We start from the raw sequence: 139,387 nt of genomic DNA, 5'->3' as shown, positions 1-139,387 counted from the left end.
GGACTTTGTCAAATGCCTTCTGAAAATCCAAATACACTACATCTACCGGTTCACCTTTATCCACATGTTTATTAACCCCTTCAAAAAAATGAAGCAGATTTGTTAGGCAAGACTTCCCTTGGGTAAATCCATGTTGACTGTGTCCCATTAAATCATGTCTTTCTATATGCTCTACGATTTTGATCTTGAGAATATTTTTCACTATTTTTCCTGGCACTGAAGTCAGGCTCACTGGTCTATAGTTACCCGGATCGCCCCTGGAGCCTTTTTTAAATATTGGGGTTACATTGACCACCCTCCAGTCTTCAGGTACAATGGATGATTTTAATGATAGGTTACAAATTTTAACTAATAGATCAGAAATTTCATTTTTTAGTTCCTTCAGTACCCTAGGATGCATACCATCCGGTCCAGGTGATTTGCTACTCTTTAGTTTGTCAATCTGGCCTACTACATCTTCCAGGTTCACAGTGATTTCATTCAGTTCGTCTGAGTCATCACCCCTGAAAACCATCTCTGGAACTGGTATCTCCTCAACATCCTCATTAGTAAACACGGAGGCAAATAATTCATTTAGTCTTTCTGCAATGGCCTTATCGTCCCTAAGAGCCCCTTTAACTGCTCTGTCATCTAATGGTCCAACCGACTCCCTCACAGGTTTCTTGCTTTGGATATATTTTAAAAAGTTTTTATTATGAGTTTTTGCCTCTATGGCCAACTTCATTTCAAATTCTCTCTTCGCCTGTCTTATCAATGTTTTACACTTATCTTGACAATGCTTATGTTTTATCCTATTTTCTTCAGATGGATCCTTCTTCCAATTTTTGAAGGATGTTTTTTTGGCTAAAATAGCCTCTTTCACCTCACCTTTTAACCATGACGGTAATCGTTTTGCCTTCCTTCCACCTTTCTTAATGCGTGGAATACATATGGGCTGCGCCTCTAGGATTGTATTTTTAAACAATGTCCAAGCCTGTTGAACACTTTTAACCTTTGCAGCTGCACCTTTCAGTTTTTTTCTATTTTCCTCATTTTATCAAAGTTTCCCTTTTTAAAATTTAGTGTTAGAGCTGCAGATTTACTTATTGTCCCCCTTCCAGTTATTAGTTTAAATTTGATCATGTTATGATCACTGTTGCCAAATGGCCTCACCACCATTACTTCTTTCACCAAATCATGCGTTCCACTAAGAATTAAATCTAAAATAGCTCCCTCTCTTGTTGGTTCCTGAGCCAATTGCTCCATGAAGCAATCATTTATTACATCCAGGAACTTTATGTCTCTAGCAAGTCCTGATGTTACATTTACCCAGTCAACATTGGGGTAATTGAAATCTAATCACCAAAAATGTGGAACCCAAAATACAACACTTCAATTAAATTGCCTATGAAGGTGTCAGCAAGCCTTGACATTATGTGTTACTTTCAAGTAGACACTAACCGGTCTTATCTATCATCCACCTTCATCATTATTTTAATGCAACACAATATTTTTTCTTCTTTTTTCTAATTAAAATAGTCCTCCATTCATATAAACAAAAAGACTCTTTCATATGTAGTTAGTAGGAAAGCCCTACACTGGCCGGTGTTTCGCTGGGTAAGCTTCCTCAGGGGCGTATAGAGATATATATAACATATTTCTGAGATATGACACGACCTGAGATTCCTCTATGGTCGTCTACTTGATAGAATGTCCCTGCTCTTTACTTTACATTGGGAAAACAAAACGTCTCTTAAAGATGACAATGATTGAACATCGCTCCAACATCAGAAATGCCAGAGTAAATGAACCTTTAGTTTCTCATTGCACGGAGATGAGACACACTTTTGAGGACTTACATTTTTGTGCCATCGATCATGTCCCCGTACATTGGCGGGGGGGTGATCGAGAATCTGAACAACGGTGGATCTATCGTTTAAAAACCGTTCATCCATCAGGACTGAATAGCGAGCTAGATTTGCATGTCTTTCTGGGCTAATTTTTTGTTTACTATCAATTTCTTGTTTATTATCATTGACAGATTATATTTTTTGATCGCTGCATCAATTCATTAATGATGGCTGACGTCATTACAAAATGGCTTATTTAAAGGGACGCTAGCCTTGGTTCGGGTTCCTCCATTTGTTCTCTTTTCAAGATGGTTGAGACGTCTGGTCCCGTCTAAGAAGGTAGCCATGGTGTCATCAGATAAGTATTGGTTCAATTTTTCCCTTTATATTATAAATGTGCAACCTCTTTTTCATTCATTTTATTTTAGATATGTGGCTCTTGTTATAATTATCTCTATACGCCCCTGAGGAAGCTTACCCAGCGAAACACCGGCCAGTGTAGGGCTTTCCTACTAACTAAATAGCTTCTTTCACCTCCCCTTTTAACCATGCGGGTAATCATTTTGCCTTCTTTCCACCTTTCTTAATGTGTGGAATACGTCTGGACTGTGCTTCTAGAATGGTATTTTTTAACAATGACCACGCCTCTTGGACATTTTTTACCTTTGTAGCTGCTCCTTTCAGTTTTTTTCTAACAATTTTTCTCATTTTATCAAAGTTTCCCTTTTGAAAGTTTAGCACGAGAGCCTTGGATTTGCACACTGTTCCTTTTCCAGTCATTAAATCAAATTTGATCATATTATGATCACTATTGCCAAGCGGCCCCACCACCGTTACCTCTGTCACCAAGTCCTGTGCTCCACTGAGAATTAGATCTAAAATTGCTCCCTCTCTCGTCGGTTCCTGAACCAATTGCTCCATAAAGCTATCATTTATTCCATCCAGGAACGTTATCTCTCTAGCGTGACCCGAACGTTATCTCTCTAGCGTGACCCGATGATACATTTACCTCAGTACCAAACAATTTCCCCGTCACTAAAACAGAGCGCCCTTCCTCGTCTGAAATGGCATGGGCCTCTTCAAATACTGTGTTTTTTTCCTATTAATATAGCGACTCCTGCTTTCCGGTGCAAAGCCGGGGAATAATACACTTTATCCACCCAGTCTCTAGCCAATTTTTGGCTTTCCGCTGCTGTTAAATGCATTTTTTGCAAAAACTCTCTATTTTTTTTTTTTTTATGTTTAAACGATTTTTATTGGTTTTCAAAAGCAATACACTTGCAATACACCGAAGCTCTGATCTCGCCTCAGAACAATACCACCAATAAAAAACCCCTACAGAAACCCATCCCGAACAAACATATCCCCCCCCCCCCCCCATTGTAGAAGTGAGTAATAATTTATCACTGCACAGCAGTCCCGTAGCCAGGCCATGGCTGACAAAGAGAGAGAGAGAAGAAAAAAAATTAATCATTAATAACAAGACTGCGAGCTCGAGGGGTCAGCGACTGCAGGTACGGCTGCCACACTGCGAGAAAACATCGATGACGTTGGGATGCCATTCGGGCCTCCAGGCTTTCCATAGTCATCATGGTACGAAGGCTATTCCGTAGGGGTGTGAATCGTGTGATCGATCGTCTTAACGATCGATTTTGGCTGGGGGGGGAGGGAAATCTGATCGTCGTGTTTTGTTTTTTTTTTTAAATCGTTAAAAATCGTAAATCGGGGGAGGGCGGGAAAACCGGCACACCAAAAAACCCCTAAAACCCACCCCGAACCTTTAAAACAAATCCCCCACCCTCCCGAACCCCCCCAAAATGTTTTAAATTACCTGGGGTCCAGTGGGGGGGTCCCGGCGTGATCTCCCTCTCTCTGGCCACGACTGCATTATGACATATGACATAGTGAGGGCAAAGGTAGCGCCGGCGCCATTTTGAAGATTGGCAATACGGCCCACGTGCAGGAGGTCGCTCCCGGACCCCCGCTGGACTTTTGGCAAGGGTCAGGCGGCCCCCTCAAGCTGGCCAAAAGTCCCTGGGGGTCCAGCGGGGGTCCGGGAGCGATCTCCTGCACCAGTGACGTCGGGAGCCAGGAACCAAAATGGCGCCGGCGCTACCTTTGCCCTGTCACATGATAAGGGCAAAGGGCCACCGGCGCCATTTCTCAACGCAGCCGTGGCCAGAGAGCTGGAGATCGCGTCGGGACCCCCCCACTGGACCCCAGGTAATTTAAAACATTTTGGGGGGTTTCGGGAGGGTGGGGGATTTGTTTTAAAGGTTCAGGGTGGGTTTTAGGGATTTTTTTGGTGTGCCGGTTTTCCCGCGCCCTATTTAACGATACAATACAAATGCCCCTGATGATAAATCGGGGGCATTTGTATTGTATCGTGCACTCTAACGATTTTGGACGATTTTAAAATTATCTGACGATAATTTTAATCGTTCAAAAACGATTCACATCCCTACTATTCCGCCAAGACCAAAATGAAGGGGCCTCGGCAGACCACCACACAGAAAGGATAATCTTTTTCCCCACTAAACATGCCTTATGGAGAAGCAGGCGCGAGCCAGGGTGTCGAATCCGAATCGGGGAGATACAGCCAAAAAGTAACCACATGGGGTGATTGGAAAAGCAACGTCCAGCAGGTCTGCTAAGTACATTGCCACACAATTCCAGAACCGTTGAATGGGGCCACAAGCCCAAAAAACGTGAGAGAGTGCGCCCGGACTGTGACCACATTTAATGCAGGCTGCAGAGGGGGCGATAGCATAGTGGCAAGCGAGTACAGGTGACACATATGCCCGACACAAAAATTTTAACTGTAGTTCTCGGTAGTATTGATTCTTCGTGACCCTGGCTACGCGTCGAAAACAGCCCCTCAAAATAGATTGAGACACCACAAATTCCCCATCCCTATTCCAGCGTGGCTCCAAAACCGGACTTGGATCAAGTTCCGAATGACGTCGCAGGCACTTATAATACATTGACAATGAAGGAGCGACACACCTGTCGAAATGAAACACCTTATCCAAAGTAAAATAGGACAGGGGCAGTTTCGCATCAGTGGAAAGAGCTTGTATGTAATGACGAATTTGCATATATGGGAATGCATGCGTCATTCCAAAACCATACATTATCATAAAATCGTGATAAGACAAAGGTGCCCCCTCCTTGGTTAGCAAGTGACCCAGAAGTGTGATACCACGGGAGAACCAAGTCTTAAAAACAGAGGATTGGGTTCCCGGGCTAAATTCTGCATTCCCGCCAATTGGGAGAAAATAGGCACAAAGAGTAGGGAGACGCCGCCTTTTAGTGAGTCGCCTCCAGGTCTGCTGCAAAGGTCTTACCAGGGCCATGCGGGTTAAAAAGGAGGGCAGTCGTGTCGAGCTGGCTTGTACCACATAGGAAGGGGCCAAAGGATGCATCAGAGCCTGATCTGCATATAGGGACGTGTGTGTTGACTGATCAACCAGTCTCTCACAATTTGCAAGTTACTAGCTAAGATTATACTCAGCCAGATATGGTAGCCCAAGGCCTCCTCTACCGCTCCTACTCTTTAACCAGGAGAAAGGAACCCGCGCTTTCCCCCTCCCTCCAAACAAATTTTCGAATAGCTTCCTCTACTATTTTGATGTCCCTGCGCTGAACCAGTATAGGAAGATTCTGAAAGAGGTAGAGCCATCTTGGTAACAGAATCATTTTGACAAGATTTACACGACCACTAAGGGAAAGGGGAAGGCGACTCCAGCCGGCCAAGCTATCAGTCGTCATCTGTATTTGTCGGGGGATATTTGTGTGATAAATACGTTCTGGATCTACTGGCAGCTGTACCCCCAAATATCGCAACGACTCCCCCGCCCACTTTAATGGAAAATCATCAGGCCATGTATCCTGTAAATTTGAAGGATAAGCCAGCGCTGAGGATTTAGAGGCATTCAAAGTGAAGCCTGAGAATATCCCAAAATCCCAAACCACCCACATTAAGGCAGGAAAGGACTTCGGAGGGTCCAAAAGGAAAACCAGTAGGTCATCCGCAAAAGCTACACCCTTGAAGATGCGGTCACCCATCCGGACCCCCCTAATCTCTCTAGTCTGCTGAATGACAAGAAGAAAAGGTTCCAGCTGTAAGATGAACAAAAGAGGCGACAGGGGACAACCTTGCCTGGGCAAAAACGCTATTTTTTCCTTATGCCGTCGCAGCGATTGCAGCAGTTTAGCTCTTTTTACTGGGGAGCTGAGGCCTGCTATATTCCAGAAAATACATCTCAGCTTTTCAGCCGTACCTATTATTGTAGGGGACTAGGAACCCATGTAGACTTATTCCCTGAGCAACTGTAAGGCCCACCTCTCCCAGCCTAGAGGTGTAGCCCTTTGGAACAAATGTGATATATATTTGTGAAGTTCTATGTTCTGTGATCCCAGTCGGGAATTGACAATAACCAGTATACTTCTTCTTATGAGACTTTCCAGCGCTTCCCTTCAACCTATCCCCGCCTTTCCTCCCATCCCCCCACATTCCCCGGTATTTCCACTTGTGTCCTCCATAAAAAAGGAGGTAAGAGACCACCTGATTATTCCCCCACCGGCTCCCCTGCCAACAGTGATAGGCAGTACATCCTGACCAACCAACTTTAACTGTGTGAGTAACCACATTATACCACTAAAAAGACAATAAAACAGTCCAAAATGGGATGTCTCTCTCATCCTTGTGAAAAAAAGATGTCTCTCTCATCCTTGTGAAAAACAACGATACAATTCAGGAAATCTTATCCCAGGGATGACCTCATAGACACCCTTACTGACAACCTCAAAAATCTAGACCTCTCAGACTCGCAAACCGCCATCACTTCATGGAATCACATCACCAAAGACACAGCCAACAAACTTTGCCCTCTGATAACAAAAGAGATCCAACCTCCCTCTAAAACAAAACAACCTTGGTACTCCCCCGAACTAAAACTCCAAAAACAGAAACTCAGAACTCAAGAAAAAATATGGCGTAAAGATCCATCAGCCAAGCAACTCGCCAAATACAAAACCCTACTGCATGACTACAGATCCAGCACTCTCAAAGCAAAATGCGACCACTATGCCACCAGAATTCACAATTTTTAATTCAATCTGAGAGCCCTTTTCTCGCTCATCTCTAACCTCACCAGGACTTCTCCCAAGGTGGCACCCTGCGAAGACCCCTAAACCAAATGTAATGAGCTGGCCCAATTTTTTCACAATAAAATCACCTCACTTTCCTCCCTCTTTCCCACCGTTCCAAATGTAATGAGCTTGCCCAATTTTTTCACAATAAAATCACCTCACTTTCCTCCCGCTTTCCCACCATTCCTTCACCAACCAAATTTATCCCTAAAAGCTCTGACACTAAAATGGACACCTTCAAACGCACTTCCGCCTCTGAAATTTCTTCAATACTTAAGAAAATGCGACCCGCCACCCACCCCTCTGACATGATCCCCACCAAAGTGCTCTTGACAATCCCAGACAGCATTTCCCAACCATTAGCTGACATTATCAACACCTCCATATCCACTGGAGATGTTCCCAACCAGCTCAAATTAGCCATAGTAAAACCTATCCTTAAGAAACCGAAACTTGACCCAGCCGACATATCCAACTACTGCCCCATCTCCAAAGTTCTTGAAAAAACTGTCAACATACAATCTCCAAAGTTCTTGAAAAAACTGTCAACATACAATTATCGAACTACCTAGATCAGCACCAGATACTTTATCCATCACAACATGGCTTTAGAAAGCACTTCAGACCGAAACACTCTTGATCTCCCTTGCTGACTTTGTCATCAGAGGTTTAGACAAAGGTCACACATACATTCTAGCCCTATTAGACATCTCTGTAGCCTTCGACACCATCAATCACTCTATAATGCTCGACAGGCTATCTGACATTGGCATCTCTGGGACCCCCCTCTGCTGGTTCAAATCATACATCAGTGACAGACACTTCAAGGTAAAAATTGGAAACGAATCCGAGCCCATCAATATTACAAGGGGCGTACCCCAAGGCTCCTCCCTATCATCTACACTCTTTAACATATACCTCCTTCCCCTCTGCCATCTACTCTCAAATCTTGGTCTCCCACACTTTATCTACGCCGACGATGTGCAAATTCTCATACCCATGACTGACACCATTTCCAGCGCCCTAAAAAGATGGGAAAGTGCCCTCTCCTCCATCAACAGCCTACTCACCCAACTCAACTTAGCCCTAAATGCTAACAAAACCGAACTCATGATCATTGCACCCCAACACATCAACCCATTACCCAGCTCCGCCGCCAACTCCCCACTTGCCCTCCCAGACTTCTCGCAAATCGTAAGAGACCTAGGTGTAATCCTCGACTCCCAATGCAGCCTCCAGAAATGTATCTCCTCCACCATCAAGGATTGTTACCATAAACTACACACCCTCAAAAAACTTAAACCTATCTTGCACCTTAGCGACTTTAGAACAGTCCTACAAGCCCTCATCTTATCTAAGATAGACTACTCAAACGCACTACTCCTAGGTCTACCGAAGAATAGTATAGCCCCACTGCAACTACTACAAAACGCAGCCGCGCGAATATTAACAGGCACTCGCAGAAAAGAACACATTACACTTATTCTCAAACAACTCCATTGGCTCCCCATCACAGTCAGAATTCAATTTAAAACTCTCACCCTCATACACAAAGCTATCCACAATCCAGACATGCTCTGGTTCACAGACACTTTACACATCCGTTCCACCTCCAGACCTACCAGAACGCCATATATAGCAACTATACACACGCCTTCTCCCAAACTCTTTCAACTAACAGCCACCAAACAACGCGCCATATCCCTAGCTGGACCCTCCCTATGGAACACAATGCCTACCCAGCTATGCCTCGAGACCTGCCCTAAGAAATTCAGACAGAAACTCAAGACTTGGCTGTTCACACACGCCTACGCATGAGCCCTTTTCCGCCAACTGTCCTGCCTTTCACCCACGCCCTTCTTGCCCATGCCCCTCTCCCCCCTCTGTCCTCCTTTACACCCCCACCCTCCTTTCCCAGCCCCTTCCCCTCTCCCTCCAGGTCCATGACCCTTAGTTCTTGTATTTAATGCACCCCCTCCCTCCTTGTATTCTTATTGTATATAATTTATACATTTGTACTTAATTGTGTATCGCGTTTACTGAATGTACAGCAAAAGACCCTGGTTACCCTCCCCTCTCCCCCATCCTCCCCTTCCCTCCCCCCAGTTCTATTATCAGTTACACTGTAAAGCCCTGTTGGCTATTTTCACGTTGTATGGAAACCGATGTGATGTTTTCTTAACGAATGTCGGTATACAAAAACTTTAAATAAATAAAAAAAAATAAAGTATGAAATTAATCCTAGGCCCATCTTCTAGCAGGATTCACCTTAGGTCTATTTTTTCGGCTATAAACTGTTTCACCGCCTCCACAGAATCGAAACTTTGCCAAGCCCCATTGTATTCTATATGGAGCCAGGCTGGATACTGAAGTGTGAATTTCAATTTCCTGTTAAAAGAGATCTGCGCAGATAGGCGAAAATTCCCTGCGTTTGGCTGAGACCGCCGCTGAATAACTTGAAAAATCATTATTCTACAGCCTTCATAGGTTAAAGGGGCAACTCCGCCGATAGGCTTGCATTATGGCAGTTTTATGACAAAAATTCTGAAAACACGCAATTACCACCCTGGGTTTGGTGACCTCCTGTTTTCTGATCCCCAATCTGTGTGCTCTTTCTACAGACACACTGCCTGCCAGCTCTGCTAAGCCCAAAGCAGTTAACAGCCATGTTTCCAAAGGTTTTGCCAATTCCCGCTCAGAGACAGATTCTGGGATGCCCACAAACCTCAAGCTGTTCCTCCGAGATCTATTCTCCAGGTCTTCCCTTTTCTCTTCCAGGGTGGCCACTTTTCTTGTCAGCGTCTCCTGTTTTTGGCGGATATGCTGAGTCTCAGTTTCCACATCAGCGATTCTTTGCTGGGTATCTGCAACCTGTGTTTTTATTTCTTGGAGGGTTTCATTGCCAGCATTTATTTTGTGGGCGAAGTCGAGAAATTGGGGTTCCAAAGCTTGGACCCCCGCCTGGGTAACGTCCCCGACCAAATCGTGCCGTTCTGCCTGCACGCTGGGGCTCGGGGGGGCCGGTGGCATTTTGGGTTCGGCTGGCTTACCCGATGCTTTTTCTTTTCTCTGCGACTTCGCTGCCATCTCGGAGTCGCCACTGGAGAAAAACTGTTTGATTTTTATCTGTAATGGCCCCGTTTCAGTTGGGGACGCCACAGTGTACGATTTTCGCCCGAAAAGCATGGCGGCTCAGCAGGGGATCCGGGACCATCAGGTCACGTGGTCTCCTCTCAGATATATTTTAAAAAGTTTTTACTGTGAGTTTTTGCCTCTACGGCCAACTTCTTTTCAAATTCTCTCTTGGCCTGTCTTATCAATGTCTTACATTTAACTTGCCAACGCTTCTGCATTATCCTATTTTCTTCTGTTGGATCCTTCTTCCAATTTTTGAATGAAGATCTTTTGGCTAAAACAGCTTCTTTCACCTCACCTTTTAACCATGCCGGCAATCGTTTTGCCTTCCTTCCACCTTTCTTAACATGTGGAATACATCTGGACTGTGCTTCTAGAATGGTATTTTTTAACAATGACCACGCCTCTTGCACACTTTTTACCTTTGTAGCTGCTCCTTTCAGTTTTTTTCTAACTATTTTTCTCACTTTATCAAAGTTTCCCTTTTGAAAGTTTAGCACAAGAGCCTGGATCTGCTTACTGTCCCCCTTCCAGTCATAAATTTAAATTTGATCATATTATGATCACTATTGCCAAGTGGCCCTACCACCGTTACCTCTCTCACCAAATCCTGTGCTCCACTGAGAATTAGATCTAAAATTGCTCCCTCTCTCGTTGGTCCTGAACCAATTGCTCCATAAAACTGTCATTTATTCCATCCAGGAACTTTATCTCTCTAGCATGTCCCGATGATACATTTACCCAGTCAATATTGGGGTACGTGAAATTTCCCATTATTACTGCACTACCAATTTGGTTAGCTTCCCTAATTTCTTTTAACATTTCACTGTCTGTCTCACCATCTTGGCCAGGTGGACAGTAGTATACTCCTATCACTATAGTCTTCCCCAACATACAAGGGATTTCTACCCATAAGATTCAATTGTGCATTTAGTCTCATGCAGGATGTTTATCCTGTTGGACTCTATGCCATCCTAGTCATAAAGCACTACACCGCCTCCTGGGTGTTGCGCTGGTGGTGGCACTACACCGCCTCCTGGGTGTTGCGCTGGTGATGGACCCTTGGCCCGAGGTGGGGTTGATGCTACCCGTAGGGCAAGCCCTACGGGTCCCCATCTTCAGGAGGTGGAGCTAATTAGGAGACGGAGGCCAACTGGAGCTTCGCCAACACCAGCCCTCGTTCTCTGCAGATTGAGCCCTTGGGTGCCGGGGCCAACTGGTCTTAGGTGGGCCTCCATGTGATGACTCCCACTAGATGAGATGCAAGGGTTCGTCCGGGAACAGCAGAGGTATCGGAGGACCAAGGTCGGTCTGGATGAGGCTGGAATCCAGAGACCCGGATGCCGACAGGAACAGGGCAAGACAGGAGGTATCTAGATAGCAAGAGGCCAAAGCCTGAAGGGCAAAATCCAGAGAGATACCGCAAAAGTGAACAAGGCAAGCTGGAGTCAGGGCAGGCAGCTGAGCAGAGCAAGGTTCCAGGATACAGAGCAAGGATCAACCAGAGAATCAGTCCAGAGCGTAGTCCAACGAAGCAAAGGTCAAAGCCAGGAGATCAATCCAAAGTGTAGTCCAACGAAGCAGAGGTCAAAGCCAGAGGATCATTCCAAGCGTAGTCCAACGAAGCAGGGGTTAAAGCCAGAGGATCAGTCCAAGCGTAATCCAGAGAAGGTATCGCTGAGCCCCAAGCTAAGGAGGCCACCGGCGCAGAGAGAGAACGGGGAAAGTTTCGTGGAGGGACTAGGAAGTGATCTCACTTCTGTGCCCAGACGCGGAGCAGAAGGAGGAACAGCGGAGGAGGCGTCGCAAGCCCTGGAGCACCCTGAGGTTCAACAACAACCCGGGAGTACTGCTGCGATATTGGTGGAGAGCGGAGAGGAGATAGCGAGTGTGAGCCATTCAACTGAAGGAAATATCGATGAGCCAGGAGCTCAACCCGTAGCAAGTACAAACGGGGATATCGGAAGTAGACAGTTCACGGGCCCCCCCACCCGACCATCTGTCGTTACCCTTGACAATCTGTGGGATATGATGGCAGGGTTATCATCTGAAGTGAGGACTCTCAATTTGAAATTAGATCAGACCACTTTTAAACAACAACAGTTGGGTGAGACCCAACGGAAAGTGGGAAATATAATGGACAGAGTCTCTGAACTGGAGAAAAAAGATAAGAACACCCAGGAATTCAAAGCACTGGCTGTTAAAGATAGAGAGACGCTCGCTAGGCGTCTAGAACAGTTTGAGAACAATGCCATAAATATGAATTTAAGAATACTGAACTTTCCTAGAGTCATAGGGGAAATTCCCTTTGTGACTATTAAAAGATTTCTACATGAAGGACTGGGATTCTCAGAAGAGGAAATGCCTGGAATTAACACATGTTATTTTCTCCCTAGATCTAGGAATTTGAATAGAGAGCCAAATGTGCAGATACAATCTAATTTGACTATTTTTTTGAAAATTCAGATATGGTAGTGCTTGATAAGGGTACACTCTTGGTTTCTCTAGTTTCTACTTATGATGTAAATAAAGTTATGAAAATATATTTCAGAAAATTCCCAGTAAAAGTTTTGGATATTTCTATAAAAATTTTCCCAGATCTGGCTTTAGTTCCCCAAGTGAGAAGAAAAAGCTTTCTTTCATTTCGACAAGAAGTGATTGATTTGGGTTTCACATTTCTGTTACGTTTTCCATGTAGAAAGAGAAATGAATGCTATATATTTTTCTCTCCAGATCAATTGAAGATTTTTATAGCTTCAAAGAAACCCAGCACATCAACCCCTGTATTGTAATAAATATAGTAACCAGGTATAGCTATGCTAGTCATCTTTTTTGCCTTTTTCTTTGAATTATTATATTTACCTAAATAACTCCCAATAATCTGCCTCTCAAATTAGAATAATTGACAGTAAGAGATAAGGTAAATTTCTATTAATGTAAGGTGAATGTATACATTTTTCTTAAAGAGTATGTTAAGATTGTTTAGAATTCTAGAAGATTTCAAATAATTACCTGATATTTCTGCTACAAACGTTTTGTTTGATTTGTAAAATTGAAAAGTTGATAAATAAAGAATTAAAAAAAAAAAAAAGCACAAACACACAAACACACTAAGTAATATTCTTCTCCAATAGTTAACTTCCAATACTTAAAAAAAAAAATTAAATTCCCAAGCAAAACTTACTGATTCCTTCCAGCCACCAGCAAGGTGATCCTCTCCTCCCAGTGCTCCCACAGGATTGTGGGTTACTGAGCTCTTCCCTTGCAATATATATTGTGCTTCTAAGGTAAATTAGTGCAAAACAATCCCTTTGGAGATTTACACTACAGTTAGTTGTCCTGAGTGACTCACTGCTGTTCTGATTGACAAATTATGGTGCCTAATCAAATCAATCACACAACCTTAACACTTCAGTTAGTCAGCCAGAGTGACTCACTGCTCTCTTGATTAACAAATGTTCGTACCTAATCAAACCAAATCACACCACCTTAACACATTTCCAAGGTGAGTAACTGAACTGAACTTTTCAACCTTTTAACTTAGGTATACACTGCTCCTAGCTTATTTCTAGTGTCTGGCTACCTTTTTTTTTTAATATACAAACACTCTAACTTCTGCTTATTAACTGCCTTACAGACTATTACAGACTATTAAAAATAAACACACTAACTACTGCTTATTAGTGTTGCACGCCCCGTCCATGTCCAGCCCGCACACAGGCCTGCTCACCTTTCTGGCTCCTCTGCAGGTCCAGGGTCGGCCTCCCCAGCGGCAGCCGTGAGCTCCTCCAGGCCTTAGCGTCCCACGGCGGAGGTCGCCGGGCCTTCCACTGTGCACCAGGCCTCACGCCGGAGTTCGGCATCTTCCGTGGCGTTGGCCACGCCCCTACGCACGCACACGCGCGGACCGCCCGGCCTCTTGTAGGGCCAGGGGCGGGTCCTAGCTCCACGGCACGCCCTGATTGAAGGAGCTACTTAAGGAAGTTCCTGCCTGCATTTCCTTGCCTTGGCAATCGTTCCAGGATCCTACTGTTCCAGCCTTGTTCCTGCATCCTACTGTTCCTGCATCCTTCTGATCCAGTGTCGTCTGTCCGTCTCCCCAGGTAGTATCCTCGGACTGTCTCTCTGGTACTGACCTCGGCTTGTTCCTTGACTACTCTGCCTGCTGCCTGCCTTCTGACCTCGGCTTGCCTGTGAACTCATCTGACCTCCGGAACCTGACCTCTGCCTGATTGACCACTTCTCAGACTGATCTTCGGATTTGATCTCTGCCTGATTGACCATGTCCTGATTCTGGCTCTGTCCCTTGCCTTGTCATCGCCTACGCTGTTCTGGTCTTCCTTGCTCCATCTGACCTCCAGCCTCGAACCCGACCACTCTCCTTTGCTGTCCGTGAGCACGCCAGTCTACCATCTCTCCAGGAGACCCTGCGAGGCCCACCTAAGTCCAAGTAGCCGGGGTCCCTACGGGCTCCACCCGGGGAGACCGCGGGCTTCCAGTGGTAAAGTTCATCCTAACCTCTGTCTCCTCCAGTGCTCCGCCCCTTGGGGGCAGGTGCTTCCTGGTCCCTACCAGGGAGCCATTCTCCCCTGCTCCAGGACAAGGGTCCACCCCCGAGTGCAACAATTAGCTGCCTTATTGACTGACTATTTAAAAATACAAACAGTCTAACTTCTGTTTATTCGCTGCCTTACTGACTAGTAAAAGCACTAACTCACAAACATACTAAATAATATTCCTCAATAGTTAAGTTTGGCCCAATACTTTAAAAAAAAAAAAAAAATTCCCAAGCAAAACATATTGGGGCGGATTTTCAGAGCCCTGCTCGCGTAAATCCGCCCAAAACCGGGCGGATTTACGCGAGCAGGGCCCTGCGCGCCGGGAAGCCTATTTTACATAGGCCTCCCGGCGCGCGCAGAGCCCCGGGACTCGCGTAAGTCCCGGGGTTCTCGGAGGGGGGCGTGTCGGGGGGCGGGCCCGGTCGTCGCGGCGTTCCGGGGGCGTGTCGGCAGCGTTTTGGGGGCGGGTACGGGGGCGTGGCTACGGCCCGGGGGCGTGGCCGCGCCCTCCGTACCCGCCCCCAGGTCGCGGCCCGGCGCGCAGCAGGCCCGCTGGCCGCGCGGGGATTTACGTCTCCCTCCAGGAGGCGTAAATCCCCCGACAAAGGTAAGGGGGGGGTGTAGACAGGGCCGGGTGGGTGGGTTAGGTAGGGGAAGGGAGGGTAAGGTGAGGGGAGGGCAAAGGAAAGTTCCCTCCGAGGCCGCTCCGATTTCGGAGCGGCCTTGGAGGGAACGGGGGGAGGCAGCGCGGCTCGGCGCGCGCAGGCTATACAAAATCGATAGCCTTGCGCGCGCCGATCCAGGATTTTAGTGGATACGCGCGGCTCCGCGCGTATCTACTAAAATCCAGCGTACTTTTGTTTGCGCCTGGAGCGCAAACAAAAGTAGGCTGTTCGCGCTCGTCTGAAAATCTACCCCATTGATTCCTTTCAGCCACCAGCAAGGTGATCCTCTCCTCTCAGTGCTCCCATCATGTAGTCCAATTCACTGCCAATTTTTGGAAGAACCTTTGTCAGAAATTTAAGATTTCTTTTAAATTTTCATCAGCATATCACCCACAGACTAATGGGGAACAGAACTGACCAATCAAATTCTTAAAAGTTTCTTAAGAACATACGTGAACAACAGGCACGATCACTGGGCTTCTTTGTTGCCTTGGGTAGAATTCTGACACAACTATGTGGTATCCGCAGGCTCTCCACCCTTCAAAATTGTATACCTCTGACAGTACCTTGTAACAATTGGGTATGGCAATTGGTGTGAGAGAGAGAGAAGCTTGCACTGCTTCTGTGCATGCTGGACCTTTTCTGTGGTCAGGCCTGTCCTTGGTGGGCAGAGAGGGGCAAATAGGGTGAGAACACCGGGCCCTGCACTTTGAGGGGCTCCACACCACCATGGTAGCACCATCCCCAGGTGGGTGGCATTGGTGGGGGAGAGAGAGAAATGAAAAAGACCATAATAATAAATAAATAAATAAATAAAACCCTGGCCAGTTTCAAAATCCACTCCCAGCCCTCCCTGCCCCCACCAGTAAGCATTCTATTAAAATTATTCAACAGCGTCATTCAACCAAAATATGCAAATCTACATAGGTTGTAAGGCCAAGAATGGCTCGTGAATCAGAAAGGGTTGGAAGGAAGGAGAGAGACAATCAGCATTTTTTTTTTATTAGTCCACGGTTGTCCTCTAGTGACTCAGCTGGTGAACTGCAAAGTAAAGAGATATTAATACAAAAGCCTGAGGGCCTCAGACAGCAGTCGGAAATTATTCTTGCCCAGCTCTATTCTTTTTAACATGTTTTAACATGTTTTTGTTGATTTCTGTAGGAAGCAGGAGCAGGGGCATCTGCACGGCCCAGCGGAGAGATTGCAGGCATAGGTGCCAGCTCTCTGGGTGCAGGAGAAGCTCGAGCACCCCCAGTATTGACCAAACTCCTTCACTGTCTCCAGGGAAGGGTAATTTGTGTTGGGTTTAGCACCCCCAATCAGTCTGGAGAGATGGCTCCTATGATACCAGAAATTGTAAAGCCACAGACATGGGGGAAGCAGGAGTGGTAAAAAAAAGAAAAGAAAAAGTGAGGTAACTCATCTCTCCTCGGAAAATGGAACAGAGTAGAAATGAATCATAATTTTTAATCTAAAAAAGAAAGGAAAACGCAGAGGAATTCTCAGGTTCTTAGAAGCTGCTGTAATTCCATCAACAAAGCTCTATTAAAGGCGGTTTAAGTTACATGTAGTAACATAGTTACATAGTAATGGCAAAAAAAGACCAAATAGTCCATCCAGTCTGTCCAGCAAACATCTTATGATAGTAACTGCCGCTCCGTGCAGGTTCCCCCCATGTTTTTGTTAAGTGTAGTAACTGCCGCTCTGTGCAGGTTACCCCCATGTTTCTGTTAAGGGCAGTAACTGCTGCTCCGTGCAGGTTCCCCCATGTTTCTGTTAAGTGTAGTAACTGCTGCTCCGTGCAGGTTCCCCCCATGTTTCTGTTAAGGGCAGTAACTGCAACTCTGTGCAGGTTACCCTCATATTTCTGTTAAGGGCAGTAACTTCCGCTCTGTGCAGGAAAACGCAGAGGAATTCTCAGGTTCTTAGAAGCTGCTGTAATTCCATCAACAAAGCTCTTTTAAAGGCGGTTTAAGTTACATGTAGTAACATAGTTACATAGTAATGGCAAAAAAAGACCAAATGGTCCATCCAGTCTGCCCAGCAAACTTCTTATGATAGCAACTGCCGCTCTGTGCAGGTTACCCCCATGTTTCTGTTAAGGGCAGTAACTGCTGCTCTGTGCAGGTTACCCCCATGTTTCTGTTAAGGGCAGTAATTGCCGCTCCATGCAGGTTCCCCCATGTTTCTGTTAAGGGCAGTAACTGCCACTCCGTGCAGGTTCCCCCATGTTTCTGTTAAGGGCAGTAACTGCCACTCCGTGCAGCTTTCCCCCATGTTTCTGTTAAGGGCAGTAACTGCCACTCTGTGCAGCTTTCCCCCATGTTTCTGTTAAGAGCAGTAACTGCCGCTCCGTGCAAGTTACCCCATGTTTCTGTTAAGGCCAATAACTGCCGCTCCGTGCAGCTGTCCCCCATGTTTCTGTTAAGAGCAGTAACTGCCGCTCTGTGCAGGTTACCCCAGGCTTCTGTTAAGGCCAGTAACTGCCGCTCTGTGCAGGTTACCCCCACGTTTCTGTTAAGGGCAGTAACTGCCGCTCCGTGCAGGTTACCCTCATGTTTCTGTTAAGGGCAGTAACTGCCGCACCATGCAGGTTACCCTCATGTTTCTGTTAAGGGCAGTAATTGCCGCTCCAGTGCAGGTTACCTCCATGTTTCTGTTAAGGGCAGTAACTGCCGCTCCGTGCAGGTTATCCCCATGTTTCTGTTAAGGGTAGTAACTGCAGCTCCGTGAGCTTACCCCTATGTTTCTATTAAGGATAGTAACTACCGCTCTGTATAGGTTTCCCCCATGTTTCTGTTAAGGGTAGTAACTGTCTTTCGTGCAGGTTACCCTCATGTTTCTGTTAAGGGTAGTAACTGCTGCTCCATACAGGTTACCCCCATGTTTCTGTCAAGGGTAGTAACTGCCGCTCCGTGCAAATTACCCTCATGTTTCTGTTAAGGGCAGTAACTGCCGCTCCGTGCAGATTACCCTCATGTTTCTGTTAAGGGCAGTAACTGCCGCTCTGTGCAGGTTACCCTCATGTTTCTGTTAAGGGTAGTAACTGCCGCTCCGTGCAGATTACCCTCATGTTTCTGTTAAGGGTAGTAACTGCCGCTCCGTGCAGATTACCCTCATGTTTCTGTTAAGGGCAGTAACTGCCGCTCTGTGCAGGTTACCCTCATGTTTCCAGTAAGGGTAGTAACTGCCGCTTCGTGCAGGTTACCCTCATGTTTCTGTTAAGGGTAGTAACTATTGTTCTGTGCAGGTTACCCCCATGCAACATTTTTACTGGGTGAACAGCCTCCCTGATAATTCAGACAGTGCTGCTTGACATGCTTTGCTTTTGGACTTGGCTGTAGAAGAGGTCCTGTGCTTTTTCCTTTATGTCTGCCTATCAGTATCCCGTAACGTAAAAGTCAGTATCCAAATTGGTTGTCATATAAATGCAGTTTTCCTCCCCCTGCTGTCAAAGCGGAGAGCGATGTTGCAGTTGCGACAGACAAGCATGAAGGCTTATTGGTTAAGGGTAGTAATCCCATGCCTTCTGCCACCAAGCAGGGTATCCCGATGCACACTTTCCTTCATTTCCATCCTCCAGCCTTTAGGGTTTACAAGTTGATTTCCTTTTCCTTAAAGGTGTTTGATTATTAACATGTGCCTGTCCTATAGAGCTTACAACCCTGAGCTTGGGCTGTGGAAGGTCACTGACTTCTTCCAGGGCAACTGCCAGTGGTAGATAAGGGCCTCATGCATAGTAACAACCCTGGTGTAGGCAGGTGAGGACGAATCAATCCATACAGTCTGCCCAGTTGTACCTCTTGTTTCTTAGGTTTTCCAGTTCTCTGCTGACACCTCTGCTAGCTCCAACTCCTAAAGCAGTCACACACAAAGCGTGCTGAACGAGCACAGGATACCTGGTGCGGTAAGATATCAGGGCTCATGTGGCAAGTATAAGGAGAGCACTGGGTGGTGCTCTGACGGGGATTCCTCTGTCTGGCTCCAGTTTCTAAGCTGTGGCTGAGTTATTAATACCTGGGATATGCTAACAAGGCTGGAAAATGAGTCACTCCCCTACCTGCTCTTTTTCAGAATCCCAAAAGTGTACAAACAGTAGCAGGTTGGTGCTCACCTAGGACAGAGCCAGAGAGCGGCACAAGGGCAATAGCAAAGGAGACAAAAACTCAGCCAGGCACCATTTACTGCAGGTTGGAAGAGGCTGAAGGGGCTTCCAACAGCTCACAGTGAGTAAACTCCAGTGCTTCTCCTTCTCAGCACATCCCACTCAGAGACACAGCTCCATGGGGATAAACTGATCCAGCTTCAGCTCCAGAGCTTGGCATTTCCCTCTACAGCCTTGCGCCCCTGCTTTCCTTTTAAATGTCAGTGAATCCATGGATTTAGCGAGTCCGGGTTCTCTGGTAACACTTCTGCCATCTCTAGGAAACCTACAAGCCCAGGGCTGCCACTGTCAAGCACACAAGATAATTTAAGTTTCAGGTTTTTTTTGCAAATTCATTAACATTGTTTAACCTGTGGGAAGATGTGGGTTGGTTCTCAGTTTGTTCCAGGTCTATTTTGATTATATTAACCCCTTGCATCTTCATCACTGACTACAAATTGATGTACAGTATGTGGGACATGGGCTGGTTTTAAATGTGAGGTGTAGATCAGGGCAAGGCTCCAAGGGCTGTGGGGAAGAAGAGATGTATCAGGATCATGGAGTAATGAAGGTCCACATTAATATTAATGAACGATGACTGTAACTGCAGATGAGCTGAAGAACTTCAATAACCCAGAGCCTGGTGTGATGAGACAGAGTCTGCAAAGAGAGTTTGCAAGGACAGATCCAGCCCGTCTCTCCTGCTTATCCCCTTCTCTTCCTGATCCCTTAACAGAAACCTGCTGGGACCCTATTTCTCTAACAAGAATGAGTGTCTTGAGAAGAACATGCAGGGACTATGGAAAGAAGTTCTTATTTACAGAATATTCACATAACAGGAATTACTTGGATGCATTAACATAGCTACGTGTGTGTGTGTTTGTGTGTATGTTCTGTGCTGTGCGTGTGTGTGTGTGTGTGTGTGTGTGTGTGTATGTTCTGTGCTGTACATGTGTGTGTGTGTGTTCTGTGCTGTACGTGTTCTGTGGTGGGCAGTGTGCGCGTGTGAACATAAAATTTGCCATACTGGGTCAGACCAAAGGTCCATCAAGCCCAGTATTCTGTTTAAACAGTGCCAATCCAGGGCACAAGTACCTGGCAGGATCCCAAAAGGTAAATAGATTCCAAGCTGCTTATCCTGGAGATAAGTGGTGGATTTTCCCAAGTCCACCTTAATAATGGTTTATGGGCTTTTCCTCCAGGAACTTGTCCAAGCCTTTTTTAAATCTAGTTACACTAACAGTTTTCTCCACATCCTCTGGCAACAAATTCCAAAGCTTAATTATATGTTGAGTAAAAAATATTTTCTCTTATTTGTTTTTTTTTATTTTTAATTTTTCTTTATTGAATTTTAAAATGTATGCATATTATAAAACAAAAGGAAACAAGTATTACAGTATAAGGAAACAAATATACATAAATATACATAGGAAAAACATAGAACTGCATACTTAACCCAATAATCATGGGGGAGAAAGGAAAAACATGCTTATATAGCTATGAATAGCATATGCATATAAACATAGTAAGGCAAATAATATACTAGGAAAGAGGAGCTGAATCAAAATTGAATTGGTCTTATTCATAAGAACATAAGAACATAAGAACATGCTATACTGGGTCAGACCAAGGGTCCATCAAGCCCAGCATCCTGTTTCCAACAGTGGCCAATCCAGGCCATAAGAACCTGGCAAGTACCCAAAAACTAAGTCTATTCCATGTAACCATTGCTAATGGCAGTGGCTATTCTCTAAGGGGTAGATTTTCAAAAAACCCGAATAGGCGTACTTTTGCTGGCGCATCAGGCGCAAGCAAAAGTACGCTGGATTTTAGTAGATACGCGCGGAGCCGCACGTATCCACTAAAATCCTGGATCGGCGCGCGCAAGGCTATGAATTCTGTATAGCCGGCGCGCGCCGAGCTGCGCTGCCTACCCCCGTTCCCTCCAAGGCCGCTCCGAAATCGGAGCGGCCTTGGAGGGAATCCTCTAACGCCCTCCCCTCATCTTCCTCTATCTAACCCACCCGCCCGGCCCTGTCTACACCCCCCCTTACCTTTCTCCGGGGATTTACGCCTCCCGGAGGGAGAAGTAAATCCCCGCGCGCCAGCGGGCCTCCTGCGCGCCGGGCCGCGACCTGGGGGCGGGTACGGAGGGCACGGCCACGTCCCCGGACCGCCCCGGGCCGTAGCCACGCCCCCGTACCCGCCCCCAAAACGCTGCCGACACGCCCCCGAAACGCCGCGACGACCGGGCCCGCCCCCGACACGCCCCCTCGGAGAACCCCGGGACTTACGCGAGTCCCGGGGCTCTGCGCGCGCCGGTAGGCCTATGTAAAATAGGCTCACCGGCGCGCAGGGCCCTGCACGCCTAAATCCGCCCGGTTTTGGGTGGATTTAGGCGAGCAGGGCTCTGAAAATCCGCCCCTAAGTGAACTTAATAGCAGGTAATGGACTTCTCCTCCAAGAACTTATCCAATCCTTTTTTAAACACAGCTATACTAACTGCACGAACCACATTCTCTGGCAACAAATTCCAGAGTTTAATTGTGCGTTGAGTAAAAAAGAACTTTCTCCGATTAGTTTTAAATGTGCCCCATGCTAACTTCATGGAGTGTCCCCTAGTCTTTCTACTATCCGAAAGAGTAAATAACCGATTCACATCTACCCGTTCTAGACCTCTCATGATTTTAAACACCTCTATCATATCCCCCCTCAGTCGTCTCTTCTCCAAGCTGAAAAGTCCTAACCTCTTTAGTCTTTCCTCATAGGGGAGTTGTTCCATTCCCCTTATCATTTTGGCAGCCCTTCTCTGTACCTTCTCCATCGCAATTATATCTTTTTTGAGATGCGGCGACCAGAATTGTACACAGTATTCAAGGTGCGGTCTCACCATGGAGCGATACAGAGGCATTATGACATTTTCCGTTTTATTCATCATTTCCTTTCTAATAATTCCCAACATTCTGTTTGCTTTTTTGACTGCCGCAGCACACTGAACCGACGATTTCAATGTGTTATCCACTATGACACCTAGATCTCTTTCTTGGGTTGTAGCACCTAATATGGAACCCAACATCGTGTAATTATAGCATGGGTTATTTTTCCCTATATGCATCACCTTGCACTTATCCACACTAAATTTCATCTGCCATTTGGATGCCCAATTTTCCAGTCTCACAAGGTCTTCCTGCAATTTATCACAATCTGCTTGTGATTTAACTACTCTGAACAATTTTGTGTCATCTGCAAATTTGATTATCTCACTCGTCGTATTTCTTTCCAGATCATTATAAATATATTGAACAGTAAGGGTCCCAATACAGATCCCTGAGGCACTCCACTGTCCACTCCCTTCCACTGAGAAAATTGCCCATTTAATCCTACTCTCTGTTTCCTGTCTTTTAGCCAGTTTGCAATCCACGAAAGGACATCGCCACCTATCCCATGACTTTTTACTTTTCCTAGAAGCCTCTCATGAGGAACTTTGTCAAACGCCTTCTGAAAATCCAAGTATACTATATCTACCGGTTCACCTTTATCCACATGTTTATTAACTCCTTCAAAAAAGTGAAGCAGATTTGTGAGGCAAGACTTGCCCTGGGTAAAGCCATGCTGACTTTGTTCCATTAAACCATGTCTTTCTATATGTTCTGTGATTTTGATGTTTAGAACACGTTCCACTATTTTTCCTGGCACTGAAGTCAGGCTAACCGGTCTGTAGTTTCCCGGATCGCCCCTGGAGCCCTTTTTAAATATTGGGGTTACATTTGCTATCCTCCAGTCTTCAGGTACAATGGATGATTTTAATGATAAGTTACAAATTTTTACTAATAGGTCTGAAATTTCATTTTTTAGTTCCTTCAGAACTCTGGGGTGTATACCATCCGGTCCAGGTGATTTACTACTCTTCAGTTTGTCAATCAGGCCTACCACATCTTCTAGGTTCTTAAGATAACTAAACTGGATTCTCATTTATACTGGAGTTATCCATCAAAAATGTCTCCAAGTGTAATGGGTCAGAACAAATACATTTTTAGCCTGAAAAGTAATAAAGCAATAACAAGGAAATTTCAGGAAAAAAGTGGCTCCAATAGCCAAAGTTTAACTCTTCAGGGATAAGAAACCTTTCCTCCGAGCCTGTGTGCTTCTGGAGACATCAGGAAACATTTGAATTTTCTGGCCACAGAACATTGTATCTTTGTTCCTAAAGAAATTCCTGAACACTTCATCTTTATCTTGTTTCAATAAAATGAAGATAAAAAGTGTTGTTCTATTATTAATGATATCAATAAATTCCTCTAAGAAAGTAGACACTTCCAAACAAGATGACACATCAACATTCCCACTCTGAGCCTTATCCATTCCACCAGCTCGTTTAGGAAAATAAAAAGGTTTTGAAACCTTAGGAATATTGTCATCACTGTATGACAGTATTTCTTTAAGGAATGTCTTAAACATTTCATATAGAAACATAGAAACATAGAAATGACTGCAGAAGAAGACCAAATGGTCCACCCAGTCTGCCCAGCAAGCTTTCGCACTTTTTTTTTTCATACTTTTGTTACTCTTGTCCCTTTAAATAACTTTTTTGGTTCTATTTCCCTTCCACCCCCACCATCGTAGATAGCAGTGCTGGAGCTGCATTTGAGTGAAGTATCCAGCTAATTGGTTTGGGGTAGTAACCGTTGTAATAAGCAAGCTTCTCCCATGCTTGTTTATCCAGCCTGTGAATTCAGTCTTTGTTGGTTAGAACATAAGAAAATGCCATTCTGGGTCAGACCAAGGGTCCATCAAGCCCAGCATCCTGTTTCCAACAGAGGCCAATCCAGGCCATAAGAACCTGGCAAGTACCCAAAAACTAAGTCTATTCCATGTTACCATTGCTAATGGCAGTGGCAGTGGTTGTTTGAATATAAATCTAAATCTAAATATAAATAATATAAATTTACTGTTCAATGTAATTGCTTTCATTTTCTGAAGCACTGTTACTGTTCAATGTAAACCGAACTGATTTGTAACCTTTTACAAGAATTTCGGTATATAAAACTGTTAAATAAATAAATAAATAAATCCTTTCATTCCCCCTGCCGTTGAAGCAGTGAGCTGCGCTGGATATGTATTCTAAGTGAAGTATCAGGCTTGATTTGGGGTAGGAACCGCCGTAACAAGCAAGCTACACCCATGCTTTTTTTTTTTTAATTCTTTATTTATCAATTTTCATATATACAATAATAACATTGATTGCATATTGAAATAACTATGAGTTGTTGTCATCACAATTATTTAAATCCAAAACAACAAAGAAAATATCCTATTAACTATATCAACATCCCATATACATATCAATCAAAACGGAGGGGATCTTAGCCAAAATCATATGGGAGAGTAAAGGAAAAACATTAATAATAAGTAAACCTTTTGGGATATATCTATACCTCTCTTTATTTCTAAATGGACACCGGGGAAGATGTGGGCACTCTCAAGTGATCTAGGAAACTTTTTAACTGGTCGGGAGCAAAAAATATATACATATCTTCCTGTCGTTTTAATATGCATTTACAAGGAAAACGAAGCGTATATGTGAACCCCAATGATATTACTTCCTGGCGATAGGCTAAAAAAGCTTTTTGCCGCAATTGTGTAGAGGATGCTAAATCTGGAAAGATTTTTACATTCTTATCATGAAAGGAAATTGGATATTTGTTGAAATATTTTTTCATTATTTTGTTAACATCAGTAATGGAATACAAAGTTACTAAAAGTGTTCCCCAACTAATTATATTTGCAGAAGAATCCTCTAAGAAATTAGATAGATCTCCCTGAAACATATCATTTCTAGCATTTTCATTCTTAATTGGAAGATAATAGCAATTATTTATAGTTGGGGATTGCTCCAAAGAAAAACCCAATTGTTCAACCATAAATTTTTTAAGGGTAATAAGGGGATCTTCCCCTATTATTTTCTGAAAATTCAAGAGCCTTAGGTTGAGTCTTTTGGTATTATTCTCAAGCATTTCAATTCTTCTATTCAAAGCTTCCCTATCTTTTACTACTGCAGCCTGAAATTCTAAGTATTTCCTTTCCTGATTTTCTAAATACGTTAACCAGTCATTGGTTTCTTTAATCTGATTTTGGTTAGTAAGAAATTCCTGATGGGTTTTATCATGTAAAGTATCCAATTTCCTTTCCAATCCCTTTATATTTAACATCATGCCGGCCATCATATCCCACAAGGAGTCCATAGTTACTGGTTCTGGGCAAGCCGGAATTCCTGTTAACTGATTAATAGGCATAGATGTTCCCTTCCCTGGGCTTGGGGAAGCCACAGACAGTTTCTCTTCCTCCCCTTTTAAATTAAGGGGGTTAGATAATTTGTCACTTCTTTCCTCCGAACTGCCACTGTGGGTCTGAGAACTACCCACAATATGTTCAGAGTCCTCGTTGTTATGTTCAGTTTGTTCAGGAATATCTTCCCTCAGCCTATGAACTGGCGGAAGCCCGGTGTTAGGGCTTAAGGAAGCCTCTTCTGCAGGTACAGGGGATCCTCCCTGAACCCCTGACACATCAGATTCCTTGGCACCTTTAACTAATGGTATAGGTGAGACCATGAAGTTGGTAATCTCCTGTTGCAGGGAAAACGGTGAAGGGAGAGCAGGAAATACTCTTACCCTACCCTTACGCTTAGGAGACATAATGTCATATACAAATATTAAGAGATTATCAGCTTCTCCTCTAAATGCCAAAGGGATATCTTAACAGGCTGATAGTCCCGAAAGAGAGTAGAGAATTATAGATCTTACTTGGAAAATCAGCTTCTGGCGAATCCGGCGAAGCCCGGCAAAGCCCGCTGACTGCGCGCGCCCCTTTAGCGTGCGCGGCTTCAGCGACGTGCCAGCTCTGCTACGCGCTGCAGAGCGGTGGTTCTTATTCGCGGCTTCCAGTCCCGCCTCCTGCCTCGCCCTCTGGTGGCTCCGCTCAGCCAGCTGAGCACCAAAACAAGCCTCCTCCGTGCAGCAGCAAGATGGTAGGTGGCTGAGTCGTCTCTCCTGCTCTCTCTCGCCCTCCTACACCCATGCTTATTTGTTTTACCCAGACTATGTAATTCAGTCCTTGTTGGTATATGTCTGAATATAAAACATCTTTTCTTCATTCCCCCTGCCGTTGAAGCAGAGAGCTATGCTGGATATGCATTGAAAGTGAAGTATCAGGCATTTTTGGTTTGGGGTAGTAACCGCCGTAACAAGCAAGCTACTCCTCTGCTTTTATGTGGATGCAAATCCTTTTTTCCACGTTTCCTCTTGCCGTTGAAGCATAGAGCAATGTTGGAGTCGCATTAACCATGTGTATGTTTATTGAATAAGGATATTCATCTCTAGGTAGTAGCCGTCATTCCCGCAAGCCACTCCCATGCCTCTTCTCTTCATTCATATCCTCTAGACTTTATTGATCCACAGTATTTATCCTACGCCCCTTTGAAATCCTTCACAGTTTTGGTCTTCACCACTTCCTCCGGAAGGGCGTTCCAGGCATCCACCACCCTCTCCGTGAAGAAATACTTCCTGACATTGGTTCTGAGTCTTCCTCCCTGGAGTTTTAAATCGTGACCCCTGGTTCTCCTGATTTTTTTGCAACAAAAAAGGTTTGTCGTTGTCTTTGGATCATTAAAACCTTTCAAGTATCTGAAAGTCTGTATCATATCACCCCTGCTCCTCCTTTCCTCCAGGGTGTACATATTTAGATTCTTCAATCTCTCCTCATAAGTCATTTGATGAAGACCCTCCACCTTTCTGGTCACCCTTCTCTGGACCGCCTCCATCCTGTCTCTGTCCCTTTGGAGATACGGTCTCCAGAACTGAACAGAGTACTCCAGGTGAGGCCTCACCAAGGACCTGTACAAGGGAATAATCACTTCCCTTTTCTTACTCGATATTCCTCTCTCTATGCAGCCCATAATTCTTCTGGCTTTAGCTATCGCCTTGTCACATTTTTTCACCGACTTCAGATCATTAGACACTATCACCCCAAGGTCTCTCTCCTGCCCCATGCACATCAGCCCTTCTCTCCCCACTGAATACAGTTCATTCGGATTTCCACACCCCATATGCATGACTCTGCACTTCTTGGCATTGAATCTCAGCTACCATATCTTTGACCACTCTTCCAGTTTCCTTAAATCCAGTCTCATTCTCTCCACTCCTTCCGGTGTGCCCACTCTGTTGCAGATCTTAGTGTCATCCGCAAAAAGACAAACCTTACCTTCTATCCCATCCGCAATATCGCTCACAAAGATATTGAACAGGACCGGTCCCAACACCGACCCTTGCAGCACTCCGCTCAACACCGCTCTCTCTTCAGAGTAAGTTCCATTTACCATCACACATTGTCTTCTGTCTGTCAACCAGTTTGCAATCCAGGCCACCACCTTGGCACTCACTCCCAAGCTTCTTATTTTATTCACCAGTCTCCTGTGCAGAACCATATCAAAAGCTTTGCTGAAGTCCAAGTAGATGACATCGAGTGCTCTTCCTTGATCCAATTCCTTGGTTAGCCAGTCAAAAAAGTCTATCAGATTTGTCTGACAGGATCTTCCCCTGGTGAATCCATGCTGCCTCTGGTCCAGCAATTCTTCCAACTGTAGATAGTTCACTATTCCTTCTTTTAACAGCGACTCCATTACTTTTCGCACCACCGAGGTGAAGCTAACCGGTCTGTAGTTACCAGCCTCTTCTCTGTTTCCACTCTTGTGAAGCGGGATCACCACTGCTCTTCTCCAATCACTCGGCACCACTCCCGTTTCTAGGGATCTATTGAACAGGTCACACAGTGGACCCGCCAGCACATCTCTGAGCTCCCTCAGTATCCTGGGATGAACCTCATCAGGCCCCATGGCTTTGTCCACTTTCAGTTTCCCCAGCTCTTCCCAAACATTGTCTACTGTAAATGGAGTTACATCTACTCCATTCCCCTCTATTTTCTTGTTAACTAGCAACGGTCCTTCTCCAGGGTCTTCTATAGTGAACACAGAACTGAAGTATTTGTTTAATATTTCTGCCATTTCTTCGTCTCTCTCCACACATTGATCCTTTTCACCTTTCAATTTCACTATACCACTTTGAACTTTTCTCCTTTCACTGATATATCTGAAAAATGTTTTGTCACCTCTCTTTACCTCTTTGGCAATCCTTTCTTCCGCTTGACTTTTTGCCTTCTTGATTACTTTCTTTGTCTCCTCAGTTCTACCAGATATTCTTCTTTGTGCTCCTCCCTTTGGGATCCTTTATATTTCTTGAACACTGTTCTTTTAGCCTTTATTTTGTCAGCCACCTCCTTGGAGAACCAGATAGGTTTCATTTTTCTTTTGCTTTTCTTTTCTTTTCTGACATAAAGATTAGTTGCCTTGGTAATTGCTCCTTTTAGTTTGGTCCACTGTTGTTCCACATCTCTCTCATTCTCCCAGCCTACTAGTTCTTCCTCAAGGAACTTCCCCATTTCATCAAAGTCTGTGTTTTTGAAATGCAAAACTCGGGTCTGTGTGCTTCTTCTCCGTATCCTTTGTGCGATATGAAACCATACCGTTTGATGATCATTGGTGCTGAGGTGGGCGCCTACCTGGACATCAGAGACATTATCTCCATTAGTGAGCACTAAATTGAGTATAGCTCCCTCTCTTGTGGGTTCCATTACCATTTGTTTGAACAAAGCTCCTTGCAGAGCATCCACTATTTCACTACTATTGTTAGATTCTGCAGATGGGATTCTCCAGTCTACATCCGGCAAATTAAAGTCTCCAACAATCACCACTTCTCCCTTCTTTCCCATCTTTTGGATGTCTTCAACCAGATTTCTGTCAAGCTCTTCCTTTTGGTTTGGAGGCCTGTAAATCACTCCAATAAAAATGGATGTCCCATATTTTTTTAGGTTGACCCACAGTGCTTCTTCATTGCCCCATCTTCCTTGCAGCTCAGATGCTTGGATATTGTTTCTGATATAAAGAGCCACTCCTCCCCCTTTCCTATCCTCTCTGTCCTTCCTTAACAAGTTATACCCAGGTATTGCCGTATCCCAATCATGAAATTCCGTGAACCACGTCTCCGTGACAGCAACAATGTCCAAGTCCGTCTCCACCATTAGGGCTTGCAGATCTGGGATTTTATTGCCCAAACTACAAGCATTTGTGCTCATAGCTTTCCAGCTTTCCTCGTTCAGGTTACTGCTGTTCCTGGACTCCTTTTGTGACTTTACTTGAGTTTTGTTATCCACTTCTCCCTTTCCTTTTGCATTTGTGCAAGGGAACAGATTAGTGCCTTTGATGACAGATTCATGCAGCACAATGAGCTTTTTCCTTTGGTTACTGATCTGGAATTCCTGTATGCATTGGGTTTCTTCTTTTTCAGATAACACTTCAATCTTTTTCTCAAGAATCTCTGCATCAGAGGTTCAATTCTACCAGAGCCCTCTGTAATCTTGTTTTAATTGAGTTTATTGAGTTCCTTAATGCCCTGTGTGAATGGGGGGGAGGGGGTAGACTTCTGGGTTGCACAGCTGTCAAGAACGGGTGCTTGTGGGTCACAGGTCTTATTCTGCCTGAGCCCACTGTAAATCTCTTTATCCTTGACTTTTGTTTCTTCTGTGGTAATGGGGAATTAAATCCTGAATATTGTAAAGAGAATGAGACTCTCTTCATTGAAGCTAATTGAGCTTTAACTTCAGCCAACTCCTTTTTCAAGGAAGAGAGTTCTGAACAAATGGGGCAAGCCCTAAGTTTCCAGATGAGTTCCCTCAGAATAAAGGCTCCACAATAGTTACATTGGATAGTCCTCATTTTGGTAATTTGATGGTTAAAACCTAAGGAAATACCAATTTCCTAATTTATCTTGTTGCCAATTATGAATTTAGGCAGACTATATCAGAAAAACAACCCAGGGGTGGGTGGGTAGAGGGGTAGGATGGGAGGGAGTCAAACAGTTAACCCTTGGTCACATATGTTATCAGTACTCTGTATCTGCAATTTAGTTTAATAACACCCTCCCCCCGACTGGCTTACTACGCTTAACTAAGTTAAACCTTTACTTAGTTGGACACAAGAATTTTTAGTGCTCCCTAGCTCCACATTGTGCACTGCCCACAATGTATCCCCTGCTTCTCAAAGTTTACCTCCCCCAAGCTCTGAGACAGCCACACCCAATCCAGGTAGTACCGGTCACTTCCAGAAGTTTGTTTGTCCTTTTTTGTAAATTTTTCTACTCAGCTCTTTATGCCCCAATATTAATATTTAAACAGAGATTATTAGTGCCAGCTAACTCCAAATGAGAGATTGATTTTATCAGATTAAAAGCTGGAGTGTTTTTTGTTTTTGTTTTTAAATCTTAACTCTAAAGCAGAAACAGCAAATTAATATACTAGAATATTTCTTTCTTTTTATTTCTTTTTGGTTTTTTATATACTGATCTTCTTGCATTGGATATAAATCAAACTGGTTTACAGTGAAACAATTAAACTTGCCTGAGAGCATTACATAGAACCTAGAACATATAAAAACATTAAGTAACATGGTATATAATTAAACATCTTATATTAGTTGCCTAGCAAAAAGCCATTAAAGTTAAAGTTAACAAGCAGTTGAATGCATCGAATGGTTTTGGGCTAGAATGCGGGGGAGGATGGTGGCGGGAGGACAAGAAACTCAAGACCTGGCTCTTTACAAAAGCCTACACGTAAAGGTCTAGCTCAGAACCACGTCCCAGAACTTGAATCATTCTCGCTTTTATAATCATATCAAACAACTCCTAATTTTTATCCTTGGTCTCACAATTCCAAATCATTAAATATTTGAGCATGCTACACCAATCCCTCTTAATCCAGATGTAACCTCAGTTTTTGAAGTCTTCACTCCTATAGAAATAACCGCCAGTTCTTATTTACTTAACCCTATTCTGTAGACGTAAACTTTTCATGAAGACTGTAATCTGTAAGCACCTGTATTTATTATAAGAATTTGTATTTACTATTTATATTTATTATTTAGCTATTAACATTGTTCTGTTACCACTTGGTACTATTTCTCTCCTTTACCTCAAACTCTAAGTTCCTACTAAGTTAGCCATGTTATTTATACTCAATTGTTGGATGTAATTGTATTTGTATTTACTATTTATATTTATTATTTAGCTATTAACATTGTTCTGTTACCACTTGGTACTATTTCTCTCCTTTACCTCAAACTCTAAGTTCCTACTAAGTTAGCCATGTTATTTATACCCAATCGTTGGATGTAATTGTATATTTGTTTAATTGTTCAATCTGTTTGATGTAATTTTCTGTTCCTTGTTCTGTGTAAACCGAAGTGGTATGCACTAGTGCATGAACTCCGGTATATAAAAGCCTTTAAATAAATAAAATAAATAAGGGGGAAGGAGGGTAAGAAAAAAGGATCCAAATTGAATGGTGGATTTAAGGGTGGGTTAGAGAGTGGATTGATAGTTTACAAAACAAATCATAGTTGCCAAGGGAAGTTAATGTGAGCAATAGCGAAAGTGTGATTGCTAGCAGGCGGGATCAGGGAAACGCTAGGCTGAATAGCCATGTTTTCAGTTTTTTCTTGAAGGAATGTGGGTAGGGGTCTAGTCTGAGGTCTGGTGGGAGGGTGTTCCAATGGGTAGGACTTGCAGTGGAAAGTGCCCTATTCCTTAGCGAGGTTTTGGCTTGAGGGACAAAGAGGGTGCCTTGGTATGCTTTTCTAATCGGTCTCGTAGAGTTGTTGGTGCGCAGCTGAAAGGTAAGATCAATTGGGGTTGTGTTGTGTAAGGATTTGTGCATGATGGTCAGAACTTTGTAGAGGACTCTGTATTTGATAGGAAGCCAGTGGAGGTTGTAGAGGATGGGCATGATGTGGTCTCTCTTATTAGAGTTAGTCAAGATCCTGGCTGCTGAGTTCTGTAACATCTATAAAGGCTTAATGGTGGTAGCTGGTAGACCGAGCAGCAAAGAGTTACAGTAGTCAACTTTGGTGAGGATGATTGATTGTAGAACAAGGCAGAAATCGTGAGAGTGCAGAAGGGGTTTTAGCTTTTTCAGAACTTGTAATTTGAAAAAGCACTCTTTAGTCGTGTTTTTAACAAATCTTTTGAGGTTCAGCTGATTGTCCAGGAGTACACCTAGATCTCTTACGTAGGATGTGTTTTTGAGGTTGTCCAGGATAGTAGAAGGGAGGTTAGGGAGAGAGTTGTAGTCTTTTTGTGGTTGACCTGTTCTAAGGGAGGTTGTCTTTTTAGCAAAGGGGTTGTCTTCCTGGGAGATAATGAGGTATTCAGTCTTGTCTTTGTTGATGACTAAGTTGAGTTTAGTGAGGAGAGAGCTGATTTCCTGAAAGCAAGTCTCCCAGAAGATTAAAGATTTTTGTAGGGACTTCTTAATCCGTATGAGAATTTGAACGTCATCCGCGTATACAAGATGTTTGATTTTCAGCTTAGAAAGGAGGAAGCAGAGAGGTAGAAGATAAATGTTGAAAAGGGTTGGTGAGAGGGAAGAACCTTGGGGGACTCCTAGGTTAGAGCTGATTGGCTGAGATTCTTTGTTATTGATTTTTACCTTGAATGATCTGTTGCTGAGAAATGAACGGAACCAGTCGAGGGCAGTGCCTGAAATACCAATGATAGCTAGTCGGTCAAGGATTGAATGGTTGACCGTATCAAAGGCCACAGAGAGGTCGAGAAGAATGAGTAGGTGAGGTTCTCTACATTAATGGCGGGGTGGAAGGGAAATAGAACCAAAGAGCTAAGAGAAACAGATAAGTATGAGAAAAAATGTGTGAAGCTTGCTGGGCAGACTGGATGGGCCGTTTGGTCTTCTTCTGCCATCATTTCTATGTTTCTATGTTGTCTTTTTTCCGAGCTCAAGAAGATGTAGTCCATGAGAGATATCAGAAGGGACTCTGTGTTTATTAACTATTTTTTCCATAATCTTAGCAATGAAGGGTAAGTTGGCTATGGAACGGAAGTTAGCTGGTTCAGATGTTGATAGATTAGGTTTTTTTTTAGGAGAGGTTTCAATATGGCTTGCTTGAGAGAGTCGGGAACTTGACCTTGGATTAATGAACAGTTAATGATTTCTGCGATGGGTTTCGCTATGGTATTAGGTATTGAAATGAGAAAGTTTGATGGGATGGTGTCTAGAGGATGGGAAGAGGGTTTGAGTTTCTTTAGGATATTATTAACTTCGAGTGATGAAGTAGACTCGAAGGAATCTAACCTAGTGTTCTGTTGAGATACTGAGGTCGGCGAGAGGGGGGTGGGTGGATTGGGGGTGGAAAACTGTTTGGTGAGATTGATAATTTTGTTCTCGAAGACGTTGGCCAGTTCTGTAGCTTTGGAGAGAGCTTGGTCGTCTGGAATGGATGGAGGGGAGGGTTTGGTGAGAGCGGAGACGTATGAAAAAAGAGCTTTAGAGTCAAAGATGAAGTGGTGAATTTTTTTTGCGAAGAAGTCTTTCTTTGTTTTGAAGATGGTGTTCCTATACTTGTTGAGGGTGGATTTATAGATTGCTTGGGTAGTGGTAGAGGGATTTCTGCGCCAAATATGTTCTTTGTTTCTGAGGTCTAATTTGATGGCCTTCAGTTCGGGTGTGAACCAGGGTTTTCTGTTGTCCTGGGCCTTGAGAAGCACCTTGGTGGTTAGTGGGCAGGTTTGGTCTGCGACTTTGTTGGTGATAGCATGCCATGAAGTGACAGCTATGTTTGCATCGGAGAGGTCGAGCTGTGGCAGTTCCTTATCAAGATGATTGATTAAGACTTCTGAGGAGCAGAGTTTCCTGAAGTGAATTGTGGTTTTGGGGAATGATGGGGGGAGAGTGTCTGCTGTCTTGAGGACCGTTGTGATGATTAAGTGTTCCGACCAGGGTACGGGTGTACAGGTTGGAGGGGATGAGAGAGAGAGGCCATCGTTCACGAAAATCTAATCCAAAGTGTGGCCTGCTTTATGAGTTGGGTTGTCAATGATCTGTTTGAAGCCCATGTGCTTAAGTGAAGATAGGATAGTTTCGCAGTTAGTGGAGCGTTTGTTCGAGTCTACATGTAAATTAAAATCTCCCATTATTAGTGCAGGTGAGTCATAGTTGATGTGTTTGGCAATATATTCTATGAAGGGAGATGGGTCGGCCTCTAAGTTTCCAGGTGGAGCATGGATAAGGCATATTTGGAGCTGTTTGGATTTGAAATATGCACATTCTAGGTTCGAGATTGAGAGGGATTGTTGAAGCATTATCTTTAGGCCTTTCTTAGCTGCAAGAAGCAGTCCGCCTCCTCTTTTCTTATGTCTTGGGATCGAGAATATATCATAGATTTGTGTGGGAAGTTGATTTATAAGTATTGAGTCCGTGGGTCTTAACCAAGTTTCTGTGATGGCACAGATGTCTGGATTGGCCTCTGAGAGATAATCATTTAGAATGTGGGATTTTTTTTGAGAGGGATTGGGCGTTGAAAAGAGTCAAGGTGAATAGTGAGAGGCCTAGTAGTTGTGTATAGACAGAATAATATCTGTTGTGTATAGTTGTGAATAGTTGTGTATAGACATAATAATATCTGTCTATAATGAAATGAATCACAGACAGGAATTATACACAGAAGCCTTCTACAATACTTATAAGTAATAAGCAGGTATACTTAGCCCCAATGAGAAACTCAGCATCACACTGTGCACTGGCCACAATATGGTGACAACAAAGGAGTTTACTGCATAAAATTTTCAATATCATCAAACTCATTATGCAAAGCCAAATTATCCTTAATATGCATATTTTCTGAATTCTGTATTAGCTGGAGTTTACAAGATAGTAAACCAACCGCAGCTTCTAATCCAAAAATTTTTCTACTCTGCTCATCAATAGAAATTCTATTGGCATTAACCAAGGAAGACAAATATGCATTTCCTTGTGCGACATTAGAGTCCAGTTTAGATATCGTCCTCCACAAATCAATAAGCGTGACGCTGGGAGGAGCTTCAGCAGGCTGTTTTAGCCTACCTGCATCCACAGACGTAGTATCATCAGTAATAAGAGAAGACTGATTAGATAGTATAAGTTCAGCCTGAAGATGTCTAGTTGACAAATCACATTCATTACCACCAGGAGTCATTAGATTATTTACCTTAATGACATCAGTAACTGAAATAATTGGTGGTTGTGGAGGAGAAGAAGGACCTTCGCCAGGACTCAAAGAGGCAGAAAAAACGCCCCGCCCCCCCCTGCAGTCCTCAATAGGCGTCTCATTCACCCTTGTATCGTGACGTCCATCGGACCTCAGGGGGATTGTAGATTAGGAGATGAAGTTGTTATTTTTGCTTTCCTTTTCTTTCCCATTTAACAGCCATAACTCAATCAGGAGCAGATATTCAAATAAAACAAACGGGCCAGGTGAACCAGATGAAGCCAAACGAAGCCGGACAAAGCCGCGTGCCCCTTTGGCACACATGGCTTAGGCGGAGGGGCACCAGTGGCGGAGGGGCACCACCCTGCTGTTGGATTTAAAGGGCCGGCAGCCACTTGCCACGCCTCCGGATGGATCAGTTGGGGAATTAGGCTCACCTGCCCAGTCAGTCACCACCGATGGGAGGCCCCCTGAACCTGGGCAGAGAAAGTGGGAAGCCCAGCAACTCCTCTCACCTGCAGAGTTCCCCCTCTTATTTGTTTTAAATATACTACTTAGTAACTTCATTGCATGTCCCCTAGTCTTTATACTTTTTGAAAGAGTAAACAATTCATTTGCGTTCACCTGTTCCATTCCGCTTATGATTTTATAGACCTCTATCCTATCTCCCCTCAGCCGTCTCTTCTCCAAGCTGAAGATCCCTAACCTCTTTAGCCTTTCCTCATAGGAAAATAGTTCCATCCCTTTTAACATTTTGGTTGCTCTTCTCTGTACCTTTTCTAATTCTGCTATATCTTTTTTGAGATGTGGTGACCAAACTTTCACACAATACTCAAGAGGTGGTTGTGATGGGCAGAGTGCCTGTGAACCCTTAGTACTGTGGCATAGTTGATGCAGCCTCGTAGATGAACCTACAAGGTCTATACCGACAACTGGCGAACACGGCCTGGATCAAGACAGACTGGAGCTTGACCTATATCAACTGCCCCCCCCACAGATTGAGCCCTTGGGCTCTCGCAGCTGGCAGGGCTTAGGTGGCTCCCTAGGGCGGTTGAGCAAGCAGGAGTCCAAGGACAAGCCACGGTCAGGGCAGGCAGCAAACAGGAGATACCAGGAACAGGCCAAGGGCTGGGGCAGGCGGCAAACAGGCATGGTAAGGTCCAAGGCAAAGGTCAGGTTCAGGTGGCAGGCAAGAGTAGCAGGGCCAGTGCAAGGGTATTAGGCGCCCAGGCAAAACTTTCAGCTTGCTGCCTCCCTCCACCCCCTGCTCACACCCTCTCCACACACAATTAAAAACTCTGCATTTATAATAATAGATATTACATGAACAAGAACATTTAACTACAGTCTTCTGAGGTAAAAATATCACTTACAACATATATATTATATTTGCCTGCAGTGCTGAAAAATCCTGCGAAAAAGTAAAAAAGACCCTTGGAATTAGTATTAGGTTGTTGCAGCCTGGGTAGCTGCGGTTCGAGAGTGGACCCTTGAGACGAACCACCCTGGGTAGAGTAGCTCGGGAGGCGGAGCCACAGGCACAGGTCTTCACCCGGGAACCCCCCAGGAGGAGCCCGTAGGGTCCCAGAACCTTGGGAGTGCAGCTAAGCTCTTCACCCGGGAACCAGGACCCCTCAGGAGGAGCCCGTAGGGTCCTAGTCCCTTGGGACTTCTGCACAGTGTAGTCTCTCTAGGAAAGCCCGGGCAAGGAGTAAGCACAGAGTCCAGTAGCAAGAGCCTATAGGCCAGGGAGCACAGAGCAAGCGGAAGCAGGATCAGAGTCAGTAATGTCTTGACTGGAACTTGCAGGGTGCAAGACAGGAGCCAGCAGCGAGTAGGCCAGAGCCTGGCAGGAAGTAGAAGGTCTCGGGACCCAAGACAGTCTGGCAGTAGTTCCAGCCCAGGCCTGCAGGAGGCACAGTCTGGAGGACAGGAGTGAAGCAGCTGCGGCAGAGAAGCCGTGGGCTGAGTCAGGCGGCAGGCAGCGGTCGAGTCAGGAACGAGCAGAGGTCGGTGGCTGGCGGCAGGCAGAAGCAGAGTCAGGAACGAGCAGAGGTCAGTGGCTGGCGGCAGGCAGAAGCAGAGTCAGGAACGAGCAGAGGTCGGTGGCTGGCGGCAGGCAGAAGCAGAGTCAGGAACGAGCAGAGGTCGGTGGCTGGCGGCAGGCAGAAGCAGAGTCAGGAACGAGCAGAGGTCGGTAGCTGAAGCAGGACAACGGAAGTGCAACTAAGAACTACACACTGTAGCGACCCTCGTTGCAAGGCAATGAGATGACTGAGGGACGCCGGTTATATCGGGCTTGGGGCGTGGCGTGGTCAGCTCAGGCGGGGTCAGGCTTCCGGTGAGCGTACGTCCATAACGCGCGTCCCCGCGTGCGCGCGGGGCGGCAGCGAGACGGCCCAGCAATGGCGGACGCCCTGAATGCTCAGCAGAGCCGCGGAGGCGGCGTTCCCGACCTCGGAGGTGAGCCCTGAACACGGCTAGCAAGGGGGAAGCGGTGGAGACCGCAACATAGGTCTACTGTAATGTATGTTGGGTATGGATTTGGTCCTCAGAAAGCCACAATTACAATTTCAATACAGTAAATCTTCCATATCAAAACTCCAATAACTGCCAGCACTCAAACAGTAACAACCCTACTTATGAAAAGGCAAAACTGCAATTATTACACCAGGCCCTAAAACACCAATACATTTATTATTAGGAAAACAGAAAAAGCCAGGTTGCTATAGATCCCTATACAGAACCTACACACTAGCAGAATATGTCAACACAGTCACACATGGAAAATACAAACAGACCCTCAGAAAAACGCAGTATAAAGTAATCATAAAGTATTAATGCAAACGTGCAGACAAAAACCCAACTGTTAATCACAATAGGCCTGTCTATAACGCAGTGCAACAATGGAAAAACAGAAATATTACAATTCCTCACAAAACATCAAATAATAAAATCAGGAAATATAAATCATTAATAGAAGACAAAACATATTAATAGAAAGAATATTTCAAAACAGCTGAGAAATAGAATAACATTCAATAATTTAAAACTCATAACAATTTTCCAAGCCTACCTGCCTCCCTCCATCTCCGCGTTGCTCGCACCCTCCTAGCTCGTGGCAATCGGCCCGGGAGACCCATCGGGGTCCGAGTCGGAGCCCGTGCCTTCTGCCGCTCAAACACGCCACAGACCGATGCCAGCGAACCCGCCCACCCGGCTAACATCATTTCCGCCAAGCAAGCCTATAAAACTAACAACTAATTCCCTGGCGTCTCGCGCCAGGTGTCTCGCGCCGACCATATTCCAAGACCATATCAAACAACTCCTAATTTTATCCTTGGTCTCACAATTCCAAATCATTAAATATTTGAGCATGCTACACCAATACCTCTTAATCCAGATGTAACCTCAGTTTTTGAAGTCTTCACTCCTATAGAAATAACCGCCAGTTCTTATTTACTTAACCCTATTCTGTAGACGTAAACTTTTCATGAAGACTAATCTGTAAGCACCTGTATTTATTATAAGAATTTGTATTTACTATTTATATTTATTATTTAGCTATTAACATTGTTCTGTTACCACTTGGTACTATTTCTCTCCTTTACCTCAAACTCTAAGTTCCTACTAAGTTAGCCATGTTATTTATACCCAATCGTTGGATGTAATTGTATATTTGTTTAATTGTTCAATCTGTTTGATGTAATTTTCTGTTCCTTGTTCTGTGTAAACCGAAGTGGTATGCACTAGTGCATGAACTCCGGTATATAAAAGCCTTTAAATAAATAAATAAATAAATAAATAAATAAATAAATAACTATCACAAATAATGTTAGAAACCTTAGAGTCACATTAGACAACCACCTCAACTTTAAAAAGCACATCAACAATACGATCAAAGATGGATACTTCAAATTACCTACCCTAAAGAAACTCAGACCCCTTCTATATCAACATGATTTCCGCACAGTACTGCAATCACTCATCTTTTCAAAAATAGATTATTGTAATGCCCTCCTCCTGGGCCTCCCCAAAAGTACCATACTGCCTTTGCAAATGCTTCAAAATTCAGCAGCACGCATTCTCACCAATACAAAAAGATCGGAACATATCACTCCCATACTCAGAGACCTACACTGACTCCCTATTGCACAGAGAATCATGTTCAAAACTTTATCCTTAATTCAGAAAACCCTACATACTGAAAACATGACATGGCTCAATAATGATATACACTTCTACAAGCACACCAGACCCGCCAGAACGCAACATGCCGCAATTCTACACACCCCCTCTCACAAAACATTCACTCTTGAGTCAACTAAAAAACGTGCATTTACCATAGCTGGGCCAATCTGTTGGAACAACATGATGCCAGAATTGCGTCAAGAAACCTGCCCAATAAAATTCAAGCAAAAACTCAAAACATGACTATTCCTACAAGCATATACCTAATCTATATTTTTTTCACATCACATGCACTCTCACCTCTTCCACATTAGAATTCGCATAAGTGCTCTACCCTTACCCCCAGTTATTCACAACATAGCAATGATCTAACAGCTTCTTTCCATTTGTTCCAACCTCTTTCCAATTTGTATATAAGATCCATGATATTGCATTATTTATCTAAATTGCATCATACTGCAATCTGATTAGTATCTCTTTTGTTCATCTTATCTTATTTAATCACGTTTATGCTCAGATATTTTTCATATAGTTATGCTCTTTTCTTCCCCTGCCCCTCTCCCCTTAATTAATATGTTAATTGTATTGCTCTGTTAATGTTAATGTGTCAAATGTAATGCTCTGTTGCTAACCCTATATTCCTTAGCACGGTTGCAATTTTATGTTCTCTGTGAACCGATGTGAAGTTACTAAACAAATGTTGGTATATAAAAACTGCAAATAAATAAATAAATAAATAAATAAATACATATTTCAAACACCATCCTGTACTTAAAAAGGATAAAAAATCCCTGACTGTTCATAACTGGGATCTTTTGATTTCCAGATGCTCTGAAATTGTTGTGGATTAGCAAGGGAGAGGTGAGGGGTTGACCTCACAATCTAACTCTCTCATATATAAACATATGCTCAATCAGAAAACATACTCTCACACATACAAACACAGACATACTCTCTCAGACACAGCAACATACACACAGACATATTCTCACAGACACACAGACAGGCATGCACTCACACACACATGAATGCACAACAAATGCTCTCACATACACAGAGACATGCTCTTTCACACACAGACATGCTCTCAGACATACAGACACAGACATACTCTCTCAGACACAGCAACATACACACAGACATGCTCTCACACATACAGACACAGACATGCTCTCAGACACACACATACACAGTCATAGATATACACACACAGACATGTTCTCACTGACAGAGAAATGCTCTCTCACTCACACAGACACACACCCACACATGCTCTCACAGATACACACAGATTTGCTCTCACAGTCACAGACACAAACATGCCCTCACAGACTGGCAGAGATACATGCTCTCACTCATTCACTTCCTCCCCCCTCCCCAGTAGAAGTACAAGTCCAGCAACAGACTCCTTTTTCAGCACCCACGGCAGATGGGCTCTTCATTTTTCTTGAGACTGTGGGGGGGGGGGGGGGGGCGGGAAGCTGCTGCTCTGTGTCCTATGGGGAGAGGGGGCACTGTTGCAGTTCCTCCTGCGCTTCAACCTAAGCCGATGATGCCTCTTCTTGCTACGACCAGAGGAATGCGCCTGCGTGGAGGCATGGGCACTATTGCTGCTGCTCCTCCTCTTCCTGTGCTCGAATGCCTCGCGAACCTGGTCCCAATGCTGCTTCTTCCTGCAATGGCCCGGGTGATGCCCTGTTCTTTCTCCTGCATGGTCTTTTCTTCCTGCCTGGGTGGACCCGCCACTTCCTCTCCCAGGGACATGAGTGGGAAGAAGGAGATGTCACGCCGTCACTGCCCCCAGACCAGTAGTGCCCTAGGCGTCCACCTAGGCTGCCTAGTGCTTCCACCGGCCCTGGCCACGGCTGGTGCTAGGGTCTGCTGTCACCCTAGGCAGTGACGTCAGAGCATCCCATGTTTTTCCTCTCTCTGTCTCTCCTCTCCCAAGGCTACCACCAATGGCCCGAATACCAACCATGCTAACATACTGCGACCTGAGACAACCACAGATCTCTGTTCTGCAGCCACCTCTCAAAACAACTCGACCACATTTAAAAATGCCACCCCTTGTACCACTCCCACATCTGGTGCCCTAGGCGCTCACCTAGTACGTCTAGTCCTCCTGCCAGCCATGCATGGCCCTCTCCACACACAATTTCAAATTATGCATTTATAATAAAAGATTTTACATGAAAAAACACTCTCAAAGTACGGTCTTTTGAAGTAAAAATATCACAACAGCATGTATATTATATTTACATGCACAGCTGTGGTGTCATCCAGAAAACCCTGCAGAAAAGCCCAGAAGACCCTTGTAACGCGTGTAGTATTAGGACTGTTGTAGCATGTTGGGTGTGAGCTTGGTCTTCAGAAAGCTATGAGCAAGCTAAATTACAATATCAATTTAAGAAACCTCCCATTGCAAAACAGCACTAATTGGCATTGCCAGCACTCAAACAGTTACCACCCTATGAAAAGGTGACACTGCAAACATTACACTGGGCCCTACAACACCAAATATACCTCCTATTAGGAAAACAGAACAACCAAGCTTCTATAGATCCCTACATAGAAATGACACATTAGCAGAATACTTAATCTCAATCACAAATGCAGAACACAGATAGACCCTCACCAAATACAGAATACCACGCTATGAAACGGTGACCCTGCAAACATTACACCAGACCCTAAAACACCATTACAACTGCTATAAGGAAAACAGAACCAACCAAGCTTCTTTAGATCCCTACATAGAAATGACACATTAGCAGAATACTTAACCTCAATCACAAATAGACCCTCACCAAATACAGAATACCACGCTATGAAACGGTGACCCTGCAAACATTACACCAGACCCTAAAACACCATTACAACTGCTATAAGGAAAACAGAACAAACCAAGCTTCTTTAGATCCCTACATAGAAATGACACATTAGCAGAATACTTAACCTCAATTACAAATGCAGAACACAGATATACTCTCACCAAATACAGAATCAAGTGATCATAAATTATAAATGGAAAAGTACTGACAAAAACTGAACTGTAAACCATAACAGGCCAGACTATTTATGCAGTGCAACAATGGAAAAACAGAAAATTACAATTCCTCATACAACATTAAACAATAAAATCAGTAAATATAAATCATCAATAGAAGTAAAACCATACTAATAAAAAGAATATTTCAAAACAGTTGACAAAAAGAACAACTTCCAATAATATAAAACTCATATAAGTTTTCCAAAGACCAATAAAATATTTCAAAACAGCAGACATGTATATCACCCAATACTTACAACTTAAAAAAACCAAACAAACACCTGTTGTCACTGTCTGGGATCTTTTGATTTCCAAATGCCGATGCCCTGAGATTGTTGTGGATTAGCAGGGGAGAGGAGAAGAATTATTGCCCACAGTCTTTCACCTCACTCTGATATATACACACATGCTGAATCGCAGAAGATGCTCTCACACACACACACACAGGCATGCTCTCTCACACATACACACTGACAAGCTCTCTCTCACACACACACACACACACACACACACATGCTCAATTCCTCCCCCTCCCCATCAGAAGCAGAAATCCAGCGGGCAGTCTCCTTTTCTAGAGGCCACAGGGGGACTGATGCTGCACTATTTCCTGCGTCTGCAGGAAGGAGGGAGTGGCGCGCGAAGAACACGCTTTTCTTTCCTCTGTCTGTGTCGACATGGCCTCTCCTTCTTCCCGCCCACATAGATTCACCACTTCCTCTTCCGTGCTGCATGGCCAGGAAGGAGAGACAATGTTGTCACTGCCCCCAGACCAGTGGCACTCTAAGCACCTGTGAGCCTCCTCCTCTTCTGCCACCAGGTGGGATGGGCTCCCCCAGTGACCGGAGGCCTCCTCCTACTGCCGGGTGGGATGGGCTCCCCTGCCAGCCGCGGGTCTCCTCCTCTTCTGCCACCAGATGGGATGGGTTTCTCTGGCGGCCGCGGACCTCCTGTTCTTCTGTCGCTGGGCGAGATGGGCTCTCCCAGCAGCTGCGGGTCCTTATCTTGCCTGGGTGGGATGGGATCAGCTGACCCTGGGTGCCCCTACAGCCTGGTGCCTGGTGCCCTTGGCTCTCCTGGCACCCCCTCACTCACTGGGAGAACCTTTTGTGAAAGTCTCTTACCAGTTGAGGGGCTTGGAGCTTTGAGGCCGGCTCCCAATAATTTTCTTCGGGGTCGAAGCCCTTCCATGAGAAGAAGTACTAAATCTGATTCCAGATCTTCCTTGAGTATAGGATTTCCTTGACTTTATATTAGATGTCCTCTTCAGCCACTATTTCTGTGGGCTTAAGGGACGGTCTTGATGGGCAAGACAAGACTGCTGGTGTTCCTTAAAGTGCTCTGCTTCTTCTTCCAGAAGGTGATGAGTCTTTTGCCAGAGTTCTTGAAGTTCGCGTCCCATTATATTAGCAGCGGGATAGGCAACAGAAATTGGGATATGCAGTGGTATTCGAGGATGTTGGCCGAAGATAATGAAAAAAGGTGAGGAGCCTGTTGAGCTCCCCACATGGTTATCGTGGTCGAATTCCACTCATGGGAGAAAGGAAGCAGAATTATCTTATTGCTGGTTTACATAGGCCCTTGGAAAGGCCCTGAGAGTCTGAGAGAGTCTGAGTTACCCTCTCAGTTTGCCTGTTGCTCTGGGGGTATCAGTAGCATGCGGTGACATTTATAATTGGGGATTCAGTCTCACTCCCTCAGTCCCCCCTTTCCACTTCCAATTCCCCAACAATCTTGCACCCTCTGTCCCCTTTCCCCAACATACAGTTCTCCAAGCACTACTATTCCCTAAACTCGACTATTGTAATGCACTTCTTCTGGGCCTCTCATCCAATTCTCTCAGGCCACTACAACTCCTCCAAAATGCAGTGGCAAAATCACTCTCAAACACCAAAAGATCTGAACACATCACACCAATCCTCAAAAACCTGCACTGGCTGCCCATCCCACACAGGATTCATTACAAAGTGCTAGCCCTCATACACAAAGCACTATACACTGAAAACTTTGACTGGCTAAGCCCGGCCCTACACTTTCAAGCCACCCAGAGAGCACTCCGCTCCACCTACACCGGACTCATCCCAACGCCATCACCAAAAATGGCCCACCTAACCACAACAAGGAACCGAACCCTAACAGTGGCAGGTCCAACTCTCTGGAACAGCCTACCACCCCAACTCAGACTCAACCCCACAACCCAATCATTCAAAAAGAACCTTAAAACATGGCTCTTCAAAAAAGCATATCCAACAACCACCCTCCACCCACCACCTAACACACAAAGATAACCCCCCCACCAGCACACACATCCTCCCCCCCTTCCCCTCTTCCCACAACACCCCCCCCCCCCCCCCCACAGAACCACGTAATCACATATTGCGGTCAACCCCACTGACTCAAGATTTCTTAATACACTGGATACAGAGTTCCAACGCTTTCTATCTACCTCCTCTATTATATATAATGACTCTCCACAGACCAATTATTAGACAGGTTACAAAGATGCAACGCTAAATGTCATAAAATTCATTATAAAAAGTTACAAATTTCATTGTAAAAAGTTATAAAATTCAATGTATAATGTTACATAATGTTACAAAGTTCAATATAATGTCGCGAAGTTCCAATGTAAAATAGGAAGTCTATGTTGATAGACCCCTCTGTTACACTGTAAACCGGTGTGATATGTCCAATGAACATCGGTATAGAAAAACAAACAAATAAATAAATACATAAGACAGCTGGAATCCATATAGCATTAGGCTTTTTGTAATATGCATTGGGTATGGGTTTGGCCCTCAGAAAACCATGAATAAACAATTACAATTACTGCCAGTACTCAAACAGTAAAAACCTTACATAGAAAAAGGCAACAATGCAAATATTACATCAGGCTCTTAAACACCAATACACCACCTATTAGGTAAATAGAACAAGCAAGGCTGCCAAAAAATAACTACAAAAATATTGTACAAAAGCTTTTGAAACTACATAGGCCCCTTCTTTAGATGTCAGATCAGAGATATGCACATTTAAATACGGGTCCTATATTGTTTCAATAGCTCACATCCAGTATTTTGGGATAATATTTACATAGCTCCAATAAATGCTATCATAGCCTACCAAGAATACAATTTACCCCAAGAGATAAATCTGCCATATCAAGACAACACTAACTCCCAGGACTCAAACAACACCCCTACCCAGGAAAGAGCACCACTGCAAATCAGTTATTTAGTCTCTCAGACAACAGAAGGACTAGGGGGCACTCCATGAAGTTATAAAGCAGCTCATTTAAAACAAATCAAAGAAAATGTTTTTTAATCAGCGCATAGTTAAGCTCTGGAATTCATTGCCAGAGGATGTGGTGGTGGCAGTTAGTGTAACTGGGTTTAAAAAAGGTTTGGATAAGTTCCTAGAGGAAACTGCTATTAATTAATAACCAATAGTAGCTTAAAATGTATTTAATGTTTGGGTACTTGCCGGGTACTTCTGACTTGAATTGGTCACTGTTGGAGATAGAATACTGGGCTTGATGGACCCTTGGTCTGACCCAGTATGGCATATCTTATGTACTAACCAATAGGGATTTAAAAAATCTTCTACTCTCCATATCTGTAATGTTTTGATTTCCAGTCACCTAGAGATTTTCTAGGATTAGTTGGGGGGGGGGGGGGGGAGATATGCAATATTTATCCACTTTCTCTCCTCCATACACACACTCTTAACTCACATACACATACTCAGTGGCTCTTTCTTCTTCACATACACACACACACACACACACACACACACAAAGGCACTCTCTCACACTCATTGGTTCTCTCTTCTTCACACACATACACACAAAGGCAGGCTCCCATGCTCTCACACTCAGTGGCTCTTTCCTCTTCTTTTACACACACACAGGCAATCTCACACTCAGTGACTCTCTCTCCCTCACATGTACACAGGCAGTCTCTCACACTTGGTGGCTCTCTCTCCCTCACACATACACACACACTCACACTCAGTGGCTCTCTTCCCCTCACAAACACACACATACTTAGGCACTTTCTCACATTCCATGGATCTCTCTCCCTCACCCACACACACATACATACATACTCCCTCACACACACACATACATACTCTGGCATTCTCTCACATTCAGTGGTTCTCTGCACACACACACACACACACACACAAACAAACAAACACAGACACAGGCACAGGCACTTTCTCATATTTAGTGGCTTTGTCTCCATCACACACACACACTCTCTCTCACACACTCAGTGTTTCTCTCTCCTTCACACATAAAAAAAGCACTCTTACACTATGGCTTTTTACACACACATGCACTCTCACACAAAATAGGCATGCTCTACCACTCAGTGGCTCTTTCTCTCTCACACACACATGCTCAGGTATTGTTTCACATTTAGTGGCTCTCTCAACACACACACAGAAACACTGGCACTCACATTCAGTGGCTCTCTGTGCACACACACACACACACACAGACACTAGCACTCTCACATTCAGTTGCTCTCTTTTTCTCACACAAACACATACTCAGGCACTCTCACATTCAATGGCTCTCTTTCCCTCGCACACACACACAAATACTCAGAACCTCTCATACTCAGTGGCTTTCTGAACACACGGAAGACATCACCAGTGTACCCCGCTCCGCGGTTAATTACCAGCACTAGGAGATACCCCCTCGGGGTCTTCTCCAATCCTTGGCCTCTGTGTCTCTTGGTCTGTGAGAACTCCTCTCTGGCACCTCTCGCTCCATGGGTGGTGTCATTCTGTCTTTTTAATAAAGACTCTGGACTGATACTGTGTCTGACGTCAGCTGAGACCTCGCTTCCTGACGGTGAGGCTCACGGGGCTCCTCCCTGTGGGTGGTACCATCTCTCACCTCGGCCCAGGGCCCACACACTAACTAATTCTAACAGATCCTAACAACAGGTCCATGATTTATTCGGACATTCAGATGATGAAGAATGGGGCTTGGAAGGATTTGAATGAGTCACTTTATTCATCATTTAATAACTATATAAAAGAGATTTTCTTAAGTTGTTGAATGATATTGTTTCTTATGAGACACTTTTTCATTTAATAAATAAATAAAAGTGATTTTCTAAAGTTATGTTTCTTATTATGATTTTGCCTTCATTTCATAAGCCCCCTAGGTTTTACCCTCAATTTATACATAGGTCACAGAAATTTCTTATTTTTGTGGCCCAAAAAATACCCTTTGACTTTGACTTATACAGAAGATCGACTTATAACAAGTATATTTATTTATTTATTTATATTTATTTATTTATTTAGGGGTTTTTTTATATACCGAACTATAGCGCTCTGCCTTCAGTCCGGTTTACAGTTGAACAACTCATTATATATAGCGAACGATATAAACGGGAATCGTGTTAACTAGAAACGCAACAAAACATTGTAAAAAATCGAAGAAAACAGGTCATACAGTGTAAAATAATGGTATCTTCCAGTTAGCGAGAGATTGTATGTGTGCACCTGGTGCAAAGAGTTCCTAGCCCTCAGAGAATGAGTCTGATCTCTGGAAGTTAGAGTTGCAGACCTGGAGGAGGTAAGGAAGACAGAGAGGTAATAGAAGAGACCTTCAGGGACAAAGTAGAGAAGTTCCACCACCAATCTGGCAGCCCCTGTGCTGCCTTGAATGAGAAAGTTCACCTGGAAGGAAAACATCACCTTGGTGAAGCAGGAAGCAATCCTGGTTTTAGGACCTGTGCTCAAGGTGATGTAGCATCCCCTTGCACTGAGGATAGGTCTCCAGGGGCACGTGCCCAGGAGGGAAGGGTTAGGACGGCCGTTATAGTTGGTGATTCAATTATTAGGAAGGTTGATAGCTGGGTGGCTGGTGGACATGAGGATCTCTTGGTAACTTGCCTGCCTGGTGCAAAAGTGGCAGACCTCACGCATTACATAGAAAGAGTTTAAGACAGTGCTGGGGAGGAACGGACTGTCTTGGAACCTGTGGGTAACAATGACATAGGAAAGTTCAGGAGGGAAGTTCTGGAAGCCAAATTTAGGATTTTTGGTAGAAAGTTGAAATCCAGAACCAACAGGGTAGCATTCTTAGAAATGCTCCCCTTTCCACGTGCAGGATCCCAGAGGCAGGCAGAGCTCCAGAGACTCAATGCATGGATGAGACGATGGTGCAAGGAAGAAGGTTTTAGGTTTGATAGGAACTGAGCATCATTTTGGGGAAGGGGGGGCCCCTAATCTTTAGAAAGAAAATAGAGCAGCTTTTAAACTAGATGATGGGGGGGGGGGGGGGGGGAAAGCCGGCCATCTCTCAGATGCACATAGTTTGGAATGATGTATCTTTGAAGGATACTAATAAGACAGGGAATCTCAGTAGAGAGGTTGCAATAAATACTGAAGAGGAACAGGTGAATTTAAGTAAAAGAGCAGAAAGATTCTAAATTACCCTGTGGCAAAACCCCCTCCTCGGTTTGGCCACCAGATGTCACTGTCCCTGTATAGAACATATTATTAAGGAGCCATCCATCCCCCTTAGTCCCTCCCACCTGGAGGGCTGTGATTGGATGCTTCAGCAATATTTAACCCAGCCATTTTAGGACACTTTGGGATTAGTTTGAGGAAGACTTTGAACAGTAAGGATGCTTCAGCTTTACACTCTGGGGAGGCCTCCCAGCTTCACCCAGATAGAGTTTAATTTAGTAGGGGCACCTCATTGTGCACTCCCTGCCATAAAGATCCTTCTCCTACTAGTTTACAGAAGAGAGAGATTTTTATGCCTGATACCCTTTTGGGGTGAAAGGGTATTCACCAGAGGATTAAAGACCTGTGAACCTGCTCTAAACCCTAGGTGGGCAAGCACCAGTGATGGATCCTGCTGTGAGAGACAGTGAGGGCAGAAGATGGATCCAGTTTAAACTTTAGAAGTAATTTTTGGATCTGAACAGCGTAGGGAGGGTTTTGGATTCCCCTCCCCACCAGGATAGTCGTGCTGAGGTAGTCTGATCCCACTTGACTTTTAACCTTGAGAAGTCTCCCCAGAAATATCAACTAAGGATGAAAGAACAAGATCGGGAGATCCCAACCGGATTTCCAACCATGGGGCCAGAACAGGCTGGGGTTTCAAGGAGAAGATGACCTAAGGTAGGACTTTTTGCTGTTAAGTTGGGGACCCCTCCACTAGGATTCCCAGATAGCTGATGGGTGAGCTTTGCGCAATAAATATTAGGGATGTGAATCGTGTCCTCGATCGTCTTAACGATCGATTTCGGCTGGGAGGGGGAGGGAATCGTATTGTTGCCGTTTGGGGGAGTAAAATATCGTGAAAAATCGTGAAAAATCGAAAAATCGCAAAACCGGCACATTAAAACCCCCTAAAACCCACCCCCGACCCTTTAAATTAAATCCCCCACCCTCCCGAACCCCCCCAAATGACTTAAATAACCTGCGGGTCCAGCGGCGGTCCGGAACGGCAGCGGTCCGGAACGGGCTCCTGCTCCTGAATCTTGTTGTCTTCAGCCGGCGCCATTTTCCAAAATGGCGCCGAAAAATGGCGGCGGCCATAGACGAACACGATTGGACGGCAGGAGGTCCTTCCGGACCCCCGCTGGACTTTTGGCAAGTCTCGTGGGGGTCAGGAGGCCCCCCACAAGCTGGCCAAAAGTTCCTGGAGGTCCAGCAGGGGTCAGGGAGCGATTTCCCGCCGCAAATCGTTTTCGTACGGAAAATGGCGCCGGCAGGAGATCGACTGCAGGAGGTCGTTCAGCGAGGGTTCCGGCGCCTCGCTGAACAACCTCCTGCAGTCGATCTCCTGCCGGCGCCATTTTCCGTACGAAAACGATTCGCGGCGGGAAATCGCTCCCTGACCCCCGCTGGACCTCCAGGAACTTTTGGCCAGCTTGTGGGGGGCCTCCTGACCCCCACGAGACTTGCCAAAAGTCCAGCGGGGGTCCGGAAGGACCTCCTGCCATCCAATCGTGTTCGTCTATGGCCGCCGCCATTTTTCGGCGCCATTTTGGAAAATGGCGCCGGCTGAAGACAACAAGATTCAGGAGCAGGAGCCCGTTCCGGACCGCTGCCGTTCCGGACCGCCGCTGGACCCGCAGGTTATTTAAGTCATTTGGGGGGGGTTCGGGAGGGTGAGGGATTTAATTTAAAGGGTCGGGGGTGGGTTTTAGGGGGTTTTAGTGTGCCGGCTCACGATTCTAACGATTTATAACGATAAATCGTTAGAATCTCTATTGTATTGTGTTCCATAACGGTTTAAGACGATATTAAAATTATCGGACGATAATTTTAATCGTCCTAAAACGATTCACATCCCTAATAAATATCCCCATGGGGCTCTATCCAGATGCCTGACTAAAAGGATACCTCCCTACATAGCGATACATTTGTACCAACAGTCAGATGTAATTTCAACATTATTGACAAATGGACTTTATTTTATGATTACCAATCAGTAAACTTTTATGTTAACACCCAGACCCTGGTCCTGGTTAATTTATCACAGCCTCCGACCTCATGGGATGCATCTAGCATTATTTAAACACACCGTGAAGCAAGACATCATGATCCGGGCCACAAGCAAGAGCTTTCCGTCATAAAAAGAATCTCCCCAGGATTAAGAATCAAACATGGGAGTACGGTTGCTAGCCAGAGCAGCTCCTGAAGAAAATTAGATATGTTTGTGTGCCCCTAGGAATAATAATCCTGCAAAGGGTTACACCCCTGTTAATAATCAGCAGGAAGCACTGGATGAAGAAGTAGATATAATTGGCATCTCAGTGCCCCACAATGCAGTATTCACCCCATTCCCAATACTATAATTTCTTGTCAGCGAGCCTTATAGGATCCTGCTGCAGTTGATTCCCCCTGTCCTCCGAAAGTCAGCCCTTTCTATGGTGGGGCAGTGTATATGTGTGTGTGTGTGTGTGTGTGTGTGTGTGTGTGTGTGTGTATGTGTGTGTGTATGTGTGTGTATATGTATGTCTGGGTGTATATGTGTGTGTGTATGTGTGTGTATATGTGTGTGTATGTCTGTGTGTGTGTGTGTGTGTGTGTGTGAGTGTGTGTGTGTGGTGTGTGAAGCTTGCACTGCTGCTGCCTCTGCTGTATCTGTTCTGTGGCTGGCAGTGTGCGTGTGCGTGACCTTACTGCTGCTTCTTTATAGGCATGTAGCCAGCTTTAATTTAAAGAGTTGAGGAAGCTGACCCAAGGGGATGCAAGGACTACGGCAAATCAACCTGCATTCACCCCTCACTCTCAGCACGATCCCTTCCCTCCCTCCTGCTGGCAGGAGATCAGTGCTTTTTACCTATATCTGCACCTTCCTTTGCTGGCTTTGACCTGAAGTCGAAACTGTGTGCAGGAACCCACCAGCCCCGCGCAGTTCAGACTTCAAATTGATGCAGGAAGAGAAGGAGGTAGATGCAGGTAGGAAGCGTTGCTCGCCTCCTGCCAGCAGGACAGGACTGAACATGGCGTCCTCTAAAGTGCAAGACCTGGGATGGTCACTCAGTCAGATTCGTCCCCCCTTCAGATGGCTCTTAGCGCAGAAAGACTGATTGGAAGATTCTGGAACAGCCTCATTTTTCCTCCAGAATTTAATTTCTTGCAACTTCTGAAAGGGAAAGAAATGTACAGGAACCCCCCCCCCCCCCCCCCCACAGGCAAAAGCTGGTGCAGAAAACGCTGGGGAAGCCTTGCCCAATTCTGAAATTCAGCATTTTTGTGCTGAAGATTGCTCCCACCTCCAGTCCTGTTTTCTGGAAGATTTCTTCTTGCACAGTTTTTTCCTGTGGATTTTCCCCTTCCAGGCACATTGCCTGCCACGGGGTGTATAGAGTCAGTTGCTTAAACAAATGAAGACGAGGAAGAGAATCTTATTCTTGAGTAAATGATACAAAACCAGCTTATTGAAACAAATGAGGCTACATTACCCTGGTGAGGTGGCAACACCTGGAACCCACCCAAGCAGCTTAAAGTTGTTACTGCAAGGAAGGCTTATTGTGTAGCTAAACAAATATAAAAACATTATTTGTATTTTTGTGCAGGGCTGCAGAGTCTGAGTACAGAGAGCTTTTGTTCCTGTGAGTGTCATTGTTGAGAGGATGTGAGGTGGCTGTATTGGCTTAGGAAGTCATTTTTACATTGGTTTTAGCTTCACATATTACCAACCAGGGTATTTTGGCCTCACTCGAGATGGCTCGGCACCTTATTCTGCAGCCGAGTGGGTAGGGAAGCAGGCTGAGAACCAGGGAAGCGAGGATTCAAATCCTGCTTCTCCCAAATCTACTCTATGTGACCCAGGGCACGTCACTTCTGCATACCTGGGAACCTTTGAGTTCCTGTCACCCTGAGATTGACGGAGGGGGGAGGCGGTAGCAGCACGCGCACACACTTACAATAGCACACTCATATGTTCACACACACACATACACACTTCCTCTGTCATACACATGCACACTCACTCTTCTCCTTCCACACACATACATACACTCACACACATGCACACACTGCTCTCCCTTTTTCACACACACACACTTCTCTCTATCATATGCATACATGCATTCTCACACACACACACACACACATGCACTTTGTCACATACACACACTTCCTCTGTCATACACATGCACACTCACTCCTCTCCTTCCACACACATACATACACTCACACATTATGCAGTCACTGCTCTCCCTTTTTCACACACACAGACACACACAATTCTCTCCCTCTATCATATGCATACATGCATTCTCTCACACACACACACACACACACACACACACATGCACATTCACTTCTCTTCTTCTTCCACACACAGTCCTCACCCCAAACCTACCAATGACAGCAGCCTCCTCTTCCAGGGTGGACAGATCTCCTTCAAGCAACTTCCCTTGCATGGGCCCAATATAGCTCCTCCTCTTTCCTACAAGTCTCCTCCTTGCAGCTGCATTAGCAATGGATCTCTTCCTTTTTCAGGGGTGGGGGGGAGGGAAGTGCTCCTTGTTCTTCTGCATGTGTTCACTCGCAGCCCATGCTCCTCCTCCTCCTACATCTTGGGGCCCACACTCCTCCTCCTTCCAGGTTGTGCAGCCCCAATAGATCTCCCTTCAGCTGCACGCCCGCTGACTTTTTTTTTTTTCACAAATTGTCTTTATTATGGCATACTGCATGAATACCAACAAGTCAATCATATTACATAACCAACACTCTGCAGCATCCTGTTTTAAAGAAACACCCTCCCCCAATCCCACCCACCCCCAAACCATGAAGTTACATCGTATAATAATTGCTACTGGATTAATTAATTAAAATACATCTCCAGCCATCATTAAGTCAGAAAAAGAAGGAAAAGAAAGGTAAAGAGGAAAAGGGAGAAAAAAGAAAGGAAAGGAAGGTGTTATGCTCAGGCTTGTGAACCCTTGGGCCGACAGGAGGATGGTATACCTTAGGAGGAAGATCCGTAGGTGCTCTCGTTGGGTGGCGAGGCAGAACAGAAGATGCGACCAGCTGACCCTCAGCACTGGAGACTGAGGCAACTGTGGAAGCAGATGAAGAGTTGTGACGTCAAGGAGAAGAACGGAGTCTTCGCTACTGGAAGTCTGCGGTCCCCCCCAGGAGGAGCCCATAGGGACCCGGACCGCTGGGACTTAGGTAGACCTTTGAGAGGTCAAGGAGTCCAGAGGTCGGTGCAAGGGCTAACTGGAGCTTCACCCCTGGAAGCCCGCGGTCCCCCCGGGAGGAGCCCGTAGGGACCTGGGCCACTGGGACTTAATGGGCCCTTGAAGACGATGGTCCAAAAGTAGTCCGAGGTCACGTACCAGAGGATCGTCGCTTACCAGTCCGAAGTTGTATACCAAGGGATCGCCACTTGCCAGTCCGAAGTCAAACACCAGGAATCACCACTTGCCAGTCCGAAGTAAAACACCAGGAATCACCGCTAGCCAATCCGAAGTCACACACCAGGAATCACCGCTAGCCGATCCGAAGTCAGGAACCAGGAACACCAAGACAAGACAGGAGCAAGGATCTGAAGTATAAGAACTCACCGAAGCAAGCAGACCTGACTACGTGGGACGTTTCCAAGTCAACGAATGAGCAGAGGAAGCCTTCTTTTATACTTCCTCTGCTCTGGATCATTGGAAGCAGCTGTGGGTAACTGAAGGGCTTAGGTCCCTTTAATTCTAATGAGGAAGCGCAGCCTCGCACCTAAGATGGTGGCGGCCATCTTGAATTCCCGACCCACGGGGGAAGCTGCCCGACACCACGAGGAGAGAGCAGGGACGGCTCCCAAGCCTGGGAACCCCTGCGGATGCCTGCGCCCGCGCGCGGAGGCCCACAGTCCAGCACTGGTGATTCCCCTGACGCTGCTGCGGCAGCCTGCCGGGGCAGTCAGATAGGGGGACATGGTCACGGACGGCCGCGGAACCCAACAGTACCCCCCTCTTTAGGACGCCTCCCCGGAGGCCTGGGTTTAGACGAATGGTCTCTGTGCAACTGCTCAAGCAAGCCCCGGTCTAAGATGTTGGCCAATGGCTCCCAGGTGTTTTTTCCTCGGGGCCGAACCCCTCCCATGCTAACAGCGACTCCCATTTCTTCCTATGCTTTCTCACGTCCAAGACCTCTCGAACTTGATAGGTGAGGTCATCTTCAGAGGCAATAGGTTGGGGAGTCAAGGGCGTGCTGGAAGGCCATGATAACACCAGAGGTTTCAAGAGGGAAACATGGAACTTGTTGTGTATCTTGAGGGAAGATGGGAGACGAAGCTGATATGAAACAGCACCAAGTTGTCAAACAATGGGGAATGGCCCAATAAATCGCGGGGCCAGTCGAGCTGATGGCAGCTTCAGGCAGATGAACTGTGTTCTCAGCCATACCTTTTGGCCTGGCCTGAGGGGCAGATATGGTCTTCTTCGCTGATCGGCATACCTTTTCGCAGCCTGACTGGCTTTGATCAGTGCGCGCCATGTGGAGACCCACAGGCGGTGTAACTTGTCTGCAGAAAGTTGGGCTACCGGGGACGTGACTGGAATGGGAATGGCAAGGATCTGGTAGCCATGGAGAGATGCGAATTGAGTGCAAATTCCGCCCAGGGTAGCAGGCTAGCCCAGTCATCCTGTTTCTCGTTGATGTAAATACGGAGGAACTGCTTTAAAGTTTGGTTCGTTCTCTCTGCAAGACCATTGGTCTGCGAGTGGTAACCAGATGTATAGTTCAAAGTAACATCGAACTTTTGGCAGAGGGCCCTCCAAAACCTGGCAGTAAATTGAGGCCCTTGATCCGAAAAGATAATTCTTGGTAGACCATTTAGTCTGAAGATGTGCTGGACAAACAGCTGGGCCAGCTGTGGTGCGGACGGCAATCTTGGGAGTGGCACGAAGTGCGCCATTTTACTAAACCGGTCGTCGACCACCCATATGACCGTGTTGCCATTGGATGACGGCAGGTCGACCACGAAGTCTGTTGCCAGATGGGTCCACGGTTCAGAGGGAGCTGGTAAGGGCTAAAGCAAGCCTAGGGTCGCCCCTGGAATCCTCTTGTGACGAGCACACGACTGGCAGGACTCAACGTAAGCCCGGACGTCTTTGTGGACTTTAGGCCACCAATAGTATCGGTGCAGAGTTTGTAAAGTCCGAGCTTGTCCTGGATGGCTGGAGCAGCAGGAATCGTGAGCCCATGCTTGATTGTGCCATCAACCTCCTCCCTGGCACTGAGCCTCCTCGGGGGCGCACCTATACCCTCTTGCCTGCAGAGACGCAGGCCTTGACAGAGTACATCAAAGAGAACCTGGAGAGGGGCTTCATTCGGAAGTCAAGGTCTCCAGCAGGGGCTGGGTTCTTCTTCATCGGGAAGAAGGACGGCAGACCATAAAAACCTAAAAGAATAGGGCCCACCGTGCCTGCCGTGGGTTGAATCGGGCACAACGACTCAACCCACAGCAGGCATGGTGGGCCCTATTCTTCACCCGATTTAACTTCATCCTCCGTTACAGACCTGCCGGGAAGAATATCAAGGCCAATGCCCTGTCACGAGTATTTGAGTCTACTGAGAACTCTGATGAACCGCAGTTCATCATCGAGCCGTCAAGCATCCTTCTGTCTGCCACCACGACCACCCCTCCCGGGAAAACTCTGGTTCCGCCGCATTTGCGGAAAAAAGTCCTGGCGTGGGCTCATGATTCCCGCTGTTCCAGTCATCCAGGACAATCCCAGACCTTACGTACGTAGAGTCCTGCCAGTCATGTGCATGCCACAAGAGGATCCCCGGTTCAACCCCGGGCTTGCTTCAGCCTTTACCGGTGCCTTCGGAACCGTGGACTCATCTGGCAACCGACTTCATGGTCGATCTGCCACCATCCAGTGGCAACACGGCCATATGGGTGGTGGTTGACCGGTTTAGTAAAATGGCACACTTTGTGCCGCTCCCAGGATTTCCGTCCACACCACAGCTGGCCCAGCTGTTCGTCCAACACATCTTCAGGCTACATGGCCTACCAAGGAGCATCCTTTCAGATCGAGGGCCTCAATTTACTGCCAGGTTTTGGAGGGCCCCCTGCCAGAAGTTTGACGTCACCCTAGACTATACGTCTGCTTACCACCCACAGACCAATGGTCTTGCGGAGAGAACGAATCAGACCTTAAAGCAGTTCCTCCGTATCTACGTCAATGAGAAACAGGATGACTGGGCTAGCCTGCTACCCTGGGCAGAATTTGCACTTAATTCTCATCTCTCCACAGCTACCTGTCCTCGCCATTCCAGATAGTGTATGGGAAGCAGCCACGCCCACCGCTGCCAGTTCCCATTTCAGTTACGTCCCCGGTAGCTCAACTTTCGGCAGACGAGTTACACCACCTGTGGACTTCCACACAACGAGTGCGGGTCAAAGCCAGTCAGGCGGCAAAAAGGTGCGCCGATCAGCGAAGAAGACCATACCTGCCTCTCAGGCCGGGCCAAAAGGTATAGCTGAGCACTCAGTTCATCCACCTAAAGCTGCCATCAGCGCGATTGGCCCCGTGATTTATTGGGCCATTTTCTATCATCCGACAGGTTGGTGCCGTTTCATATCAGCTCCGTCTCCCGCCTTCTCTAAAGATACACAACATGTTCCATGTTTCCCTCTTGAAGCCTCTGGTGTTATCGTGGCCTTCCAGCACGCCTCCGATTCCCCAACCTATCAAGTCCGAGAGGTCCTGGACGTGAAGAAGCATAGGAAGAAATGGGAGTACCTGTTAGCGTGGGAGGGCTTCGGCCCCGAAGAAAACACCTGGGAGCCATTGGCCAACATACTGGACTGAGGCTTGCTTGAGCAGTTCCACAGAGACCATCCGTCTAAACCCAGGCCTCCAGGGAGGCGCCCTAAAGAGGGGGGGTACTGTTGTGTTCCGCGCCCGCGGCCGTCCGTGTGCGTGCCCCCTTACCTGAGCACGGTGGCAACCCACCGCGGCAAGCACCTGGACAAGAGGCCGCGGTCCGGTGCATTGTTCCCGCACGGCGGTGCGGGCCCCCGAGGTGACCGCCGGGCTGGGAGCCGTCCCTGCTCCCTCTTTGTGGCGTCAGGTAGCTTCCCCCGCAGCTCGAGAATTCAAGATGGCTGCCACCATCTTAGGCGCGAGGCCGCGCCTCCTCACCAGAATTAAAGGGACCTAAGCCCTTTAATTATCCACAGCTGCTGCCAATGATCCAGAGTAGAGGAAGTACAAAAGGAGGCTTCCTCTGTTCATTCCTTGACTTGGCAAATTTTGGGTTAGTCAGGTCTGCTTGCTTTGGTGAGTTCTTCTCTGTCGGATCCTTGTTCCTGTCTTGTCTTGGTGTTCCTGGTTCCTAACTTCGGATCGGCTAGCGGTGATTCCTGGTGTGTGGCTTTGGATCGGCTAGCGGTGATTCCTGGTGTTTGACTTTGGATTGGCAAGTGGTGACTCTCTGGTGTGTGACTTCGGACTGGCAAGTGGTGATCCCTCGGTGTGTGACCTCGGACTGGTAAGCGATGACCCTCTGGCACTTGACCTTGGACTTCTTCTTGACCATCGTCTCCAAGGGCCCACCTAATTCCCAGCGGCCGGGTCCCTACGGGCTCCTCCTGGGGGGACCACAGGCTTCCAGGGGTGAAGCTCCAGCCAGCCCTTGCACCGAACGCTAGACTTCTTGACCTCTGAAAGGTGCACCTAAGTCCCAGCGGTCCGGGTCCCTATGGGCTCCTCCTGGGGGGACCGTGGGCTTCCAGTGGCGAAGACACAGTTCCTTTCCTCGACGTCACGACTCTTCGTCTGCCTTCACAGTTGCCTGTGTCTCCAGTGCCGAGGGGCAGCTGGTCACGTCTTCTGTTCCTGCCTTGCCACCCGACGGGAGAACCTACAGATCTTCCTCCTAAGGTATTCTATCCTCCCATCGGCCCAAGGGTTCACAAGCCTGAGCGTAACATGGAGGCCCACAGTCCAGCACTGGCGATTTCCCCGACGCTGCCGCGGCGGCCTGCCAGGCCAGTCAGGTAGGGGGACGCAGTCGCAGATGGCCACGGAACACAACAGAAGGGAGAATAAGAAGAAAACAGAGCCAACATAAGGAACTTCATACTTAGTATGGCCTCAATCCTTGTCAAGAGGGGAGAGCTTTTTAACAGAACCTGGTAAAGACTCGTAAAAAACGTTCCAGATCTCCTTGAAAAAACGCTGTTTCTTATAAGAAAAATGGAGATAGAGTGAGCCATGCTCCAGTTGATATAACTCAGTCATTAAAGCTTTCCACATTTCTCCCATTGGGGGAGCTGGCTCTATCCAGCGAAGCAAAATGCATTTTTTTTTGCTATTAGGCATGCTTTAGACAGAAACCAAACATTGTCTAGATTTACACTTTCCTCTCCCACATCATTGTTCAGGATACAGAAAGAGCAAGACCAAAGTATTTCAAAACCAAAAAGAACCGAGAGTTGGCTACACACATTTTCCCAAAACATTTGAATAGCCACACATCCATAGACAATGCATAAGTGATGCTTGTAAGCAGCCGCACTTAAGACATGTCAGAGGGAACAATGCCCATTTTATAGGTCCTTGCTGGAGAGTAGATTATTCCATGAAAAGTTTTTTCCTGCAACTCTCTAAGGCCTACATTGTTCGTTATCTTTGGTTTTGATAAATAATTTTTGAGCATGAGAATATCAATGTCTTCATTACAATCAGGTTGCCATTTTGTAAGCAAATTCGTATAGATGGGATATGATTGAGCAGAGGTATAAAAAGTATACAAGCATGACAGAGAGCCGAATTTAGCCGCAAAATATTTAAATAATCCAGAGTAGAGTGAGTTGTCAATTGCACCTCCCACTCCTTTCATAAGAGTTTGGTATGTCAAGTATCCATAGATTAAAAAATGGTTAGGCTGAAAACCCAACTTGTCCTGCAATTGGGCAAATGAGTAAAGTGTGCATATAGAAGGGTCTATCAAATCTTTATGTAGCCAATTGGACGAAACAGCGAGGCTATGGGTTTTGGGAAGGAGCAGCAAAGAGTGCTGTGAGGAGTCTCTCAAGGGAAAATGTGGAAAGACCTGCGTAGGTAAATTTAACAGTTTATGTGTCACCATCCAGATGTGCCTAAGAACTACCTCTAGACCATATCGCAGTTGGTGACCTTGTAACTCATGTGGGACCGCATGAAGGACAAAATTGGGGTCAAGGGGAGCATAGATAGCAGCCACCAAGCTACCATCTGTATGGTCTGAGGGATTGTGAACCTAGTCTCCCAAAAAACGTAAATTAGCCGCCCAGGAATACAACTTGAAATCGGGTAGCCCAAATCCTTCTTGAGATTTAGGGGTGCATAGTGTTGCATAAGAAAAGCAAACTTTTTTCCCCTGCCATAAAAAGACCCATATAGCTTTTTGCAAGCAGTGGTGATCTTTTGCTTGGAAGAGGAAAGGAAGCATAAGAAATAAATATATTAATTTTGTGGCAATCACCATTTTTAATACCGCTATACAGCCTTGTAGTGATAAGGGAAGCGACTGCCAGTTGATTAGTTTCTGCTTTAATTTCTCAATAGTGGGAGGGATATTGAGTGCATACCATTTCCATGGGTTCTTATGTATAAGAATGCCTAAATATTTGATAATAGTTTTTGCCCACTTTACGGGAAAGCAAGGCCATGCGTTTTGGATGGTACCCATAAGATTAAGTGCCGTTGTCTTGTCCAAATTTAGTTTGAACCCCGACAATCTTTGATATTCCGAAAAAATGTGTAATGCCGATGGGAGGGCGCTACGGGCATTAGTAAGAAGTAAAAGAATATCGTCGGCAAAGAGAAGAGTTTTGTATTGCAGATTCCCCACATGTATTCCCGTAATGTCCGGGGCATATCTCAACCTACTCACAAGGGGTTCCACTGTCAAAATGAACAACAGAGGAGAGAGAGGACACCCTTGTCAGGTTCCTCTGCCCAGTCGAAATTCTTCTGTGAGTATACCAGTTACCAACACTCTTGTCGAAGGGGTAGAATACTGTAGGGTAATATAGTCATAAATTTTCCCTGTAAACCCCGATTTTCTGAAGTACTTTTCTGAGGAAGGGCCATGCAACCCTGCCAAAGACATTCTCCACGACACATGTCACTAACAGTGGTTCATTGAGGGATAAAATGTGACAAGTTTCTAGAGCCGCTTGGACTTTATTGATATTAACTATGGACCTTCTCCCATGGACAAAGCTCACTTGATCAGGAGAGATTACCAAGGGCATGACTGGTTTTAATTGATTGGCTAGAATGTTTGCATAGATCTTAATATCTAACTTGAGTACGGAAATAGGCCTATAGGACGAGGATTGCAGAGGGTCTCTCCCAGATTTTGGTAAAACAACTATGGTAGCAGCTCTCATAATAGGAGGCATAGACCCCTCCTGACTCATGGTTTCAAATAATGATCTCAGCATGGGGGCGATCCCTGGTAAGTGTGATTTATAGAATATGGTGGTCAGACTAACTGGGCCTGGAGTCTTATTATCTGAGAGATAAGAAATAGCATCTGACACTTCCTCTTCCTTAATCTCCTGGTTTAGTTTAGACCGTATAGCTTCTGTTAGTTTTGGCAGAGATATGCGCTCTAAAACATTGTCAATAGCCCCTTCCTTCTACATATTCCGCAGAGTGCAAATGATGATAATATTCTAAAATGATTTGTGCTATGTCAGTCGAGGCAGATTTTACTATAGCCTGGGGAGTCTTGAGATTCGCAATAAATTTGGAAGGTTCCTGAGATTTTAACAATTGTGTAACAAGGCGCCCCTCTTTATTTCCAAAATGAAACAAACTAAATTGCCTGAATCATAAAGATCTGGATACCCTATTACGTAAAAGGGTATTGAGAGTCACTTGCACTGTTTTAAATTGGCACACATCGGCTCCATCCCCTTTATTTTACATTTTAAAGTTCTCATTTGCTTCTCTAGGGAGATAATTTGTGCATAGAGTTTTTTCTTTTATAACTCGCATAACTTATTATATCCCCCCGAAGAACAGTTTTAGCTGTTTCCTGTTGTGGTCCCGACCGCTTCCCTTCTGTTAGGGCTCAGGCCCGCCTACCTCCGCTCCAGTGATCACCGCATTCCACCCGCTCCGGACCCCGGGGGCTTCTCTCACTCCACGTGGTGGCCGCCATTACGGGCCTGCTTCCCTTCGGTCTCGCGTGCGCGAGGACGTCCCTCTTGAGCTTCCAGCTCCCGGAAGCCCGGCCCCGCCCACGCTGCTGACGTCACACCCAAGTCCCGATATAACTGGCGTTCAGACTCTCTCTCAACGCCTTGCAACGAGGTTCACAACTTCTTAGTTGCTCTCAGTTGTGTACTTGTTGATCTCCACGTTGCCTGCTTCTGACTCCGGTTTGCCTCTGACTCCGCTTCAGCTCACAGCCTGCCTCCGACTCCGGTTTGCCTCTGACTCCGCTTCAGCTCATAGCCTGCCTTCGACTCCGGTTTGCCTCTGACTCTGCTTCAGCTCACAGCCTGCCTCAGACTCCGGTTTGCCTCTGACTCCGCTTCAGCTCGCTGCCTGCCTCCGACTCCGGTTTGCTTCTGACTCCGCTTCAACCTGCAGCCAGCCCCTGACTCCAGTCTGCTTCCGACTCCGCTTCAGCCTGCAGCCAGCCTCTGACTCCGGTTTGCTTCTGATTCCGCTTCAGCCTGCAGCCAGCCTCTGACACCGGTTTGCTTCTGACTCCGCTTCAACCTGCAGCCAGCCCCTGACTCCAGTCTGCTTCCGACTCCGCTTCAGCCTGCAGCCAGCCTCTGACTCCGGTTTGCTTCTGATTCCGCTTCAGCCTGCAGCCAGCCTCTAACACCGGTTTGCTTCTGACTCCGCTTCAGCCTGCAGCCTGCTTCAGACTCCGGTTTGCTTCTGACCCCGCTTCACCCACTGCCTGCCTCTGACTCCGGTTGCTACAGACTCCGCAGCCGCCCACTGCCCTGCCTTCAGCCAGCCCTCGGTCCGGTGCAGCCGGTCCCCTGCCTTCCGGGTACCTTGGACTTCCTATTCATTCTGCTTGCTCTGGTCCCGGCCTACGCCCATCGCAGCCTTTGGACATTCTGTAGACAACTCCCAGTCCCGAGGACCCGGGACCCTACGTGCTCCTCCCGGGGGGTCCCTGGTTCCTGGGTGAGCCCTTCCAGCTTGTGGCTCCGCCCCTAGGCCTACCCTATCTCCCTAGGTAGGCCGGCCCAAGGGTCCACTATCTTCTCCAGCAGCATCAAACTGCAACAGTTTCCCACAAAAGAATGGGTTGATTACTATGCTGTGCATTAAATTCCATATATTCTCACCATTTCTTTTGTAAAAAAAAAAAGAGGGAAACTCCGGGTCAGTAGATAGGTGACCTGGTAGTCTCCATTGGCCTTGCACCTGGGATTCATTAGAGCCCATCACTGACCGGACAGTGATCTGAGATAGTCAGAGCTTCAATTGTGGCCTTTTGAAAATGAGGAAATATGGATTCTGAGACTAATTTGTAGTCTATCCGGGAGTGAGTGGAGTGGGCCCTTACTAGATGGGTAAAACCCCTCTCCCCTGGGTGTAGTATTCTCCACAGGTCTAGTAGTTTAAGATGTTTACATAAAAAACGTGGGCCTTTGTTCTCACTGATTTGGTGTCGTCGTCCCCCCCTCCCCCCCTTGGGGGTTGTCTATCAAGTATGAGATCTATGACAAAGTTTAGGTCTCCTCCCAATATAATCGGATAATTTCCAAGTTGTGAAATTTGCAACAATAAATTTACAAAAAATGAGTGATCATAGGAGTTTGGGGCGTATACTGAAGCTAAAATTACCAGGGATCCCATCAAATTCCCAAGAGTAATATATCTCCCTTGAGCATCTACTACAGTCTTCTGTACACTAAAATCAGTAGATCTATGAATAAAAATCACAACTCCACGGCTTTTCGAAGAACCTGGGTCAGAAAAAATTTGTGTCACCCATTTTTTTCTTTAGTTTAAGTACCTCCTCTTTTATTAAGTGGGTTTCTTGAAGAAAAACAAGTTTGGCGTAAAGTTTGTTTAATCGTGGTAGAACATTTTCCCTTTTCACGGCTGTACCCAAGCCCGCCATATTCCACGTCACTATTTCTAAAGCCATGATATATTATGGCAGGGCTTGTGAAGTGAGATATATATGCTACCCCATTGAATAGTGGCGAGGCTTAAATAGCCCAGATATATTGTATAGTTTTTACTCTCAGGAATAATTTCAGGACAAAACAGAGGCTAGAGATTTTCCCAAATAGTTTCTAAACAAACATTTTGCAACTTCGGGATTACCCTCCCTGTTTCCCATTCCCCCCCCTCCCCCCCATTTCCCCTTCCCTGCAATAATCCAAAAAGCAAGTGTAAAGTTAACCAACTGTTCATGCCCACAGGGACCATAACCCAGTCCCGTCAAACAGTAGAACGCCTCTGAATAAGGGATATGGATCACACTGGTGGTCGATGTGCTCGGCCACCACCTCCGTTGAAACAAATCAAAGATAGCCCCCCAGGGCTCAAAAACATAGAACTAGTATGCGAGATCAAGGGAAAAAACAGGAGATGTATCCAACCAGATACTGATATCCTGAAGAGAAGCCACCCGCGTTCCAACCACGTTGGAAGTCGCTCTGGAACTAGGCATGTTTCAAGGCCCAATCTTTATAAACTCACTTATAATTTCAAGATAAGGTGGAAAAGACTGATCCATGAGTCTGGTGTAGTATGGCAGGAATCTGAGTCCTGCATATCAGATGGAATCAATCTGTTCACACGCTGAAAGCTCCTTCACGTAGTCCCGTGCCACGGTGGCAGAGTTAAACAACTATGTTGTTCCTTGATGGGAGAGTCTCAATTTTGCAGGATACATCAGAGCAAAGTGAATCTTTTTTGCTACTAGTTCAGAGCACACTGTAGTAAACTCCTTACGTTGTATGATGACAAGTGGTGAGAAGTCTTGAAATATGAGAATCTTGTTATTTTCTTATAGGAATTCACTTGACTTTCAATAATGTTGAAGAACTAGGGTTTATGTGCAAAATTGAGAAAAGGAGCAATAACTACGTGGGGTCGCCGTTCCGGGTCTCCATCTGTTATGCGGCCTAGTCTATGTGCCCTTTCAATGAGGCCTACTGGGGACAGTACTAGTGTAGAAACTATGTCTGCTAACCAAGTTTCAAGAATGTGCTCTAGTTCCGATTCAGCGATGTTCTCAGAAAATCCAACGAACCGTATATTATTTCATCCAGAGTGTTTTTCTGGGTCGTTGATTTTTTCTTCCCTGGTATTTATTATTTATTTATTTAAAAATGTTTGTATACCACTTTTACAATTGAAAATTAATCAAAACGGTTAACAAAGCAGTTTCTTCAAGCTCTGCCACGTGCTGCACCAAGGCCCCCATGTCATCTTCTACGAGTTTCACATGGCCCTCTACCCGTTCAATCCTGGAGTAAAAATTACTAAGCGATGCCCTTATCTCCTCTATCTGCTCGGAGAATTGATGCAGACACATGTTGAGGACGTTTAACACTGTGTGCGAGATTTTTTCTTCCATTGATTCTTCGGATCGATTTTTAATTTTGGGGAGTGTGGCGGCCATTTTGGTTTCCAGGGCCTTGGCCATCTCTTTATCTTTTTTCATGGTTCGGGAAGCCATATGAACTGCTATTGAACTTATTCAAGCACGATTGGTTCCTTGGAGGTTTCCAAGAGTCTGAGATGGTGTATTTGAATCGGCGGGAGGGTAGAAAGCAAAGAGTTGGAGTGGGTGATGACTGGAGCTTGGTCAGTGTGCTGCTCACAGGGCCCACCACATCACGTGATGACTTTTTTTTCCAGGATCTGCTTCTGTAGCAAGACCCGGTGTTTTCTGATGTTGGCCCGGAGACCTGGCAATTCCTTTAGAATTCCAGAGTCTCCGGGCCAAATCCAGAGAGTTCCCAGGTATGCACGTTTCCCTCCATTGCCAGAAATACAACCTGGGAGGATAACATTCGAAACAACTGCATGTAAAATGCAATCCATCACACTGCCGTCAAATCACGAAATTGCCATTTTTAAAACTAGTGATATTCAAAGCTGCCTTTTATATTGCCCACAGCTTATTAGAATTAAACATCTCCCCATTAATAGAATTTTTCACAGCTCACCTAAATACATCAAAACCCACCATTGTACTAGGGGATTTCAATCTTCACATGGACTCGTTGCCCTTATCCAATACCTGCCAGAGACTATTAGACATAATGAATGCACTAAGATTTAAACTAATAACAGATAAACCCACACACAGAGCCGGACATTCTCTTGATCTAACATTCATAAACAGCAGTTATATTGAAGATATAAGCACAAGCTATACACAAATCCCATGATCTGATCACTCTTATTCAATCTATGTTAATACTTTCAAGAACAACAGAAATACTAAAAAAGGAACCAATGGTCATTACATACTGCCCCCCATTTAATACCGAAACACTGAAAAACAAGATACAAGATGAACTTAAATCATTTAATTACCCTAACAGCAATACAGCAACAACAGCCTGGATCAACAAGACAAATAAATTAGTGGATAACAAACCCCCAAAAAACCATACGCACAAAGGAAGCGAAACAAAAAAAACCCTGGTATACCGAACACATTAAGGAATTGAAACAAAAAGTTAGGAAAAAAGAAAAAGATTGGAAAAATAATAAAACAGCTGAATACCTGACTCAATGCCGAAAACAATTAGCATACTACAAAAAATTAATTCTCGAAGCTAAAAAGAGTTACTTCAGCACAAAGAACATGAACAACTCAAGAACCCTATTCAAAATAGTCAATAATCTCACCAAAGATACTATGAACTTCCCAGATAACTTACCTGAAAATAGAAGCAATGAAATGGCTCGATTTTTTAGTGACAAAATTGAGAACCTACGAACCAAAATACCGAAAACATCCAAACAAGAAATTAAAATGTGTAAAAGAGATGTGACACAATGGTCCAAATTTGATGAGATATCGAACCTTGAGGTCAAGAACATGCTTAGACAACTAAACCCCGCCCCACATAAAATAGATGTGCTACCCATATTGGAACTAAAAAAGTTTCCCGACATCGCCGTCCCAACTAGAAGAAGGTCACATGCCAGAAATACTAAAAGGAGCAATCATCAAACCAATATTAAAGAAAAAAAACATGGATCCCCTAACACTAGCGAACTATAGGCCAGTATCTAACCTACCACTAATTGCAATATTAATTGAAAAAACAGTTAAAAAACAACTATCTGAGCACTTAGATAATAACAATATCCTATACCCATCGCAACATGGCTTCCGTAAGCACTACAGCACTGAAACTCTCTTACTTGCACTAACAGATAATATACTAAGAGGATTTGACAGTGGAAAACATTACATTCTGGTATTACTGGATTTGTCAGTAGCATTTGACACAGTGAATCATGAAATACTAATAAAAAGACTCAAAGAAATAGGACTACACGGTAACACAATCACATGGTTCAGGTCATATCTAACAACAGAATATTTCAAGTCCAAATTAATAACACTGTATCTGAATAATAACCCTAAAAACAGGAGTTCCACAGGGATCGGCACTTTCAGCGACACTCTTTAACATATATCTACTCCCACTATGCCATCTCCTCGCAGGGCTAGGAATCATACATTACATTTATGCTGATGACATTCAATTAATCCTACCAATAGAGGACACCATTGAAAAAACAATAAGTTTAGCCATTATGTATCTTGACATAATAAAACAACTACTAAACCAAATAGAGTTGGTAATTAACATTGATAAAACTGAATTCTTACACTTAGAAAGAAAGAATATAAACATTACACAAACTCCAATAATACTCAACAGCAACCAAAAAATCGATTTAGCCGAGAAGGTACGCAACTTCGGCGTCATAATTGACACAGAGCTAAACCTCAAAAAGCACATATCACTAAAGGTTAAAGAAGGGTATGCTAAGCTTATGGTACTTAGAAAACTAAAACCATTACTGTCTCTGCCAAACTTTCGCACTGTGCTTCAATCACTAATATTTGCAAGCACTGACTACTGCAACGCACTACTGCTCGCTTTACCTTACACTACAATAAGACCCCTGCAAATATTACAAAACTCCGCAGCTAGAATTCTCACTGGAAAAAGCAAAAAAGATCACATAACAGATACACTAGCCAAACTGCATTGGCTACTCATCGAACAAAGAGTTCAGTTCAAAGCACTTTGCACAATACACAAATTGATCGACGACGAAAAAGCAGAATGGCTGAACACAGCACTTTGAGTACATGCACCACATAGAAATTTAAGATCAGCAAACAAAGCTCTCTTAACCATTCCATCTGTGAAAACAGCAAGACTAACCCTGGTTAGGGAACATGCACTATCATTGGCTGGTCCCATATTATGGAACACTATGCCCCTTGATCTAAGACTCCAGAGAAATTATAAACTTTCAAAACAAACCTCAAAACCTGGCTTTTCAAACAAGCCTTTTACAAAGAGAATGGCACAAGCAAATAAATTAGGAAAAGCAGGCATAGAGCACCCAGCACATAATCTCCAGATACTGTCTGGAAATTATTTTTTACCCCTCCGATAATTGTAATCAATAATCCAAAATGTTGAACATCATCGCATATACTCTCCCATGAGAATTTCATCAATGAAAATTCCATGTCATAAGCCATATAGTACTTAATGTTTATTTGTTACCGGATACTATTGGCACCCTTTCTGTAAAGTACGATCTATTCTTTGCTATACGTGCCCTATTGTAAACCGTTATGATGGTATAGAAAAACGTTTAAATAAATAAATATATGCATGTATATGGCCTGTGCAGATTTATGCTATCAAATACTAAAAGGGAGACCACCGGATATACCAATTGTAGGAAATGCTAAACAAATACCCAGTATTAAATTCATACAAGAATGCTATGAATTGGAATTACACATCTAATTCAGCTTCTAATCAATGTTACATGGCAAAATATGCAGTGTCTGGACAATTGATTAATCTTAAATCTGCTTATATATGGAGGAAAAAGACTTCAGATACCAATCCTCAGACAAACACCTTGTGGATTGGTAACCACAGCAAAATCATTAGTCATAAAAAAAACCTCCATAATCAATGCACACCCATATCTTTATTAGAAAATTGTTTAAATTTATGTAGATATTTATTGTTATGGTTTTGAGGTGTTGGAGAGGATTCTTGGGTACTGTGGAGATGGCCACTCCCACAGGGAGGAGCCCCGTGAGGAACCGCAGCACGAGGCTAGACTCGAGACACGGAAACACAGAAGATTTGTCTTTATTATACTGCAGGATGATACCACCAGAGGTGGCAGTAGCAAGGTGATCCAGTAAGAGCAGTCCAGGGGCCCTCGGCAGAGGAGACCCATCCCACAATGGTAGATGTTGGCAGCTCTCGGTAGTATAGGGAATCCTGGATGTGATTTCCCAGTGCTGAGCTGTAGATGAGACAGACTGACAAAGATAGATTACTCACTAAGATGGTAGCTGTAGTGATGAAGATACCGACAGGCAGAAGTAGTTGGATTGCAGGCACCAATGGTAGGGAGAGCAGGCCTTCGAGGAGCGAGTACCTGATCCCAGATAGGCACCTGAAAGAAAGCAAAGGGCCCCCGAGGAGCGGGTACCCAGGTTAGAAGAATTACCCCGGAGGGTAGAGAGAGCTTCCAGCGGCAGCAAGGAAGCGGCAGAGTAGCTTAGACCGGAGGTATTCCAATCCTTGCTAACTCGATTTGTTAGCAAACGAAGGGCAGGCTAAATACTCGGATGGCATGACGTCACTCGAGGGGGACGCCCCCGAGGTTCCCGCCATGACATGGATAAAGATGTGGGTGGCGTGCACGCGCGCACCTTAGGAGGCCCTCAAGAGAAACATGGTGGATAGCCTTGCCATAGCCGTTCCGGGACGCCGGAGAGAGTGGCATGCAGACGCGGCGGTAGCCATCTTCCCAAGGCTGGCAGGGAGAGCAGAGAGAAAGGTGAGGCACAGAGGTCGAAGCTGTCTGAGACCGACGGACACAACAGTACTCCCCTTCAAAGGGCCCCTCCAGAACCCCTACCTGGGCTTGGTTTTCGAGGATGCGATCGGTGGAATTGACGAAGCATCTCTTTGTCCATGATATTAGCCAAAGGTTCCCAAGAGTTTTCTTCAGGTCCATATCCCTCCCATGACAGGAGGTATTCCCAAATTCTACCTCTCTTTCTTACATTAAGGATGGCATCAACCTTGTACATAGAAACATAGAAACATAGAAATGACGGCAAAAGAAGACCAAACGGCCCATCCAGTCTGCCCAGCAAGCTTCACACACTTTTTTCTCTCATACTTATCTGTTTCTCTTAGCTCTTGGTTCTATTTCCCTTCCACCCCCACCATTAATGTAGAAAGCAGTGATGGAGCTGCATCCAAGTGAAATATCTAGCTTGATAAGTTAGGGGTAGTAGGGGTAGTAACCGCCGCAATAAGCAAGCTACACCCATGCTTATTTGTTTTACTCAGACTATGTTATACAGCCCTTATTGGTTGTTTTTCTTCTCCCCTGCCGTTGAAGCAGGGAGCTATGCTGGATATGCTTGAAGTATCAGTTTATTCTTCTCCCATGCTGTTGAAGCAGAGAGCCATGCTGGATATGCATCGAAAGTGAAGTATCAGGCACATTTGGTTTGGGGTAGTAACCGCCGTAACAAGCCAGCTACTCCCTGCTTTGTGAGTGCGAACCCTTTTTTCTTCTCCCCTGCCGTTGAAGCAGAGAGCTCTGCTGGATGTGTGTAGTATCAGTTTTTTCTTCTCCCCTGCCGTTGAAGCAGAGAACTATGCTGTATATGCATAGAAATTGAAGTAACAGGCTTATTTGGTTTGGGGCAGTAACCGCCGTAACAAGCCAGCTACTGCCCCCTTTGTGAGTGCAGATCCTTTATTCCACATTTCCTCTTGCTGTTGAAGCTAGAACGATGTTGGAGTCACAGTAAGCATGTGTACGTTTATTGAATAAGGGTATTGTCTCCAGGCAGTAGCCTTCATTCTGGCGAGTCACCCACTCTTCATTGGCGACCTCTTGACTTTATGGATCCACAGTGTTTATCCCACGCCCCTTTGAAGTCCTTCACAGTTCTGGTCTTCACCACATCCTCCGGAAGGGCATTCCAGGCATCCACCACCCTCTCCGTGAAGAAATACTTCCTAACATTGGTTCTGAATCTTCCTCCCTGGAGCTTCAAATCGTGAGCCCTGGTTCTGCTGATTTTTTTCCTACGGAAAAGGTTTGTCGTTGTTTTTGGATCATTAAAATCTTTCAAGTATCTGAAAGTCTGTATCATATCGCCTCTGCTCCTCCTTTCCTCCAGGGTGTACATATTTAGATTCTTCAATCTCTCCTCGTACGTCATCCGATGAAGATCCTCCACCTTCCTGGTCGCCCTTCTCTGTACCGCCTCCATCTTGTCTTTGTCTTTTTGTAGATACGGTCTCCAGAACTGAACACAGTACTCCAGGTGAGGCCTCACCAAGGACCTGTACAAGGGAATAATCACTTCCCTTTTCTTACTCGATATTCCTCTCTCTATGCAGCCCAGCATTCTTCTGGCTTTTGCTATAGCCTTGTCGCATTGTTTCGCAGACTTCATATCATTAGACACTATCACCCCAAGGTTCCTCTCCTGCTCCGTGCACATCAGCCTTTCCCCCCCCCCCCCCATCGAATACAGTTCATTCGGGTTTCCACTCCCCATATGCATGACTTTGCACTTCTTGGCATTGAATCTCAGCTGCCATATCTTCGACCACTCTTCCAGTTTCCTTAGATCCCGTCTCATTCTCTCCACTCCTTCCGGCGTGTCCACTCTGTTGCAGATCTTAGTGTCATCCGTGCCTTCTTCTGCATCAATAGGTGTAGGTTCAGGTGTCTTGGTGAAAAACTCGCTAAGGACAAGTGGCTTCAGTAGCGAGACATGGAACGCATTATGAATCTTCATCACTGGAGGAAGTTTCAGACTATAAGTGAGTGCTCCCAATCATCAGAGGATGAGAAAGGGTCCGGCAAAGCGTGGAGCAAATCAAGCTGATGGTAACTTGAGTCTCAGATGTTTGGTAGACAGCCAGACCTTGTTACCAGGCTGGAATTCAGGAGCATTGCTATGGTGAGCGTCATAGCCTTTCTTTGCTCTTTATCCTGCTTTTTGGAGCATCTCTTTACTCTTTCTCCAGAGTAGTTGTAAATCTTTGGCATTAGATTGAGCTGCAGGGGACAACACTGAAAGTGGAAATGGTAAAGGTGGTAATGGTTGTCGTCCATAGACCACTTCAAATGGTCTTGATCCACTGATGCTGGATGAGAGTTGATGGCGAATTCAGCCCAGGGCAACAGTTCAGCCCAGCCATTCTGACGTGAACCAACATAGGCACGAAGGAACTGCTTGAGAGTTCTATTCATTCTCTCAGTCTGGCCATTCGACTGAGGATGGTACGCAGAGGTGACGTCAAGGGTGATGTCAAACTTCTTACACAAAGCTTTCCAGAACTTTGCTGTGAATTGAGCTGCTCTGTCAGAGACAAGGGGCTTAGGCATGCCGTACAGGCGAAAGATGTGGCTGATGAATAGTTTTGCAAGCTCCATGGCTGAAGGCAAGCCAGGGAGAGCCACAAAGTGAGCCGTCTTTGAGAATCGATCCACTGTAACCCAGATGGTATTGTTACCTCCAGAAAGTGGTAAGTCTGTGGCAATGTGGGTCCAGGGCTCATCTGTTACTGGCAAGGGATGTAGCAGGCTCCAGGGATGTTCGGGCGGAGGTTTCTGTCTGGCACAATTGGAGCAGGAATCTACGTACGCAAAAGTGCCTTCCTTCATGTTGGGCCACAAATAGAATTCCTGTAGCTTAGCCAGAGTTCTTCATTGACCAGGATGTCCAGCCAGTTTCGAATCGTGAGCCCATGCTAACAATTTCCTTCTTAGATTGCAGGGTACAATGGTCTTGCCCAGTGGTACCGGATGTGTAGCTGACAGAATAACTCTCTTCGGGTCGCTGATATGCTGGGGTTCATCAGGTACGTCTTCAGAGAGAAAAGAGCAAGATAGTGCATCTGCTCTGACGTTCTTATTTCCAGGGTGATATTTCAGCACACAGTCAAATCTGTTGACGAACAGGGACCACCTCGCCTGTCTATGGTTAAGGCGCTGGGCGTAATGGAGGTACTCCAGATTTTTGTGATCAGTGTAAACAGTGATCTGATGTTGTGCACCTTCAAGCCAAGGGTGCCACTCTTCAAATGCCATCTTTATTGCCAGTAGTTCTTTATCCCCAATGCCGTAGTTCTTCTCCGCTGGCGAGAAACATCGGGAGAAGAAAAAACATGGATGCAAGATTTTAGAGTCACTGGTCTGGCTTAGCACGTCCCCTATGCCTACATCCAAGGCATTGACTTCCACAATGAAGGGCTGTGTAGGATCCAGATGGTGGAGACATGGCTTACTTGAGAAGGCGTCTTTTAGCTTCTGGAATGGTCTGTCATGGCTTCCGTAGACCAATTGGTGACGTTGGCACCATTCTTAGTCATCGCTGTAAATGGAACAGTCAGTGCAGAGTAATTCTTGATGAAGGTTCTGTAGTAGTTGGTAAATCCCAGAAATCATCTAAGAGCTTTTAGACCAGTGGGCTGTGTCCATTTTTGAATACTGTCAAGCTTCTGAGGATCCATCTGGAAACCTTTGTTCGAAACAATGTACCCTAAGAAGGGTACAGATTCCTTGTGGAATTCACATTTAGACAACTTGGCGTTTAAACGGTTCTCGCGAAGTCTCTGCAGCACTCTCTTGACATATTCTTGATGGGTATTCAGGTCCTGGAAAAATATCAAGATGTCGTCCAAGTACACAGTGACACATTGGTAGAGTAGATCACGCAGAATGCCGTTCATCATGTTTTGGAAGACAGCTGGGGCATTGCACAGGCCGAAGGGCATCACCAGGTGTTCAAAGTGCCCATCCCGGGTATTAAAAGCCGTCTTCCATTCATTGCCAGAGCGGATGCGAACTAGATTATAGGCTCCTTTGAGATCAAGCTTGGAGAATATCTTCGCTCCCTGTAGTCTATCGAACAGCTCCGAGATGAGTGGTAAGGGATAGCGATCCTTTACAGTGATCTCGTTTAGACCTCTGTAGTCAATGCATGGACGTAATGTTCCAACCTTCTTCCCCACGAAGAAGAAGCCTGCGCCGGCAGGAGACTTGGAAGGTCTTATGAAGCCTTTCTGAAGATTCTCCTGTATATACTCTGACATAGCTTTATTTTCTACTATGGAGAGAGGATAAACCCTTCCTTTGGGTGGTTCAGTGTTAGGCTTCAAATTGATGGCGCAGTCGTACGATCTGTGTGGAGGCAATATGTCAGCGGCTTCTTTGGAAAATACATCTTGAAAAGGTGCATATTGAGGCGGCAACACAGGCAACAATGGGGTAGTTGGCATGCAGGGTATTGGAAAAACCTCCATCAGGCATTTGCCATGGCAATCTGGGCCCCAACGTGAAAGCTCCAAAGTGGCCCAGTTGAATTGTGGCATATGTTTCTGCAGCCACGGTAGCCCAAGTACTAAAGGGTGCATGGCCTTCTCTAGAACAAAGAAGGAAATAGTCTCTGTATGAAGAGCACCGGTACGTAAGCTCACTGGTTCTGTAAGCAGGGTTACTTCACCCAGTTAGGGCTCTCCTTGAATAGAAGACAGAAGAAGCGGAGACGTCATGGTAGTGGTGGAGATCCGCAGATGTTCCACTAGACATTTCAAAATGAAATTTCCCCCTGCCCCAGAATCCACTACGGCAAGGATCTGATATTCTAGAGGTACGCAGATTAAAGATACAGGAAGAGAGAGTGGAGGAGAGGGTGCAGTTAGACCTAAGAAGAGTCCTCCCACAGGACTTAGGTCTGTCAATTTCCCGGACATATAGGGCATATTTGTACAGCATGGCCAGCTTGTCCACAATACATGCATAGTCCCAAACTCTTTCGCATTCTTCTCTCTTTAGAAGTCAAATGACTGCGGCCTAATTGCATCGGTTCTTCTTCACCAGCAACAGGACCTGAGGGTATAGGCCTGGGTATAGACTTGATTCGAGTCTCTCCCAAAAGTGGTCTTCTGGGACTCTTGGCCTCTTGAACCTTGTCACGAAGTTGGTGATCAATCCTCGTTGCCAACTTCATTAGTTCTGCTAAGGTCTCAGGCATGTCTCGAGCCACCAACTCATCTTTTAAACGGGAGTTCAGGCCTTCAAAGAAGAGGGTCTTCAGGCATCTAGGGTCCCAATGTAATTCTGAAACCAACGTCTTGAATTTTATGGCAAAGTCTGGCAAAGGTTTATTACCTTGTTTCAGATGAAGCAATGTAGATCCTGTTGTCATATACTGGGCAGGGTCATCGAATACTGATCTGAACAGTTCAAGGAACCTGACAAGATCATTCAGGATAGGGTCATTGCACTCCATCAGTGGAGAGGCCCAAGCCAACGCTCGTCCGTCCAGATAAGACAGGATATAGGTGGTCTTGGCATAAGCTGTAGGAAAATGATTAGGTTGCAGGGAAAAGTGCATACAACATTGATTGATAAATCCTCTACATCTCCAAACTTCCCCTGAGAAGCATGTTGGAGCAGATAGAGGTACATTAGTCTTGACGGTCACTTCTAGTGGTGTAACTTCTTTACCTGTGATGGTCAGTGTATTCATCTGAGCGTGCAATTGGTTAAAGGCAGTAGTCAAGTTATCCAGTGAGTTCTGTTGTTCGGAGATTCGCTGGGCCAGGCCTGGAATGGCCTGCAATGCTGTGAGCTGAGCCGAATCCATGGAGTTAGCAACCTGTTATGGTTTAGAGGTGTTGGAGTGGATTCTTGGGTACTGCGGAGATGGCCACTCCCACGGGGAGGAGCCCCTTGAGGAATTGCAGCACGAATCTAGACTCGAGACACGGAAAACACAGAAGATTTGTCTTTATTATACAGCAGGATGATACCACCAGAGATGGCAGTAGCGAGGTGATCCAGTAAGAGCAGTCCAGGGGCCCTCGGCAGAGGAGACCCGTCCCATAATGGTAGATGTTGGCAGCTCTCGGTAGTATAGGGAGTCCCGGATGTGAGTTCCCAGTGCTGGGCTGTAAATGAGACAGACTGACAAAGTTAGATTACTCACTAAGATGGTAGCTGTAGTGATGAAGGTCCCGACAGGCAGAAGAAGTTGGATTGCAGGCACCAATAGTAGGGAGAGCAGGCCCTCGAGGAGCGAATACCTGATTCCAGGTAGGCACCTGAAAGAAAGCAAAGGGCCCCCGAGGAGCGGGCACCCAGGTTAGAAGAATTACCCCGGAGGGTAGAGAGAGCTTCCAGTGGAGTAGCTTAGATCGGAGGCATTCCAATCCTTGCTTACTCGATTTGTTAGCAAACGAAGGGCAGGCTAAATACCCGGATGGCGTGACGTCACTCGAGGGGGACGCCCCCGAGGTTCCCGCCATGACATGGATAAAGATGTGGGTGGCATGCGCGCGTGCACCCTAGGAGACCCTCAAAAGAAACATGGCAGATAGCCTTGCCATAGCCGTTCCGGGGAAGCTGGAGAGAGCGGCATGCAGATGCGGCTGTAACCATCTTCCCAAGACTAGCGGGGAGAGCAGAGAGAAAAGTGAGGCACAGAGGTCGAAGCTGTCTGAGACCGACGGATGCAACATTTATATGCTTTTTTTCCATTTTCCTTTATTAGTTTTAAAAATTGTTTTTGAAATTTTGAAAAATAAAAACTGATAATGCCCAAGCACTACAGAGCGTTTTGTCGTCTTTTTTCATGTCAAACAATACTGTGTTTTCTCATTGCCTTGCTCATAAACAGCCCGATTTTAAAAGGGCCATGTATAAACGGTGGTTACGAGCATGGCCGGGCCTTGCGCGCACCGCTCGCATTTTAGAATGGGCCCGGCCACATGCGTAAGCCCCCATTATGCGCCGAAGTGCCGGGCCTCTTCAAAGGGGCGGGCCAGGGGGCGGGGTTTGGGCGGGGTGGGACGGAGGCAAGCCGAGACAGCGCGTAAATTATTTCTGTTCCCAAGGAGCAGCAAGTTATAAAATCTACCCCTTAGCCTTGTGTTTGTAATTGCAGTCCTGGAAAGACTAATTTTCTATTGCCAAGCTTTTTGCCTCAGGGGATGTGTGCACCCGATGCAAAGAGCTCCTAGCCCTCAGAGAATGAGTTCAATCTGTGGAAGTTAGAGTGGCAGACCTAGAGGAGCTAAGGAAGACAGAGAGATATATGGAGAAGACGTTCAGGGACATAGTAGAGAAGTCCCACCACCAATTTGGCAGCCCCTGTGCTGCCCTGAATGAGAAAGGTTACCTGGAAGGAAAAAATCATGTTGGTAAGGCAGGAAGCAATCCTGATTCTAGGATCTGTGCTCAAGGTGATGTAGTATCCTCTCGCACTGAGAATAGGTCTCCAGGGGCATATGCCCAGCAGGGAAAGGTTAGGATGGCCTTTATAGTTGGTGATTTGAATATTAGGAAGGTTGATAACTGGGTGGCTGGTGAACGTGAGGGTCATTTGGTAACTTGCCTGCCTAGTGCAAAGGAGGTAGACCTCACACATCACATAGAAAGGGTGAGGAATTGGCTGTCTTGGTACTTGATCCGAAGGTGCAATTTGAAAATTTCCTAGTTTAGGGAAGGAAGATTAACTATGGAGGAGTTTTTTCTTAACCAATGAGTTTGGGTTTTTTGTGTTTAGTGTTAGTAAAAGATCAGAGTTCTTGCTGTATCACCTTCATGATGTTACGCGGAGCACTGGATCCTTGCCGAGACTAGGTTGGTGCCATCTATAGGGGGAGGCCCCGATAGGTCCTCGTCATCGGGAGGTGGATGCAGGCGATGGAGACCCAACCAGACCTTCACCTATACTAGCCCTCATTCCCCGCAGATTGAGCCCTTGGGTGCTGGGGCCAGCAGAACTTAGGCACGGGTCTCAGACGAAGATGATCCTTGAAGACAAGAGGCGGAGTCAAAGTCAGGCATTCCAGAGGTTGGTAGCAGGCAGAAGAATCCAGCAACGGGCCAGACGTCGAAGCAGGAGGCTAACAAGAAGAGTCGATGAGCGAGCAGATGGTCAGGGCAGGCGGTTGACGAAGCAGAATCCAAGGATGAACCGAGTCAACCGTGGGGATGAGGAGCAGAGACCGGAGAGGGATCAGGAACAGGCGAAGCAGGGACAGGAACGGATGAGGCAGGGACAGGAACACACCAGGCAGGAACAGACAAAGCAACCAGTGGCTCTAAGGCAAAGCAAGACCTGTTGCTGAGGTATCTAACGCTTGCGAGGGCTGGGATTAAATAGGTCCCTGGCTGCCACGTCATCACTGAAGGCTGCGGCATTTCCTGATGCTGGTCCTTTAAAAGTCGAAAAGCGGTGCGCACGCATGCCTAGGGTGCCAGGCGCAGAGCGCTCGTCGGATGGCATCCCTACCACGCAGCGGGAGCAGGGCTGGAGGAGGCCTCCTGGGAACTTCAGTGGGGATTCCCCGCCACAACGAGAAAAGTCCCCAGAGGTCCCTGGAGCGGCGGTAGGCGGCGTAGAATGTCCGGCGGCACAGTGGGTAACACGTGTTTTGAGATTGCTGATGTTATATTTTCAAATGATGAGTCAAATGGAACGTAGAACTGTATGTCATCAGTGTATAAGAAGAAGGTGATTCCTAATTCCATTAGTAATTTACACAGAGGAAGCAAGTAGATGTTGAATAGTGTTGCCAAGAATGCTGAGCCCTGGAGGACACCTGTATTGATGGGGAAGGTGTCCTATATATATGGTCTCCCAGTTTTACTTGGAATAACCTGTTAGATAGGAATGAAGAGAACCATTTGTGAACTCTGCCGTCTATTCCAATTTTTCTCAGCTGGTGGCATAGTAGGGTATGGTCCACAGTGTCGAAGGCTACTGTTAAATCGATTAGCACCAGAATATAGGATTCATTATCACTAAACCCACATAGGACTGGATCCATTAACAAAATGAGTAATGTCTCAGTTAAGTGATTTTTTCTGAATCTGAATTGGTTTGAATATAGAATATCAATGTCTTCTAGGAGGTTTTCCAGTTGGGAGAACCCTGCTTTTTCAAGGATTTTCGAAAGGAAAGGTAGGTTGGATATTGGATGATAGTTGCCTCAATTGTCAATTCTACCAGATTTATTTTTTAGGATTGGTTTTATCACTGCTTGTTTTGCCCCATATGGGATCAGTCCTACTAAGAGTGAAAGATTGATAATTTTTGCAATTGTCGGGGTGATTACACTGTGTGCTAGTTACAGGGAATTTGCTGGGATTGGGTCACATGGATGTGTTGCAGCCCTAAACATAGGCCTAATGCATTAATTTCAAACGAATGCAATGAATAAGGTTTATTTCATTCATGGGGGCCCCTGATTCATTTTAGAGCCCCCAAATGAAACGATTTGCCCTTATTTGTTGTGTTTCTAAAATGAATTTGAAATGCATGCACATCCCTAGAAACATAGAAACATAGAAATGACGGCAGAAGAAGACCAAATGGCCCATCCAGTCTGCCCAGCAAGCTTCACACACTTTTTTCTCTCATACTTATCTGTTTCTCTTAGCTCTTGGTTCTATTTCCCTTCCACCCCCACCATTAATGTAGAAAGCAGTGATGGAGCTGCATCCAAGTGAATATCTAGCTGATAAGTAGGGGTAGGGGTAGTAACCGCCGCAATAAGCAAGCTACACCCATGCTTATTTGTTTTACTCAGACTATGTTATAAGCCCTTATTGGTTGTTTTTCTTCTCCCCTGCCGTTGAAGCAGGGAGCTATGCTGGATATGCATCGAAAGTGAAGTATCAGGCACATTTGGTTTGGGGTAGTAACCGCCGTAACAAGCCAGCTACTCCCCACTTTGTGAGTGTGAACCCTTTTTTCTTCTCCCCTGCCGTTGAAGCAGAGAGCTCTGCTGTATTTGCATAGAAATTGAAGTAACAGGCTTATTTGGTTTGGGGTAGTAACCGCCGTAACAAGCCAGCTACTCCCCCTTTGTGAGTGCAGATCCTTTATTCCACATTTCCTCTTGCTGTTGAAGCTAGAATGATGTTGGAGTCACAGTAAGCATGTGTACGTTTATTGAATAAGGGTATTGTCTCCAGGCAGTAGCCATCATTCTGGCGAGTCACCCACTCTTCATTGGCGGCCTCTTGACATTCTGGCGAGTCACCCACTCTTCATTGGCGGCCTCTTGACTTTATGGATCCACAGTGTTTATCCCACGCCCCTTTGAAGTCCTTCACAGTTCTGGTCTTCACCACATCCTCCGGAAGGGCATTCCAGGCATCCACCACCCTCTCCGTGAAGAAATACTTCCTAACATTGGTTCTGAATCTTTCTCCCTGGAGCTTCAAATCGTGACCCCTGGTTCGGCTGATTTTTTTCCTACGGAAAAGGTTTGTCGTTGTCTTTGGATCATTAAAACCTTTCAAGTATCTGAAGGTCTGTATCATATCACCTCTGCTCCTCCTTTCCTCCAGGGTGTACATATTTAGATTCTTCAATCTCTCCTCGTACATCATCCGATGAAGATCCTCCACCTTCCTGGTCGCCCTTCTCTGTACCGCTTCCATCTTGTCCTTGTCTTTTTGTAGATACGGTCTCCAGAACTGAACACAGTATTCCAGGTGAGGCCTCACCAAGGACCTGTACAAGGGAATAATCACTTCCCTTTTCTTACTCGATATTCCTCTCTCTATGCAGCCCAGCATTCTTCTGGCTTTTGCTATCGCCTTGTCGCATTGTTTCGCAGACTTCATATCATTAGACACTATCACCCCAAGGTCCCTCTCCTGCTCCGTGCACATCAGCCTTCCCCCCCCCATCGAATACAGTTCATTCGGGTTTCCACTCCCCATATGCATGACTTTGCACTTCTTGGCATTGAATCTCAGCTGCCATATCTTCGACCACTCTTCCAGTTTCCTTAGATCCCGTCTCATTCTCTCCACTCCTTCCGGCGTGTCCACTCTGTTGCAGATCTTAGTGTCATCCGCGAAAAGACAAACCTTGCCTTCTATCCCGTCCGCAATGTCGCTCACAAAGATATTGAACAGGACCGGTCCCAACACCGATCCTTGCGGTACACCACTTAAAACCGCTCTCTCTTCAGAGAAGGATCCATTTACCATTACACATTGTCTTCTGTCCGTCAACCAATTTGCAATCCAGGTCACCACCTCGGCCCTCACTCCCAAGCTTCTCGTTTTATTCACCAGTCTCCTGGGCGGAACCGTGTCAAAAGCTTTGCTGAAATCCAAGTATATGATATCGAGCGCTCTTCCTCGATCCAATTCCTTGGTTACCCAGTCAAAAAAGTCAGTCAGATTTGTCTGACAGGATCTTCCCCTGGTGAATCCATGTTGCCTCTGGTCCATCAATTCTCCGGACTGTAGATAGTTCACTATTCTCTCTTTCAGCAGTGACTCCATTACTTTTCCCACCACCGAAGTGAGGCTGACTGGTCTGTAGTTGCCAGCCTCCTCCCTGTTCCCACTCTTGTGAAGCGGGACCACCACCGCTCTTCTCCAATCACTCGGCACCACTCCTGTTTCTAGGGATCTATTGAACAGGTCACACAGCGGAGCCGCCAGAACATCTCTGAGCTCCCTCAATATCCTTGGATGAATCCCATCAGGCCCCATGGCTTTGTCCACTTTCAGGTTCTTTAGCTCTTCCCACACATTTTCTACTGTAAAAGGATTTTCATCTATTCCACTTCCCACCAGTTTTTTGTTGTGTAGAGATGGTCCTTCTCCAGGGTCTTCTTTAGTGAACACAGAGCTGAAGTATTCGTTTAATATTTCTGCCATTTCTTCGTCTCCCTCCACACATTGATCATTACCACCTTTCAATTTCACTATACCACTTTAGATCTTTCTCTTTTTGCTGATGTATCTGAAAAATGTTTTGTCACCATTTTTTATCTCCTTGGCAATCCTCTCTTCTGCTTGACTTTTTGCCAACTTGATTAATTTCTTCGTCTCCCTCAGTTGATACAAATATTCTTCTTTGTGTTCCTCCCTTTGGGATCTTTTATATGTCTTGAATGCTGTTCTTTTAGCTTTAATTTTGTCAGCCACCTCCTTTGAGAACCAGATAGGTTTCAATTTTCTTTTGCTTTTCTTTACATTTCTAACGTATAGAGCAGTTGCCTTGGCGATTGCTCCTTTTAGATTGGTCCACTGCTGATCCACATCTCTCTCGTTCTCCCATCCTTTAAGTTCTTCCTCCAGGTACTTCCCCATTTCCTCAAAGTCTGTGTTTTTGAACTGTAAAACTCGGGTCTTTGTGGTTCTTTTCCCTATTCTTTTAGTGATATTAAACCATACCGTTTGATGATCACTGCTGCTGAGGTGGGCACCCACCTGGACATCTGAGACATTATCTGCATTAGTGAGCACTAAGTCGAGTATAGCTCCTTCTCTGGTGGGTTCCAACACCATTTGTTTGAACAAAGATACTTGCATGGCATCCACTATCGCTCTGCTATTTTTAGTTTCTGCAGATGGGATTTTCCAGTCTACATCTGGCATATTAAAGTCACCCACGATCACCACTTCTCCCTTCTTACCTATCTTATGGATGTCTTCAACCAGGTCTCTGTCCAGTTCTTCCTTTTGGTTTGGAGGCCTGTAAACCACTCCAATATAAATGGACGCTCCGTCATCTTTTTTTAGGTCGAGCCATAGAGCTTCTTCCTTACCCCAACTTCCTTGTAGCTCAGATGCTTGGATGTTGTTTCTGACATAAAGAGCCACACCTCCCCCTTTTCTATCCTCTCTGTCCTTCCTTAACAAGTTATAGCCTGGTGTTGTTGTATCCCAATCATGAGATTCTGTGAACCATGTCTCTGTGATAGCAACAATGTCCAATTCTGCCTCAGCCATTAGGGCCTGCAGATCTGGGATTTTATTTCCCAAACTATGAGCATTTGTGGACATAGCCTTCCAGGTACTCTCTTTAAGGTTATTGCTTTTCCTGGACTCCTTATAAGATATTAGTTGAGATTTGCTATTCACTTCACTCTAATAAGTAGGTTGTTAATACAAACAAAAAATATACTTTGAAATGTCTGTATACAAATGCTAGAAGTCTAAAAAATAAGATGGGTGAGTTAGAGTGTACAGCACTGGTTGAAGAAGTAGATATAATTGGCATCTTAGAGACCTGGTGGAAAGTGGATAACCAATGGGACACTGTGATACTAGGGTAAAAATTATATCTAAATGATAGAATGGATCAAATTGGTGGAGGGGTGGCGCTATATATTAAAGATGGTATTGAGTCAAACAGGATAAATGTTCTTCAGGAAACAATTTGCAATGTTGAATTTTTATGAATATAAATTGCAGGTAAAAAGGGGAAAATAATAGCTGTGGGGTTGTATTACCATCCTCCCTGTCCAGAATGAACAAACAGACAATAAAATGCTAAAAGAAATTAGGCAAGCTAACAAAATCAGCATCACAGTAATAATGGGTGATGTCAATAACCCCAGTTTTGACTGAGTGAATGTCACAATCTGGACATTCTGGAGAGGTAAAGTTCCTAGATTAAATAAATGACTGCTTCATGGAGCAGATGTTATAAGAACCAACAAGAGGGGAAACTATTTTAGACCTAGCCTTAGTGGAACCCAGGATTTGGTGCGCAAGGTAACAGTGTTGGAGCCACTTGGTAATACTGATCACAAAATGATCAAATTTGACTTAACAACTGGAGGAAGGACACTACAGAAATCTACTGTGACACCATCTATCTTTCAGGAAGGTGACTATGATAAAATGAGGAAAACAGTTAGGGAAAATCTAAAGGAACAGTTGCAAAATTTAAGAGTTTACATCAGGCATGGACATTGTTTAAAATCGCCATCTTGGAAGCCCAGAACACATGTTTTTCATGCATTAGAAAAGATGGAAGGAAGGTTAAATAACTACCTGCATGGTTAAAAGGTGAAATGAGAGAGGCTATTAATAGCTAAAAGAACATCTTTCAAGAAATGGAAAAGGGATCCGAATAAAGAAAACAGGAAACAGCATAAGCACTGGTATGTTACATGCAAATCATTGATAAGGAAGGCAAAGACAGGATTTGAAAAGAAGCTTGCTGAGGAATGAAAAATTCATAATAAAACTTTTTTTGGGGACATTCAAAGTAAAAAGTCTACGTGGGAATCAGTTGGACTATTAGATGATCAAGGGGTGAAAGGGCACTTAAGGATGACAAAGCCACAGCAGAGAGGCTGAATGAATTCTTAACTTTAGTATTCATAGAGGATGATGTAAGAGATACTCATATATCAAAGTAAAGGAGAGAAATTGTATTATTTATGCAAAACTATACTAGCACATAACACGAAAGCTAAAAATACTGAAACCGGTATCAGAAAAAATGCGCAAAAGGCATAATCTACTGTCTCCTGCCACACAATGGGCCTCAAGCAGTTTCAGAGACTAGCACTATGGTTCAATCATTACCTGTTCAATTACCTAAACCTATAATTTTTATTTCTATTTAATATTAATTTGCGAAAAATATTCTATTAAGATCTTACAAAGAAAGCTTTGATACTTACCTCATGGAATTCGCAGCACACATCGATGATCTATCTAAATTAAATGACTCATACACCCCTCATGCCAGAAATGATATTCAAAGGTGGTGATTCAGGAGAATTGAAATAAATCTCAGTGAAGCTAGAAGATGTTTTAGGTCAAATTGACAAACTTAAGAGTAGCAAATCAACTGGACAAGATGGTATACATCCCAGAGTGCTGAACAAAATGAAAAAAATGAAATTGCGGACCTGCTATTAGTAATTTGTAAACTATCATTAAAATCGTCTGTGGTTCCTGAAGACTGGAGGGTTGCCAATGTAACACAAAATTTTTTTAATAACTTTTTATTTAACACCAATTTTAAAAAATGGATCAAGAGATTATTCAGGAAACTACAGACCAGCGAGTCTGACATCTGTGCCATGCGAAATGGTAGAAACTATCATAAAGAACAAAATTGCTGAACATATAGATAAGCATAGTTTAATGGGACAAAGCCAACATGGATTTAGGCAAGGGAAGTCTTGCCTTACAAACTTGCTACATTTTTTTAAGGGTGTAAATAAATGTGGATAAAAATGAGCCAGTTGATACAGTGTATAATGATTTCCAGAAAGCATTTGACAAAGTCCCTCATGAGAGACTTCTTAGGAGATTAAAAAGTCATGGGACAGGAGGGAAGTGTCCTATTATGGATTGGGAACTGGTTAAAAGAGAGAAAACAGAGAGTAGGGCTAAATGGTAACTTTTCTCAATGGAGAAAGGTGAATAGTGGAGTGCCCCAGGAATCTGTACTGGGACCACTGCTTTTTTTAATATATTTATAAACGACCTAGAAATGGGAGTGAGGTGATCAGATTTCCCGATGACAAAATTATTCAAAGTTGTTAAATCACAAGAGGATAGAGAAATTGCAAGAGGATCTTGCAAAACTGGGAGACTGGGCATGCAAATGGCAAATGCAACTTAATGTGGACAAGTGCAAAGTGATGCACTTAGAGAAGAGTATCCCAAATTATAGCTACATAATGCAAGGTTCCACATTAGGAGTCATGGAAGGAAGTCTCTGTTGCTGTCTTTGAAACAGTTTTTGAAGTGAAAATTTAGGGGAGGCCTGGCTGAATAGCCAAATCTTAACTTTTTTCATGAAGGTAAGGTTAATATGTCTTAAGGTTTAGGGATAGTTGAATCTTGTTTCATAATTTTGGGGCATAGCAGCAGAATACAGGTTAATCTGGCAAAAGCCAGAGGAGGAGAAGATTTTAGACAGTGCTGGGGAAGAGTTGGCTGTTGTGATACATGTGGGCACCAACAACATAGGATGGTGTGGGTGGGAGGTTCTGGAAGCCAAATTTAGGATTTTAGATAAAAAGTTGAAATCCAGAATATTCAGGGTAGCATTCTCAAAATGCTTCCTGTTCCATGCACAGAGGCAGGCAGGCAGGGTTCCGGAGTCTCAATGAGTGGATGAAACAACGGTGCAGGGAAGAGGGATTCAGTTTTGTAAGGAATTTCACAACATTCTTGGGACAGGGGAGTCTCTTTCGAAAGGACGGGCTCCACCTTAACCAGGGTAGAGCCAGCTTGCTGGCACTAACCTTTAAAAAGAAGACAGATCAGCTTTTAGTTTAAACAATTTTTATTGGTTTCCAAACAATCAAGAAATATACAAACAGCAGAGGAAGGTTGGTTCCTGACCTATCCTCTAATTATCAAAACCAAACCAAACTCACAAAATCCATCTTCCCATCCCAACCTCCCCCAATCCACCCTTCCCCCAATCTCCCTTCGTCCTAGTAATTAAATTTGTCTAACAATGAAAGAAGCTGAGTCAGTGCTGCGAGATGGTTCTTCAGTCATTCAAGACCAGGCTCCGGGCTCAGTGTGGTAGTTGTTGTAAATATAGAGTCCATATATTAAGAAATATTCTCCACTTGCGAGGATTAACATGTGAGGCTAGATTCTCCATGGTCATCAAGGCATGGAATTGGTTTCGCCACGCCCAGAACAATGGGGGAGTCGTAGAGCGCCATTCCGACAAAATTATCTTTTTCCCCACTAGAGTAGCTTTATGTACCAACAAGCGGGAGCCACGATCTCATATCCGAATAGGAGAAATACATCCAAATAAAAGCCACAATGGAGAAATGGAAAGGCCACATCTAAGACATCTGCCATGTAATCAGCTATCTGGCACCAAAATCTATGCACTTGGGGGCAGGACCAGAAAACATGAGAGAGAGTGCCCACCGACGTTTGACAGCTGGGGCACATAGCTGAGTTTGTTATAGATAGCTGACATGCCACTTGAGGGGATACGTAAGCTCGGCTCAGAAATTTATACTGCATTTCTCGGTAATACTGGTTAACAGAGATTCTGGCTACCCGTCGAAAGCACAACCTTAATATTTGGAGAGTTACCAAAAAATCCCCATCTCGATTCCAACTGGTCACCAAATGTTGACTTTCATCTTGCTGGACCTCTTTCCTTATGTAATTATAGTAGTCGAACAGAGACGGGACCTTGGCATGTTCAAAATGAAAAATTTTATCCAGTGCCTCAAACCCTGAAGTCTGTTTTGAAATTTCTGGCAACGAGGTAATGTAATGACGAATCTGTAAATATGGGAAGATATGAGAATTCCCCAGCCCATAAGCTTGGCCAAATTCTGTAAAGCCCATTATCTTCCCCTCTCTGGTAAGCAAATGCCCCAACCAGGTAAGTCCTCTAGTTTCCCATACCTGAAAGAAGCCATTTTGAGACCTTGGAGTAAAATCTACATTCCCTTTTATTGGAAGGAAGGAAACACATAAACGTGAAATCTGTAATATTTTAGTTAATCGTTGCCAAGTGAATCTAAGTGGTTTAATCATCACCGACTGAGACAAGAAGGGGGAGGGAGATGAGGCCTGCGACTGTAGGACATATGAAAGTGTCTGGGGATGGGTCACCGCTCTGTCCACCTCCTGTACAACACCTTGATTGTTATCCATCAACCATGTGCGAAGAACACGCAAGTTGCATGCCAAATTGTACAAAGCTAAATTGGGAAGGCCCAGACCTCCATCTCCCCATCTTGCCTGTACCCAGGTAAAGGGAAGCCTAGGTTTCTTGCCCCGCCAAACAAAACATCGAATGGCACTATTCAACGTATTAAGATCTCTCTTCCTCAGCCATAATGGTATATTTTGCAAAAGATAAAGCCACTTTGGCAGGATAACCATTTTAAAAATATTGATACGGCCACTTAAAGAAAGCGGCAAAGTGCCCCACATAGTCAATATTGTCCCAGTCTTCTGGATCAGTCCGGGAACGTTCGCCCCATATATCTGCTCCGGGTCTGAGGGTAGGAACACACCCAAGTATCGAAGCTTATCTCCTGCCTATTGTAAAGGGAAAGTATCAGGCCATTGGCTCTTTAAGGCCTCTGGATACGCCAGAGCTTTAGATTTAGATTCATTTAATTTGAGTCCAGAAAAAATTCCAAAACTCCAAATCAACCGCAGTAAAGGGGGCAGCGACCATTCGGGGTCTGTGATGAAAACTAAGTCATCAGCGAATGCAACACACTTGAAAAGTATGTTCCATCCGAATGCCCCGGATACCTGTACTTTGCTCTATAGCCAGCAAAAGGGGTTCTAGCTGTAAAATGAACAGTAAGGGAGATAACGGGCACCCTTGCCTGGTACCTCTCGTGATTGGAAAAATGTCTGACAAGGCTCCATTGGCTATAATCTGGGCTCGTGGGTCCTTATACAACAAGTGTAACGCATTAAAGAACCACCCCTCAAAACCCATCTTTTGCAAGATACTAAATAGGTAGGACCACTCCACCCTGTCAAAGGCCTTTTCCGCGTCAAAGCTAATGGCCAAGTATGGGGTATTCATTTGTTGGCTCATCGTCATGGCCGCCAGTATCTTACGGATATTAGCCCAAGCGTATCTTTGATGTATAAACCCTACTTGGTGTGCACCAATCAGAGTGGGAAGAAGAAGTGCTAGTCTGTCAGCCAGAATTTTTGCTAATAATTTCTGGTCGTAATTAAGTAAAGAAATAGGGCGGTACGATTCTGGCATTAGGGGATCCTTACCCTCCTTGGGGATAAGAGTTATAGGAGCGAGATTCATGTTTACTGGGAAAGACCCCTGCTGTACCAGTGCCATAAATCCCAATGCCAACGGCTGTGACACCTGCCCCTCCAAGAGCTTAAAAAATTCTGCAGTGTAACCATCTGGGCCAGGGGTCTTGAAACATTTGGAGCATTGAATGGCCCATTGGACCTCCCCCACTGTGATCGGTTGATTGAGATCGTCTCTTTGCATGGTGGTTAACCTGGGAAGAGAGACTTGGTCACAAAATTTTTTAGGCCTCCGCATTCCAGCCCCCTGTGGTGTAGAGGGAAGTGAAGAATTCCTTGAAACTATTTAATATACCCGGGGTATCCCTCAGTACCTGACCTGAAAGACTCCGTAGCGCCAGAACATAGAGGCTCGCACGTGAACTTGTAATTAAGTTAGACATCAACTTCCCTGCTTTGTTACTGTATTGAAAAAACTTGAATTTGTAATATAATAAGGGTCAGATTTTCAAAAGCATTTACTCGAGCAAAACTGGTTTTTGCTCGAGTAAATACACTTTACTCAAGTAAGTGGGCTTTTCAAAATTGCTACAATATATGCCATTGAATTGTCCATAGGATTTACTCAAGTAAGTGCACTTTACTCGAGTAAATAGCTTTTGAAAATTGCTACGATAGCATGTCACATTTACATGCGTAACTCCTTTGAAAATTACCCCGTAAGCTTTTTTTCTCTCTCTGGTGAATCAGGGAATTCAAGGCGTATTGCTGAGAGAGATACTGGGTCCTCACCTCCTTCTTCCCTGATGACGCCAAGTAAAGACGAGTTTTACGTAATTGAGCATTTAGTGACAGGATGCGGCGGTTGAGAATCTTCCTACGCTGAGCTACATAAGAGATTATTTCACCCCGCATCACCTCTTTCGCGGTATACCAAAACAGGACAGGCTCTGATTCATGGGCCTTATTGATTTGAACGTAGTCCTCCCACTTGGCCTTGATGTATTCCCGAAATTTCTCATCAGTAGCAAGATAGTAAGGGTATCGCCAAACACTAGTTCGGGGGCCCTGATCATTAAAACTAAAATCCAGAGGGAAAAGTTTCTCCCTATCAAAATGCTGATTCAGGACTAATACGGGAATACGTGCCCACCACTGAGCCAATAAAAGCCCAATTTGGGTGCTCAAGGCAGCAGGTGCATGAACGCACGCCGTGACCTGAGTGGCCAAATTGGGCGTACAGGCGCATGAACGCACGCCGTGATCTGAGCGCACAAATTGTGCGTTCATGCGCCTGTACGCCGTGACCTCGGACATCCAGCCAGACACTTAGGTCATGGTATGCGTTCATGCGCCTGCTGCCTTGAGCGCCAAAATTGGGCGTACAGGCGTGCGTTCATGCACCTTTGCCGGCGGGGGCTGCTGGAAGCCGCCTTGCATGGGGAGCGCCCAAACCTCCCCGGGCTGCTGAAGCCGCTTTCGCCGCCGGCTGCCCCCGGGAGGCAGGGGAGCCATTGTGCGCGCCTCGGGAGGAGGGGAGAGAGGACTGGGGCTGCTCCGGAGCTGTCAGTGTGCCCGTACGGGAGACCGGCACCCATGGACGCCCTTCTGCTGTTGCTGCTAGGGGCTTGCATGGCCGTGGCCAGGGCAGGTGAGCGGGTCTGGGAGAAAGTTTGCCCGTGAACTTTTGTTTCTCTCTTGCCCGTCCAAAGGAGGCGGAAAATCGGAGCTGCGCGCACAGGTGCTTTGTTGCGCTCCCTGCCACCGATCGCCGGCTGCTGGGGTTTGCTGCCGCCGGTGCACCAAATCCTGGTTCCAAATAACAGAAAAAAACCGCAAATAACATAAACCCAGAGAAATGGAAAAAGATAAAGAATCCCAGAGAACAACAAAACCCATGGTTCAACTCACAACTAAGAAGCATGAAATCCAACCTCAGGAAAATCGAAAAAGAATGGCAAAAAAACAAGTGTCCGGCGACAACACAAAAATACCGCACACACCTGGCTGCTTACAAAAAAATGATTCTAGATACGAAACGTAACTACTACAGTCAAAAGATAAAAAAAATCCAACAATAACTCCAAAGCTCTATTCAATATAGTAAACAACCTCATTTCTGGAAAAACCAATGCCGACACTACCAAACCTAACAATTTTAAGCCAAGACCTAGCTATGTTTTTCAAGAACAAAATAACCAAAATAACAGATGCCTTCATCAACACAGAGATTGCAGAAATGCAAATAATCACAGCAAACACAATGCCATGGCCCAACTTCGAACCCATCTCCACAACGGAAACCGAAAAAATGCTAAGAAAAATAAACGCAGCTCGCCATGAGCTAGACACCATCCCAACAAGAGACCTAAAGGAAATTGCACACTCAATAGTCCCAACAGTAACAGCAATTATCAATAAATCCCTCGAAGAAGGGGAGATCCCAGTCAAATTAAAGACAGCAACAATCAAACCTATACTAAAAAGAAAAAACCTGAACCCAGATGACTTGAACAACTACCGCCCAATTTCAATTCTACCTCTCCTAGCAAAAATGACAGAGAAAACCCGGATACACACTAGATGACCTAATTCCCTTCATGAGTGATGGAACCTTGTACCTCTAAGTTCATTAAGCACTAGCCCGCTTACCCTATTGTATTATATTACTGGTTTTCTGCCATCCTAGACCTCTCTTTCCAGCTGATTAAGCCTCCAAGTTCACCCTCCCTGTTGAATGTAACTTTGCCGCCTCCATTCATATGTGTATTTTTGTTTCAGTTTTTACCCTGTTCGATGTAAACTGATCTGATATGGTTATTACCATGAAGGTCGGTATAGAAAAGTGATAAATAAATAAATAAAACAACTCAATGAACACCTCGATAACTACAAAATTCTAAATCCCAATCAGCACGGCTTCAGGAAAAATCTCAGTACGGAAACTCTAATGCTCAATCTATCAAATAACATACTAAGAGGATTCGAGAACAAAATAGGCCATCTTCTAATACTCCTTGACCTTTCCACAGCATTTGACACGGTTGACTACAAAAGGCTAATATCCAGTCTAGCAAACATAGGACTCACTGGTAAAACCCTGGACTGGTTCACCTCATTCCTAAAAGACAGATTCTTCAAAGTATCCATCAACAACAAATCATTTGAAGCAATCCCACTTGAAACAGGAGTGCCACAAGGATCTGCTCTCTCGGCTACACTCTTCAATATATATCTACTCCCACTATGCCAACTTCTAACGAGCATTGGAGTAACGTATTATATGTATGCAGACGACATAACTCCTTATTCCAATCTCCTCCAACGTAGAAGATGCATTATCATTAGCAGCCTCTCACCTAGATGCAATCAGGAATATGCTAAACCACCTAAAATTATGTCTAAACATGTGCAAAACAGAATACATTCTAATCGAAAGAACAAACTCAGGTCTAAAAACCACCCCAGCCCTTCACATAGACAACATCTGCCTGTTGCAGTTGGGTACTGCTGTGGAATAATGGACCCTTGGGCTGACCTACACCGAGAGGCGGGGTAGGCCGGGAGGCGGAGCCAAGGCTCAAAGTGTTCACCAGGTGATTGCCCGGGAACCAGGAACCCCCCAGGAGGAGCCCGTAGGGTCCTGGCTCCTTGGGACTTAGATACCAGAGAGAGAGTCCAGTAACAGAGAACCAGGAAGTCCAATGGTAATTGAGTCTAGCACAAGATCTTCACCCGGGTACCCAGAACCCCCCAGGAGGGGCCCGTAGGGTTCTGGCACCTTGGGACTTGGGTACTAGAGAGAGAGTCCAGCAATAGAGAACCAGGAAGTCCAAAGATAGTAGAGTCTCTAAATGAGCAGGCGTGAGTAGGAGCAAGTAGAAACCTGGAGCGGGGTCCGCAGCCAGCAGGTGAAGGCAAGGCTGAAGGCTGAAGCAGGAACAGAGACGAGCCGGGATCAAAGGCAGGCGGCAACAGAGCGTGGTCAGGGACGAACCGGGGTCGAGGCAGGCAGCAGGCAGAGCGTAGTCAGGGACAAACCGGGGTCGAGGCAGGCAGCAGGCAGAGCGTAGTCAGGGACGAACCGGGGTCGAGGCAGGCAGCAGGCAGAGCGTAGTCAGGAACTCCAAGGTCAGCGGCAAGAACACAGCAAGACGAAGCGCAACTCAGAACTACAAGACTGTAGTGAACCTCGTTGCAAGGCGATGAGGGAATGTCCGGACGCCGGTTATATCTGTCTCGGAGCGTGACGTCATCAGCGCAGGCGAGGCTTAACTTCCGGGTTCTGGGCACTCAAAGTGGCCTTACTTGCGTGCGCGCGAGGCCGCGGTGAGAGAGACAGGCAAATGGCGGATGCCACATGGAACTGAGCGCGTCCCTGGGTCCTGGAGACCGCGGAGTGCGGCGTCTCCAGACGCGGAGGTAGGCGCTGGTCACAGGGAAGAGAGGGGAAGCGGTGCAAGCTGCAACACTGCCTACAACTTAAAAATAACGTAAAAGATTTGGGCATTTGGATTGACAGTGAACTAAGCTACAAAAAACATATTGCATTAAAAACAAAAGAAGGCTTCTATAAACTCCAAATTCTGAAACATCTAAAACCAATACTACACCACCAAGATTTCAGAACAGTACTACAATCCCTAATTTGCACCAGCCTTGACTACTGCAACTCACTCTTGTTGGGTTCACCTAAAGCGACCTTAAAACCACTACAATTGCTGCAGAACGCAGCAGCTAGAGTCCTGATGGGCAAAAAGAAAACAGAACACATCACCCCTGTACTCAAAAGTCTACACTGGCTTCCGGTGGAAAAACAAATTGAATTCAAAGTACTAACAGTCCTACACAATGCAATATACAAAGTAGATAACACGGCCCTTGACAATGTCATTCATTTACACAGAGCACAATGTACAACCAGAACAGCAAGTAAAGTAAATCTAGTAATTCCCTCTCTCCCAGTAGCCAAATTATCCACAACATGAAACAGAGCAATATCTATTGCCGGTCCAAAATTATGGAACTCTCTACCAGAATACCTGAGCTCTCAAAGTAACTTTAAATCCTTCAAAAAAGAGCTCAAGACATGGTTATTCTTGCAGACATACAAGAATGACATTGGATAACATCTCTCAACAAATATAATATATACCTTCGTCGGGTATGAAATAACAAACATAAAGCTAGGACTATGAATGTGTTAAAATAGGCCTATAGATTACATACTACACATGATTAGATCCCCCCTGTTTACCTGATATGTTTAACGGTCTAACCTTAGACAATGTGTAATGTTGATTAGATATGTCAATAATAAGAGAATTTTTGGTTAGTTTTTATTTTTTTTATTTTGTTACTCAGACCAGTTACTGTTAGATGTAAGGTTGTGTTTTGTGTTAAATTGTAAATTGTAATAAGGAGTAATCGTGTTGCTCACGTTCTCTGAGTTCACTTACTGTTTTATGTAATGGTTGTTGATGATGTAAACTGGAGTGAAGGCAGCTAGCTATACCTCGGTATATAAAAAGCTTTAAATAAAAAATAAATAAATAAAAATGACATTTGAAATGACAGGTACCAGCGCACCCAGGATACTTTATAGGCGCCGTATACTGCTCTATACAGTAAAATGGATTGCGCATGCCTATCGCTTCACAGACGTGCTTTGGACGCGGCTTGCATTTGCGTCTCATTTGAATACTGAATCGAGCGATATGTGAACCAAATTGTGTGCGTGGCAAACGAGCGGGCGCTCGGCACAGCCGCACTTTTTCTTACGCGTCCTTACTGTATCAGCTTGTTTGATAGCTTCTGATGACCAATCCTTAAAATTAGCTCCTTCTTTGGTTAAAGCTGTTAACGGTGCCACTCGAAAAGAATAATGAGGAATAAAATTATGATAAAAGTTTGCAAATCCCAAAAATCGTTGAAGTGCTTTAAGTCCCAAGGATTGAGGCCAGTCTCAAATAGCTGACACCTTCTCAGGATCCATATGAATTCCAGTAGTAAAAACTATATACCCTAAAAAAGGCAATGAATCCTTTTCAAAGAGACATTTCTCCAATTTGGCATATAGATGATGTTCACGAAGCTTTTACAAAACTTGACACACATGAAAACGATGTATGGAAATATCTTTTGAATAAACAAGTACGTCATCCAAATAAACTATTTCAGAAGAATGAAGTAAATCTCTCAGTACTTCATTCATAAGATTTTGGAATACAGCAGGTGCATTACATAATCCAAATGGCATAACTAAATATTCATAATGTCCATCCCGAATATTAAAAGCTGTTTTCCCATTCATCACCTGGTTTGATTCTTACTAAATTATAAGCTCCTCTTAAATCAAGCTTAGTAAAAATCTTAGCTCCTTGCAAACGATCCAAAAGTTCAGAAATTAAAGGTAAAGGATATCTATCCTTTCCAGTAATAGAATTGAGTCCATGATAATCAATATAAGGTTGAAGAGAACCATCTTTTTTCGCCACAAAGAAAAAACCAGCTCCAGCTGGAGACGTAGATGGACAAATAAATCTTTTGTCCAGATTTTCTTGAATATATTTAGACATAGCTTGTGTCTCTGGTAAAGACAACGGATATACTCTTCCCCGTGGAGGTATTGCACCAGGAAGAAGATCTATGGCACAATCAAAAGTTCTATGTTCTGGAAGAACATCTGCATTTTCTTTAGAAAAAACATCAACAAATTCCATATAATGTGAAGGTAAAGTCCATGAAGTAGTAGATAACTGAACTTTTACCCGAGGTCGATCAAGTAGACAAGTAGCAAAACATTTTTTACTCCAGGCAGTTATTTGTAATGTATCCCAGGAAATGGATGGTGAATGTCTTTCTAACCAAGGTAACCCTAAAACAACTGGATGTATAGATTTCTCCAAAACATAAAAGGACGTTTTTTCTTCATGTAATATTCCTGTACATAAAGTCACTGAAATAGTCTTATTTGAGACACTGAAATAGTCTTATTTGAGACTGAGGCTCCAAGGAGGAAGACTAAGAACCAATGTCAGGAAGAATTTCTTCACGGAGAGAGTGGTGGATGCCTGGAATGCCCTTCCGGAGGAAGTGGTGAAGTCCAAAACTGTGAAGCACTTCAAAGGGGCATGGGATAAATATTGTGGATCCATCAGGTCCAGAGGACGCATATAAAGAGCAGGTAGTAAAATACTGCACGGAGCGGCAGTAGCCACAGAGGCATTCACGGAGCGGGATGCCAGTGGCCAGTGGTAGGTGTCCACCTTCATGGAGCGGAAGGATGTAGGGCTGTCATCTCCCAATTAAATAAAAAACAAAAACAAAAAACAAAACAGGGATGGGATCCATCAGGTCTAGAGGACACATATAAAGAGCAGGTAGTAAAATACTGCACGGAGCGGCAGTAGCCACAGAGGCATTCACGGAGCGGGATGCCAGTGGCCAGTGGTAGGTGTCCATATAAAGAGCAGGTAGTAAAATACTGCACAGAGCGGCAGTAGCCACAGAGGCATTCACGGAGCGGGATGCCAGTGGCCAGTGGTAGGTGTCCACCTTCACGGAGCGGAAGGATGGAGGGCTGTCATCTCCCAATTAAATAAATAATAAAAAAACCCAGGGATGGGATCCATCAGTTCTAGAGGACGCATATAAAGAGCAGGTAGTAAAACACTGCATGGAGCGGCAGTAGCCACAGAGGCATTAACGGAGCGGGATGCCAGTGGCCGGTGGTAGGTGTCCACCTTCACAGAGTAGAAGGATGAAGGGCATCCATCTCCCAATTAAAAAAAGAAAAGAAAAAAAGAAAAAAAAACAGGGATGGGTTCATGGGCTTATAGGTATTACCAATTATTAGGCTTTTCAATATTTGATGATAGTTAATGTGACTTTCAAGGCATTCTTCACTTTCGGTGCATGTCCGGCATGACTCCTTGCTTCAATGACAGGGGAAAAGAAAAACTGATACTTCACACATTTCCAGCATTGCCCTCTGCTTCATGGCAGAGAGCTATGCTGCCGCTTACCCAACTAATCAAACTTAATATTTCACTTGGAAGCAGCTCCAGCACTGCTCTCTACATTAATGGTGGGGGTGAAAAGGGAATTAGAACATAAGGTTACTAAGAGCCAAGAGAAACAGTTAAGTATGAGAACAAATGTGTGAAGCTTGCTGGGCAGACTGGATGGACCGGTTGGTCTTCTTCTGCCGTCATTTCTATGTTTCTATGTTTCTATGTTGTTATAAAACCAGGCAAGGGAGTTCTATAAATAGAAGATATTCTTATTGGTGGAATATGATGTAACATCGGAATCTGCAATTGTTTAACCACATCAATTAAAATAAAATTCCCTCCAGAACCAGAATCCACGAAAGCCAAAGTTGAAAAGGAATCACCAGCCCTCTCCAATGTTACTGGGAGAGTAAGTAGGGGAGCAGGAGTTGTACAGCCTAGGAACAGCTCCCCTGAGATTCCTAGACTTGGGAGTTTCCCGGTTTCTCCTTACATTGAGCTAACGTATGACCTTTGCCTCCACAATAAAAGCAAAGGCCTAAAGAACGATGTCTCCTCCTTTCTTCGGGAGTAAGAGAACTGCATCCTAATTGCATTGGTTCCTCTACTCGATTAGTAGAACTTTCAGTGGATAAGAGCATTGGACGTGAAAAAGAAGGAGGCAAAGAAACTTGTTTCCTTAAAGGTTTAATTTCCCGAAGTCTCTGTTGAATACGCAGATCAATTCGACCAGTGAGATCAATCAATTCTTCCAGATTATCTGGGAGATCTCTGGTGCCAGTTCATCTTTAGCATGAGAAGATAATCCCTCTAAAAAAATACCTTCTCACCATCCCAATTCAGTTGCCAAGGTACGGAATTCCACTACATAATCCACCAAAGGACGTGAACCTTGTTTTAAATTTAGAATTTCTGCAGCTGCTGTAGATTGACATGCTGGTTCATCAAACATTTGTCTAAAAGTGCGGACAAATTGTTGTAAATCTCCAGGTAAAGGATCTCCCCTCTCCCACAAGGGAGATGCCCATGCCAAGGCTCTGCCATTCAATAAAGACATAATATAAGTTGTTTTAATCTGATCTGTTGAAAATTGATTAGGCTGAAGAGCAAATCTCATAAAACATAGGTTCAAAAATCATCGACACTGTTTAACATCTCCTGCATATCGAGGTGGGGGAGGCATTGGTATAGGAGTTGTTGAAACTGAAGCAGAATTCAAGGTAAGTGAAGAACTGGCTTCTGAAGAAGAAGAATCCTGACGATTTGCTAAACGTTCAACGGTTGCTGCTAAAAGGTCTAAACCTTGCTGTTGTTGCTGGATCCGCTGAGCTAAACCAGGAATGGCCTGAAGGCAAGACAAATCCACCGAGTCCATGGCCTTGGCAATCTGTTATCTCTAGATTCGTGGACTCTTAGTCTGACTTATGTGATAAAATAAGTCAGAAGATGGAACAGAGAACAGTCTTTTAAGAAACTGACCTTCAGGATGAGGAGTTAAACTGAACATGTAGATGATTCACTATTGAAAAGTATTTATTCATAAAAACAACATAGAATTCAGGAACATATATCTAATGAAACTTTGTAAATGAGTAAATACTTGGCAACAAGCAAAAAGTAATAATACAAGGCAAAAAAGGTAGAGACTAAGCTGAAGAGAAGTGTTTACCGTTGCTGACAGTTGCCACGGCAACCTGAACACTTCCCTGCAATAAATATAAAGAGCTTAAGAACATAAGAAATTGCCATGCTGGGTCAGACCAAGGGTCCAACAAGCCCAACATCCTGTTTCCAACAGAGGCCAAACCAGGCCACAAGAACCTGGCAATTACCCAAACACTAAGAAGATCCCGTGCTACTGATGCAATTAATAGCAATGGCTATTCCCTAAGTAAACTTGATTAATAGCCGTTAATGGACTTTTCCTCCAATAAATTATCCAAACCTTTTTTGAACCCAGCTACACTAACTGCACTAACCACATCCTCTGGCAACAAATTCCAGAGCTTTATTGTGCGTTGAGTGAAAAAGAATTTTCTCCGATTAGTCTTAAATATGCTACTTGCTAACTTCATGGAATGCCCCCTAGTCCTTCTATTATTCGAAAGTGTAAATAACTGAGTCACATCTACTCGTTCAAGACCTCTCATGATCTTAAAGACCTCTATGATATTCCCCCTCAGCCATCTCTTCTCCAAGCTGAACAGCGCTAACCTCTTCAGCCTTTCCTCATAGGGGAGCTGTTCCATTCCCTTTATCATTTTGGTCGCCCTTCTCTGTACCTTCTCCATCGCAACTATATCTTTTTTGAGATGCGGCGACCAGAATTGTACACAGTATTCCAGGTGCGGTCTCACCACGGAGCAATATAGAGGCATTATGACATTTTCCGTTTTATTAACCATTCCCTTCCTAATAATTCCTAACATTCTGTTTGCTTTTTTGACTGCTGCAGCAAACTGAGCCGACGGTTTTAAAGTATTATCCACTATGATGCCTAGATCTTTTTCCTGGGTGGTAGCTCCTAATATGGAACCTAACATCGTGTAACTACAGCAAGGGTTATTTTTCCCTATATGCAACACCTTGCACTTGTCCACATTAAATTTCATCTGCCATTTGGATGCCCAATCTTCCAGTCTTGCAAGGTCCTTCTGTAATGTATCACAATCCGCTTGTGATTTAACTACTCTGAATAATTTTGTATCATCCGCAAATTTGATAACCTCACTCATCGTATTCTTTTCCAGATCATTTATATATATATTGAAAAGCACCGGTCCAAGTACAGATTCCTGAGGCACTCCACTGTTTACCCTTTTCCACTGAGAAAATTGACCATTTAATCCTATTCTCTGTTTCCTGTCTTTTAACCAGTTTGTAATCCACGAAAAGACATCGCCTCCTATCCCTATGACTTTTTAGTTTTCGTAGAAATCTCTCATGAGGGACTTTGTCAAATGCCTTCTTAAAATCCAAATATACTACATCTACCGGTTCACCTTTATCCACATGTTTATTAACCCCTTCAAAAAAATGAAGCAGATTTGTTAGGCAAGACTTCCCTTGGGTAAATCCATGTTGACTGTGTTCCATTAAATCATGTCTTTCTATATGCTCTATGATTTTGATCTTGAGAATAGTTTCCACTATTTTTCCTGGCACTGAAGTCAGGCTCACTGGTCTATAGTTACCCGGATCACCCGGGTAACTATAGACCGGGTAAATATTGGGGTTACATTGGCCACCCTCCAGTCTTCAGGTAAATGGATGATTTTAATGATAGGTTACAAATTTTAACTAATAGATCAGAAATTTCATTTTTGAGTTCCTTCAGTACCCTAGGATGCATACCATCCAGTCCAGGTGATTTTCTACTCTTTAGTTTGTCAATCTGGCCGGCTACATCTTCCAGGTTCACAGTGATTTCGTTCAGTTCGTCTGACTCATCAGCGCTGAAAACCATCTCTGGAATTGGTATCTCCCCAACATCCTCATTAGTAAACATGGAAGCAAAGAATTCATTTAGTCTTTCTGCAATGGTCTTATCTTCCCTAAGAGCCCCTTTAACCCCTCGGTCATCTAATGGTCCAACCGACTCCCTCACAAGTTTCTTGCTTTGTATATATTTTAAAAAGTTTTTATTATGGGTTTTTGCTTCTATGGCCAACTTCATTTCAAATTCTCTCTTCGCCTGTCTTATCAATAGAGATGTGAATCGTGTGATCGATCGTCTTAACGATCGATTTTGGCTGGGGGGGGGAGGGAATCTGATCGTCGCGGTTTTGTTTTTTTAAAAAATCTTTTGAATCGTAAATCGGGGGAGGGCGGGAAAACCGGCACACTAAAACAACCCTAAAACCCACCCCGACCCTTTAAAATAAATCCCCCACCTTCCCGAACCCCCCCAAAATGTTTTAAATTACCTGGGGTCCAGTGGGTGGGTCCCGGTGTGATCTTCCACTCTCGGGCCACGGCTGTGTTAATAGAAATTGCGCCGGCGCTACCTTTGCCCTGTCATATGACAGGGCAAAGGTAGCACCGGCGCCATTTTGGTTCCTGTCCCCTGACGTCACGAGCGCAGGAGATTGCTCCCGGACCCCCGCTGGACCCCCAGGGACTTTTGGCCAGCTTGGGGGGCCTCCTGACCCCCACAAGGCTTGCCAAAAGTCCAGCGGGGGTCCGGGAGCGACCTCCTGCACTCGGGTCGTATTGCCGTATTGCAAAATGGCGCCGGCCATACGGCCGACGCCATTTTGCAATACAGCCCGAGTGCAGGAGGTCGCTCCCGGACCCCCGCTGGACTTTTGGCAAGCCTTGTGGGGGTCAGGAGGCCCCCCAAGCTGGCCAAAAGTCCCTGGGGGGTGCAGCGGGGCTCCGAGAGCGATCTCCTGCTCTCGTGATGTCGGGGACAGGAACCAAAATGGCGCCGGCGCCATTTCTATTAACGCAGCCGTGGCCCGAGAGTGGAAGATCACACCAGGACCCCCCCCCCACTGGACCCCAGGTAATTTAAAACATTTTGGGGGGGTTCGGGAGGGTGGGGGATTTATTTTAAAGGGTCGGGGTGGGTTTTAGGGTTGTTTTAGTGTGCCGGTTTTCCCGCCCTCCCCCTTCCCTTTCGCCTCCCCCTCCCCCGATTTACGATTTTTGACGATAAATCGGGGGAATTCCTATTGTATCGTGCCTCTAACGATTTTTGACGATTTAAAATATATCGGACGATATTTTAAATAGTCAGAAAACGATTCACATCCCTACTTATCAATGCTTTACATTTAACTTGACAATGCTTACGTTTTATCCTATTTTCTTCAGATGGATCCTTCTTCCAATTTTTGAAGGATGTTTTTTTGGCTAAAATAGACTCTTTCACCTCAGCTTTTAACCATGACTGTAATCGTTTTGCCTTCCTTCCACCTTTCTTAATGTGTTGAATACATATGGACTGGGCCTCTAGGATTGTATTTTAAACAATGTCCAAGCCTGTTGTAAACTTTTAACCTTTGCAGCTGCACCTTTCAGTTGTTTTCTATTTTCCTGAAGTATTCTTTGACAATTCTAAGCAGCACGAGCCCTCCTACAGTAAATATAAAAACAGCTGACGTACCTTAAGCGATTCAAAGCAGCGTGAGTCCCCTGTTCCCACTGAAGCCTCTTTTAAATAAGAAAAATGCACGCGCGCGATCAAACCAGCTTATTGAGCCCAGCCACGCAAGCGCGCATCTGACGTCACATGCGCACATGTGCACCCCGACGTCAAATACGTCGGAACGCGCGAATCACGGCAAGACCCAAAACCCTCGCTGCAGTGCCCAAATGATGCGCTGGCAAACTCCCCGAACGATGTGCCGACGAGTCCCATCGGCAAACTCCCGCCCAAGCTCCACCACAACCCACTCTAACTAAAGGTAAAGTTATAACAGGTTAGGGCTGTTCAGCTTGGAGAAAAGCAGCTGATGGGGGATATGATAGAGGTCTATAAAATCGGGAGAGGACTAGAATGGGCAAATATGAATCAGTTATTTACTTTTTCCAGATAATACTAGCACTAGGGGGTATGCCATAAAATTAGCAAATAGCACATTCAAAACAAATCAGAGAACATTATTTTTCACTCAATGCATAATTAAGGTCTGGAAGTCTTTGCCAGTGGATATGGTAAAGGAAGTTAGTGTAGGTAAGTTTTAAAAAGGTTTGGACAAGTTTCCAGAGAAGTCCATAAAGTGCTATTAATCAAGTTGACTTAGGGAATAGCCACTGCTTATTACGGGCATTAGTGGCATGGGATCTATTTAATGTGTGGGTACTTGCCAGGTACTTGTACCTTGTTAGAACAAAGAGCATCAAGAAAGGCCATACTGGATCCAACCAAGGTGTATCAAGCCCAGCATCCTAACTCCAACAGCGGCCAGTCTGAGGCACATGTTCCCAGCAGATCCCAAAAGGTAGTGGATTTATTTCTAGAGGGCACTCCATGAAGTTAGCATGTGGCACATTGAAAACTAATCGGAGAAAGTTCTTTTTCATTCAACGCACAATTAAACTCTGGAATTTGTTGCCAGAAGTTGTGGTTAGTGCATTTAGTATAGCTGTGTTTAAAAAAGTTCTTGGAGGAGAAGTCCATTACCTGCTATTAATTAAGTTGGCTTAGATAATAACCACCGCTATTACTAGCAATGGTAACATGGAATAGACTTAGTTTTTGGGTACTTGCCAGGTTCTTGTGGCCTGGATTGGCCACTGTTGGAGGCAGGATGCTGAGCTTGATGGACCCTTGGTCTGACCCAGTATGGCATGTTCTTAAGTTCTTATTTCTTGTTACTTACTCCCAGAGCTAGCAAGGCACTTTTCCTCTTTAAACTACATTATGCTGGTTGTCTTACCACATCCTCTGGCAACAGATTCTACAGCTTGATTGTGTATGCAGTGACAAAGTACTTTCTATGATTTGTTTTAAATTTTCTACCTGTTAATTTCATGGAGTATCTTTTCTTTAAGTTGAATTTTAAAGGGTAAATAACCATCATTTATTTTATTAACTTCTATCATGCCCACTCTCAGCTGGAAGGTGTGTGGACTCTTGCGGCTGTGGTGAGGTTGGCTCAGCCTGCAGGACAGGCTCCGTAGGCTCTCACGTTGGAAAGAGGCTGGACTGTGGATTCATCTATACGAACCCCTTTCCCCTTGGGTTTTGGGAGCCGGCATTTCTTGTCCGCTCATTCCTAATATTCTACTTGTGTTTTTTGATCATTGTCCCCACACACTGAGCTGAGATTTTTAGTTCATTGAACTGGCCGCAAGGACTTCAAAATCCTTTTCCTGGGTGGAAATTTCTAATATGGAACCCAGCATGGTGGAGGTGGATTGGGGATTATTTTTCCTTATGCGCATCACTTTGCACTTTTCCACATTAAATTTCCTCTGATCGTGAGAAGCCCAATCCCTTAGTCTTGTAAGGCCTTTCTGCAGTTCCTCACACACTGCTGCTGTTTTAACAACTTTGAATAATTTTGGGTTATCTGCAAATTTAAGCAGTTGATGTATTGTTCCCTTTTCCAGATCATTGATTAATATGTTAAACTGCACAGATCCCTGTGGTACCCCACTAACGATCCTTCTCCATTTGGAAAGTTGATCATTTAATCCTACCCTCTGTTTCCTGTCTTTTAGCCAGTTACTAATCCACAACAGGACCCTTCCTCTGATCCCATAACATTTTAATTTGCTAGCTCACCTTTATCTACATCTTCAAAGAAACCGAATACATTTGTAAGGCTAGACTTCATTTTGCTAAATCCATATTGATTCTTCCCCATTAAGCCATGTCTATCTATGTGGCCAGTAATTTAGTTTTTAAGGATATCTTCTACTATTTTGCCTGGCACTGACTTCAAGCTCACAGCGTATAGTTTCCCAGATCACCCCTGGAGCCTTTCTTAAAAATTGGTGTTACATTGGCCACCCTCCAGACTTCAGGTACAGTGGCTGTTTTAAATGATAAGTTATAGATTACTAGCAACAGGTTTGCAATTTTATGTTTGAATTAATTTAGGACTTTGGGATGGATACCATCTAGTCAAGGAGATTTGTTTCTCTTTAGTTTGCTAATTTGATCTATTACATCCTCTATTATTGTTGCGGTCTCCACCGCTTCCCCTTCTCTTACTCTGAGCAGGGCTCACCTCCGCTACTGGAAACGCCGCGTTCCGTACGCCCGGGACCCCTGCAGCTCTGCCGGTTCCTCATGGCGTCCGCCATTGCTTGCCCGTCTCCCCGCTGCCTCGCGCGCGTGTGAGGACGCACACTATGTGCGCACAGCTCCCGGAAGTCTGGCCCCGCCTGTGCTAACAACGCCACGCCCTAAGTCTGATTTAACCGGCGTCCGGACGCCTTCTCCTTGCCTTGCAACGAGGTTCACTACTGCCTAGTAGTTCTGAGTTGCGCTTTCGTCTGTTCCTCGCTCCTGACTTGACCTTTGGATTGCCTTGACTTCGCTTCAGCTTGCCGCCTGCCTCCGACCTTGGTCCGTTCCTGACCTTGCTTCAGCTTGCCACCTGCCTCAGACCCCGGTCCGCTCCTGGCCCCGCTTCAGCCTGTTCCGGTTCACAGCCAGCTGCAGGTCCCGTTCCAGTCTTTAGCCTGTTCCGGTTCACAGCCAGCTACAGACTCCGTTCCAGTCTACAGCCTGCTCCGGCTCACAGCCAGCTGCAGGACCCGTTCCAGTCTACAGCCTGCTCCGGTTCACAGCCAGCTACAGACTCCGTTCCAGGCTACAGCCTGCTCCGGCTCACAGCCAGCTACAGACTCCGTTCCAGTCCACAGCCGCTCCGGTTCACAGCCAGCTACAGACTCCGTTCCAGGCTACAGCCCGCTCCAGTTCACAGCCTGTCTTCAACTCCTGCCTCACGGTCCAGCTTGCCACAGGTGTTGTTACTGCCCGCTGTCCTGCCTTCAGCTGGTCCTCAACCTGCATTGCTGGCCTACAGACTTTTGTGTTCTCCTTGGACTTTTCATTGCTACACCCTCTGCCCAGGCTTCCTCTGTTTATAGACTCTGAGCGTTCTCCTAAGTCCCAAGGTTCCAGGACCCTGCGGGCTCCTCCTGGGGGGTTCCTGGTTCCCGGGTGAACACCGCTAGCCTGTGGCTCCGCCTCCCGGCCTACCCTGCCTCCCTGGGTAGACCGGCCCAAGGGTCCACTATCCTGACTGCAGCACCCAACTGCAACAATTATGACAGATATCTGTTTTAATTGCTCAGAAACATTATCAATAAATGTTTTCAGTGTGGGTATGTCCCCAACATCCTCCTCTGTAAAAACAGAGGCAAAGAATTCATTCTATTTTCTTCTGCTATTCCTTGCCCTCCCTCTGCATTCCTTTTATTCCTTGGTCATCTAGAATCTACTTCATATGTACTTGAAAAAAGTTTATTAGTTGCTGCCTCTATGGCCAGTGTCTTCTCAAATTTTCTCTTGACCTGTTTCAAAGCTGTTGTATATGGAACATGCCAATACTATGCTCGTGCCTATTTTCTTCATTTGTACCTACTTTTCCTTTTATGAAAGATGCATTTTGGTTTTAACTGGCTTTTTCACCTCACCATTAAACCATGCTAGCAGTCTTAGTCTCTCTTTGACCTTTTTTAATGTATGGTATACATTTTATCTGGGCTTCCAAGATGGTGGCCCACATCATGCAAACTTAATATTGGCACTGCTCCTTTTAGTTTTTTTTCTAATTTCCTCATTCTATCATAGTCTAATTTTTTTAAGTTATATGTTACTGCAGAAGTTTTACTTAATGTCCTCACTCAAGTAATCATGTTAAATGTTATTGCATTATGATCACTGTTTCTAATTGGCCTCACCACAGTAATCCCTTGCACCAGATTATGCATCCTAGTGTGAACTAGATCTAAAATAGCTGCCTGCCTTCTCAGGTCTAGGAGAAGTTGCTCCATGCAACAGCCATTTAAATAATTTAGAAATGTAACCTTTCTAGAATGTCCTGATGAGACATTGAATCAGTCAATACTGGGGTAATTGAAATCTCTATAAAAACGTAAGATATGCCATACTGGGTCAGACCAAGGGTCCATCAAGCCCAGTATCCTGTTTCTATCAGTGGTCAATCACAAGTCACAAGTACTCAAACATTAGATAGATCACAAGCTACTATTGCTTATTAATTACCATCATATCAGTTTATAGAGTTGTGATCGATCGTCTTAACGATCGATTTTGGCTGGGGGGGAGGGAATCTGATCGTCGCGGTTTTGTTTTTTTTTTTAAATCGTTTAAATCGTAAATCGGGGGAGGGCGGGAAAACCGGCACACTAAAACAACCCTAAAACCCACCCGACCCTTTAAAATAAATCCCCCACCCTCCCGAACCCCCCCAAAATGTTTTAAATTACCTGGGGTCCAGTGGGGGGGTCCCGGTGTGATCTTCCACTCTCGGGCCACGGCTGCGTTAATAGAAATGGCGCCGGCGCCATTTTGGTTCCTGTCCCCCAACATCACGAGCGCAGATCACTCCCAGACCCCCGCTGGACCCCCAGGGACTTTTGGCCAGCTTGGGGGGGGGCCTCCTGACCCCCACAAGACTTGCCAAAAGTCCAGCGGGGGTCCAGGAGCGACCTCCTGCACTCGGGCTGTATTGCCGTATTGCAAAATGGTGCCGGCCGTTTGGCTGTATTGCCGTATTGCAAAATGGCGCTGGCCGTATGGCTGGCGCCATTTTGCAATACGGCCCGAGTGCAGGAGGTCGCTTCTGGACCCCCGCTGGACTTTTGGCAAGTCTTGTGGGGGTAAGGAGGCCCCCCCCAAGCTGGCCAAAAGTCCCTGGGGGTCCAGCGGGGGTCCAGGAGCGATCTCCTGCGCTCATGACGTCGGGGGACAGGAACCAAAATGGCGCCGGCGCTTCCTTTGCCCTGTCAGGGCAAAGGTAGCGCCGGCGCCATTTCTATTAACGCAGCCGTGGCCCGAGAGTGGAAGATCACACCGGGACCCCCCCACTGGACCCAGGTAATTTAAAACATTTTGGGGGGGTTCGGGAGGGTGGGGGATTTGTTTTAAAGGGTCGGGGTGGGTTTTAGGGTTGTTTTAGTGTGCCGGTTTTCTTGCCCTCCCCCTTCCCCTCCCCCTCCCCCGATTTACGATTTTTTGACGATAAATCGGGGGAATTCCTATTGTATCGCGCCTCTAACGATTTTTGACGATTTAAAATATATCGGACGATTTTTTAAACAGTCAAAAAACGATTCACATCCCTATCAGTTTATGGATTTACCCTCTGGAAAGTTATCCAAACCTTTTTTAAACCAGGTTACACTAACTGCTATAACCACATCCTCTGGCAATGGATTCCAGAGCTTAACTGTGTGCTGAGTGAAAAAGAATTGTCTTCAATTTGTTTTAAATGACCTACTTGCTAACTTCATGGAGTGCCCCTGGTCCTTCTATTATCTGAGAGAGAAAATAACTAATTTATATTAACTTGTTCCTTTCATGATTTTGTAGACCTATCATATCCTCCCTCAGTTGTGTCTTCTCCAAACTGAACAGCCTTAACTTCTTTAGCCTTTTCTCATAGGACAGCCATTCCATGCCCCTTATCATTTTGGTTGCCCTTCTCTGAACTTTCTCCAGTGCAGCTATATCCTTTTTGAGCTGTGGTGACCAGAACTGCACACAGTATTCAAGGTGCAGTCTCACCATGGAGCGATACAGAGGCATTATGACATCCTCTGTTTTGTTTTCCATCCCCTTCTTAATAATTCCTAACATTCTGTTTCCTTTTTTGATTGCCACAGAACACTGGGCTGATGATTTCAATGTATCATCTATGTATCTATATATCATCAACTATGACACATAGATCTCTTTCCTGGGTGGTAACTCCTAAGACAGAACCTAACATTGTGTAACTATAGCGAGGGTTACTTTTCCCTACATGCATCACTTTGCACTTGTCCATGTTAAATTTCATCTGCCATTTGGAAGCCCAATCTTCCAGTCTCGCAAGGTCCTCCTGCAATTCATCACAATCTGCTTGAGATTTAATTATTCTGCCTAATTTTGTGTCATCTGCAAATTTGATCACCTCACTCATTGTACCTCATTCCAGATCATTTATCAATATATGAAAGAGCACCAGTCCAAATACAGATCCCTGAAGCACTCCACAGTTTACCTTTTTCCACTGTGAAAATTGACCATTTAATCCTACTCTCTGTTTCCTGTCTTTTAATCAATTTGCAATCCACAAAAGGACAAAACCTCCCATCCCATGACTTTTTAGTTTTCTTAGAAGTCTTGCATGCGGGACTTTGTCAAATGCCTTCTGAAAATCCAAATACACTGCATCTACCGGTTTACCTTTGTCCACATATTTATTAGGGATGTGAATCGTTTTCCATATCGTCTTAACGATAGAAATCGTGTGGCAGGGCAAGAAAATCGTCTTAGGCACGATTTTTTAGTTAAAAAATCGTTAAAAATCGTTTTTTCCGATTAGTGCGCACTAACTCGAGTTAGTGCGCACTAACGGGAGTTAGTGCGCACTAACGGGAGTTAGTGCGCACTAACTGAAAATGATACAATTTGACACTTTTCAGGTCAGTTAAGGTCAGTTTAGGAATGAATATGTATTCCTATTGGCTGCCCTCTTATTTATTCATGTTACCAAGTTTCCTACTGACAGTATATGGGGGATGGGAAATGGAAACAGTTGGTAGCTTGACAAAACAAGTAATGTGATCAGTCAATGTGACTAGAACTTGTGCCCTAACCCTGATACCAGGGGTATTGTGATCTTCCTGCACACAGTGCCCTATCCCTATTAATACCAGGAGTGTTGTGATCTTCCTGCACACAGTGCCCTATCCCTAATACCAGGGGTGTTGTGATCTTCCTGCACACAGTGCCCTATTCCTGATACTGGGGGTGTTGTGATCTTCCTGCACACAGTGCCCTATTCCTGATACCGGGGGTGTTGTGATCTTCTTGCACACATCCCGATATCAGGGATAGGGCACTGCATGCAGGAAGATCACAACACTCCTGGTATTAATAGGGATAGGGCACTGCATGCAGAAAGATCACAACACTCCTGGTATTAATAGGGATAGGGCACTGCATGCAGGAAGATCACAACACCCCTGGTATCAGGGATAGGGCACTGTGTGCAGGAAGATCACAATACCCCGGAGGAGTGAGGGTCAGGCAGCTCCCCCCTGTCTGTGAAGCCAGCCTCTCACTAGTAATGCAGGGAGGGAGCTGTCTCAGACTTCACCATCCACCCCCCCCCCTCACCCACACACCATTCACTAGCTGGGACATGGGGGAAGTCAGGAGTGAGGGACAGGCAGCTCCCCCCTGTCTGTGAAGCCAGCCTCTCACTAGTAATGCAGGGAGGGAGCTGTCTCAGACTTCACCATCCTCCCCCCCCCCCCCCTCACCCACACACCATTCACTAGCTGGGACATGGGGGAAGTCAGGAGTGAGGGTCAGGCAGCTCCCCCCTGTCTGTGAAGCCAGCCTCTCACTAGTAATGCAGGGAGGGAGCTGTCTCAGACTTCACCATCCTCCCCCCCCCCCCCTCACCCACACACCATTCACTAGCTGGGACATGGGGGAAGTCAGGAGTGAGGGTCAGGCAGCTCCCCCCTGTCTGCGAAGCCAGCCTCTCACTAGTAATGCAGGGAGGGAGCTGTCTCAGACTTCACCATCCTCCCCCCCCCCCCTCACCCACACACCATTCACTAGCTGGGACATGGGGGAAGTCAGGAGTGAGGGTCAGGCAGCTCCCCCCTGTCTGTGAAGCCAGCCTCTCACTAGTAATGCAGGGAGGGAGCTGTCTCAGACTTCACCATCCTCCCCCCCCCCCCCTCACCCACACACCATTCACTAGCTGGGACATGGGGGAAGTCAGGAGTGAGGGTCAGGCAGCTCCCCCCTGTCTGTGAAGCCAGCCTCTCACTAGTAATGCAGGGAGGGAGCTGTCTCAGACTTCACCATCCTCCCCCCCCCTCACCCACACACCATTCACTAGCTGGGACATGGGGGAAGTCAGGAGTGAGGGTCAGGCAGCTCCCCCCTGTCTGTGAAGCCAGCCTCTCACTAGTAATGCAGGGAGGGAGCTGTCTCAGACTTCACCATCCTCCCCCCCCCCCCCCTCACCCACACACCATTCACTAGCTGGGACATGGGGGAAGTCAGGAGTGAGGGTCAGGCAGCTCCCCCCTGTCTGTGAAGCCAGCCTCTCACTAGTAATGCAGGGAGGGAGCTGTCTCAGACTTCACCATCCACCCCCCCCCCTCACCCACACACCATTCACTAGCTGGGACATGGGGGAAGTCAGGAGTGAGGGTCAGGCAGCTCCCCCCTGTCTGTGAAGCCAGCCTCTCACTAGTAATGCAGGGAGGGAGCTGTCTCAGACTTCACCATCCTCCCCCCCCCCCTCACCCACACACCATTCACTAGCTGGGACATGGGGGAAGTCAGGAGTGAGGGTCAGGCAGCTCCCCCCTGTCTGTGAAGCCAGCCTCTCACTAGTAATGCAGGGAGGGAGCTGTCTCAGACTTCACCATCCTCCCCCCCCCCCCCCCTCACCCACACACCATTCACTAGCTGGGACATGGGGGAAGTCAGGAGTGAGGGTCAGGCAGCTCCCCCCTGTCTGTGAAGCCAGCCTCTCACTAGTAATGCAGGGAGGGAGCTGTCTCAGACTTCACCATCCTCCCCCCCCCCTCACCCACACACCATTCACTAGCTGGGACATGGGGGAAGTCAGGAGTGAGGGTCAGGCAGCTCCCCCCTGTCTGTGAAGCCAGCCTCTCACTAGTAATGCAGGGAGGGAGCTGTCTCAGACTGGTATCAGGGTTAGGGCACTGTGTGCAGGAAGATCACAACACTCCTGGTATTAATAGGGATAGGGCACTGTAAGAGATGACTGTAGTAGATTGAATAAAGATCTGATGTTTCTGCTCTCCTCACACCAAACAAAAACAACACACAAGCAGAGAAGCCCTTCTTACAAAGCTGAGCTAGTGAGTTAAGTAGGAGGAAAAGTAAACATACTGGTGCCAGTGTGGCTACTTAAAAAATACACTTACCAACAATCAATTACATATATTTGAACTGTGTACAGTTCCAGCCAGGACCACCTTTCTAAAATGCACAGTGATTGGCAAATTCAACATGCACTAGCATTTCAGGTGCCTGCTAACAAAAATAATAAACAAACAAGTTCTAGTCACGTGAGTGCTGATCATTACATTACTTTTTTTGTCAAGCTTCCAACTGTTTCCATTTCACATCCCCCCAACCATATTGGTAACATCAATAGATAAGAGCACAGCCAGCCAATAGGAATACATACATACATATTCATTCCTAAGTGACCTTTACTGACCTGGGAAGTGTGAACACTTTGTTTCATTTTCTGTTGGTGTTCGTTAGTTTCCAGTTCCATTTCCCATCCCCCCAACCATCACCTCAGTGGTAACCTTGGTAACATCAATAGATAAGAGGGCAGCCAGCCAATAGGAACACATATTCATTCCTAACTGACCTTCAGTGACCTGGAAAGTGTTTATTTGTATCATTTTCAGTTAGTGCGCACTAAATCGAGTTAGTGCGCACTAACGGGGAGTTAGTGCGCACTAACTCGAGTTAGTGCGCACTAACACGATTTAACGATTTTTAACGATAAATCGTTAGAATTTCTATTGTATCGTGTTCTATAACGATTTAAGACGATATAAACATTATCGGACGATAATTTTAATCGTTGAAAAACGATTCACATCCCTAATATTTATTCACCCCTTCAAAAAAAATGTGGGAGATTTGTGAGGCAGGACTTCCCTTGGGTAAATCCCATCAAACCATGTCTATCTAAATGTTTTGTGATTTTATTCTTTATAACAGTTTCCACGATTTTTCCCCACACTGAAGTTAGGCTCACTGGTCTATAGTTTCCTGGATCACCCTTGGATTCCTTTATAAATATAGGTGTTACACTGGCCATCTTCCAAGCTTCACATACATTGGATGATTTTAATGATAGGTTACAAATTTTTACTAATAGCTCTGAAATTTCATTTTTTAATTCTTTCAGAATCCTGGGATCTATACCATTTGGTCCATGTGATTTATTACTCTTCAGTTTATCAATTAGGCCTACCACATCTTCCAGGTTCACCATAATTTGGTTCAGTTGATCTGAATCATCACCCATGAAAACCTTCTCCAGAACGGGTATCTCCCCAACATCCTCTTCAGTTATCACCGAAGCAAAAAAATAGTTTAATCTTTCTGTGATGACCTTATCTCCTCTAAGTGCCCTTTTAACCCCTTAATCACCCAATGGTCCAACCCACTCCCTTGTAGCTTTCTGCTTCTGACATATTTTTTAAAGTTTTTATTGTGAGTTTTTGCCTCTATGACCAACTGCTTTTAATTGAACTTGCCAATGCTTATGCTTTATCCTATTTTCTTCTGATGGATCCTTCTTTCAGTTTTTAAATGAAGAACTTTTGGCTAAAATAGCCTCTTTCACCTCACCTTTTAACCATTCCAGTAATCGTTTTGCCTTCCTTCCACCTTTCTTAATGCGTGGAATACATCTGGACTGCGCTTCTAGAATGGTATTTTTTAACAATGGCCCAGCCTGTTGCACACTTTGTAGCTGCACCTTTCAGGTTTTTTTTCTATTTTTCTTATATTATCAAAGTTTCCCTTTTGAACGTTTAGCACTAGAGCTGTGGATTTACATATTGTCGCCCTTCTAGTCATTAATTCAAATTTGATCATATTATGATCACTATTGCCAAGTGGCCCCTCCATCATTACGTCTCTCACCAAATCCTGTGCTCCACTGAGAATTAGATCTAAAATTGCTCCCTCTCTCGTCAGCTACTGAACCAATTGCTCCATAAAACTGTCTTTTATTCCATCCAGGAACTTTATCTCTCAGGCATGCCCTGATGTTACATTTACCCAGTCAACATTGGGGTAATTGAAATCTCTCACTATTACTGCACTACCTGTTTGATTAGTTTCCCTAATTTCTCTTAGCATTTTACTATCCGTCTCATCATTTTGGCCAGGTGGACAGTAGTATATTCCTATCACTATTCTGTTTCCCATAAAGATCCATTTGTACATTTAGTCTCATGCATGATCTTTATCCTGTTGGACTCTGTGCTATCCCGGACTTAAAGTGCCACCCCGCCACCAAGATGATCGTCTCTGTCTTCGCAATATAATTTTTACCCTGGTATTTATTTATTTATTTATTTAAAAACTCTTCTATACTGTCGTTAAGTTAAATAAACATCACAACGGTTTACAAAAAGCACGATAATAAGATATGAGTGGAATAGATTACAAATTAATCATGTGCCATCATAGTACGGTAACAATATAATATAATAGACTATGTGAGTGAGTTAAGCTTTGTCAGGTATATATTAGTCGGCTTGAATTTAATATTAATATGCGTTTGTGGGTTAAGATAACCTCTGGTTTGGTGCGTCCGTATAGATCAACTGTTTTTCTCCTTCTCTTTATAGAAAGCTTGTTTAAAGAGCCAGGTTTTCAGATTGGTTTTGAATATTTTCAAATTTCTCTGCAGCCTTATTTCTAGTGGCATGGTGTTCCATAGTATGGGACCAGCCAGTGACAGTGGTATAGCACTATCCCATTGGTTATCCACTTTCCACCATGTCTCTGAGATGCCAATTAAGTCTGTGTCTTCTTTCACTGCTATACACTAATTCTCCCATCTTACTTCTTAGACTTCTGGCATTGGCTTATAAACATTTCAAAGTTAGTTTTTTGTTTGAATTTACATTCTGCTTTTCAGTTGTCAGGGATAAATTGGAATCTTTTAGCTCAGATGAGTTTTTAATTACAGGCACTTGGACTACTTTTCTAATTATTGGAACCTCACTGTCGGGATGCCCTAATTCTAATGCATCATTAGTATCCTTTAAAGATACCTCTCTCCGAACCATGCGCTGCTGAGCGACTGTCCACTTTCCCCTTTGTTCTAGTTTAAAAGCTGCTCTATCTCCTTTTTAAAGTTTAGTGCCAGCAGTCTGGTTCCACCCTGGTTAAGGTGGAGCACATCCCTTAGGAAAAGGATCCCCCTTCCCCAAAAGATTCCCCAGTTCCTTACAAAACTGAAACCCTCTTCCTTGCACCATCGTCTCATCCATGCATTGAGACTCTGGCGCTCTGCCTGCCTCTGGGGACCTGTGCGTGGAACAGGGAGCATTTCAGAGAATGCTACCCTGGAGGTTTTGATTTCAGCTTTCTATCTAAAAGCCTAAATTTGATTTCCAGATACTCCCTCCAACATTTTCCTATGTCATTGGTGCTCACATGTACCATGACAGCCGGCTCCTACTTGGTGAAGGTTTGGGCAGAGCCTGTTCCGCCTGCAACCGATGAAGAAAGGGCCATGAGCCATAGACGGAGCCCATCGTACCTGCGGCTGAAGAGGCAGGGGAGAGAGGCCCAGGAAAGACACAGGCTGAGGCCATACTGGCTGTGGCTAAAGATGCAGGGGAGAGAGGCCCTGGAGAGCTGCGGGCAAACAAAACCTGAATGGGCAGAAGAGGCAGGGGAGAAAGGCCCGAGAGAGCCGTGGATGGAACCCATCCTGCCCACAACTGAAGGAGAGAAGAGGCCCAGGAGTATTATGGGGATGCCATCCCGGCAAAGACACAGAGGAGACAAGCCTAGAATGAGAGACCCAGAAAGACTGTCCATTTGTATGTGAGAATTAGTGTGGTGTGTATAAGAGAGAGGGAGGGTATATGTGTGAGGGAGAAAGAGAAGGCACCTGTGAGCAGTGAGGATGTGAAGGTGTGTGTGTTCTAGAGAGGAGCCTGCGGGAGTGTGAGAGAGTGAGCTTGTGTGTTTGAATAAGAAAAGGACCCTATGTGTGAATGAGAGAGAGAGAGAGGGAGCCTTTGTGAGTGCAGGTATATGTGTGTGTGTGAGAGAGAGAGGAACCCTGTGTGAGGGAGTGAGTGTTAGTGTCTGAGTAAGAGGAGGAACCTGAGGTGGGAGGGAACTTGTGGGAGTGAATGAGGGTGTGTGTGTGAAAGAGAGAGCCTGTGTATGGGAGTGTGTGTGTGTGTGTGTGTGTGTGTTTAAGGGAATGTGTGTGTGTCTGTGTGTGTAAAAGAGGATAAAAGTTTGTGCGCAACAACCCCCCTCCCCCCCCCTTCAGAGCATTTGTTAATCAAAGTTCTCAGGTATGGAGAGCTGGTGGATTTCTATCCTTGTTAGTTTTAATCATTGGTGTTTTTTCGATGTGTCTGCTGTTTTGGAATTTTTTTTTTTAAATATGAGTTTTTAATTATTGAAAGTTATTATTAGCTATTACAAATATTGTTTTTCAAAATACTGGTTTTACTGTTACTGGGAGGGAGGAGGTTGGGGTTGAGGCAGAAAGACTGAAGTTTTGCTAACGGCACCTAATACCCTTGCACTGGCCCTGCGTGTAAATGTATTTTACCTATGAAAGTGGGCTTTTGATAACTGCTACAATATATTCCATTAAATTGTCCATAGGATTTGCTTGCATTAAGTGCACTTTACATGCATACATGGCTTTTGTGAAAGTTGCTATATCATGTTACATTTATGCATGTAACTCCTTTGAAAATTACCTCCTTAGTAAGGTCTTGGTATTCAGTTTCATTTCTTCTCCTTTTCTTTCTAGAAATAAAATGAGGCAAAGTTGTGCCAAGCGTAAAATGGTTTTCCTGGCTATAATCTGTGCTATCTGCCTTTTGCTGCTCCTCCTCCCATACAAGGAAGACCCTGCACCGCTGTCAGAACCTGACATCATTACAATTCTAAGGGGAATATTTGCTAACCAAGTCCGTAAAGCAGTAGCAGAGTGCAAAGAGAATGCTTCTGCAGTGAAAATCCCTGGGTTTCAGCAGGAACCAGAACCTATGAAGGACTTCCTGCGTTACAGGCACTGTAAGGAGTTCCCCAGGATCCTAGACGTCCCCAACAAGTGTGGGGGGGCCCAGACTTCCAAGGATGTCTTCCTCCTCCTGGCCATCAAGTCATCCCCTGGGAATTATGAGCGACGGGAGATCATCCGCAAAACCTGGGGTAACGAGAGCACATTCCAGGACGTTCAGGTCCGACGACTGTTCCTTGTGGGAGTCTCCTCTGACCCTTCCAATGTTAGGAAGATGAACAAGCTCCTACGACTGGAGAGTCAGGAGCACAGTGACATCCTGCAGTGGCACTTCTATGACACCTTCTACAACCTGACACTAAAGCAGGTCCTCTTCTACCAGTGGAGGGAGGAGATGTGCCCTGGCGCCAGGTTCATTTTCAATGGCGATGATGATGTCTTCATCAACACACACAACGTAGTCCAGTACCTGTTGGGACTGCCCGCTGCCAGTGACAAGCATAGGCACCTATATGTAGGAAACCTAAACAGCAACATGGTACCCGTCCGTGAACCACAAAGCAAGTACTATGTGCCAAAGCACCTCTTCTCATCCGATACCTTCCTGCCCTATTGCGGGGGTGGGGGCATTCTGATGTCAGATTTCACATCTTATGCCATCTACCAGGCCTCACTGAGCATCCAGCTCTTCCCTATTGATGATGCGTATCTGGGCATGTGCCTGGCCAAGGCTGGACTGAGTCCTGCTTCTCATGAAGGAATCAGGACATTTGGGCTAAAGCTCCCCTCTTCTAAAATGGAGGCCTTTACTCCCTGTTACCTCAAGGAGCTGCTGCTGGTGCATCGGTTTATGCCCTACGAGATGCTGGAAATGTGGAAAGCCATCCAAGATCCTAACCTCAAATGTGGACAGATGCATCAAGTGTACTTGAACCCCTAGACAGTACATAGAGAGATGTGGCCAGGAAATTGAATAAAACATGTTTACCAGGATCTCGTTTCTCTGCTGATTTGTTATATTATCCACTGGTTTTCGCTTCAGAAATTTCACTGGAGCATCAATGATACAGCTTCCCCCTGTATTATAAAATGCAAGCAGTCATCCTCCTCTTCTTACATCAACACTAAGATGAAGAGTGGGTGACTCGCCAGAATGATGGCTACTGCCTGGAGCCAATACCCTTATTAAATAAACATACACATGCTTACTGTGACTCCAACATCGCTCTAAGCTTCAACAGCAAGAGGAAATGTGGTAAAAAGGATTCACACTCACAAAGAGGGGAGTAGCTGGCTTGTTACGGCGGTTACTACCCCAAATCAAATAAGCCTGATACTTCACTTTCAATGCATATACAGCATAGTTCTCTGCTTCAACGGCAGGGGAGAAGAAAAACTGATACTTCACACATCCAGCAGAGCTCTCTGCTTCAACGGCAGGGGAGAAGAAAAGAGGGTTCGCACTCACAAAGCGGGGAGTAGCTGGCTTGTTACGGCGGTTACTACCCCAAACCAAATGTGCCTGATACTTCACTTTCGATGCATATCCAGCATGGCTCTCTGCTTCAACAGCATGGGAGAAGAAAAACAACCAATAAGGGCTGTATAACATAGTCTGGGTAAAACAAATAAGCATGGGTGTAGCTTGCTTATTGCGGCAGCTACTACCCTTAACTAATCAAGCTAGATATTTCACTTGGATGCAGCTCCATCACTGCTCTCTACATTAAAGGTGGGGGTGGAAGGGAAATAGAACCAAGAGCTAAGAGAAACAGATAAGTATGAGAGAAAAAACTGTGTGAAGCTTGCTGGACAGACTGGATGGGCCATTTGGTCTTCTTCTGCCGTCATTTCTATGTTTCTATGTAAAATCTTCTTTTAGTGTAGCTACATGACAACACAGTAAGTTTTCTCTAAATAATGTTTATCCACAAACTTCCTAGTCAGCATTTTAGGTTTTCTTCCTCTGAAGCAGAGATTAGATTAGCCAGTTTTACAGAGCTGGTAAGATATCAGCAGTGTCTCTTAGACATGCAAACAATACCACACTTATCCTAAAGAGCTAATATTTACAGTGTATCCTCCTCTCTCTATTATCACAGGCACATCCCTACCAAGAACAGCAGTGAATCTGGGGAACCAGACCCAGAACTTGACTCTGGTGTACCTGGAGTGCTTGATGCAATCAGCTGTTAGCCCATCAACACCTCTACTTCCTTTCAGCACCTGTTTTTATACAAAGATTAATGTAAAGATTGCAGCTGGTGCAACTTTGTTATCTGTTGTTTCTGCAAGCCCCACAGGATTGATGTTCCAGTCCTGAACTGTCTGTCAACTGGTAACGGGTGGGAATAAATCACAGTCTATCTACAAACTCCCAATGATAAAAATTCCCAAAGCACATATAAAGTGATTGCATCCACTTTTATAATTTATTTGCAAACTAGATCCCATAGACACAGGCTCTGCTGTCCACAATGAATGGTGTTTGTGATGTCTGATCTCCAGTAGCCCTGTCAATTCCATCCCACAGCTAGAGAGGCAGAGGTTTGGAGGGGTAGGGGTCTCAGACCCCTCTCTTTCTGGGTGATCCTGTGTAGGGAGAGGCATGATGAAGAACCAACTGAGGAAGTCCAAAAGCTTTACATATCTCTGTTTAATGTAGTGCAATATAGTTCAATTTTGCTAATAATGCTCTTTCCTGATTTATGCTATGCTTGCTATGAACAAAGATAAGAGCTATTTAGATTATAATAAGAATAGAAGATACATAAATTTATACAAGGTTGTACAGCAGTAGACATTTCAGCTCCATGGACAAGATAAAAGTTAATTATAATTGGTAGAAAATAGATATAATTATTTGACCTTTTCCTATCAGTAATAAAAAGTGTTGTGCTTGTAGGTAATTGCAAATAGAACCTAGGTCATGCTTGTTGCGCTTCCCATCCGCACCCGGGCCTGCTCACCTCACCAAGACTTTCACGGGTCCCGGGTCGTCTTCCCCTGCTTCTGCAGCGAGCACAGCCAGGCCTTGGCGTCCCGCGGCATCGGCCATGCCCCTAGGCAGGTGCGCATGGACCGCCCGGCTCCTTAAAAGGCCAAGGGCGGATCCCAGCTCTGCGACGCGCCTTAATTGAATGCTGCTTAAAAGGAAGTGCCTGCCTGCACTTCCTTTCTTGACAATTGGGTCGATCACGCTGTGATTTTATCACCGATCTGCCTCTGTCTCAAGCCAACACCGTTATCTGGGTCATCATTGACCGCTTCTCTAAGATGGGACATTTTATTGCTCTGCGGAGTAGAGATGTGAATCGTGTCCTCGATCGTCTTAACGATCGATTTCGGCTGGGAGGGGGAGGGAATTGTATCGTCGCCGTTTGGGTGTTTAGAGTATCGTGAAAATCGTTAAAATTGTGAACCGGCACACTAAAACCCCCTAAAACCCACCCCCGACCCTTTAAATTAAATCCCCCACCCTCCCGAACCCCCCCCCCCCCAAATGCTTTAAATTACCTGGGGGTCCAGCGGCGGTCCGGAACCCCCGCTGAACGACCTCCTGCAGTCGATCTCCTGCCGGCGCCATTTTCCGTACGGAAAACGATTCGCGGCAGGAAATCACTCCCGGACCCCCGCTGGACCCCCAGGGACTTTTGGCCAGCATGGGGGGGCCTCCTGACCCCCACAAGACTTGCCAAAAGTCCAGCGGGGGTGTGGAACGACCTCCTGCAGTTGAATCGTGTTGGTCTATGGCCGCCGCCATTTTGCAAAATGGCGGCGGAGAATGGCGCCGGCTGAAGACAACACGATTCAATTGCAGGAGACCGTTCCAGACCGCCGCTGGACCCCCAGGTAATTTAAGGCATTTGGGGGGGTTCGGGAGGGTGGGGGATTTAATTTAAAGGGTCGGGGGTGGGTTTTAGGGTGTTTTAGTGTGCCGGTTTTCCTGCCCTCCCCCTTCCCCCGATTTACGATTTTTTGACGATAAATCGGGGGAATTGGTATTGTATCGTGGCCCTAACGATTTTTGACGATTTAAAATATATCGGACGATATTTTAAATCGTCAAAAAACGATTCACATCCCTACTGCGGAGTCTTCCATCAGCTCCCGAACTCGCCAAACTGCTCCTGAGGCACATCTTCTGTCTGCATGGCTTACCTAAAGAAATAGTTTCGGACCAAGGGCCACAATTTGCGGCGAAATACTGGCGGTCCTTATGCTAGAAGTTCGACATCATCCTGAGCTTCACATTGGCCTACTACCCTCAGGCTAATGGCCAAGCAGAAAGAACTAATCGTACCCTGAAAGCCTTCCTAAGGTCCTATGTAAATGACCAACAGGACAATTGGGCTGACTTGCTACCATGGGCTGAGTTGTCACACAACAAGCACATAGCTGCCGCCACTGACGTCTCTCCATTTTCGGTGGCGTTTGGACGTCAACCATTACTACCCTTGCCTGTACCCCTCTTTGTGCTTTTGCCAGGAGCGCAGTTCACCACACAAACCATCTGCAATGAATGGAACCAAGTAAAGGAGCGCCTGACCCAAGCTGCTGAACGTTCCAAAAAGGTTGCTGATGCTCATTGGCGGGCAGCTCCTCTCTTCCGACCCGGACAAAAAGTGTGGTTAAGTACCAAGCACATCAGACTGCAACTCCCTTCTCATCGTCTGGTGCCGACGTATATTGGGCCATTCCAATCCTCTGCCTTGTCGGAGCGGTAACTTACCAACTACAGTTGCCGTGATCCATGGGTATTCACAATACCTTTCACGTCTCCTTGATAAAGCCATTTGTGCTCTCCTGGCCTTCTCACAGAGATCCTCCTCCACCACAGGTCTCCACAGAACCAGACAACACACTCCAGGTAAGCGAGGTCCTTGACGTCCGTCAGGTTGAGGCCACTGGGATTATCTTCTCCCCTGGGAAGGGTATGGGGGCAAAGAAAACTCCTGGGAGCCTTCACAAAACATACTTGACAAGGATCTCCTACAGGTTTTCCATAGGGTGCACCCAGACAAGCCTCACCCAAGGAGGGGGAGGCTTCTGTTGCATGCCCCATCCGCGCTCGGCCTGTAACCGGGTCTGCTCACCTCACCAAGACTTCCACGGGTCCCGGGTCGTCCTCCCCTGCTTCTGCAGCAAACACAGCCAGGCCTGTGCGTCCCGCAGCATTGGCCCTGCCCCCTAGGCGTGCGGACCACCCGGCTCCTTAAAGGTCCAGGGCAGATCCCAGCTCGGCGGCGCGCCCTGATTGAGCACTGCTTAAAAGGAAGTGCCTGCCTGCACTCCCTTGCCTTGGCAATCGGGTCGATCATGCTGTGATTTCTAGTTTGCCTCTGCATTTTCAGTGTCTGTTCCAGTCTTGTTCCAGTCCTGTTCCAGCATCCTTCTGTTCCAGCACTCTCCTTTTCCAGCGTCTCCCCAGGTAGTACCTCTTGGACTGTCTTCACGGTACTGACCTCTGCCTGGATTTGACCTTCGCCTGTTTCCTGACCACGTCTGCATGCTGGCTGGAACTGACCTCTGCCTGACCACTGACCACTGCCTGGAACCTGACCCCTACTTTGGCTATCCTTGGACTGACTACTGGTATTGACCCCTGCTTTGGCCGACTATGCTACCTTGACTCTGGCCTTGATCCTTGCCATACATTCAGAGACTCTCTTCTGGCCTTCTCTGGCACCCCGGACTTCTAGCCTGAACATCGACTACGCACCCTTGATCGTGGTGGGCACACCTCTGAACTTTCTCTCAAGGAGATCCTGCGAGGCCCACCTAAGACCAGGCGGTCCGGGTAACCAAGGGCTCAAACTGAGGGAACCCTGTGTTGCTATTAGTGAAGCTCCAGCTAGCCTCTGTCTCCTCTTCTGCTCCGCCTCCTGGTGGCAGGTGCTCTCTGGGTCCGACCAGGGAGCCTACCAATCCTGCACTAGGCCAAGGGTCCACTCCCGGCACAACAATGCTGACCTGTTGCTTAAGCAGGACCTAAAATCTATGTATATGAATAAAATGCCGAAATGGAACTGTATAAGATTGATTGTAATTACTGGATTTCAAGACTGCCCATGGAGAGCCAGTTCAAAGTGTGATTTTCTCCCATGTAATATTTTTTTCCAGGATAATATACCTGTCAATTAAACTTGGTAGATTTGTACTGCAATGGATTCATTTTTGTCTATTTTAAAATATTGGAAAGAATCACAAGGGCCTCTAAAAATTTAGAACAAATAGCAAAGTCTCCCCCACTGCAAATGTTGCCCAAGTTCTTAAGAAGGGTCCAGTCAATTCACCGTTATCTTAACCCTCGATAATACAAAGGTCAGAAACCAGTTCTGGCTGTGTTTAAATTTGCTCGTTTCACCCTCCTTTCCAAATCTTGATTGTTTTCTCAATGTTGTTGCCCCAGACTGCTCTGTTTCTGGCAGAAAATTCTCCAGGACTAGACTAGACTGGCTAATTTTCCAACACAGCCTCCAAGTACATGACCAGCAAATCTCACTTTCCTTTTGACCAGGCATCTGCCAGGGTTCTTCCCCTTCCCATCATCTCATGTACCTATGAGATCACATCCTTCAAGCTGGTCCGCAGGATTCTTCAAGAACACACAATACCTGCAGTTTGTGCATGATATCTCTCTTAGAAGTTCTCTTTTCACTTCCATACTCTAACCCTTGGGAAGATGTATGCAGCAGTGGCGTACTAAAAGGGGGGGGAGGGTGTGTGGTAGTGCGGTCCACCCCGGGTGACAGCCAGGAGGTTGGCGCCATGAGTGGAGCTGATCCTGCTCACACTAGAAGAAGAGGGAGGCCTCCGGGCCACGAGCAGTGGGAGCACTGGGCGACTACCTAGAGCGCCACGGGTCTGGAACAGGCAACTGTATAGACTTTTCTGCTTCCCGCCCTACCCCTGCAGTCCGGAAGAGGAAGTGATGGGTCCGTGCAGGCGAGAAGAAGGAAAGGTCATGCACGTACCAGGGAACTCTCTGGATTTGGCCCGGAGACTCCGGAACTCTAAAAGAATTACCGGGTTTCCAGGCCAATAGCGGAAATGTCCGGGTGCTGCAGCAAAACCAATCTGCTTGGACCCGGAAAGAAGAAAGGAACGTCATTGGTCTTGCGCGGCTGAAAAAGGAGGAGGTTGACAGTGATTTCTACCATCTCCAGACTTTTTTAACTCTTAACTTCACTTCCTCATGACACCACCTGCTCCTGCACAACCTGTTTCCTGTATCCGGCCACTTGCCCGCTCCATCCTGTTTGCCTTGGCCAATCGACATTGCGATTTCCTGCCCGTGCATCAAACGAGGAGTAAGAAACAGGCAGCATCCACTTCCGCAGCACAGGAGGAGAAGGAAGAGGCTGCTGCTGCTCCAGGAGCCCAAGTTAGAGTCTGCTGTTGCTAGTGTGTTTTGAAAGGGGAGGAGAGAGAATAAATGAGCAGGTCTGTGAGAGTGAGCGAGTGTGTATTTGTGTAGGAAGAAGAGATCTGAGAGTGTATGTATGTGAGGAGAGAGCTGAGTGCAAGTGCGCATGGGTGTGAAAGTGAGTGGGCACGTGTGTATGGAAGAGGGAGAGACGTGAGTGAGTGAGTGTGTGTTGGTGGGAGAATGGCAGAAGAAACGGTGTAAATGGACATGTGAGAATGTGAGAGAATGAGCAGTGAAAGTAAGAGTGAACATACAAGAGTGTTTATGAGAGCACATTTGTGAGGATCCGGTCCCACTGTGCAGTTGCCCCCACCCCCGCTAATCCATGGTAATCTCAGGGTGACTGGAAGTCAAATGTTCCCAGGTATGGTCATGCAGTCGTGGCCTGAACCAGGAGGAGGAGCAACAGCGCTGCTCCCACCCTCTCCAGTGCAAATGCAGGAAGTAGAGGCGCATGTTTGTGTGTGAGAGAGGGAGCCTGTGTGCAGGGGTGTGTGAAAGTGTGTGCAAGAGAGAGAGAGAGTCTGTGTGAGGGAGAGGGGAACTGGAGATCACTGGGGGGAGGAGGAATGGAGAAGTGAATCTGTGTGTGGGGGTGTGTGCGCTAAAGGAAGTATCCACCCTGGGTGCCAAATACTTTAGATGCCCCACTGGTATGCAGTCTGTGGCCACGTTTATAGCTTTAAATCTGTTCCTCCTTATCACCACCTTACGCTTCCACTATGATAGGTAATGTAAGTAGAAGGCATTTGCATTTTATTCTGCAGTATTATAGTCCTATTTACCCTGAGGAACAGATTGAGTTACCTAACTGGAACATTTCTGCCTGTGCTGTTTTCCCAGATGGCCCATTCTGTCTTCACATCAGGCACACACTCCTTTGTTGTTCCTTCATAGATCTGGGTACATGAGGGTCAGGATGTACGTAATCCTTCTGCTGGTTCAGTGCCAGTCATGTGAACATCCAACTGGTGAAATCTAGAAGAAACACAGTTGGCTCTGGCCGGCTACAATGAGAGAATTAGTTAGCTGGAGCAATGTAGCAGCTACAAGACCAGCAATAACCAGAGGTCCTAGCAAAACTGCAGGTGCTCCCAGAACTGCCTCTGCCTGGCAGGCTACCCCCTGGGGCAGAGAAGGCAGGCTGTCTGGGCAATACCCACCCTGCTAGCAGAAACTATTTAGACTAAGCCAGAGCTTTGTGGTTAAACATGGGGAGGGAGTTGCTGGATAGTAGATTTAGAAACCCACGTCAGGCTTTTAAACAACTGATGAACAGAGAATCTCTGATGCAACTTTGGCACTCAGTGGATATATGAACAATTCAGATTCATATCCTGACGCCAGAGGTGGAATTTCTTTTGGGGGGGGGGAGCCTACTCCTGAATTAGGCTTCTTCGCCACTATGACCCCTCCTACTCCTAGGCCCCCACCTTCCAAACCAAGCAGGCAAACTACACCTCTGCCTGACTCTACCTCACAATAAGTATTTCCCTATTAATGCCAGATGGCCATTTTAACTGAAATTCTTCTGCTAAAAGATAACACTTACAGGTTCATTCCTATCTTGGCTGAGGTAGCCACAGCATTGCTGAGATGGTAGGTGTATCAATTAGAACAGCCCTAATAGAAGCACCACCTAACAAGAGAAAAGAAGTGTGCAATATGGATAATCCAAAACCGAGGCACAACATAAGAACATAAGAAATTGCCATGCTGGGTCAGACCAAGGATCCATAAAGCCCAGCATCCTGTTTCCAACAGAGGCCAAAACCAGGCCACAAGAACCTGGCAATTACCCAAACACTAAGAAGATCCCATGCTACTGATGCAATTAATACCAGAGGCAGGCAGAGCTCCGGAGTCTCAATGCGTGGATGAGACGATGGTGCAAGGAAGAGGGATTCAGTTTTGTTAGGAACTGGGGAACCTTTTGGGGAAGGGGGAGTCTCTTCCGAAGGGATGGGCTCCACCTTAACCAGGATGGAACCAGACTGCTGGCGCTAACCCTTAAAAAGGAGATAGAGCAGCTTTTAAACTAGAACAAAGGGGAAAGCCGACAGTCGCTCAGCAGCGCATGGTTCGGAGAGATGTATCTTTAAAGGATACTAATGATGCACTAGAATTAGGGCATCCCGACAGTGAGGTTCCAATAATTAGAAAAGTAGTCCAAATGCCTGTAACTAAAAACTCACCTGAGCTAAAAAATTCTAACTTATCCCTATCAATTAAAAAGCAGAATAAAAATACAATCAAAAAACAAACTTTGAAATGTTTGTATGCTAATGCCAGAAGTCTAAGAAGTAAGATGGGAGAATTAGAATGTATAGCAGTAAATGATGACATAGACTTAATTGGCATCTCAGAGACGTGGTGGAAAGAGGATAACCAATGGGACAGTGCTATACCGGGGTACAAATTATATCGCAATGACAGAGAGGAGCAGTCGGGAGGAGGTGTGGCGCTTTATGTCCGGGATGGCATAGAGTCCAACAGGATAAACATCCTGCATGAGACTAAATACAAAATTGAATCTTTATGGGTAGAAATCCCTTGTGTATCAGGGAAGACTACAGTGATAGGGGTATACTACCGTCCACCTGGTCAAGATGGTGAGATGGACAGTGAAATGCTAAGAGAAATTAGGGAAGCCAACCAAATTGGTAGTGCAGTAATAATGGGAGACTTCAATTACCCCAATATAGACTGGGTAAATGTATCATCGGGTCACGCTAGAGAGATAACGTTCCTGGATGGAATAAATGATAGCTTTATGGAGCAAATGGTTCAGGAACCGACGAGAGAGGGAGCAATTTTAGATCTAATTCTCAGTGGAGCACAGGACTTGGTGAGAGAGGTAACGGTGGTGGGGCCGCTTGGCAATAGTGATCATAATATGATCAGATTTGATTTAATGACTGGAAAAGGAACAGTGTGCAAATCCAAAGCTCTCGTGCTAAACTTTCAAAAGGGAAACTTTGATAAAATGAGAAAAATTGTTAGAAAAAAACTGAAAGGAGCAGCTACAAAAGTAAAAAATGTCCAAGAGGCGTGGTCATTGTTAAAAAATACCATTCTAGAAGCACAGTCCAGATGTATTCCACACATTAAGAAAGGTGGAAAGAAGGCAAAACGATTACCGGCATGGTTAAAAGGGGAGGTGAAAGAAGCTATTTTAGCCAAAAGATCTTCATTCAAAAATTGGAAGAAGGATCCAACAGAAGAAAATAGGATAAAGCATAAACATTGGCAAGTTAAATGTAAGACATTGATAAGACAGGCTAAGAGAGAATTTGAAAAGAAGTTGGCTGTAGAGGCAAAAACTCACAGTAAAAACTTTTTTAAATATATCCGAAGCAGAAAGCCTGTGAGGGAGTCAGTTGGACCGTTAGATGATCGAGGGGTTAAAGGGGCACTTAGAGAAGATAAGGCCATCGCGGAAAGATTAAATGATTTCTTTGCTTCGGTGTTTACTGAAGAGGATGTTGGGGAGGTACCCGTAATGGAGAAGGTTTTCATGGGTAATGATTCAGATGGACTGAATCAAATCACGGTGAACCTAGAAGATGTGGTAGGCCTGATTGACAAACTGAAGAGTAGTAAATCACCTGGACCGGATAGTATACACCCCAGAGTTCTGAAGGAACTAAAAAATGAAATTTCAGACCTATTAGTAAAAATTTGTAACTTATCATTAAAATCATCCATTGTACCTGAAGACTGGAGGATAGCAAATGTAACCCCAATATTTAAAAAGGGCTCCAGGGGCGATCCGGGAAACTACAGACCGGTTAGCCTGACTTCAGTGCCAGGAAAAATAGTGGAAAGTGTTCTAAACATCAAAATCACAGAACATATAGAAAGACATGGTTTAATGGAACAAAGTCAGCATGGCTTTACCCAGGGCAAGTCTTGCCTCACAAATCTGCTTCACTTTTTTGAAGGAGTTAATAAACATGTGGATAAAGGTGAACCGGTAGATATAGTATACTTGGATTTTCAGAAGGCGTTTGACAAAGTTCCTCATGAGAGGCTTCTAGGAAAAGTAAAAAGTCATGGGATAGGTGGCGATGTCCTTTCGTGGATTGCAAAACTGGCTAAAAGACAGGAAACAGAGAGTAGGATTAAATGGGCAATTTTCTCAGTGGAAGGGAGTGGACAGTGGAGTGCCTCAGGGATCTGTATTGGGACCCTTACTGTTCAATATATTTATAAATGATCTGGAAAGAAATACGACGAGTGAGATAATCAAATTTGCAGATGACACAAAATTGTGCAGAGTAGTTAAATCACAAGCAGATTGTGATAAATTGCAGGAAGACCTTGTGAGACTGGAAAATTGGGCATCCAAATGGCAGATGAAATTTAATGTGGAAAAGTGCAAGGTGATGCATATAGGGAAAAATAACCCATGCTATAATTACACGATGTTGGGTTCCATATTAGGTGCTACAACCCAAGAAAGAGATCTAGGTGTCATAGTGGATAACACATTGAAATCGTCGGTTCAGTGTGCTGCGGCAGTCAAAAAAGCAAACAGAATGTTGGGAATTATTAGAAAAGGAATGATGAATAAAACGGAAAATGTCATAATGCCTCTGTATCGCTCCATGGTGAGACCGCACCTTGAATACTGTGTACAATTCTGGTCGCCGCATCTCAAAAAAGATATAATTGCGATGGAGAAGGTACAGAGAAGGGCTACCAAAATGATAAGGGGAATGGAACAACTCCCCTATGAGGAAAGACTAAAGAGATTAGGACTTTTCAGCTTGGAGAAGAGACGACTGAGGGGGGATATGATAGAGGTGTTTAAAATCATGAGAGGTCTAGAACGGGTAGATGTGAATCGGTTATTTACTCTTTCAGATAGTAGAAGGACTAGGGGACACTCCATGAAGTTAGCATGGGGCACATTTAAAACTAATCGGAGAAAGTTCTTTTTTTACTCAACGCACAATTAAACTCTGGAATTTGTTGCCAGAGAATGTGGTTCGTGCAGGTAGTATAGCTGTGTTTAAAAAAGGATTGGATAAGTTCTTGGAGGAGAAGTCCATTACCTGCTATTAGGTTCACTTAGAGAATAGCCACTGCCATTAGCAATGGTTACATGGAATAGACTTAGTTTTTGGGTACTTGCCAGGTTCTTATGGCCTGGATTGGCCACTGTTGGAAACAGGATGCTGGGCTTGATGGACCCTTGGTCTGACCCAGTATGGCATTTTCTTATGTTCTTATGTTCTTATGTTCTTATTCCCTAAGTATAATTGATTATTAGCCATTAATGGACTTCTCCTCCAAGAACTTATCCAAACCTTTTTTGAACCCAGCTACACTAACTGCACTAACCACATCCTCTGGCAACAAATTCCAGAGCTTTATTGTGCGTTGAGTGAAAAAGAATTTTCTCCGATTAGTCTTAAATGTGCTAATTGCTAACTTCATGGAATGTCCCCTAGTCCTTCTATTATTCGAAAGTGTAAATAACCGAGTCACATCTACTCGTTCAAGACCTCTCATGATCTTAAAGACCTCTATTATATCCTCCCTCAGCCGTCTCTTCTCCAAGCTGAACAGCCCTAACCACAAGAAAATTAAAGAAATCAGAAAATTCCATGGTGAAGGTAAGGAGCCTGCTTTCCAGGATGCAGCATTGGATGCATCCTCAGTCCACGATCCCCAGCTCTGCACCCCGGCTTGCCAGAACCCTCAGCCCACCTGCCCCCACCCCCACATCCTGAAAATGGGGGGTGGCCGAACACAACCCTTATTACATCACTGAGGACTGTGACGGACGTTAAACAGCGCCAGAACATCAGGCGTCGTGTGCCGTGCTCCGCAGGGGCGCGACAAAGCGGCACTTCCCTTTGTGCACCCCTTCGAGCATCCCGTAGTTAGCCATTCCCCCATGTTCTTTTATATCCCTTGTTAACTATCCCCATATTTAAATGTTTAATGTATTTGACAAAGGTAAAGCATGAGTTCTTGCAAATTTTGTTTAAATGTAAACCGCTGTGATATGTAAAATCGAACACCGGTATATAAAAATAAATAAATAAATATTACAGGGACAAGCACACACAGCAATCAGAACAGTAAGCTAAATCCCATCTCTCCTCCCACAAATAAAATAAAATAGCAACAAGAATAAAGCAGAGGAAGGAATCGGGCGAGACTCGAGATGCTTCCTTGGGGGCAGAAGGAGCTGCGTTCTTTTGCCCACTTCATGTTCAGGAGCTTGTGAATACTCTCCTTCACTATTCTTCTACCTAGAATAGGAAAGAGGTGAAAGGGAATGCTTCCTATGACCCTTTAAGCTTAGGATTTCTCATTGCCTAGAATATAAAAAGCAGCTCTTGCTTCCCTGACTTAAGGCCATCTTGGAATTGCTTTTGAGATGTGCGACCTGTGTGCACACACAAGGTGCCAACTTGCAGTGGGGAGGAGGTTAGTGCCAGGTCTTCCTCTGGATGCAGCTGCTGTCGTCTTTCTGATAGGGCCTATAGGGTGCATGCCACCCCTTCCCCCACAGGAGAATAGCATGATGGGCCTGGCACTTCTAAATGCTGCTTCCGGCCACTGGTACCTGTGTCTCCTAGGCAGGAGAGGAAGAGAGAATGTAGAAGGAAGCAGAGTTTAGAAGTGCCCAGTACTGCACTCCTCCCAGTAGGGCTGGACCAGGGCAGCTATGGAAGGCAGGACCGAGGAAAGAAGGATGGAAGAGGAGGTGTGGAGAGAGATTGCCTATTGGAGGTAATATTGCTGTCTCGAGACTTTACCTTTGAAGTGGATTACACTGCTGCGAGTTTCTTTTGGACTTCCGTGGTAGACGAGGACTGCCCAGACGGCAACATCAACCAACCCCCCGCCACAACGTCATAAGGAGGAGCCAGAAGTGGAGGATAAAAAGGCTCTCCTTCGGCGCGTAACTGCAGACGGCATGCCGCCGAAGCTGCACACCTAAGGGTTGTGCGTGGCTTTGACCGGCTTCGACCGGATTTGCCGCTGGATTTCCTGAAGAATTTTGAATACCCTCAGGAAGGCGATTTCTAAACTCTCCTTTAACCTCCTAAGAGAAGCACTGAGTTAAATAAGTAGAAAACCGCCTGACTACTCTGAATTAGACTCTTCTTGCTTATATATAAATATCAAATAAACGATATGCCACACACTAAGAGAAAGGCAAAGATTAGGCCTACTCTTGGTGTATCTACAGAATCTGTTCAGAGAACTGTGTCAGAGTGGTTGAAATCCCCTCAATATACCCCCGTGGAGGGAGCCGCGTTAGGAGAAGTTTCAGAGCGGAAACGTCATCTTATGTCACAGGGGCTACCGGTGCCATTGGTCAGCCCGTCACATGGTAGGAGCACAATGGCGCCAGCCATCCAGTGCTCCTACCCATGTGATAGGGTCCGGCCAATGGCACGGATACCCTGTCACATGGTAAGGGCAAAGGGCCATCGGCACCATTTTGATTAGTGGCAGCAGACGGCCTGGGAGCAGGAGGACGGCCCGGAGCAGTAGATCGCTCCCGGGACCCCCACTGGACCACCAGGTACCTGTAAAAAGTTTTTGGGGGTGTCGGGAGGGTGGGGGAAGCTAAGGGGTTAGTTTGAAAGGGTCAGGGTGGGTTTTTTGTTTATTGGCTCGGGCGCAGCCCATAAACAAAACCGCGATCGGGCCTGATGCAAAAAAAAAACCCCCACATGTGAATCGGAACCGGAATCCGAACCGATTCCGGTTCGGATTCACATCTCTAATTCTTACTAAAATTCCCTTGTAAATGTGCTGTAAAATTTAAAAGGCACAATTATCTGTTTACTAATCCTGAACATCTTAGATCTTTGTTAGGGATTGGAGGGCAGGTAGAAGAAAGTAAATAAGGGGAGAATCTACTTTTTTTTCAACTTTGATTTTTAGTCTATTACATATATGTTAACGCTCAGTAAGTAACAGTGCATCTCTTATTTTCCTCATGGTAAATACAGAATATTCTATACATAATTGTATTCAGATGATGTGCTTTTTCTTCTATTCATATATTTTTTCTTTATATTCTGAATACAAGATAATCTTGTGTGATGTATAAGATTAAAAACTTAATAAAGAATTAAAAAAAAAAAAAAAAAGGATGGAAGAATGAGCTTGTAGGTGGTGGCATGAATGAAGCTGGCATTTTTCACTGGGGGGGGGGGGGGGGGATGGGACGACAAGTTCAGATTTTGCACAGGAGGCTGATTAGCCTAGACCCGGCCCCTGCTGGAAGATGAAGGATGACTGGGGACCTGCTTCTTTCAGTCGCTACCTATTGTATAAGACGGATCATTTGTCTCCAGTCATGGTGTGCCGCAGAAGGGATTTAGATTTCTTGTAATAATTCGTGCTACATTAGTTATTAAAGTGCTTTGTATTAAGAGTGCTTTATGTGTTTTTAAATTGTAAATGTTTGCCTCCTTGTACGCTCCAGTCTCTGCCGACCCTCCCTAGGCTGCCGGAGGAATCTTTGCCAGCCTTAAAGCTCATCCTCCGAGGTGCTCCCTCAATGCCCCCCCGTTGGCCCATAGGAGCCCCCACTCTAGCAGCAGCCACCTCTCCCATCCCCTATCCATGAGTGTACCAGCTCTCAGGCCCATCCAGGCTCCCCAGCAAGGGCTCCAAACCCCCATCCCCGATGGCAGCCTGATCCACATTGGGCGCACAAGTATATGATTAAACAAATACATTAATTAATGGTTTATTATGCGCTAGAAACAGGCATCGGTCCTTTCCCTTTGGGACCAGTCTACGATTCCCTGCGTTTTTTTTAACATCTTGTCTCTCAGTGCACGGTGGGGGGAGGGGGTGCTTTAGCCATCACTGTGATTCCTGTGCTAGATATTCAAACAGCTTGCTAGGGCCTGGTTCCAGTCCTGCTTGGAAGTGCACTCCATTTGTTATTTAGCTATAATGAAACGGCACTTGGTTCCTTTAGCAGGATAATTTTTCCTGATAAAAGACTTATGGCTAAGTGTGATGGGTACTGTTGATGTGTTGGAATTAGATAATGTGGTGTGGGCCTTTTGCACTTCTGTCATGGCCCAAGATGGATCCCGGCCGAGAGACTGAAAATGGGAACCACCCCACGATGGGGGAAGCAGTGCAGAGATCCTGAAGCTTAGAGCAACCTCCCTTTTTCTGCTCTCCAATTCACCAGAGCCTGGACACCCCAAAAATAAGACAGGCACCCAACTCACAGTAAAAGAAAGAGCGAGACACCAAGGCCACAAGCAGAGCTGTGTGCTCCAGTACCAGTTGGAAGTTCAAACAAGCAGCAATAGGCCTGCTCCATGTTCTGTTAAGAGCTAGAATTCCTAGCAGACAAATGACAGCAGAAAAAGACCATAGGTTCCATCGAGGCTGCCCAGCCACCCCCTTAAGTTAACTTTATAATTCTCATCATTTCCTTAGCCAGACCCTGTATTTATCCCATGCTTTCTTGAATTCAAATACCATTTTTGTCTCTACCACTTCCACCGGGAGGCTGTTCCATGCAACCACCACCTCGAGGAAGACGATCCGCAGGCAAATTCTTAGAAAATGTGGCTACAGAACCCGGCCACGATTATTGCAGCCCTAGAGGGGTGGCTTAAAAGCTAAGAGTCTTAAGTGTATCTCCTGGAATGTTTGTGGTATTGGTGATGTGGTGAAACATTTCACGCTGACACAGCTTTGCTTTAAGAAACACACTTAACTGCTATAGAACTTGCCAAATTGCAGAAACAATGGGTTGGGCAAGTATATCACAGCTCTACTACTCCCACAGTAGGCGTTGCAGTATTGAAACATAAATCTTTACACTTCCAACAGCTTAAAGTTTTGCAAGATTCTGAAGGACGGTAATGTAGTTGTGGAGAGGCAATTATTGGATGCCATAAACTTATTGGAAGTATCTGTGCTCCCAGTGTATATTCCCACTCCTTTTTTGCTCAGATAGTAAACACATTAGCACCTTCCTCTCATAGTCCTATTCTTATAGGGGGTGATTTCAATGTGATTTCTGATCCCCCATCGGATTGATGTCCTGCAACAGCTGCTAATAGTCATACCCGGAGATGAGGCTTCCATTTCTATGCAAACATCTACAGCTTGCGGCCGTGTGGCGATGTCTGCATCCCCTGGAAATTGACTTTACCCATTATTCCTGGGCGCATGATACAAAATCCAGCTTAGATTATCTGTTACTCTCTGACACCTCCTTTTCACAAGCACAAGGTGCAGATATAGGACCGATGGAAATATCAGATCCTGCACCGGTTTGGGTCATTTTGGAGGGGTTCACAGACTCTGCAGCAAAGGGATCCTGGAAACTTCCTCATCATTTATATACTGACTAGCCGTTAAGCCCATAACAACAGGCTACATTAAAAAAAATGTTTTCGGTCCATTTCCTTCCTATTCCCTCCCCCTCATTCTCCCTTCCTCTCACCTCCCCCCTCCGCTCACCCTCTCCTCCCTCCCCCCTCCCCTCAGCCTCTCCTCCCTCCTCCCCTCAGCCTCTCCTCCCTCCCCCCCTCCCCTCAGCCTCTCCTCCCTCCCCTCCCCTCAGCCTCTCCTCACTCTCTCCTCCCTCCCTCCCCTCAGCCTCTCCTCACTCTCTCCTCCCTCCCTCCCCTCAGCCTCTCCTCACTCTCTCCTCCCTCCCTCCCCTCACTCACTCCCCCTCCCCTTTCAGCTCATCCACAACCGGCAGACGGGGGGTGTCCCTCCCTCCCTCCCTCCCTCCCTCGCGCGGCCGCTACAGCTCCTCCCGCTCCTGCTTGTCGCCGCCGCCGCCGCTGCTACTGCTCCTCCCGCTCGTCGCTGCCGCCGCTCCTGCTCCTCCCACTCATCGCCGCCGCTCCTACTGCTCCTCCCGCTCCTGCTCGTCGCCGCAGCCGCTCCTGCTCCTAAGGACCCAGCGCCATTTTTTTTTTTTCGGGCACACTCCACTCTGACCGACGTGCTCGCCCGCGCATGCGCGGTAGAGCTGCTCTCTACTGCGCATTTGCGGCACGTCGGTTAGGGCTCCCTTATCTAGTAGATAAGGCTTTTCATTCCTACCTTACTGAACAATGGAAAGAATATGTAGAATTTAATGGGGCCCATTGTGAAACTCCTTTATTGTTTTGGGATGCTGCAAAAGCGGTATTGAGGGGAGGGGGGCCTACTATGTCCCATGTCATTAGGCAAAAAACAGATAAGAGCCAAAGAGATTCTTTTACTGGAAAGACAGTTACACTCTGATAAACAGAACCTGCTTATCGACTGTTCCCCATTAAACACAGTTCTTATCTACACAGGTAGCACTTAATTCGCTGATCCATCAGCAAACGCAAACCATTATTATGGATTATAAATACCAATTTTTCTTACCTGGTAACAAAACTGGTCACGTTAGCTAATTTAGTCCGGAGCTGACGGGGGAAATTGCCTATAGTGGAAATGAAGAGCTCCCATCATCAACTTTGAAGAATATGTCTGATTAAGAATACCCAGACGCCTCTGCTGTACTAGCCTGTCAGAGGTGAATGAACTTTGAGAGACTTTCTGACTATCACAGGTTCGAAGGATGCAGAGGATTTGGGAAACTTGTAAGCTCTGCAAAGCCTATAATTACAGGCCAGGAAGGCATCAATGACAACATTTGCTTTACAATGCAGAGAAACTGAGTCTTGGATGCAAGCTTTTATCTTGCAGATGCTGGTTTCAATGACCTGAAACCAATGTGAAAAGGAGATCTTGTGAGGTGATAGTTTTGAATGAATCCTGGTGCCAAGAAGTGGAATCCAAGTCTAGCTCTATTCAAAACCCAGACTGCGAGTTGTGTACATAAACAAAGAAGAACAAAAGAAGAACAGAAGAGAATACTTGCATCAAAGTCATTGATAAAGGAACTTGTTTACAGTGGGAGGAGGAACAGGGTTAGAAGAATTCTTAGTTGAGGGAGGTCCTCACAAGCATTTCCTATACAGGATAGATTGTCATGACAACAGTATACGGTATTTTTTGTAAGGAAGTCTTTGGCCAGTTACGTCATTCATTCTGGAAGCTTCGGGAATGTTGTATTTTGATTATATAAGTCAGGGCAGGTCAGAGATTCACTGAGATGCAAGTTGTTACAGATAGAGGGCAGTTATATTGTATCTCACAGGAACATTTGACTTTTAAGAAGCCAAATAAACTAAATTTGATTAAAAAAAACCTCTTGCTGATTTTGAGTGTTCTTGTTGCCCTAAAGCTTTGAGTCCAGCAAAAATTATACAACTTGCACAGACCTTTAAAGAAATAGTTCACCTATTTGTCTCCTACTCCAAACATCTATTTGTCTCCTACTCCAAACATCTATTTGTCTCCTACTCCAAACATCTAGTTTTCATTTCGGGCACTCACCTCCGGGGCTCCAGCTCTGGCCACGCGGCTCGTCCCGGCGCTCCTCCTCCCACCACGAGGCAGCCTATCAGCGAGAGGCAACCAGGCACGTCGCAGATGAGGTAAGCAGAGGATTTAAATCCCTGCCGCTCCTCAAACCTCCTCTTTAATGCGACCGCTGCAACCGCGCCACCCGCCCCAGACCTCAGCAGCTGGCCTGCGCAGCCGGCGCTGAAGCCCATCGGGGCAAGGCCTAGTTTTCATTTCGGGCACTCACCTCCGGGGCTCCAGCTCCGGCCACGCGGCTCGTCCCGGCGCTCCTCCTCCCACCACGAGGCAGCCTATCAGCGAGAGGCAACCAGGCACGTCGCAGATGAGGTAAGTGGGGGATTTAAATCCCTACCGCCCCCCCTCGGCGTCTCGCGCCGGGCGTCTCACGCCGAAGGAGCGCGACAAAGGGGCTAGCCCCTTTGTGCGCCCCTTCGTGCACTCCCTTCGTGCGCAACAGTTTGCAAAGCACTCACAGATCCTTCCACAGCACTCAGCTTCCAAACAGCGTGACCCCTCCCTCTTGCCTGACGCCTATTCCTAATTCCGCTTTCTACAGCAGCTGATTTATAACTAGACCAACCATTATCACCATGAACACCTTCCACATTCCAATTCTCAAATACTCTAACTTCACCTCCAAAATGATGAGAACTAACCTTAACACCTTTTATTACAACTCACTCATTCCAATTATGACTTCTCCCTTCACCCAAATCATAGGATTAATGACGTTCTCAATCCTACTTCTGAATACTCAATTCCTACTAAAAAAGGCCACACTACTAGGTGATATACTTTCTGATGAGTCCCCCGACATATGTGCAATCACAGAGACCTGGCTAAAAAGCACAGATGTCTCCATAATAGATCAACTACCTTCAGACTTATACAATATTTTCTCTATTCCGAGACCTAAAAAGAAAGGAGGTGGACTTCTACTGGCTGCTAAAAAGAAATTCAATTTAACGCTTCAACCCACCTCACCTCTTCACAAGATTGAGATTGGTCTCTTCAAATCAAAAGACCTACAAATTTGCCTAATCTATGCCCCCCCCCCCCCCGGCATATTGGAAAAAAACCCTTCACCTCTGACTGAATACATTACCAAACATATTGACATCAACATACCTGCTATCATCCTAGGAGACCTAAACCTCCACTTTGACCGCTCCCCTCTTACCCCAGCATGTGAAGCCACACTTTCTACTCTAAATGCCCTTGGATTTAAACAAATGGTCTCGGGCCCCACACACAAGGCAGGACACACCCTAGATATTGTTTTTACGTATTCGCTCTTACACACTGACCACCCCCAATGCACCCCCATACCTTGGTCAGACCACTACCGAGTTGACACACGCTGCACATTCAACTGCAGCTCCCACTCTCCACTGCCTAAGAAAAGAACCATCAATTTCAGAAAAAAATGCAAGACTGAAGACATCATTGATGCTCTTACAGAGGATCTCAATAAATTAGACCTCTTTGATGCCAACTCCGCCTGTTCCTCCTGGCATCTAATTACCAGCAACATTGCAAATCGACTCTGCCCCCTTCTAACGAAGGAAATCTGCCCTGAGAAGAAAGATAAAAAACCCTGGTACACCGCAGATCTCAGAATAATGAAACTTGATCTCCACAAACTAGAAAAGAAATGGCGGAGAAACCAAGATCCAACACTACTACAAAAATACAAAGCCATACTCCACCAGTATCGTAAATCCACTGATGAAGCAAAGAAAAACTATTACACAGCAAGAATACATCAATACCAGTTCAACGCGCGTGCCCTCTTCCAATATGTGTCAAGTATAATTACCCCCCCTATAAACAGCAACCCAAACAACAAGGACGAAAACAAATGTGAGAAGATAGCTTCCTACTTCCACGACAAGGTGGCAAAAATCATGGCTCGCTTCACTACTTCCGCTCCATCAATACCCCTTTCGGCCACTAACACTATGATCACCTCAGCCACTCTCTCAAATTTTGAAACAACAACAGCATCAGAAATTGAGGGAATTCTCAAAAAAATGAAACCAGCCATGCACCCGATTGACATCATGCCAACAAAAACGCTACTTTCCATACCTACAAGAATTGCCTCTCCCATTACTAACATCATCAACAAATCCATATCATCTGGTGTATTTCCAACGCAACTCAAGCACGCTATTATAAAACCTAATCTGGATCACTCTGAACCGGCCAACTTTCGTCCAGTCTCGAACCTACCATTCTTAGCTAAAATCATGGAGAAAGTAATCAACAAGCAACTCACAAATTTCCTAGACGAAAATCTATTACTCTTCCCATCTCAATATGGCTTCCGTAAGAACCACAGTACAGAAACCCTCCTAGTAACACTCTCGGATTCTATTCCAAAAACCCTCGACTCCAGTCATTCCTACTTACTGGCTCTTCTTGATATTTCTTTGGCCTTCGACACTGTCAACCACAACACGCTCCTGTCCCGCCTCTCACAAATTGGCATTACAGGCTCTGCCCTATGCTGGCTCCAATCTTTTCTGATGGACAGGACATACAGCGTTAAAACAGGCTGCCATGTGTCGAAACCCAGAAAACTAGCTCAAGGTGTTCCACAAGGATCCTCTCTTTCTTCTACACTTTTCAATATATACCTATCTCCTCTCTGTCAACTACTGGTGAAACTGGATCTTCCACACTTCATTTATGCAGATGATGTACAGATCCTCATCCCCATCAACAACTCACTACCTAATGCTCTAAAAATCTGGGATACAGCTCTGGTTGAAATAAAAAATCTACTTACGGAAAACTTCCTAGCAATAAATACAACCAAGACAGAGCTCATCATCATCACATCACACAATAACATCGCTACGAACC

The 139,387-nt window shown here is 45.4% G+C and overlaps 1 pseudogene; it reads left to right on the top strand.

Moving 5' to 3' along the window:
- The first annotated feature begins 19,453 nt into the window (after positions 1-19,453).
- Positions 19,454-117,631, top strand: LOC115097149 (annotated as a pseudogene).
- The last annotated feature ends 21,756 nt before the right edge of the window (positions 117,632-139,387 follow it).

Source organism: Rhinatrema bivittatum, chromosome 8 (genome assembly GCF_901001135.1).
Source record: "Rhinatrema bivittatum chromosome 8, aRhiBiv1.1, whole genome shotgun sequence".
Classification (NCBI taxonomy): Eukaryota; Metazoa; Chordata; class Amphibia; order Gymnophiona; family Rhinatrematidae; genus Rhinatrema; species Rhinatrema bivittatum.
Note: the sequence above shows the minus strand (reverse complement) of the source record. Positions and strands in the feature narration are given on the sequence as shown.